The sequence below is a fragment of the Ptychodera flava genome, chromosome 8, assembly GCF_041260155.1.
Source record: "Ptychodera flava strain L36383 chromosome 8, AS_Pfla_20210202, whole genome shotgun sequence".
In the NCBI taxonomy this organism is placed as follows: Eukaryota; Metazoa; Hemichordata; class Enteropneusta; family Ptychoderidae; genus Ptychodera; species Ptychodera flava.
In genome coordinates, this window is record NC_091935.1 from 22,178,735 (window position 1) to 22,316,597 (window position 137,863).

General features: G+C 38.3%; 3 protein-coding genes across 4 annotated transcripts; 1 reads left to right on the forward strand and 2 right to left on the reverse strand.

Moving 5' to 3' along the window:
* The first annotated feature begins 21,196 nt into the window (after positions 1 to 21,196).
* On the forward strand, positions 21,197 to 40,003 carry LOC139138794 (very low-density lipoprotein receptor-like). Of its 2 annotated transcripts, XM_070707326.1 has the most exons (12): positions 21,197 to 21,435; positions 21,901 to 22,015; positions 28,718 to 28,840; positions 32,608 to 32,727; positions 32,876 to 33,244; positions 33,447 to 33,700; positions 33,961 to 34,381; positions 34,516 to 34,746; positions 34,938 to 35,338; positions 35,709 to 36,048; positions 36,274 to 36,394; positions 36,654 to 40,003. In XM_070707326.1, exons 6-12 carry the CDS (start codon positions 33,556 to 33,558, stop codon positions 36,684 to 36,686), a joined length of 1,692 nt encoding a protein of 563 aa, XP_070563427.1. In that variant the 5' UTR covers positions 21,197 to 21,435; positions 21,901 to 22,015; positions 28,718 to 28,840; positions 32,608 to 32,727; positions 32,876 to 33,244; positions 33,447 to 33,555; the 3' UTR covers positions 36,687 to 40,003. The 2 variants fall into 2 exon arrangements, with proteins under 2 accessions (XP_070563427.1, XP_070563428.1); XM_070707327.1 differs by lacking the exons at positions 21,197 to 21,435; positions 21,901 to 22,015 and adding an exon at positions 24,829 to 25,048.
* A 9,905-nt stretch (positions 40,004 to 49,908) lies between these two features.
* Positions 49,909 to 100,835, reverse strand: LOC139138792 (uncharacterized). The gene is given in 21 exon segments (XM_070707324.1): positions 49,909 to 50,932; positions 51,386 to 51,491; positions 56,509 to 56,587; positions 60,206 to 60,229; positions 60,231 to 60,389; positions 60,746 to 61,008; positions 61,882 to 62,056; positions 62,472 to 62,636; positions 63,231 to 63,317; positions 63,795 to 63,942; positions 64,535 to 64,679; positions 65,149 to 65,312; positions 66,217 to 66,334; positions 86,005 to 86,131; positions 86,651 to 86,791; positions 89,274 to 89,342; positions 89,712 to 89,824; positions 91,931 to 91,995; positions 92,980 to 93,061; positions 98,916 to 99,069; positions 100,717 to 100,835. Coding segments are annotated over 19 exon segments (2,319 nt in total). The 5' UTR covers positions 93,057 to 93,061; positions 98,916 to 99,069; positions 100,717 to 100,835; the 3' UTR covers positions 49,909 to 50,838.
* Positions 100,836 to 107,880: 7,045 nt separating this feature from the next.
* LOC139138793 (uncharacterized) lies at positions 107,881 to 121,456 on the reverse strand. The gene is made up of 9 exons (XM_070707325.1): positions 121,234 to 121,456; positions 118,768 to 119,001; positions 118,346 to 118,478; positions 116,607 to 117,004; positions 115,913 to 116,136; positions 114,308 to 114,568; positions 113,656 to 113,830; positions 111,064 to 111,209; positions 107,881 to 110,123 (listed from the first exon to the last, which is right to left on the reverse strand). The coding sequence occupies exons 2-9, from the start codon at positions 118,939 to 118,941 to the stop codon at positions 109,502 to 109,504; spliced, it is 2,133 nt and encodes a 710-aa protein (XP_070563426.1). The 5' UTR covers positions 118,942 to 119,001; positions 121,234 to 121,456; the 3' UTR covers positions 107,881 to 109,501.
* Positions 121,457 to 137,863: the final 16,407 nt, after the last annotated feature.

Genomic DNA, 137,863 nt, shown 5'->3' on the forward strand with positions numbered 1-137,863 from the left:
TTTACTTTACTTTACGTAGCCATGTGACACAAGATGAATATTCTGAAAGAGATTGTGTGTGCTTTGCATTTCGTTTGCAGACGGTTGAAGTGTTCTTTATGCATTTGAAGCATTCTTTTGTCCAGTAATATACGAACACATTTCTGATATGGCCATTAGCATTACACACATATACAGAGACTGAAACACAAATACAAACTCATACTCACTTATACTCTGTGTGTGTGTGTGTGTGTGTGAGAGAGAGAGAGAGAGAGAGAGAGAGAGAGAGAGAGAGAGAGAGAGAGAGAGAGAGAGAGAGAGAGAGAGAGAGGAGAGGGGAGGGGGGGGGAGGGAGAGCTCCTTGATATATTTTTGCATATCTGGCCAGGCGCTTAATACTAACTAATTTACTCACCCGCAAATTCTCTTGCCCGATGAAGATTGTTGAAAAATACAAACAAGGAAATCAGTCTTGTCACAAGTTTTACAGAATTAACAGGAAATAACTCAGAATTCCGAAACTAGGCCTCACAGCGAGATAATGTGATGTGAAACAAACTTGAAAGGGTGGAGCTCGGCGTAGAATACACAGAAGGGTGGGAATTGGTCGCAAAGTCACGTTCACAACATTTTGGAACTCTTCCGCAAGGGGTCTTTAGATCGTGTATACAGTCACTGCACGTTGTAAAGTGTGCTACGCCAGACGCGAATAGTACCATACGATGCATTTTTAATCACTGCCAAAGTCGCACGTGACGAAACTTTTAAAAATGTGGAGCGTGTCGTCGCCTAGCTTAGGGATTATCACGTGACTAAGGCGATGACCTTCGGCAGTGAGAGCAGTCTATTAAGGAGAGTTTGTTTCTATTAGGGTGGGGTTGTTTCTATTGGGGAGGGGTTGTTTCTGTTGTCTTTCGATATGTTGTTCGACGATTGAAATTCATAAGCCCGTTTCCAGTTGTGAAGTTTGTTTTTTTTTTTATTTTCAGACATGTGCGCGTAATTTTTGTCAAAACGGTCAGTATTTTTACTTAACCCTTTGAGTGCTGTAATTTTTCCCGTCAAAATTTTAGTGTAACATTTTCCAAATTTTTATTAATTTTTCGTGAGTCTTTTAATAGTTTTGGACAAAATGGACATTATTTTATTGGTTCCAGTTTTTATCAAAATTTCGGTAAAAATCTGAAAAAAAACCCATGACTAGGGTAAAATTTATACAGGTGACAAAAATTGATTTTGGCGCTCAAACGGTTAATAATCGTTGAAAATTCTATTCAGATACGCCTGGTATTCATATCAGTGAGCAATTTGGAAGAGCTTTATCATTTTCATTTTTTGTACACACCACCCACCACTGTATATGAAGTTTGTGTACAGCGTGTAACCTTCAACAACCTTGAAAATCAGGACAGTCATTGTAGTGTCGATGAAGGTCAGGTGTTACTGTCATGTGTACTCCATGAATTGGGTCGCTCTGCCTTCAACCACCCCTTGTATTTTCCATGTGCGTTCAACGTTGGAGTAATTCATTTGCCCAAGGGACAGGATCAGATTATGAATTACAATAAGAATTCATCTATCCATGTGTCCACCGACTCTTTATTAGTTTCCTCAGCTTCCTCTGTTGTTTGTCCCTTTATGTTCATACAACTCATGTGTCTCAGCCTTGCTTTGTCTGTTTCTGTCAGTTTCTATGTCATATATATATATATATATATATATATATATATTATATATATATATATATAATATATATATATGTATATATATATTGTCTGTCAAAATATTTGTATTCAGTGTCTACTTTTGTCAGTCTGTGAATGAATGAATGAATGAATGTCTCGCTCTGTATCATGTCTATCTGTCTGTCTGTCTCTTTGCTGTCTCGTGTCTGTCTCCTTGTTCTTTCTGTCTTCTTGTTCTGTCTGTCTGTCTGTCTGTCTCTGTCTCTGTAAACTTTTAAGTATTAGGAAAATGCTATGTATAGGGCCGTTCAGTACCCTGGTATGCTTACAGCTATCATGGTGTTCCTTTGCATGTATTTTGCAACGTCGACGACACCAAACTGGTATTATTCAATGTCATTAATGTATACAACATAGACAACAATAACAACAACAGTAATATCAACAATAACAGCAACCAGACTGCTAAGTTCTCCGTGCCTATCTGGGTACCTTTTATGTTTGCGTGATACTGCTCTCATTAGTTTAGAATTACCATCGTACACATGCCCCGGAAAATGTAAACCTCGAACCATTGATCATGAATCGCCCTGGGAGAATGTGTACCACACCCAAACATAACACGGAGAAAGTAGGTCACTGCTCAATATTATTGCCAAGTTATTTCATCTTTCGGTGTTGTGTTGAGTTTATTGATTTTTAGCTTTTTGCAGAAGAATAAAGCGATTACTTGACACTCAAAAAAATCAGAGCTGTTCTTTCTCTCAATTTAAAGTAAGGTGAAGGAAAATCTTGTTTTATAAAAGTCTGCCTCCTCGGTCATTCTAAAGTCAACAGTTTACCGGCAAAAAGTTTTGTGTACGCTATTATTGTACCCTGAAACATCATAGCTAAACGTAGAGTGATCATCATTAGATAGCGCGACATCTTCATAGAATACACTGTCGGAAAACTGTACCAGTCCCAAGCTCATTTCTCACGCGTTCCCAGGTGGGATACGATTGCTGTTGGCACGCAAGAAAGTCGGCGTCTATCTCTGTCAATACTGGAGCCGTTTACTATTCGGGTGCCACGCGTCAGTGTCTGTGTTTGTTGATAGTGAAATCAGCTCATCTTTCATGTGGAAATTAAATGTCGCACAGTCACGGTGATGAAAGATCCGGTGACACCCTATGCGATGCCGCAAAGAAGGAGAACTCTGTATACAGGCCATGATTTTATTCAACAAATATGGAAGTGCCACGTTGGCGGGAATTTTCCTCTTTATCACGCATTTGGCGAAGCGAAACTATAGGCCAAGAAAAATCTTAGAAGTTATCACTATCTTAGGGGTGTAAGACGATTCGTCGTTGTCGTTATCTGTCCACAACCTTGGACAGCGTATGTCACGTGACTTGATACAGCGAGGATTCACTGCCATGGCCCAAGGTGAAATTTAAGAAAGTCACGAATCTGGGGATGTAATTTACCATAAATTATACATTTCTTTATCATCAGAGAGATCTTCGCCGATGTTGAGGATCAGCTCGCCCGATTGGCTGGCTTTCCAATTGATATTTCCGACTGGGGTTAATCGATTTGTCTCTCAGTCTAGACAGCACGGTGATATTTCACTGCCACGTCAACGAGAACACTTGGGGGTTTGGTTGGTTCGCTGTGAGATGTTAATTTGTGATTTAGTCCGTGAAAAATGTTATGTCCAGCATCTCCTCTGTATGACTGGTCTTGCAAAGGGTTCTACCTTCAAAGTCGCGACACAAAATGGACGGACTGCGCTCTCTCGTATAGTCGTATAGCTTACATACTCCCGCGGACAGGAGAGGCGCGTTTGCAGATCGCTGTCTTCTGATGTTGATTTCTAAGACTTTCATAATATTCAGATTATTACTGCTGTCGAAGCAGAATTTTTTCTCCACTATTTGTTGTGATAATTCCGCCAGCGAAATAAATAAATGAATAAAACAGATAAGCACAAAACACATGTATACATGTATATGATATGTGTACATAATATAATGCTTATACTAATATATATATATATATATATAATATATATATATATATATATATATATATATATATATTATATATATATATATGCCCGAATTATCTTTACTTATATGCCCGCCCTTAGGTCGATAATATTCTAAAGAGTTGATGTCAATTTCACAATGGTTGCTTTTCTTGTCTAGCGAAACCATCAGAGTACTGGAAACGTGCACTTGCGAAATGACATGATGTACGTGCCGGGAAAAGTTAATAATGGCATTCGTGCCGTTTACAGTCGAAATTTGAACCGCGAGCATGGATGGAATTTGAAAGCAAAACAGTGGGAAAGGAGGCCCGGGGCGGAGGCTGTATCATGTCTGGTCTGCGTCAGAGATCTGCAATGCAAAATTAAAAGATTATCACAGCAGCGCGACTGATGTGAGCTCAGTTGCCGGCCGGTCAACCAAGCTGACTCGGGGAAGTTCGCAGATAAGGTCAAATATGGAGGCAATGTCTGGAATTTTCAACCGTACATGGAGACAACCGACCTATACGTTGACGTCAACCAATCTTCTCAAAATTACGGTCATCCGCATTTTAAATTATATATCCTTTTTAAAAGGCATAATAATAATGATATACATATGAAATTTTCCGGCCTTGGGAAATCCCGGAATCGTTTATAAAGAACGAGTCTGTGAGTACTTACACCCTATAGGTATCATTATTGCCTTGAGCGTAAAAATGGAACCACAGTGCGTTGACGGTTAATGGGTCACGTAATTCTTCAGAAGCAAATATATATATATATATATATATATATATATATATATATATATATATATATATATATATATATATATATATATATAAAACACGATCGGAACTAATTTTGGATAATTGGATTTTCATAATCTTTGAATTTCTCAAAAGTTTTAGGTGCCAGATAGTTTAATGTTGCAATAATACAAATTACTCATAAAAACAAGTGTGTAATGTTAAAAGAAAAGCAGAGGAGATCACATTTGTAAATTAACTCAACATTACTTCACCATCCAATTATCCCAAAATAGTTCCAATCGTTATATATATATATATATATATATATATATATATATATATATATATATATATATACGTATACTCGAAAAAATCTACACGTATACTCGAAAAAAATCTATTTTGATAAAAATGTCATCGTAGCTTGACTAATACGACTGCAATAAATACAAACTGTTCATTAAAGGAGTTTATAACATCCAGCGGGAAGTCAATGAAAAGCAGATGTTGTTTGGTTTTCTAAATCATCATCATCATCGTCGTCGACGTCGTCGTCGTCGTCGTCGTCTTCATCATCATCATCATCATCATCATCAATAACATCGATAACATAGATAGATATGTTGATTAATAGAAAATTTTATTGACCCTATAGGATGCTGGATACTCATTCAGATATCGGTATGGGTTGTCAAAAAAACCATAAGGTATACCACGCGTCTCAAAATCATAAGACTTAAATAAACTTTTGCTCAAATTTTCCGTAAGAAATCTCTTAAACATTTACTTCAAAAAATCAAGAACATTAAAATCAGAGGTCATCGTGCAAAATTTGGTACTAAAAAACAAATTACCCAATGGATTTGTTGACATTTGAAAATCAACTTGAAAATGGCCGCCATCCCTGTGTTAACTCACTTTGGGAAAACAAAATGTCAGATTTTCACGAAAATAAGCCGGTGAGAAAGTTTACTTACTCCACAAGCTACAAAACAAGCCCAAACAAGTGCCAGACAAAGAGAGAGCATCATCAAAGTGAAACTCTGATTATTTGTGTCCGAGGCGCGTTCTCCAATAAGAGCGCATCGATATCGGGAGTTTAAAAAAAACTGGGGCGAGTGCTTCTCAAAGAAGATAAATATTTTGATAGACTGAGACAGACAGAAAAAGACAGATAGTTAATTAAATGAATATAGGGAGAGACAAACAAATAAATAAATAAATAAATAATGCCCCATGCCTTGAAAGTGAAAGTGCTTCCCGGATAATTAGAAAAATATCATATATCTTGGAAAGCGAAGACAATATGGCGATAGCTCCTGTGGCTCATTCTTATTCGCCAAGCGTGAAAGGATACGAAAGTAGAAATGGCTGCGCCACCTGTAACATCATACTTGGCACGCAGTACATGCTACCCCATAATGCATCTTGGTAAACATCGGTTTCTCTTGTCGAGCCGGCATGTAAATTTCGCCGGAAATATTCAGCTCCATATTAAAGGGTCGGTGTTATTTTTTGATCCCGTGACAAAAGCCCAGCCGTATTGGCCCATAAATTTTACAGAAAATAATTAATGACAAAGAAGAGATGTCCTGTTTCCTTTCTTTTGAAATAAAAGCAGTTGAAAATTGTGTCGGTTCCAGCACATTTCTGTTTTAATAAGAGTAATTAATTTAGCTTACCGACCAGTCGACTGACATGACGAAAAATCGAATGATCGTCTTGAAGTGCTCTTACAACAATTGTTGCAACCCCTCTCGCTTGCTCGAGGCATATTTCTGGAGGCGGGACGCATTCCGCTAAACAGAACCCACCACAACCGCGATGCATCCAACCGTGGAATGTGGCGGCATTTGGCGAGGTATATTTCTATAGGTGACGTCACAAGAGCTATTTATAGATTAGTAAGCGATTAATCAAATACACAAAACAAAAACCATGTAATTTTTATGACAGGCTCCATTTATCGCTTCAAGTGACCTACTACGGTGATCTACAAAAACATTTCATATACTACCTCCAAGAATTTTTTTATATGGGATGAAACAGATGAAATTGAATGATTTTCTTGTAAAGTCGCGAGAACTAGCGCTTTGTAATATCCGCAGTATTCAAAAGCCAATAAAAATAGTGAGCCGACCGCTTTCTCCATATACACGAGTGATACTTCATGTCGATCAACAGAGAATTTTGACTCTAATAAAAGCGAAATACACAACTAGATTCGACTTATTCAAGCAATTGTTGTGATATATGCAACATCTTCCATGCACATCAGCAGCAAAATATTAACTATCACATCAATTTGAGTCCATAATTTAGTTTAACGCTGTATCATAGTATCGACTCTGAGCCTTACAAGTTTCGGCGGGTAAAACAGTCTTGGGGGTGCACACGCGCGCCATTTAACCGTCGTGCACCTGCTGACGGACAGTTTCTCAATCATAAAATGGTTGTCGGGATTTTCGCTGGCCTACACGCTTTTCAATAACCCCTAAAGATCACCGGCATGGTGCCGAGATTTGCTGGCAATCAAAGGCCTCCGACTTTCGATGGAATGCAGTTGCTCGGCAGGTTTAAGCCGATGCTTATCTCTATGGGCTGACCTCCAAACCGTGCAACATTTGCACATGAAATACCAATATATGATACAATATAAACATGTGCACACTACACTTTCCCTGTGTTAAGTCTGCTGTCTCTTTTCATTATATTAGCGAGTTCTTTCAGTTACAAGCTTGAGGCGTATGTCTATTTCATTCAGAAATATATCTATCTATCAATCTATCTATCTATACATTAAGACTGCGTATAAGACAATTATCTTCTGACTGATAAATATATATATATATATATATATATATATATATATATATACATATATATATATATATATATATCAGTATAGAATAATTTTATTACAGTATTAGTATCAGTAGAATTTTAAATTACAGTTTCATAACAGTTTCTTTCACCCTGGCAATATTTATCAGTTTCGATCACACGCGGTTTGGTATACACTTTCGATGGGAGGAGTGTTGAATTGAAACCTTTGGATTAGGGGCGACGTCAAAAGTTCAATGTAGGATAAAAAACTTAATTCCCTTAGTTTCTCCCAAACCCCCCCACCCCCCCCCCTAGAAACTTAATTGACTTATATTGAACCTGTTGCCAGGCTCTTTCTATGTAAAGCAAAGCTAAGGATCAGTCAATTTAGGGGTGAAATAAAGTAATGCATCGTTAAAGCCCCACTAGCTGTAACTCTTGAAATTTGTTGACCTCAAATTATCTACCTATTCTCTCCTTTCTGAAATCTACCCTCTGAAGAGATATGAACTTTCACTGCATTAGAAAACCATTCCTTTCAGAAACATTTCACATGTAAATTAAAATTTTAACGGTCATTTTGATTTCCTGGCATTTTCAAAAATTGGTAATATTAAAAAGGATCAAAACATACAGTGTCACAGTTGAAAACATTCACCCCTATGCATTACAATTTGGACTACTCTGTGCAGTTTATATGAAGATTTCAGTGCAGATATGCATAGTATCAAGGTTTTAGCTTTTCTGCATGGGGCTAGAGCTGTGATTTAATGTTTGGGCGAACATTTAATCGCAGTGTAATCTTTATCTTGTTCAAAATTGCATATATAGCCCCGGCAGGTAGTTATAAGTGTGTACACAGACCTAAATGACTACATTGTCACCAACTTATTTTAGTTTGAAAGTAAAATCATAAAAATAATGCTAAAAGATAAAGCACACTTTGTGTTTCATCAAATATAAATACAACATACTAACAATGAATGAACAAGAACAACAACAATAAAGTCCAGGTTTCTCCTTCCAGAGGTATAAAAACTATCTCAACTGTCCTGGTGGTTGTAACAACTCAGTTCACACTACTCCATTCAGGCAGACTACACGTGCACCAGAAATGTAGCAAAATACAATTATAAATTCCGAGTGCAACCATATAGACAGTAGAGAAACTACCGTCTATGGTGGAACAGAGGCCAACAGCCTGCATGTTTACACTAACTAGGCCAGGTGCAGCTCTGCACCGTGTTAAAACAACTCCCTCCGCTGGCTTCAACACGAAAGTGTGCATTTCTGCTCTATTTTTTCAAAATATTCATTCCCCTGGCAATTTTTACCTTAAATCGATTTGTAGGATAGAAACTTTTTAGGTCAAAACCCCCCACCCCCAAACTAAAAGAATTAAGTTTTTATCCTTCATTGAACTTTTGACGTCGCCCCTTAGTCACACATGGTCGAGCGATATCGCCACTTTGAACACCAACTGTGTGGCAAGCCTGAGCGCGACCTTCCCCGCGTGTACTTGCATCGGGGATGTGAAACTTGGCGGGGAGGGAGGTTTCGAAATTTAAGATCACTCATAATCTTTGTGCCTTTCGGCATGATGTGTCCCGCACTCTGCCAACGCCCTCCCCTCTCTCTCTCTCTCTCTCTCTCTCTCTCTCTCTCTCTCTCTCTCTCTCTCTCTCTCTCTGACTTCTGCTCTTTTATCCGACGACATAGAACAGTATAATAATAATAATAATAATAATAATAATAATAATAATAATAATAATAATAATAATAATATTTTATTGCTTGCTTGTAAATATAGGATTTACATCACATTTATGGCAATAAAAGTGTAATACGAAAATAAGTTCAAATTTTTCTTCAATAAAGATAAAGTAATACAGTATAATAATAGTAGCTAATAATAAATATAACTAGGTATTTCTTTGTTTATATAAAGTAAAAATATAATCTGCGAGTTGTTCATTAAAAGATAAGTCTTGTTTTTGTTAGTAGAGAAATAAGCTGATTTTCATTTGTATCTTTTGGGAAATTGATTTTACTGAAAAATTCAGATTCAGATAATGCCCAGACTAAATATTGTTCCTCGGAGGCCGACGACACAGACCATATACCCCCAATGACAAAATAAACCTGGCAGATCCACCACAGATAGAAATTGTGAACAAAGGCGAAACAAGAGTCTTTTTTTAATTTCAGGTTATTTTAACTTTTGTGTATTTTGATCTCCCGGAACGGTGACTTTCTCAGCGGCTGTGTCTCTTCTCTAGCTACCAACTGATAGGTACAACCAGACTGCATTGCCAAGTCGACGCTGGCACCGCTTCTTTCCGCACCGTAATTTTAAAGTGCTTGTAGTAAATTGTAAGCGTCGCAAAATAACAAAAGACAAAAAAAGGTCGTCGCAACGCCCTTTGAAACTCCATAAGAGATGAGAATTCATCGGATCCGTTGCCCGGGAAACCAAGGATATCCGCTTGATTTGCTCTGAAAACCAGGGATGCGCGGACATACTTTAGGGCGGCCGGCAAGGTCAGACTGTGGCGTGATTTGTTTATGTATGTCTGTGTCTGCCTGAGAAGATGCCATTCGTAATTAACCCACATCTTGTGTAAGACAGCCATGAGTGTTTACAAAACAAGAGAGAATTTTTACAAGTCATTCACTTCCAATTGCACGCATCTGTACTCATGAGCACGTCCTGTTTGTGTACGTGCTAAATGTATCTATATATTCATGCAAAATATTAATTGATTTGAAATGTAGTTATTACACACACATACAACCACACACAGACACACACACACACACATATATGTATATAAAGACACACAGACATACACATATATGTATACATACATACATACATACATACATACATACATACATACATACATACATACATACATACATACATATATATATATATATATATATATATATATATATATATATATATATATATATATATATTAAGTTACTTTAGTTTCATGCAAGCTGCATGAATTATTCTGTATTTATAAGGTAATTTTATTTTCAGCACTCTGCTTTTGCAGCTAGCACTTTTCCCTGTGAAAAGAGAGAGAGAGAGAGAGAGAGAGAGAGAGAGAGAGAGAGAGAGAGAGAGAGAGAGAGAGAGAGAGAGAGAGATGTAAATGTCGTTTTCTTGTCTGATCCATCACGTGATCAACATCAGTTTCGTTTGTGTTGATTCGTTCCACCTATTAATAGACAAAAATATTCACATATTGACGGAACGAAAGTTATTTCTCTCAAATCTATGTTGAAGGTAATAAAAAGCAATGATACGAAAGTTGAAATGAAAGATTTTTTGTTTTCGCCAATTTTTAATACTCTTATCTAGTTTGTATATTGATTTTCACTGACCATGGACCTTTAAATTAAAACAAATTTTCTTACGTTAGGTCGAGACTAACTTTCGGATATATATATATATAATATATATATATTATATATATATATATATATATATATATATATATGTATATATATATATAAGCTTATACATAAGCTTATATATATAAATGTATATATATATATATCTTTAAAAGCCATATAATTACAAAATATCAATTAATACAGACTTTTCAACAACAAGAATATCATGAAAGTGGGCAGAGATTTAATATCTTGGTGTTAATAAAATCAACAAAAATATGGTTGCTTTGGTTGAGGGAAGGATGGGGCCCGGGACAACAGGGATGTTTTCATTGTCACGATATTTCAATAATCACCGTGACGAAGGGATAAATTTGAAAGAGAATCGACAGTCGAATGTTTCGATAAATCATGCATACCGGGGGATTTGAAAATTTGAAATTCAAGCAATCTTCCCCAGTGGATGCATTATACCGAGCGACATGTCCAGCTCTTTAGTATTCAAGTTTGCTCCCGCTCCTCATCAATATGCCGAGACGGTGTGAGCATGCGCAGATAGGGGTCCGGTGTCACATTCGCAATCGGGAGAACTCGGAGCGGAGCGACGATGAAAATGGCCCGTTTTCGAGCCTGCAAATATTTCAGATGGTAATATGGCAATATTTTTGGTATCATTTCTATAAGCCTGAAAATGACGAGCAAATTGGAAAAGGATGCTTAAATTTTAGAAAACGGATTACACGTACAGATTTTCTCAGTTCTTCCGTTTTTTACGGTTATTCACGATTTTCCTTAGGAATGGAGGTCGTCGTGTGCTCTCGACTCGACGGTGAAAATATTTCTCTAATTGTTGTTCAAATATCGAAAGAAATCACATTTTAAGCGCGCAGAACGAACGAGCACAATATTATTATTTGTACGTGTTTTTGCGTGATAGTATCCGTTCATTGACGAGCGAGATGGTTGAAAGATCTGTCGGGGCGCTTTGTTACCGATTTATAATTTACGTCACGACGGCGATGAAATAGACATAACCTGTCTCGTGAGTCGGGAATGATTATTGGCAAGCTTCCAACCCGCCGTATACAGCTTCATTCACTAATGACGAATATTAACTTAAAGGATAATAAAGAGCTGCGACACATGGCATTGTCTTAATTCCTGCGTCATCTATACACAGTGCTTTACTTTTCCGATCATTAATTGTGATCGTGAATTTTGAGTATCTTCAACATAATTAACACGAGTCTTAAAATTTGAGAATTGTATGTTACACACACAAAAAAGAATAGTTCCGTCGAAAAATGTTAATTCCATCGAGCGATCAATCTCCCACAATAAACATTATCATAATATGAGTGGCGCAGTCAGAGAAACCAGCGCTGATCAAAGATATAGGTATTCGATACGTTCCCGCTCTGTCAACTCCGTATAAGGCGAACCAATTGTGCACGCTAGGGCTGTGGTGACGTAGATACCGATTAATAACGCGCGTTAAATTCATCACCCAGCATCAGTCGCGTTGCCATGGCAGTCAGTCACGAGGGGGTCATGTGAGCGGTATATTGCTAACATTGCCTTGGGTGAAAACGAGAGTTCGGTGTCATTACTGTGTTGTCATTTTCTTAACAGTTCCTCATTTAACCATGAAATTTCACGTTTAAGGATATGTACGCTGAGCATGAATTCATATTGTTATCATTTTCACAAACTTAGGTTTTGCCTTTCGACGACGTTTTCCGAAACAAGAAGTTGCAGAAAAGTGAATTCTTTTAATTTTTAAAATGGTCCATCTGCCATTAAATCGATCGGCCTGAACAGGTACTTCAAGCACTATACGGTCCACCTACACGCGAACGAGTACAGAACGCGAAAATTGAAGACGACAAGCGATTTAGTCGTGCCCGTGTATATACATGCGCACTATGTCGTAGTTACTCAAGCGAAATGTACAATTATTTTTTACATTTGAGTATCCCCATGGCAACGGACTTTTGAGGTCAAGATCACCGATATCAGAAGTATTTGCGCTCCGGTAAATTCAAATAGTTCTAGAGCGCTATGATTATTCATGAGTGTCCAGTCCAAATGCATGGAATGACGAAATTCTAACCACTGTCTCGGAATTTCATCCCAGTAACAACTAACACACTGCTGAACCTTCAAACTCAACCTCTAACGACAGAGTGTCGGCGACACATTCGAAATCCCTTCCTGATCCCCATGTCGCAACCTGGGGAAGGGTGCATAGCGTTTGGCAGACCGCTTTGGTGGGCTGGGGATGGGTTTCGCTCAAGTGATAAGGGAGGGGAGGCAGAACAGCTGTGTGACTGTGAGATTTCTATCCATTTTCATGTGATTGTATTGAAATAAATGCGCTTTCTGGAACACATACACGTGGGAAGAACGTCCGATTGAAATATTTTAAATCCAGTGGTATACAATACACTATTTATATATCTACCGTTAGTTGTATCCCACCCACCCTTGAAATTTAGTCTTTGAAATCTAATGAGATGGATTCATTCATTCATTCACGATCCAAAATTACCAATCTCAAACATTGTACCACGACAACAGTATTAAAAAATTGAGCGTCTTTTCGTTCTTTTAATGCATGATTTGATTTTATTGTGCTAATATCTTAATTAACTCCCTAAGCTGTTACAAAACACAACACCGAACTATCATTATTTCTTGATTATTTACTAATTGTGTATACGTAAATTCATAAATGCGAGAAACAAACAATCAAATCACTGAGACTATGGAAATTTCTCGACCCACGATTACGCATGTCTCGTAAGTCTGACGTCAAATCAACTCAGAGTTTATTCGTGTCCCCTGCTATTTTTAGTCTCCTGTGGATGAAGCGAGAAGCGTTTTACATGCCTTCGCACTGTATATTTGGTTGAATGAACTATATGTATCGCTGGCGGTATTCGCCGGTTCTCCAATACATGTGACGTCACCTGTGCTGTTTACATTCGCAACACAGGAACACTTTTGTGGTTCTTTTTCGTGTCGTCGTGCATGGAATAGCGTTTGTTTATAAGTTGACCGGATTTTCCACGGCATCAAAATTACATATCTTGAAACAGTATTTCCGGTGAATTCGCTAAAATTTTGTTTGTACGTGAAGCTTGAAGCGTGCTTTCCTCTCATGCGTAATAGAGTGAGTTAGACCTAAAGTTTACTGCATTTTTATTTATGCATTGCGCGTTCAGTATCAATGTTATCATCACGAGTATGGTCGCGACAATGAAAGCAGCGCGCGCGAAACGACAAAGAAATTAATTGCGTCTGTTAAGGATCGTTTGGCATGTAACGTTGTGACGTCCATGGCATTGACTGTAACAATGATTTTGTGCATTTCATCGCTAACGTCAGAGACCCCGAGTATAGTGTTATCACACCGATTAAAAGTTTTATTATACAGCTTTAATTTCCGTTCGATCGCACGTTGGAGCTTTTATTGGTGGGAGGGGGTTACAATTACAAAGGATCATTACAAAATACGAGCCCTTTTTAATGCAAACTTGAACAACGCAATACCTCCGTCATATCTTTGCGGGAGAAGGTTGGAGCCGCTCCAAATATCGACAGATAACATCCGAAACACTATGAGACCGGCGTGCCGATCTTTACAAATCCCCAAAGCCGGGGATACTAATGAGTCTAGCTTTTCAAAAGTCGCAGGAATGTAAAGAGACGCCGAGTCACGGGTCGATCTCCGTCATAGATCCAGCCAGCCGAAACAGGTTTCTTTGAGTCAGTTGACCTATAGATTTGAGGTACAGACCCATGTTTGTAAACAAACAGTGTAAATAAATACATCTGTGTATATATTAACTGGTCGGGGTAGCTTTGGTGGTCTGAGGTACCCGCCGTGAATTAGCACAGAAATTTAGCGGTCGTAAAAATCGGAATTCCCTTCAGGATAAAAGATTCGCCATGAAATTACATATCTAATAATTTTACTCATATGGAATCGGATGTATTTTACCGCAGATCACATCGTTTAAATAAAAAAAAGCGACAGCTGTTGGAATATTGCTGACACAGCATTGTAATGTTGCGTTGAGAAGGATCATAGGGGACTTACTTGCTATGGAACTCTGCCTAAAGTTATCAAAACCTGAAGTGTTTTTATTTGTTGAGCTAATAACTCCATTAAATAATTTATTTATTAATCCACCATAACGTATACGTCCAGCCGAAATGACTACTTTTCGTTCTTCATTCGGGTGAATTGCTTCGTACCTGCATGATGTGACCGATGTTTGAACGGATGGACGTGCCCGGATTCACGAACGTACTACCTGCGTACACCGATTGCGCACTTATGGCACTTTGCCAGCAATCAGAGGCCGAGACGCCGTCTGCAACTCACAGGAATAATGGTCGGCAATGCGATATCAGCTGACAACGTCGAAAAATTGAAGTTCAATAACGAGAAGCATGTGCGTGATCCAACGTCAGGCGTCCAGGTGTTTTGAGTTGTTTAATCATGCAGGGCCTTTCGCTCAAATAGAGCTATATGTGACTCTTGTGTTTTTAGTTTTGTTTTTCTTTCTTGAGAAAGTTTCCTGCCAATTCACGAATTGTTCTGCAAACTATATATATACGAGCACTTACACTGTCTGTCCACGGCGAACCAGTATACTGTAAACCGTCGCCTGTGCATGACACCTTACATATATTGTGCATATACACCTCGCACTTCAAATTATGCAATCGTCACCCACTCATTGCGCTTTTAAATGATCCTGCAACCTACGTTTGTCTGGTGCAAATCAGATGTCAATGACAAAACAACAAGTTTCTGTGTTAAAAACTAAATTAATACATGTGAATGCTGAATGTAAATAAAAGTTAAAATTAAATCAGGTTCAATGTTCCAGTTAAGAAAAGTGATGTAGCTAAAAATGTGGTTTTGCTTGTATCTTTTCCAATGTATGTATGTATGAATGTATATATGTATGTATGTTGTATATGTAGTATTTAAATATATTGTATCACATACACACACACACACACACACACACACACACACACACACACATATATATATATACATATATATATATATATATATATATATATATATATATATATATATATATATATATATATATATATTATGTAAATGTATGATTGTGCCATACTGGCGTGGGTGTTATCAAATTTGATTGATGATGCCTGCGAACAAGTTACTCACTCTTGAGAGAAGATAATGAGATCATTGTACAATTTCTCAGTTTGACTACTTTCCCATCGCGTAACACCAAGAACATGGCACCGGTTGGGTCATAATTAATACAACAGCTCTCAAAGAAAAATCGATTATTAATTTAAAGTCTGAGTAATGACTGTTGTGCAACTACGTTATGATTTATACATCACGCCATGATCACGGTGGATACTTAAATCTATTAGTCTGCAATTAACCGTAATTAAAAAAAAGCAAGACAGTGACGGTGTTGTAAAATCCTCGACTGAAAATGGAGCTCACGTGACTATTTTCAGAATACTGAAGTAAAGAGAACGACGCAACCAAAGAATTTCAGTAAAATTATTTTATTTGATCTAGGGACACTTTTACCGAATAGGCCTAACACCAACGTACTGTGCCTGGCCCTTTGCCCAAACTGCGACATCACCTAACATCACAAAAATCCCCAACAAACAAACAAACCCAAAAAAAACCCGTGCTATTAACAGCATATTTGATGTGTCATGTTCTGTGAGTCTGTGGTACTAACACAGGAATGTGAATGGGTCAATCTCCTTGCACCAAGCTGAGCGGACCGTCTCACCCGGTCACAATGTAGCGTATGAAAATTCTTCAAATAACTCCATACCTTTCTACGTCCTGTCTAGCAGGGTGTCCGAGTACCGCTGCAGATTTGTATGTGTATATTTTTACTAAATGTGATGGAATGGGGTAATTTCTGACATGGAGAAATTTTGGCGTTTGATGAGTAGTGAGCGTACACCATGAGTGCTGTTTTGTGTGCAAACTTTGTTTTATACCCTTGAACTTCGTGTTTAGATCACTTGCTTCTCTGTCGAGTTTTACAACAAAGGGCTCATAATCGACATAATCTGCGCATGTGCGACCATCTTGTATAGAAACATTAACACGATTGGAACTAATTTGGGATAATTGGATCTTCATATTTTTCAAATTTCTCAAAAATGTTAGGTGCCCTTTAGCTGAATGTCTCAATATTACAAATTACTCATAAAAACAAGTGTGTAACGTAAAAAGAAAGCAGATAAGTTTACATTTGCAGATTTAAAAGACATTACTTCATCATCCAATTATCCCAAATTAGTTCCAATCGTGTTCATTGTAGATTTCACACAGCACTGCACTGGAACAAGTAAAACGAGTACAAACGGTTTATTACTTCCGAAGTTATTTTTTTGTACATAAACAATTCCTTTGCAGCAAGATTATCGCCTTTATGGGTCCTATTATTAAAACTTTGAAATCGTCAACATTTTTGACCAAAATATAAATGTATTTGTGCATGTTACATGTTTATTATTTCATAATATGGTACACAGACAGACAGACAGACAGACAGACACTGAGACAGACAGGGGCACGCACACACAGAGTTATATACATTATATATATATATATATATATATATATATATATATATATATATATTATATATATATATATAATTCATGCTTAAAATCAGTGTATTTAAAGGGCCAGTAATGCTAACTTATGATTTTTCACTGGCTACTTTTGTCAATGTCAACCATAATTTCTTGTAACCACTCCCCAAAGCATGCTGATATACAATTAACAGTCTGTGTTTCCACATTCTTTGGGAGTAGGATAAGAATTTGCGATTGACATACAAAATGAAAATAATGTAAAAGAAAATCATTAAAAGTTACCATTACTAGCCCTTTAAAGTCAGAATATTTTTAAATCCACTGCTTTGAAAAAAACGGCCAGGGTCAGATTATATCTGGCGGAGTAATGGTCTTCAGCCTTCAAGTGAGATTCCTTGATATGACATATGCGGCAGACTGGCCCTGGTAATGAGATACCCGAAGAGAAAGAAAGCCCTGACCGCTTGACTTTCAGGATATATAGTTCAACGTGTCAGGTCGCAGTTTGAGAAAGGCCATATCCATATATCCTGCTACTGAAATGTACACGTGTCGGACACGTCATTTGTATAGTATGATATGGTAGAGTGCCATTTAACACTTAAGAAATTTCTTAAAATGATATTGATATCGACCCAATGAAAGTAATGCGCGAATATATGAGCACAGTAAATATTTTCACCAGGACTTATTTACGACGGGACTATAGGCTTAAACTGGCGATAACTGTAAAAGTTATACTAAACATGTCAAAAAAGACTTGTTCATAAGGCTATTCATTCGTTAGTTGATACATCAAGTGTACATACGGGTACTTGACAACGTTTGGAGGATCGGTAACTTTTTTGTGCCCATTCTGAAGGTCAGTTGGGTACAAGGCCCTGTGTGTACCTCCGTGAAGGCCATCCAGCATGCTGCATGCATATGCTGACATGTGAGTAGGCGAACGGTCGGATGACGACACAATCTACGAAAAGCGTCAGTGTTTACTGTACCCCTATGTGACGTCACAAATGCTTTGCGCTTCCTTCTTATCTCAGGAAGTTGTGGTTTCTTTTTCAAAAGTTTTGTTTTTTTTCGGTCGTTAGACATACTAACCGATGTAAGCCAGTATAAATGGAACGGAATCTGTCTGATATGGGCTTATTTAAATAAAAGACCTGCGCGCTCCGACACGCAATACGCCTACATGGCGCATCATATTGTGGAAGGGTTCGTATTTTGTCTATGAAAGTGCCTATTAAATTGATCTTTATCTGCAATTTGGCAAGCTATCGTGGAATGTTGATTTATCCGTGTACATTTTGTACCATTGAGAAATTCATTACTTGAACTAAAAATTGTTAAGCTTTTTAAAATGTTTCCCAGCTGTAAGCAAAGTTAGAAATACTCAGTATTTTACCCAGCATGTCCGGACGGACACAAAATTATCAACAATAACAGAGGACGGCAGTGACACTTGTAGTTGGGCCCTAAATGCAGTCCATATTTGCAAGCCAAGTACTGGGTATTTCAAAATGCTGTAGGATGAAAACAAGCGACCGGTTTTGATTATGGAATAAATATACCGGAAAGCTATTTAAAAGTTTTAATACTGGACTGCTCGTAACGAATACAGCAAGTTAGCACTTGAGCACGTGGTGCGCGCATATTGCATTTGTTCAAATATTAAAGAAATGTCGGATTTTGATAGGCCTACGGGACACAACAAGAACGTAGTTTCTTCCATCTTTTGCCACTGTAGGCCTAATTGTCCCTTCTTTCGACCACATGATTTGATCATACTGCTGTAGGTCTACATTTGAAGTCTCATATTTATTTATTCGTAATTATGATTTTTAAAGTACCGAGTTCAGAAAAAACAGGCATCGAGACTCGTCGTTTTGCTGTGGACACACAGTGTGCATACGCCAATATAAAATTACCCGCAATAACCCGCCACGGGACCCCCAACACACGAAAATGACCCAAACACTGTATGAAGTTGTGATCACGCTCGCTCTCTCACGGCAGTTTACACAAAACTCAAAGCCAGACAGACGTTGGCCATGACCTATAGTATCAATAGTATTACACAGGTAGTGACAGTGCCGGTGGTGTAAACCGACGCTCTTTGTACTGGTAACGCTTGGCTTTTCTCCAAACTTCACGGAACTGCCTCAAACAGAGAAGCTAAAAACTGAAAGAGGAAGGTGAAAGACATTAGCCTACAGACTTCATATTGCACGTGCAACCTACGAAAAGAAACGTGAACTCGCAATACTAATGCAAAAATGAACTATCCACACCACCACTTCCACCACCACCACCACCACAATAATAATAATAATAATAATAATAATAATAATAATAATGTAATATGCAAAGAGGGAGATAAAAACTGTGGGCAACATTTCTTAGGTCTATATCAGAAATTGCATCATCCAAGGTTATTGCATCATCTCACTTAGCCACTTTTGAATTTAAGTATATCCAGCAGGTAAACGATGGATTTGGATAAGTCTACAGTAATTGAAGTTTATCAGGCTGTCCTAAAAACAATCCGACCGATGTAATCAACCGAAGTTAGCGATTAAGGTTTACACTTGTAATATCAAGTCGGGCATTCACGTCAGACGCTTGGCCCACAAATAATTGTGTACGTAGGCCTATTTGATTGCTTGAGCCCTCGCGTGTAAATAAAATCTCTTGTCTTGAATTTCTTGTCCCGACCGGTCCAAACGATAACTACATAAGGACAGGCTCAGAACTTTATTCATTCCAATGTTCGGTCAATGTAATGTTTACTTTTACATGAAGGAACTGTTGCTTAGGTCTAATCGTTCAGATAAAGTGCAGTCTTGTTTGTTTCATGTTATTTTTTCGCATTTCATGATATAAGCTTGCCAGAAAAGATATCTGTCGCGACACAAGTTTGGCCTCTTTTACTTTACCAAACCAAAATTTACTGATGTGTATGGCATAAAAAAGAACATTCACATTGAAAGCGAATCCTCGCAGCACGTGGTTTTGATATCAGCTTCGGTATAGAACGGTCTAAAGCATTAATTTCCCGCCTTTTTAGATTGGTTTGTTGCTACGTCATAAATATGAGATGTGGACGACCTCCATCACGAGTCAATGAGCCTTGTTACACAATTGTATTCTTCCATTCTTGGCACCAGTTCAAGAGGTGTGATTCTGACAACGCGTACGGCGCGGCCGTGATGACATCGAAATATTTACAGACACGGAAAATAAAAAAACTAACTGCTTTTGCCTTCCCGAAAATTCGAGAAGAGCGAAAAAAAATTATTGGTATTCCAAACACTGTCAAAATCGACGGATTACATATAATATTAGCTGGAATAGGTTTTGCTTTACGCAAAATCTACGTGGGCGGAGAGAATTAGTCACGCGCGTCATATCAATCCGCGACTTTACTACAACACCCATGACTGAAAATGAATGAAAATATTCGATTAAAAATGCTTTTTACCTTTCAGAAGATACACAAAATACCTCAAATAACTCATAATACGTGTTGATAATATTTCTAACATTCAGACTTGTCCAAAAGAGAACAAATCACGCAATACAGGGATTTTGAAGACCGGTATATGCTGTAACACATCCGTGGGTGTGTAAAAGGGTATGTTTACTACCGTTCCAATGACTATCATCCCTCCCCATGAATTTTCCCGGCTTTGTAGAAAGCGTACACTTTTGTCATACATGTCATACATACTGATATACACAGTTGTTGACTTTATTATTTAATTTTCTTTCAGAGACATAGGGTTTCGTGAGAATGTGACGGAATACATGACATTTTCATGAACATTTACATCGTGCACTATTTACCGTTAGGGCTGTTCCAGCTTGTGACGGTTTCAAGGCTCTCCATAGTAATACCTTTGGCGCGAACCTTGCTTACGCATAACAACAGAGGAGTTGAACAGAAAGCATACGTGAACCAACAGAGCTGGCATAACTCTCGCTAAAGAGGAATTTTTTGAACATTTTCTTGGATATATAGCAGCTACCGGACGAAATAGGACATATATGGCTCATAGTCAACACTATATCGCACTTTTGTGTTTGGTAGTGACAATTTTGAGGATATCTCAAATTCAAGCACAAGGTAAGCAGAAGTGAGAGTCCCTCTTGTGGGGTGGTTTCACGCTAGCCGGCCATGTCGTTTGCATTGGTCGTCGAAAAGACAGTGATCGATGTAATCAGCACACCGATTTCGACGATTATTTTGTAAAACAGTCAATCTCACCAAACGGTATGGTTTGATAATTTACCATAACCCTCACTCGTGCAAGATTTCATAAGTTTTAACGATTAATTTTTGAGAAAATTGCAACTGTCTGGGCCTGTCTGGCCCGGCTTGTGTTTTTTTGCATAGTAAAGTAGTAGCACGTTTTTATGGCTATATATATTCATTACCCGGCATTTTTCTTGGCCTTCATAACAGGGCCGGCTTTGTTGCCATGTGGCGGTTCCAAACAGCGAAATCCTGTCAAATACTTCAACAAAAAAAAGAAGAGTATTTCTGTAACAGGCAAAATAAACCATTGTCTTCTTCCTCAATCTCCCTCAGGTGACGAATGTGCGGCAAACCTCTTCGCCTGTGCCAACGGCAGATGTATTCCCCACTCATGGATTTGGCGACGACGATAACGATTGTCGGGATAATTCAGACGAGGAACATTGCCGTAAGTATTGTCACGTTGTATTTATGAACATGTAATCGGTACTTTTGAAAATGTGTGGCAGGGATCCATGTTGTCAATGGAATTTCAGGCCATACCTTTCGGCCACGCCGGCCGGCAGCGGCTGGCATTTTTGTTTCCGGCGTGTTCGTGACTTGTCTGATTTTAACAACACACTTTAGCCCGGCTGGTGTCATGTATTTCACTAATTGTCTGATATTGTGGCTGCTTGTCGCCGTCTAAAATGTGAAAAAGTGGTCCACACCAACAATCCTGTAAATATGCGTGAAGAGCAAGCTGGCTCGCGATGTAGTATTTTAATGAGATTCGATCGATAAAGGTACATTGGATATGAGAAGGGCCCCGGCCAACATCATTCGTCGAAAAATGATATCATCGACCCGAAGCTCTTTTATTGATCATTACATTTTGATAATTTACATGAATTTAAAAGTGGTTGGTGTGCCATGTTGACCCGGTGGCGTCGGCAAGTGAACACGCACAGCCACACTGCCCACAGAATTTTTAATGAACCGGCGAAATTTGCTGTTGGTGAAAGTGTTTAATGGTTTTGAAACTTTTTTGGCCACACAATTTTTCTCAACGTACTGTGATAGAATTGGTCACATTTTTGTCTTTGTAGTTTTTACAGTTGTTCTGTTTTCTAAATTTCTGGCAAAAATGTACTTTGTCAATTATTATCTCCGGTGTCACGTTGTGACGCGGCAAGTCTGCAATGTTTTGGTTGTGCAGCCATAACTAAACATGATTGACAAATGTTGCATTGACGTCAGTCCTTCTGTGTAATTGATTGGTGGTTGATTGACCTCGCAAGACTGTACACACCCACATTTTTAACGTCACGAATGATTGATAACGCTCGCTCAGATTCACGTAATGTCATTGGCGGTTTCGAAACGCACCAGCCAACACATGATTATTCTTGACGAATGGCAGCCGTGTTGTACTGATAACTAATTCATGAGCAAGCATGGCCAGTACCGGTTACGCCCGTGTTCGTAATGAAAACAAACGGTAGATTCGGATGTCGAAGTTTCTCCGCACGGCACCCAGCGACGGAACACTGATAATAAAACCTCAGAGAATTCAATTCGGTGTTTGGTGTAAATTTTCCATTTTTGAAATTGTAAGACATGAAAAATGGGTTCGCAATAGAGGAAGTTTTCAGCTGTAAATGTGCTCGTGGTTGAGAATAATACTCGAGATACTCACAAAACCTGATGTGTCATACCTTCTTGGCACGCTGCCAAGTTAGCTACAAAATTTTTATGTTTTCGCATATTCCTTGATTTTTCACTCTTAGATGGCAAAAGAGGGTTCAGTATGAAAAAATTATGATACGTTAGAAATTGGTATCTGAGCTGTTGTCATGAAGGTGCAACCTTTGACGTCTATGTTATTTATATATTGAGGATATTATAATAAAGGAGTGCGCAGTCTGTTGCCGATTATGTATGCATTTATTTAGTTTCAAATTTATGTGTTACTTAATTATTCTTTGATATTTTGTCAGTTTGTTTTTGTGGTATTGTTTACAAACACAGTTATGCAAATTTGGCAATCAAAATATAAATTCCTTTCCAAATGAGTCACCGGTTTCCTTTTCTACACACTGTTAATCCTGTATGCGTGGAATGCGGAACATTGTTTTGTAACAAGCAGTCTTGTCTTGATGTCAGGGTAAATTTTTGCTTGCTCAAAGCATGGATGTACAAGCAAGATGCTCAAGGAGACTATAAAGTCCCACTAGTTTAGAGAAATTTGGTACAGAGTGGTCTTAGCGACAGTTTTTTTTAAGGTGATGTCAGCAGTCATAGTGAGGATTTGAACAAGTTTTCTAATTTCTTCAGTTTTCAAAGACACATAGTCATAAATATGAAGCCAAAATGTTAAGCTAAGGTTCGGAGAACTTGTTTACGTTGATTCATGCAGAATTGAAAGAATTTATCACAACAAACACACTGCCTACATTAATTAATTGTGGTTTCTTTTGGAGGAGAGGGTATAGGGTGGAAGTTCACTGTCAAACCTGTTAAATGTGAGGGTATGTTAGACATGTGATTCAGAATGACTATTTTGGATTTTGTGAAGTGTGATCCAGTTACTCCTCATTCAAAGCTTATGTCTCAGAAAGTCATGCACAATTTTGATTTGTACTTTGTGTTTGCCTAGTGGTCATGATCCCAATGAAGATTCCAATGTGTTTTGATATTTTATTTGAAACATGGCAAGTCTGAAATTCAACCTATCAAGAGGAAGGGGGTTGACTCCCCATATTTATGTACATGGCATCCATTTTTCTTGCATAGGAATTCTGTGTCAGTGTTTTTGATGAAAGAAAAGGGTTGTCAGAAGAATCTGCAAATTTTTTGAATTATTTTGGAGCTTGTTTATTTTGCCCAAGGATTGAGTAATTTATTATGTATATCCCAAGTTGTCTCTTCAAGAGACATGAGTAGGTGTGGCTGCATATTTCCTGGTCAAGGACAAGCGTCTTCCAGCTGAGCTGGAAAAAAACTAAACATGGATTTTTTTGTGTACAGTGTGCAATTGTAAGCTGATGCAAACTCGGGAGTCTTTTGTTATGCTAACTAATTTTTTGGATTAGTGAAACCACATCCTGTTCCTTGATTATCTTCAGTTATTTCATTTTATCATGTAGTGCTCTTTGCTGTTCCCATGCAGAACTGAAATTTTGCTTGGAAACTTGAAGCTCTGCTCTATTCTCTGGTACTTTGGCGAGGGCTATCTGGTTTCTTTCTTTTGTGAGCATGTTGAAAATTTCTTTCCTCCAGTAAGACCTTGTGAACTTTGAACCCAGAATTCCACCTAGGTAGGAAGAGAGCTCTGACCACATACAGCCTGGATCTGCATGGAATTTTCCCGCTACTGGCTGGGTTTGATACCGTCTTCAGTTTCAGGATATGCTGAAGTGTACATCCATGCGTGCGAACATGTCAAAATTCACATTCGTGGTGTGCCTCGTAATGGCAGTGCTGTCGAAGTCCAGTAGAGGTGTGTTAAAACACAAAGGTTTCAGATCCGCCATTACTGGCATTAGTAGTAGTTTACAATGGGGCCTCTATTTAGCCTATCCCAGCAGTACGTGTCTCTCTCGACTTTGCTCTGTGCTTTGTCCTTGAAATGTCGACGGTCAACTTCCTGGGTTTCTGTAACTCTTGCCAGTGTTTTGGACAGTGTGTGGCCCTCGTGACTGTTTTCATGAATATTAGGTCAAGTTGGCGGTCTGACAGTGTCAGACAAGAGTAGTGATTGAATGAAAACAGCTCATTTTGCTCGATTACTTGAACACGTCGGTGAAACATGGTGACCGTGTCAAGGATGAGTTAATGTCGCCCTTGGCATCCCTAATGTGTACAGTATGTGACGGGATTCTATATGAGATATACACCCAGGCGCATCATCAAAAGTAATTGCATGAATTTATAGATTTTGCTCCGAGTGACGGTGACTGTGAATTTTAGTGACAGGTTTATGCAAGTAGAATCGGCTTTTCCTTTTACTTTTACACATCTTTCATTGAGGCACTGATATACCGGTAGTTGACTTGGGACTTTCCCATGACTTGCTTTCCTGCCTTCTGGTAGCTAAGTCTGTGCCACAAGTCATTCATAAGACCGTGGGAATATCTTTCCTTCCGTACCCTTTCCTGAAAGTAAACAGATTTGGTTTCATAAGTCTATTTCATTTTTTTTTTCCCTGGAGGGGTGACCTGACATTTCCTTTTGGTTCGCAGTGATCAACAGAAATGACCATGAGATTGAAAACAAACGATCGCACTTTGAAAATTTTTAATTTCCACATCTCTTCTGACTCAGAAAAAATAACTAACAGAAAGAGTAGCATTTGAATTTAGGAAATTTATGGCATATTAAATATAGCCAGTGAAATAGTTGACAAGATGCCAGTGAGGAGAGACCTGAAGATCAAAATACATGTATCAGGTTGTCCATTGAATTTCAAATAGCTCTAACAAGAAAAGTACGATGTGTCTTGCAGCTGAGAAATAGACCACATGTCTCGCCAAATAGTGACAAAATAATGTTCTCAGCTAAAAACTAGGGCATCTAAAATGTTATTTTGGTGAAATCTGGGCTGTGTATGTCATATTTGTGATGTTATTAATAGCCATAAATCGACTTTTCAGCCATGCTTTCAAGTTTTTTGAAATTGATTGTGTGCTCATTCAGTAGTTTGCAAATGCTCTGAATTTTCGTCTCAATCGATATTTAAGAAAAAAAAACACACGCAAGTGTTATTATTTTCATGCTGTAAATGAACCACCAAGCAAGTTTCCATCGATGTCTTTGCAATTGCCATATTGCTGACTAGTGTTATCCCAGTGTAGATAGGCAGGCCAGACGTGTGCTGTATTTACTGGGGCCTGTTTTCTTATGCGGCGTGAATGGTGTAAATTACTGTGATTATATGTTGCATTCATTTGTTTTGTGAGGGCAAGCCAGCCTTTGTTGTCTTGCAAATTTTCGGTCAATTTCTTGACTTGATGTCTACGGTAACTATTGTTCAATCTAGTTCAGTTACGGCAGTCTTCCTCGTGTTTGACAAGTTTCAGCCACAAACACTGGAAGTGGAGTGGAGTTAATAGCAGCAGTCTAACAGAGCTCACTGCTGTGCGTCTTTCCAATATGAATCAGTGGCTTCGGTCGCTCACACTCTCCACTCTTCGCTAATTGTAAAAGCATTTGAAGTTTATATGAGTCATTGTAACAGCAAAACGAGGCGTTTCTGCGGTGCATAGCAAAATGGACAAACAAAATGGACAGGGCAAACAAGCTAGTTGGTGAAGCTTCAAGCACGTATACAGGCAATAGTCGATGTGTGAAGAGTGGACAGTTTGCTGAGGCTTCATGTGTGTGGTACTGTCTTCATTCTCTAACAAACTTGTGTGACAAGTGGCCTTTTGACAGACTTGAACAGGGCTAATATGTTGGATGTGAATGGTAACCCATCTCAGATATCAATTTGTATGGTAATGTGTAGGCATATGGAAAAGCCTCAAAATAGAGCTGAAGGTTTCACAGCAGCGCGCAAGGAACTGGTGAAATTGTTCTGATTGGCTGTTTGGCCATCAGGCCATCCTAATGAGAAGGGGGATGATTTATCATTAGCTGTCTCTCAAGGATAAAAAGTGAAAAATTAAAATGCAAACTGATAACACCAAAGATAAGGAAATATTTTAGTGTTGTTTTATGGCCTGCTAGCTGTCAACAAATCCTGCAAGATATTAAGAAATTCATGAAGCATTAGCTTGTCTGTCACCTGTCAGTCAATCATAGGTGTCTTAGTGTATAATTTATAATATTTAAAAAACAATCCATTTTTTTAGTCGACTGTCTGCCATAGTTGTACAATTTTTATGGCAAGATTGTAACATTTGACCCAAAGGTGACTCAGAGCATACAGCCCTTGAACGGATCAATGTTTGATTTAATGTTAGTCGGTAAACAAACTAAATATCGTACGATGCCATTAAATATGATAATAAGAATGACTGATAAAAACAAAAAAAATGGTGGGTTAACAGCTATCCCAAAGCATATGCTTGATTAAGATACCAACTGGCATTGAGGAATAGAGGTTAGGAAAAAACGAAAATTTCTCTCCATGATTTAGGGGTGTGGGCACGTTTCCAGTGGAAAAGTCGGTAGTTTGGCAACATGCCAAATAGACTTTCTCTCTGCCGAGTGAAATAATAGAAGGGAGAACATTTATAAAAGTGACTCAAATTTTGTCTACCCAGGGTCGCTGAAAGTGGGGTGATCCAACTCGTGTGTTCCTGTCAAAGTGTTACTGTTTAAAAGTTGACAGGTTGTGTTTGATGTTTTCTTGTCACAGCACACATTGCAGAATGGCGTGATCCAATGGGAGGTGTCCGCTTGTCATATTTGTAAAGTGGCCTGATGTTTAGATGCCGATGCTTTGCATAAATAGCCTAGCATGACCTGTATCTGAACTGCAAGTTGTTTCACACCATCCATGCTGATTTCAAATTTCACTGATCTGGTTATCGTATTCGCCCGCGCCAAGGGATTTTTTTTAGGGACGGTTGTGTCTTTGTGCTGCACAAAGACCCAAAGGACAGTTTCCTAGAATTCTTACTCAATAAGATTATTGATTTTGCTAGTCCGTGGGATTAGCTCAATCACAATGCCATGCTGAAAAGTGATGCACCGGCAAATGTGAGAGGTGTGATTAATGAAAAAATCAGGAGGCTTGGAGGGGTTTTATTTGATTATTTTCTCACTCAAATGCTGTGGATGAACGATGTAAATAACAAAACTTTGCAAATATCTAGCTAATCACGTAAAAACTTAAAACAAATTTTAAAAGATGAAAAGAATAGATCATTTTAGTTTTGGTGTATATGTCTGTTTCAGCCTTTTGTCTCTCTGCGAGGGATGGCGTACGAATGTGGTGGTCAGGTGGGGGGGGGGGTGATAGACTGGAAATGTCCGTTCCAAGTTAAACAACACAAAAGGTTTAAATATTAGTGACAAAAATGACATCTGTTGTGCCGTGGAAGGTATCGCTGAGAACTGCAAATTGTGAATTGTGTTGCCTGCTGCCAAGTGATGGCATGGTTGCGAGGGGACAACACATCGATTAACATTAAATCTATTGCTATTTTGATCCCCCCAACAGCGAGGAGAACATGCAGCCAGACAGAATTCAAATGCAACAACAACAAGTGCATTCCCAGCAGGTGGATGTGTGACGGTGACCCAGACTGTGAAGATGGATCCGATGAAGACGAAACCCTTTGCCGTGAGTATCTCATCGTTATTGTTCATGCACAGGGAGAGATGAGAATGGAGATGAGTGTGACTTCTGCAGATGGCACGATTTGCTCATCGAGAAATAAAGTGAAAAATGTAGATAAACGCATACAATGGACATACTTTTCATGCATTGCACCGGAGAAAATATTAGTATAAAATATGTGGACAGATGTGTAAGATTTCTGGTACAGAGCTGTGGGACTGAGTGATTAAATAGACACATGATGGCAGATTTGATATCAAAAGTGTCGGGGCGATCAAATTTTGCTTTATCGCTCAATTATGGTTTTATGAGCTACTGAGTTGAAAGTGAGCCGTTATCACACTTGGCCACATGGTTCCCCACGAATCCAAAACTGAAAATGAGGAATCAATGAAATAAGTCGAACTCGTGCGTGTGAGCAAGTTTCGTAGATACAGATTGCTGTCGGTTTCTGTGTAAACAGTTCCATATCTGAGAGAGTGAATTTTGTCCTTTTCATGTTCACTTCAGCAGGAAATTTACACACTTCTTGTGAAAGTGATGGACAACCGGATGCTTATCTTTTTCTTTATTGCTGAACAATAGTGTTGGGTCAGAGAAGAAAGTGTTTTGGTTTGCGTGTGTTGTTGACATCATGGATGTTGAAACCAACCTTTTGGCTGAAAAGAGGTCATTGAACTTGTCAATGTTGACAAGTGGTGTGATACCAGTTACATCACCTGCTCGACCAATTAACCAGCGTTGTGGCTCATGAATATCAATATGAATATGAATTATTCATCATGGGAATAGTGCACTGGCCAAGGGAAGAGAATAAAAGATGTTACAATTTTGGGAGGGCGGGGATCAAGCTGTAAAATACAGTAAGGATAATGAGTTTAACAGGCCATCCCGATTCTCATTTCCGATGTTCAGACTTGACTGAAAAATGGTTGTTTAACTGGTGTAAATCCCATGATGTTTCTTGTCCTTTTTTCTTCCATGGCAGACCCACCCACATTCCATAAAATATCTCTTTAGAAAAGGTTATACATTATCCACAGCATTTAAAAAAAAAAATAATTAAAGATGACTACGCAAGGGAAACAGTTGGCAATCAAAATGTGTATTTTCAGAAAAATACAATGTACTTTGACACTCAGTTGCAAGTGGGGAATTTTTCCTGCGTAGAAACCTAACAGCTATTAACAGTTATCATAGTTTGGTCGACAGATTTTATAGTTGGATTAAGCAGGAGGAGTTTATGTCATCAGGAATTCTGTTAAATACATATTTGCGTCACCGGCTTTGCTCGGGCACACGTATCCGTCATCTGGCATATCGCCCTCTTAAAATACCACCAGCTGATACTGTGTAACCACATTGGAACTATTGAAATTAATGTGATTTAGTTTTTACGTGAGCTGAAGGTAGGGTGTAGGGTTAGAGATTTAAGATCTTTGGTTCCCAAGATTAATCAGGCAAAAGGATCTGATAAAGTGTTCTCCCCAGTCGACAGTGTTTAGTGAATCTTTGCCACAGGCAATTATCTGCCATGTAACAATTTATTAACATAGCCCGTAGTATTTCAAATAGTAGAGACCCAGGTAAACAGTTGAGTTGAGAAACTGCCATTTCCTCTGATGATTTCAGTGTCACAAATTCAGAGATCTGGCAGATATACTGATGAGGTAAAAAAGGCAAGTTTTATTGCCTTTTATACATTTGAATTTGGAGGGATTTGGAGATTCATATGTTATATGAAACATGTTTTGAGGCCATTGCACTCAGTGTACACATTTGGAAATTGTGAAGGGGGCCCATAGAATTGCTGCCAAAATGCTGGCATTGTGTTAGGCAAATTCCGCCCACTACATGTGTGTATAGAGGCAGAGGCCTCACTTTCTTTATCAAGAGAGCTTATTGTCCCAGGACATTCCTATGCAAAGCACAGCGTTGAAGGGTTAACACAATTCTCACGGTCTGAGGGATTCCTGCCCCAGACTTCAGTGACCATGCCATCCAAACTCTACTATGTAATATTGTCACCATCCCCTTTCTTCCCCTGCTGCCTTTTTTCATGAAAAGCGAAAATTGTGATCTGCAGTTTTTAATATGGTTCCTTTTTTCGATCAAAAGACTGATAGTACATTGAAAGCAGTGAAAAGGCCGAGTTCAAACCAAAATATTCATCGAACAGTCCAGTGGTTAGGATAAGGACTACATAGTTCTCTCTGGTACATAATTCTTTCTTATACATACATGTATGGATAAAACCCCCAAAAAATGTGAATACAATTTTTTTTCTCAATCTTCAGTTTGTTCCTCATTCCCTCCCTGCAGAGTTAATATTTAAGACAAGGTCAGGTAGCCGCCATTTTGAAGCCCTAGCGCTGCAGTGGAGCACGGCATTTTTTCTATCAAAGGGCACTTTTGTTCAGGTTAGCAGTGTGTACATTGGTAGGCATGATCATTGATGGGTCACTCATTATGTCCACGTGGTGATTGATAAGGCCAATATGGTCACACAGTGACACCTTGTTCTCCCCGGGGAGCAAATTTCACCAAGCTATTCATTTTTTGCGGCCCATAAATGCAGACAGATTGGCTGTGTTACACAATCTATTCAAATGGAAGTTTCTTTTCTTCGAAGAAAAGGTGCATTCAAGAGATACTTCCTGTTCACATAAAGCAAAAACTGAAATTATGTCCAATTTTTATCATGGGGTAAATGTACAGTAAAATTCCAGTCACAAGTGTCTTAAACATTTGTGAATTTTTTTGCTTGAAGACTGAAGTTTTTTTTCAGATGAATACTAAATGTGGTTGACAATAGTAAATAAACGTAACTGTTTAGCTGTACCTTATTAGGTAACAGCTGTGGTAAAGCCAAATTTGGTATCCTTGGTTTACACTATTCAATCTATTTTGGTACAGCAGTGTTTTCGGCAGATGACACATTTGGCCTCATGCTGAGTCATTCTGTACCGTAAAATCTAGAGGGTCAGGCTTAACTGATTTTGTCTGAACACAGCCACAAATATAACACAAAGCCCTATCGGCAAAAACGATGGAATTAACCCTTTGAGCGCCAACGTCAATTTTTCTCACCTTTATTAAATATACCACCGTTAATTTTTCTCAGATTTTTGCCAAAATTTTGTTAAAAAACTGTAGCCAGTAAAATATGATGTCCATTTGGTCCAAAATTATCAAAAAAATTCAGAAAAATTCATAAAAGATTGGTAAAATGTGGCAGTAAAATTTTGATGGGAAAAATTACAGCACTCAAAAGGTCAGCACATTTTGTTTCTGGGCTTGTAGACTACTCCATCAAAGTCTAACAAACAGAGTGTAACTTTAGAAAACCACCGTGGAGTGTTGTTGGGTAATGTTTGTAGGGGCTTCTACTTTTTCCCCCTGAAGGTGACTTAGGTCTGTCATGGGTAGAGAATTGGGACTTCTTAATGAGGCGTACAGGATTTAGGAACTGGATGGTTGTTTAGTCTGGTAGGTGTAGGGCAAACATGTCAAGGACGGAAAGCTCAGGCTGCACTTTTGGTGACATTTTTTGATGTCAGAGGTTATGAAAGCACAGGACTGGTAAGGCTTTACCTGGTAAGTATCATAAATTTCTGAAAATCCCAAAGTCACTCTGCCCTTCTACCAGATTCTGTATGTTGGTCCCCCCTGCTGGTCAGGTTTCAGGTACAAGTTTCTCTCGCAGTTTCACCGCATGGCTGTTGCAATGGGAAATTTTGACGTAAAAATTCTTTTCTTCTGTTTTACAGGTGACCGAACATGTGGAGCTGACCATTTCAGTTGTGGAGAAGGTGCGATCTGTATCCCAGCAACATGGAGGTGTGACAGAGAAAACGATTGTGATAACGAAGCGGACGAACGTGGCTGCAGTAAGTGTATTGCAAGTGCTGTACACGTTGACTGTTTTGACTGTTGCTATTTTCTTTCCATCTTGCCAGTTGCCAGACATATTTTTGGCCTCTTCAGTAGCTCAAAGCCAAAACTTGTATCAGTGACCACTCCCATGTCCCTTTTCAGGTGAAGTAACGTGCAAGGCTGACGAGTTTTCGTGCAACAACGGCAAGTGCATCTCGGCTCGCTGGGTTTGCGATCATGACGATGACTGTGGTGACGAGTCTGATGAAGTTGACTGCCCAGTGCCTACTTGCGATGCCTCAGAATTCATGTGCAACGGCAGCTACTGCATACCCAACAGGTGGCTGTGCGACAGTGACTTTGACTGTGCGGACCACTCGGACGAGTCTATAGAAGTTTGCGGCACAGATTCGCCGCCAACTCCATGCTCCTTGAGGGAGTTCGCTTGTTCCAACAGAGAGTGCATCCACATTTCATGGAACTGTGACGGTGACATTGACTGCCCGGACGGTTCCGATGAAATCAACTGTCGTAAGTATTTATCTCGTGTATTCTGTCGCAGCAGATCATAGCAACAGACACAAAATTAGCTGAAGCCACGGCAATTGCTAAAGAAACACTTTGATTGAAAGATTTGGGGGGGGGGGAAGGGTTGGTGGAATTTTATGCAGTGTGAAAGATTGAAGCCTCTGTCACCCTGTAGTAACACACTCAAATCCTTGCCTCCTCACAGCAACCAGACAGACGTGTGATGAGGATCAGTTCACCTGTGACTCTGGCGACTGCATCATGGGAATTCTTCAGTGCAACGGCGATCGGGACTGCAAGGATGGCTCCGACGAATGGGAGTGCACCACGACGCCAGTGCCTTGCGATGGAGACGACAAGTTCCTTTGCACAACGGCCGCTGCATTGATGCTAACAAGCTGTGTGATTTCCATGATGACTGTGGGGACTGGTCAGATGAACCACCGCAGGACAAATGCAGTGAGTCGACCTTTTTTGATGAATGACCTCTTGTTTGCATAAAGTGTAGTCTAGAAAAATTTTTGTTGTAATTGTTGTAAATGTTCTTTATACATTAGAGAGGCTTGTATGAGAAGGAGATGATGAATCTCATGTGCACTTGGTGTGCTTTACTTACGACCTGCTGTGAATGCCAGAAAGGAGCAATAAACCTAACAATTTTTTTCTGTTCTGCATATCATCGTTTATGCTGTGAACTGACTATCGTGTACTTTTTTCAGATGTCGATGAATGCATGGAGAACAACGGTGGCTGTTCGCAGCTGTGCCACGATTTGAAAATTGGACACTACTGCACGTGTAACGAGGGCTACGAACTTCTTGACGATGGCAAAACTTGTCAGGACATCGACGAGTGCGCCATCCCCGGCACATGCAGCCAGAAATGTGAGAACACAAAGGGCGGATTCAAGTGCTCGTGCATCGAAAACTATGAGCTGGACGGCGACCACAAGCGATGCAAACCCATCGGAGAAGACCCACTTGTGCTTTTTGCAAACAGAATGGATATCAGAGAGATAAACCCTGCGCAGAATGAATACAGAGAAATTGTCAAAGACCTGCGCTCTGCTGTAGCACTTGATTATCATTACCAAAAAGGACTTCTCTATTGGACTGATGTTGGCACAGAACAAATTCTCAGGTATGTTTTGTACAGAATCTTGCTTTTCTACGTAGTTAATGAACAATATCTCTTCTCTGAATTTTTGCACGATAATATTGTCTTTAAACTTCTGTTCACTGGATGCATTTTCCCCGACAATTTTTGTTTTCCAGGATACCCATGACTGGCGAAGGCGAACCTCAAGTAATCCTGCACACCGATGTCAACACACCGGACGGCATAGCAGTGGACTGGATCTACGAGAATATCTACTGGACAGACACGGGGACCAATGTCATCGAAGTAGCACACCTCAACGACATTGGGAATGTAACCAGCCGTACAATCCTCATCGATGAAAATCTTGATGAACCGAGAGCTATTGTGGTGGACCCACTTGAAGGGTACGTCGTGTTTGAGTCTCATGTTTGTTCAAAAGCAACTAGTCAGGTACACTTATTTACCATTCTGATGCATACATTTCCCTAGATGAATTTACAGTATGGCAAAAACGTTGATTGTGTAACTAAATTTAATCCACTGTATCCTTGTAAGTGCAAGTGCTCATGTACTGATGTTTTTTCCCAACGACCAGCTTCATGTACTGGAGCGACTGGGGAGAGCCGGCTAAGATTGAAAGAGCCGGCATGAACGGAATGGACCGCAGTGTTCTCGTAGATACTGAAATCCAGTGGCCAAACGGACTCACCATTGACTACGTCACACGCCGCATCTTCTGGGCCGATGCTAAACTACATCTCCTGGGAAGCTGTGACCTCCATGGCAGTGACAGAGTCAACATAATCACATCGGAATCCACCCTCCCCCATCCATTTGCCATAACGGTCTTCGGAGATGATATGTACTGGACCGACTGGGAGACAGAGCAGATACACAAAGCCAATAAATTCACTGGTGGCGGACACATCACCCTTACTGAAAAATTGTACTCTCCAATGGGCATCCATGTCTATCATTCTGTCAGGCAGCAAAGTGGTAAGTTGGTATTCTTGTCCTTTTCTGCTGTAGGAAGCCAGCTTCCCCATACAGATGTCTGAATATATGTGTGTCAATGTGTCTGTCTGTCTGTCTGTCAGTCTACAACAAAAATTGGGCGTGAAATTACAATGTAAAAAATGTTTAGAAAGCATTTGACTTAGCTATTGCACAACTTTGCTTCTTTCGCCCTTGAGCAACTCTTTTTAATACTGACAAGATCTTTAGGAAAACACACGTCATATACTCTAGTATTTTTTCCAGAAGACAATCAAGTTTAAATGAGTATAGATAAGTTTACACTTCATTTCATTCTGTGGAAACTGACAAGCTATAAAATTTTGCGGAAATTCTTCTTTTACTTGCACAGGCATCAATCACTGTGGAACCAACAACGGCAAATGCTCTCACCTGTGTGTGGCTGCCCCCCAGATCACGGTGCGCTCAGCCAAGTACTCGTGCATGTGTCCTCCTGGAGTCACTCTTCTCGACGACGGCCACACGTGTGACGTTGCTGGTGTCACCCCACATCCCGACCTCCATCGTCAGGGCCAGAGCACCATTGCTCCATATGCAACTACTGAAACCTCTGAAAAGGGTCCTTCATACATTGACTCAGGCATGGCAGTTGGCAAGCTAGCTGGTATCATCGTCGGAGCAGTTTTAGTAATTGTTCTGATTGTAGCAGTCATCGCCTTCTTCTGTTGGAGGTAAATACGATTTTCTCAAACGCTAACTTCCTCGTCTCCCCATTCCCTCCTTCGTTACTGTCATACCTTTTTAATGATAAACCAGTTTTGTTGATTTATTTGAAAATGACACGTGAAAAAAAAAGGAAAGAAAAAGTATCCCGCGATCCCCCATCAGTGTCATCTATTCGCAACGTCAAGACACATTGATGAACTGAATTTTATTTGTATTTTGCCTCCTCACAGGAACTACATCAACAAAAGCAAAAGATCGATGAACTTTGATAATCCAGTTTACAGAAAGACCACAGAAGACCAGTTTTGTCTAGAAAAATACCAACACAATCCTGGCAGGACATATCCGCCGGTAAGTTTAAAAATATCATCTGAAGGGAGGGAGATTTTGGACGGTGGGAAAAGGGGGCCGAGTTGCCAAGGATGTACGAGACGGACATGACTTAAAACTGCTACAATGTCTGCAATCTCTGTACTCCTGAAACATTCCAATGTTCTGCCTGTCTGAGTTGGGGTGAAATTGTATCTTGTAGCCGTCTACGGACAGTCTGCATTCCACACATTCTAACCATTTACACTTTTTTTTCTCTCTCTTCTGCTCTCCAACGCAGCTCACTGGTGTCAGCACAGATGAACACGTTTAACACAAGAAGCAAAAGGAGAAGACGTTTGCGTTTTTTCTGAAAAAAATTAAAAGATTTTTGTTTTATAAGCAAAAGAGAGGAAACCCTGGGGTGGCAGGTCAGAACAGCCTTTGTAAATATCATGTCATCCTTTGATTATTCAAAGATATATTTCTGCACCAAAGAGTGTCTATTGTTATATATATATATAATATGCCATTTTTTTTTTCCTGTTTGGTGAATTGATTTGACAAACACCGGAGTACATTTTTTAGCAGCAATGTGAATTTGTCTGAGACTTCAACCAAATGTTACTTGGTTTTGATGTGTTAGAGACGTAGGAAGTGTGTTATGTTCAGTTTCGCCACATATTATGGAATGTGTAAAATTCGAAAACTTGGAGACCGACCAAAGCAAGTTTTCCAGTTTTGGAAAGGGGAGGGGGTTGTAGGAGGGTATGTTTTGACCTGCCACCCCAGCGGTAGGGGTAGAGAAAATCTATCAAGAATTTGTGAACGGAGTTAAGAACACTCCGGATACTTGTATGCCTTGAGAGCTTGATGGGCATTACCGAAATTATTTATGAATACTTTAAACAACTGTCATCGAGTAGGCCAGTGAACAGCGAAAGACCTTTCATAATGACTTTGTTAGTTGGCCGATTTTTTGATGGTTTGTCTTGGAGAAGTTCTTCCCCCTCTTAAGAAGACAGACAAAGACACTATTGTCGTAGGGGGCTGAACAACTCTGTTTAAGTTAAAAAAAGATGGAGGGTGCAAGAGAAATTTGCATTCCTTTCATTTAAAAAAAAAATTAAGGTAATCACATTTAAGTTTGCTTTTTAAGCATGAACTCTGTAAATATGACATTTATGTTTATTACAAAAAAACGAAATAACGGGACGTACCCTGCTGTGGGCGTGTGAGAGCTTTAATCTGATTGGGAGTCTCAACTTCGATGCGTCTGTCTCTTTTCAGTGTAAATACCTTCAAAAATTTTTTCCCAGAGCTCCTAGATAATATTTATATATTTGTGTTGCCGGGGCTTGGTACCAGGATCTGAAGGTTTGGCAAATAATAAAAATCTGTAAAAAAAAGAGGAAAAAACCTAAAAAAGAACACACAGAAAACCACAACTCACTTCATTTCTTAATGTTGTAGATAATAGTTAAATGGTGCATATAGGGAGTAAGGTGTGTTGGTTTTATATTGCTCCTTCGTTTGTGTCTAGAAAATTATTTATGGAAGTCAGTTGGGGGTGGGGAATTGGGTGACAATTAGTACTTTGAGTGCTCTCACACACCCACACCAGAGACTCCCAACAAAAATTTCAAAGATTATTACAAAAAATAGTAAAAACAAAATTGGGGGAAAATATACAATTGCTGAGAAACAACCCTACAAACGCAAATCTGCTGATTTCAGTTTACATTGTTTTAGGCCAGATACAAAGAAAAAAAAGTTTTGCCGTACAGTGCTACAGTTGGTACATTGTTCTTGGACAGATTACGAGGAGCTTTTTTTTTTGATTTGATTTGGGAAAAAAAGCTTTATGTAATGTTGATTTGTACCATGTTAGCATTCAGTGTTTTCCTGCTTGTAGTGAAATGTTACTATGCTTGTTCATAACCAAATTTTTCTCTGGGGGTTAAAAACCATAAGGAAAATTTGGAAAATTCAAAACTGCTTAGGGCTCAAAGGGGCCCGATATTGGGATTGGAATGGGGGGGGGGGGGGGATTTCCAAGATTATTTTTACAAAATCCGGTTCCTGCTTTGATAGCAGTAGTGTACCTCAATTTAGTGTGTGTTTTAAGATCCAGAACTGCTGTAAACTTGTTACATGTATAGGAAAAATTAAGTTTTTTTCTTTCATTGTTATTCTTCAGTGTATAAAGTATAAATAGACATGTTGACTGTCTATAGTGCATCTTACATAATGTTGCCTCTGATCTTTGTGTCGATGTTAGAAATCTAGGACAAGGGGAGAAATGAATTTTTCAGAAAACGAATTGAAAAAAAAATGTTTGGTGCTGTTGATAAGTAAACAGATTTTTTTTTCCTCTGTCAGTGCACCCAACCACCCCTTGAACAATAATGGGACAACCTAAATACTTTTCACATGGTGCAGGGTGGTTGACGGGGATGCTGAACAAAATGAGATTTAAAAAAATATATTATCAGTGGCCACTTGTTGATTAAGAATTGTAAATGCCGTGAAGTGTTTTTGTCAATCTTTATTTGAGATGAATTTAAGAGAAATTGTGCGCTGACATGAAAAAAAACCACGACTATTTCTGTGCAACCACGAACTTGTTCAAGCAAGATTGCTTTTCCCTCCCCCTCTTGGAAGGGGGATGTAAATTTCAGGGAATTTACATTGTATCCCGGATAGAGAATTGACTATTGTTTTTTCAGATCTATTAGTACTTCGAAACTTTCATCTGAACAGGAATTTAATGTTGACGCCGTTGACATCTTATGATAAGTTAATGGCGTTACTTTCAGCAGTGTACAGAAACTGGCATTGTCTCTAAGTTCTTCTGTGTTTTAGTGTATTGCTTTTCATACGTGAAAACCTTCAAGCAGACTACATTTTCTGTGTCTTGTGTGAGCTCAAAAGGGCTGAACAATTTGATGAGATGTTATTTCAAATGTTTGGACTTGTTTTTTCAGTCCTATTTATTTATAACACAACATCTGCTTTTGAAGAAGAAATCGTGATAATACCAAACAAAATATATGATTTTCCTCGATATTGGAAAATAAAAAGTCTTTCGCTTAAAAAGACACTGGTTTATTGGCCCTGAAATACTGTCGAAATTAGTACGGTTTTTCTTGTACTTCTCCAATGACGTCGTGTCATATACTCTGTTGATGGTGTATGCTACGAAGTGTAGCTTTTCTGTAATTTTTGTCAAGGGAACGACAGAAGTTACAAAATTTCTTCAGAGGGAGAAGTTGGAGACCGAGGACAGCCTAGCTGTAGTCACTTTTTTTGTCAACGGTAGATTGATCGAACGATAGAATGTGAGATCACTAGCAATATTTCATGTAGTACAACAACAAAAAAATACCCTTCTGTATTGTAATTATTGTAAGAAGCTTGGAGGATTGAAAGCAAATTGTAAACTACACAGGAATTTGAAAAAAATAGTATGAGAGAAGTACGAGTGTGTGTCAATTTTGCGTGCAGACATTGAAAGGTTGTAGAGTTAGAGCGACTCGGCCTCTGCCTTTTGCGCAAAATATCATTTGGAAATTCCGTTGTGTGTCCATTCTATTATGTATTGGGTTACATATTTAATAATATTAAAAGACTATTTGTGTTATAAAGAGATTCTCTGGTCGTGTGTGATTCCATGATTTTTACCCCAGTAAGTGGGCCCAAAACAATGAGTCGAATATGTGAATATGGCCCAGAAACAGTATGACAGATAGTGTGTGCATTTTTCGTCAACTGAGTGATGTTCGACCTTATAACAGTGACATGCCCCCCCCCTCCCCCCCGTATATAAGTACGTGGACGTAGTCTTGGGTGGTGTTTGCCATGCTTCATAAGAGGCAGTCTAAATGGTGCAACCATGCTCACAAATATACAGTTAGCGATACGCATGCTGCAACGTCCCTTTTGACGGTCCCACGTCACCACCATCACGAGGTTGTGATAAAGCATTCCACTTTGGGCTCATGGCGCTTTAGAACGTCCATATTTTATGTGTTGGGACATTGGGTCAAGAAGCCCCTTATCCATATAAATAGCCTGTGAACATAATCAGGCTGTCCAGACCAAACACGCGAGAGAATCATTTCGGGCCAGAAAATAGCACACGAGCGCCAGATATTTAACCTTGAAAAATGTAAACGACACGTGTTAAATGTACTCAATAGGGTATATGCCTATTACGATTTTGTCCACTGCACGATGGGCATTTTGTGCGACCATACCAGGATCATACTAGTAACGCATGGGTTTGGTTAATGTGAATTTGGAATTTTGATCTCGATTTTGCGCGGTCAAGGTCATGGGCGAGTGAAAGTTACGCGCGCGGGGCATGTGACATCTAAATGTTCTATTGATGATAGCATAAACTAAAAGGAAGGAAAGTGAAGGCGGGAAAAGGACGAACACAAGACCTGATTAAGTGGCAAAACAGTGTTTCTGAAAGTAATTAGGCGAAGGAGAATATTTTCACTCAATTCTGCACTGAAATTGCTATTCTCATCCTTGCAGTTTTCCGTCCGTGGAAAGTCCTGTATGTCTTACATTAGGCTGGCTCATATTGATGCACCTATTTTTTGAGAAGTCTGGTGTCTGTAGTTTATTACGGAGGAAAGTACATAGAAAGCGAGAAGCATAAAAATTTGTCCCAGACAGATAGTGTATCGTGTGGAGAGGGCACCGACAGTGTGAACTTTTCATGAACCGCGAAATAGTTTGATGGTGAAGGAAAGGGCATATGACTGGCAATTGAGTTGACTCTGGGGCATGCAGACCGCTCTATCATGGATGTAGCACACGGACATCCATGGTTCTGTTGATCCCTGTTTTGTCGTAAAAAATATTTATGAATTGCACAACAACTTGATCACATATGGCGGTAGAAGCAAGATTCATTTCTACCTTCACGATAAGACTCACCCCCCCCCCAAGCCTACCTACCACACACACACACACACGTACGTGTCATATCATGACATTCTGTATCCCTCTCTCGCCTCGCCACGGATAATAGAGGTCAGACGGGAACGACGTCACGGTATCGCAATGAGACAACTTGATCAAGGGCGAGAATATTATATTATACAATCTGGCTAGGCTATCGGCTACGGTACAGGTTTAATACGTTATTGAGGAAGTAAAAAGTGCAAGTACCCACGTGGCTTTTGTTAGGCCTATATTACAACAATTTAAGTTGTCGAGGGCTAAAATCCAACCATAGGTACCATATTTTGCTTGGCATTAAGACCTTGTCACTTGGCTGGATGCTAGATTCTTGACAAAATTAATTATTGTTGGTCAAACAGCGTGGTCGAGTCGAGAGGCTACCGTGCAAGTGTGCGGCCTCGCCTTTTTTTAACATGATGGCGCGCTCTGACTTGCAACATTCCATCGATTGGCACTGACATATGATGACAGCGGCTTTTGTTTATTTTCTCTCTCCTTTTTTTTCTCCAAGAGGAAACCTTTCGATCGAGGTTGACGAAACACTTACACCGTACAGGTGAAACTGGTGTTCGTTAGCTTTGTTTACAAACATTCGGCTACTAAGGGAAATCCAACGGTGTATGGCACTTTGCCAGAAGTTTTCCTAGTTTCATCGATCTGTACGGAATGCAAATGACGTTTGATTCTTGGCCATCTGCCATACTATGCAGACTCGAGCGTCACGTGATGGTTTTGTTGCGCGGCATGGTCGTCACGACATCGGTGCCCTTTTTTACTCGGGTAAATGACACACCGGCACAGGGCATGTCACGAGGTACCTTGTGGTATGTACCCACCACTGTAGGGAAATGAGATCAGCTCGCGCTGGTTGAAAAAGCGAATCGGCTGCTCAACCGCATACTGCCGCGCACAACGGTGGAAACAAAAGACCCCCACAAAAACCGACAGGACTGAAATCGATCGGGGAAATGTTAAGTTTTGTAAGTCTTATTGATTGGGTTATAATTAAACATTATCGTAACCGTTATATGTAAATAACCCGTCAGTTTCACGGTCCCCAAGATCATGAATATAATTATGGTAATATTGACACGATTGCCGTGCGGCGCTCGTTATTTCAGCACCGGTACATGACAAGACAACGCAGACGACGGGGCTTTTATGATTACATGTTACTTATAAACCGACCGGTATCCGACAGGAAACACTTGCATATATGGCTTCTCGCTCCCGTGACATATCGTCGCAAGTGTCGATGTTATATGCGTTTGCGCACACCGCTCGCAGTAGTAAATTGTCTACCAGTAAATGGACTTTTTTCTTGTTCTAACAAAACAGAGAGCTCTGAGATAGGAACGGCGAACTCAACTCGTGGTCGGGGGGGGGGGGGGAGTATCACTGATGATCATTATGTAGAAACAACCGGATCCATCTCGGGCAAGAAAGGGCGTTTGAACCCTTTTTATTGAAATACTCGCTCCGAGGCATTTGGCCAATGATTGCGCAACTTCCACAGTTGATGCAGTTCAATTGTGATTTCCAAGTGTTTCGACATGTGATCGTCTTAAATATCTTTTAAGAGCCATAATGTTTGAAAATACTTCTCCTCCTTATTGTTGAAAAAATCCAAGCCTCTTAAGTAGAGATAGAATCTTTCAAAGCAAACGGGCCGTGAATGACAGGGCGTGCATCTATACAGATCTCTTGAGATGGGCGACCATCAGACGCGTTCCGCAGTCGACAAAGACGCCGTGTGCTGACAAGTGACCCTATACGAAAGTGGATGATCTGCTCAAAGGATTTTGTACTTTTAGTGAGACTATCTAATTATCTTTAATTTATTCATCCAACATTACAACAAGTGACAATTGACACTTATATGTGCGATTTTATTTTTCCTTATTTCAGAAATTGAAATTTATTAATTCCACGAAGGTATATATATATATATATATATATATATATATATATATATATATATATATATATATATATATATATATATATATTGCGTTTTAATTCGTTATATTTCTTTCTTTCCTGTGTCCAGAATTATCTTCAGCGGGTACTGGGCTATAGTCGCTATGAGGCAAATTCTAAAAACTATATTTGGTCATCGCTCGGTTATCAGAGAGAAAGATTGTTTGTCGTACATTCGTCATAACAATGGTCTACTAGTAGTCCATTGGATGATCAAAGAAGAGATCGACGGAGGAACTTTTAGGAGTTACCTCATACGAGGGGTTGCCATGATGGTTGAAGATTCCCGACTTCTTTGCCTGCCTTACCCAGTCCCCTGCCTCCCTCTCGCAATGATCACCTGGGAAAACACCACTGGAATTTTCGGTTTCTCGACACCAAAGCCGTGCACAATTGTACCACTGGTAAACCGCACTCTCATTTGAAATCAGCCCTTAAAATCCTGCGCACAAGAAAGCTAGTGGTGTGATATATTTTGTCTCTGCCCGGCATGTATAGCGTGCCATAGATGCTTCGCTCCTGGGCACTCACAATGAAGCTAGACCTTCATATTTCAATTTAGGGCGCTTTAAATAAAATTCTTTGTATGCCGTCCACGTGCTGGCACTAGGTGTTCAGAGAAAATTGAGAAAACAAACACAATATTAACCCTATCAAAAATAAAAATATTATTTTTCCAAAGGGACACTAAATAAATATTGAGCTTATGTTTTTTGTCTGTGTTTGTTTTTTTCCCTAGCTGGCTGGTAAGTTTTCCAAAAACACAACGACGGCAAACAAAAAAACTTTCTTTAAATGGCCTGGTGTGGGAGTCATACTGTACTGGCCCTAGTCTAGAACGTTTCTTTACGGTACTCCCAGACGTCTAGGGCTCCTTTTACCAGCACCACGGAGAGATTCTAGCCCGGAATATAATATGTCGGCGTTTCGAAGCGAATCAGTTGTGCCCGGTCTACTGTAAAATCGATCACGTTGGGACGTGAACCAATACAGACCAACACTGTCCACTGATCATTTCGGTGCAAGCCATCAACGCTGAACGGCGAGGTCAATTATTAACCCATCCTTCATAATCACAGCGATTTATTTGAACAAATTACTTTCATCTTTGCTGACGTGCCCTGTGATTGTCAAGGGCCACCGTCATAAATATAGTAGGGAGGCAAGCGCCATCCGAACAGCGAAAGCACGAAAATATATCTCGAACCCGGCCTACACGGATTCAGTGGAAGTAACATCTAAATTTAGCGATAATGGATTGAATTAATATTCTCTACGACAAGAGCATCAAACTTACACACGATCAAGGCAAATCACATTGATTGCGCAAAAAAAAGTTACAAAGCTACTTCTCAATTCTATCCAGAAACTCCTGAGATACTGAGCAGGTGGTAAAATGATACCACGCCGAGTGTTTCCCTGGAAGACATCTGTCTCTACCACAATCCAACAAAGACAAAGCCACATCAACCAGTTCTAAATGGACACAATCCTTTGATGATGAACAAACTCAAAATCGATGACCTGTCCACGGTAGGTATAGTCAAATCAATAGAACAGATGGCCAACTCCGCAAACTGACCAGAATCAGGATCGATTAAATACTCGATACTGTTTGACCCTGCCGTCAACCCGACAGTCTAACGCATACGTTGATGATGTATGTTTTCTCGCCGAGCTGTATAATTTCGCCAACATTCCTCACGAGTACCCAAGCCACTGTGCCAGGCTGATCTGTGTCAACAACGCCATCTATCGGCAAGCTGCCAGATTTCAGACTTGGACAACCATTCCGGTCGCGGAAGTGCCCCACCGTACAAAAAAATCACATTTGTGTTTGGAATCGAAAATACTTTACATTAACTTCGTTTGCTTGACACTTTTCATTGTATTTAGATTTTATTCGGATTATTTGTGTTCCATCTTTGGTATCAGTTTGTTTCTAAAAAACAAAACAAAACTGACTCCTTACTATGTCCTCTATCGTACATGTTTTCCGTGCACGTTAGTGCTATATTTTCGTTTATATGTCGGAAAATCACTTTATGTCAAGCTAAACGAAGAGAGAGAGAGAGGAGAGAGAGAGAGGAGAGAGAGAGAGAGAGAGAGAGAGAGAGAGAGAGAGAGAGAGAGAGAGAGAGAGAGAGAGAGAGAGAGAGAGAGAGAGAGAGAGAGCGAGAGCGGCGGCAGGTGGGTGTACAACCAATGATGTACTGGTGAGACTGAACCTATATATATATATATATATATATATATATATATATATTATATATATATATATATTATATATATATATATATATTATATATATATATATATATATATATTCATACAGGGTGAGAACGGACTATGAAAGTCTGCACAGTGACAGTAACGCCTTAACGTGCTCAGATAGTGGAAAGGGTTCAGAGTCAGACAAAGGCTTCTCTAAATATGGCAAATCTGATTCGGAGTAGGAAATTTCAATTCTGTTGCATCAAAGGTAGAACGCGCCTCGGGGACAGGTTTTCGGACTCTCAAACTCGATTCTTTTAACCTATCACTTCATTTCGAAGCTTATGGAGTAAATAAACTTTTCATCGGCTTAGTTTCGTGAACTTGTTTTGTGAAAATCGGGAATGTTATTTTCCCTGAATAAGAGAAAACACAGGGATGGCGGCCATTTTGAATATCAAATATCGGTAAATTGTGCGTTATTTGTTTCTCTGGTAGAAAAATTTGCAGGATTATCCCCAATTTTTAGTCGGGATTTTAAACGGAATGTTTGTGAGTTTGCTTGCGGAAATAGTTAAAAAGTTGCTTTCATTTTCGACTCGGAGGCGTGAACTACCTTGATGATGTTTTAGTTGGTTGGTTACCCTACTTTGTACTGTCAGCGTTGTTCGATCAGACAGCATGAGTTTTGAAGTTAACGTAAGTGTTCACCTTCGAGAGTTGCCACTGAATTTCAAGTTTAGGTTCCACACTGTCCTGTTCAGATCACGTGATGCACACGGCAGGGGTGGAGACACCATTACTTCAATGTGTGGACTGCAGAGGGCGCACTTGCAGAAAATCGTCGAACACTGTCATAGCTCATTCAGGCATAATTGATTGACGATCATGGGTATGGTAAGAAAAGACAAACCAAAACAAAACAAACATCATTAAAAAATCGAGTATCATTGTGAGTGTCCCTACACACTAACTGCATGATAATCTGATCTCGACCGCACGTTTTGCTGTCAGACGCCAGGAATTTTTCCCACCACTTTTGTGTTAGGGACGATTCAGAATTTACTTCCAGGGGGAGGGTGGAGGATTTTCTATTTTCTCGGTGATTTTTTTCCATGGCCCCCCTAGTAAATTATAGAAAAAATCTATGGCCCCCCCTCATCTTTCCTGTTTTTTTCCATGGCGCCCCCCCATATATATACATGCATGCTTATACGGTACATTATAGACATATCTAGTCTAACAAGTTGCAGGAACTGTAGGGCCTAGTGGACATTAATCGATGATATAACAAATCATTTCAGGGTTATGTGACTATAAAAAGAATGATTTGCAGGGACTGCAAGTGGCACACTTTTGGAAAGGGTAGCAATAAACATATCTGGTTGTAGAAAAGTTAATTACTAAATATGAATACTTTTTCGTTATGTCTCACTGATACATATGATGCACACAAAGACAAGCAAAGATGTCAGTTAGAAATGGTGAACAGAAAATCAGAGAAGCAGATAATTGGCAAAGTGATATATATCTTGAAGTTTAATGGTACATCTCATTTGCAGATATCCAGATATTTCTGGAAAGTGAGATGTACATGTACATGCACACGTTCAGCATACATTTTCATTTGATGATGCTGAATATTTGCAGACTCACGGTGAAAGTTTTAAACATTAGGAATTAAAATCGGTTGAAAGCCAACTTGTTTTTAATTTTCTCTTTTTCTAATTTGGTTGTCATAAAACCAAGTTGCTGCCACTGAAAGCAACAATGCTGAGGAATATTTTAGAACATTTCTTGAACAAAACACCTTATCAAAAACATGAATTCACATGTTATTCTGCTCATTCCATTCACAATCCAATGTTCATATTAAAATGCAGATAACCCTGTGTAAGTCAAAATTCACATTTTGTCAGCAGTATTTTTCAAAATTGACAGAGCATTCATATTTCAAATTTTTTTAACAAACTTTAATTTTAGAATAGTCATGATGTGCATGTTTTCAGATGACACGAAACAATACATGTTAATTTGTTTTTGTGCCTTTTCTGCCAGCCGCCACTGTGAAATCTTTGATTATACATATCAGAATGAATGGGACACAAAGAATTAGCATCAATACACAATGTGTAAGCCTATCCACATTTCTCCTAGCCTCATACACACTGAGATCACTTCTTGGACTACAGCAAATTTCTTGTGTACACAAATTTCAACAATCCGACACCATAGCATTGGTGCAGTGCCACATGATCTTCTGGATGCACATACAAGATTATTGGAAAATCAACCCTTTTGTAAATTTTTCACCATATATTTTTGACAGTAATACATAATATTTTTTTTTTCAACATTAAAACCTATTCGTTGAAAAGCACCTTGAAGATGAGACGGCCATAAATTTATTTTCAAAAAAGTTTATAGTAGATGTAAGCACTGTAAAAAGTTATGTAGAACATTTAAAAAATTTAGAAAGGGTAAAATTGATGAGAATGAAACATAGAAAAAAGGAGCAGAAAAGAAGAGTAGCAGTAGTTTACTCAAAGGATGAAGTGGGTGTATATTTGGGGTGTAAAAAACCTCAATTTTTGTATTAATGATAAAAATTAATTTAAGTCGAAAACTAGACAGTATTTTCTGAAATGTAATATTTCACTTGAAAGGATAGTATTCATGTAGAAAAAAACAACTATTTTACTTGGCATTATCCATCTTCATTTTAAAATTGTAGGGGTTTAAAGACTGACACTCTAATAATTGATTAAATCATGATCAGCAAAATTAAAATGCCTCTTATTCAAAATGCCTCTTATTAAAAATGTAAGAGCTTTATTGCCAAACAAAACCAATTGTAGTTGTTGTGTAATATAGCATTTAAAAAACATAATGTGAAATTTCAGAAAATTTGACCCAGCCGGAGTGGAGTTAAATTCGTTGGAAATTTTGAAATTGGGAGGCAAAATGACATCAAATCGATTCCAGCAATCATTATCATTCAAGGCAAATAAATTACCAGGTCCAATAAACAGTAAAAACAAACACACAAAGAAACATAAGATCACTGACAAAATCGGTAGTACAATCTTGAACCACTATATAAGTGGTGGTACCAGGTGTCCGGAATGGGTAAGCGTACCCTGCTAGCATGCTACACCCGTCAAGATTGAACTAGTGTGACAAAGTTATTGTACGGTAATTCAGCTATAGTCAGCTATAGTCCTTATGCCTAAAGAAGCCAAGAAATCAGGTGATTTGCATACATTTGCATAATACGGATAGTTTTCAATCGGATTCGAACCCACAACATACGGCATCATAAATTAACACTTCTTATCATGCAACTTTCAACTGCTTTACAAGCTACAAGGTAAACCCAACCTTAAAAAGACATTTGCTGTAATTTTTAGCATTTGTTCAATGTTCATCTCTGTATATCAGCATTTGTTTGTTATTCTATCACTACATAGAACACCCAATGCTGTATTTAGCAACATACCAGTGTGAACATAAATGACCATTGTTATTGTTGATAAATGAATTCTAGTCTGGACTTGATCTGAGATCTCTTTTCAACAAAACAACCCTGACTGTTCACTGTATGGTTGTATTGACACTCTAAATACTGGACATTTCATAACGCTTCAGGGAGGAGAACAAGATACTGCAGTAGATGCATAAAACAAATCACTGTGAATATTACCGAATTTGGCAGCTAAAGGAGTTTAACTAAACATGTTGAGTTTATCTGTCACACCCAGGTAGCGTCTACGGTGCTCTTTTGTAGAGATCAGAAATTCTGGGCGAATATTGAATTGATGTTTTTTTTCCTTGGCCCCCCCTAAAAGATTGTGGTATTTTTGTCTGCCCCCCCTAAATTTTCTTGGGAAAAATGGGTGGCCCCCCTGAAAATCCTCCCCCCCCCTGGAAGTAAATTCTGAATCGTCCCTTAGAACGTGAGTATTTATCTTGAGAGATTTTTCAACCATTTTCTCAGAATATATTTCAGTGTTACTGAGACTGTCCAAATGATTCACACTCGGTAGGAGTATTCCTGAACATTTTGAACACCGATATAAAATAAAAACAAATCTAGGGCGTGGGCTATCTCTCAGTCAATTGTCGCCTCCTGCAGTCAATAAGTCTGCACTTGAAATATGCACCAGCGAGTCAATATCCATAGCAACCGGGCAGCATATAGTAACCATGGTCACAAACTATTACCATAGAAGCCAATGCACTGATAGCCTCTACAGGAGTCAAATAAATCTCTCGCACTAAACGCTGTGACAGCCACGCAAAAAAAAACAACAAAAAAAACCATTTCAGAACATGTATGTAACTGTGAAAATTATTCGCTGACACAACAGAAACAGACGATGTTTATTGGTATTTCCTTTGCTTTTATTTGCTTAGTATTGTAAAGTGACTGTTGCACAAATATTTTTCTCGAACTCTGATAAGTTGTTGTTCTCCGATTAGGAAAGCACCTTTCTTTCTCCATCTTGCAGCAGTAAAAGTACACATACACATGATACAAACAGCTCAGTTAGAAAAATACAGTAATTGGCACAATTTTGATCTAAAATCTTGAATAAAATGTAAAAAGAGTACTTCCGGGCATATATCTTACTTGATTTCAATATATATTAGGTTGGAAAAAACCCACCACTTATTTTCACACCAGATTTATTTTCATTCAATACTAAATTTCGTGTCAGCATATATCTGTCACTACTATCATGATTGTGCTGGCCTGTTATCCAGTCCCTCTAACATTATTTCCCTGCCAGTCACTTTCAAACACTACCTGTGGCTGCGCTGACACACTGCAGACAGCTACCCTGTGGAACACAAACATGGTTCGCATGAGGGCGCTCTAACTGAAACCCATCACAGACACATTACCGTAGTTTTATCAGACATACAACATGAGGGACATGCACGCAGCTGCTGCTATTGAACAATAATCAATATTCATTACTGTACTTTAAATCTTGAAATTATCTTTCTCAGACAGAAAACTGAAATGAAACTTGAACACTGATTTAAAATCTTTGTAGACTTTGAAAATCATAAACAAGATGACATCAGTATAGTCAAGAGCACAGATATATTCTAGTCATCTTTCAAAAGAACTGAACGATTGAACAACTGTGTAAAGAGAGAATACATAATTAATGGTACATAAAAGAACTTTAATGCTTTGAAAACTTTTTAAAAGCTATGTCTAGTGCAGCAATGTTTTGCTTTTTGAGTTCAGCACAGAATTAAAATGATTTGCTTTGTCTTTCGCATCTTCAGTCGACAAATCACGGTCTTCTTTTCCACAGAGTTACCATTGCCTCTTTCTCGGCTCCTTTTCCGTCCAAGTAGTCGAAGACCACCGTCTCAAGATGGGCCAATCTGTGAGGGGGAAGGTCACAAAAAAAGAACATATTCATTAAACATATGCATTGGCCAGTGCACTTCAGTGATGTATTCTGATTTCACACATTTGATATCTCGTGAATACTGATGGTTGGCAAATGTTTGGCAATGATTGGGGATCAACACGATTTTTGTGGGATCATCAAGTCAAACTAAGAGGAGATGTTTTAAATTTATTTTCGTTTTTTCATTAGCATCTAATATTCATCTGTATTAAGTCTGGAAGATACTGATATCACCCCTCCTGGGAGGGGGTGCCTACGTTGAGCAAATGGACGTACACATGTGGACAGATGTGAGTAAATGCTGGTGGTAAAAGCTACTTATTTCAGAGAGAGAGAGAGAGAGAGAGAGAGAGAGAGAGAGAGAGAGAGAGAGAGATAGACCTGCATTAACAGGGAATGACTTATTAGAATATTTCAAGGTCACCTTCTTCCAACGATGGGTTCCACTTTGTCCTTGTTCCAGTCAGTACTGGAGACAACAGCAATCACTCCAGTTGGCTCGGTGATTTCCCACAGACGTACCAGCCAAGCTGAAGCAACAACATACAGTAGAAATTATCTTCTGTGCACTCTGTAGTAGTCCAGTCTCTCGTTGGAGTATTTTTGCCTTCGGAGAGTTTTTTTTGGCCTTTGCCCCTACTCCGTCTAGCCGTGAGACTGATGATCAAGCTATAGTATGCAAAACTGCTCATTTTAATGTGAATGGTCGCCAACAGAGACTGTAATGTCACTTGCATCCCTTTCAATGATAATCACTCAAAATGATACTCTCATGTGAATTGTTCGAGGTGTCGTAGCTATAATGTAATTACTTTGAGAAAAACTAGCCAGAGAATGTGTGCCGTCATTGGGCACAATGAATATTAATGAGCAACACCCATTTAACCATAGGCCAATCATGAGAGGACCATGTTAACTGACTGACTTTGAAATGGACATCGGTGATATCACAGTCTCTGTTGGTGACCATTTTACATTAAAATGTGCAGTTTTGCATTCTATGGATGGCTTCATCATTGATCTCGCGGCTCAACGTAGTATGGGCGAAGGCCAAAAATCTCCAAAGGCAAAAATATCCATCGAGACACTAGACTAACTCTGTTACCACTATATACACTATGAAGACAGCTACATCATTTCTGAGAGCTCTGGACGTGTTCTTATCCTTCTCTTCCTCGCCCTTGACAACAGTAAACACTTATTGCAACTAGGAATTTTTGATCGATTAAACATTCCCAGTAGTGATCTTGACCCGGAAAATTTACTGACTTTCACCATGTATTTGATAGAACCTGTTCTGGAGTCACTGTCTTTGAATATCTATGCTGTACAGTGGATAGCATATTTTTTTTCTGTTCACTACGGTACAATCACATAAAACTCTTGGCAGAGACGTACATGCAGATGCAATGTACGTCCAGGGTCTACTCATTGGCATTCAAATACTTGCGAAAAACCCCACGTCAAAAATTCACTTTTACGAGTGAGCAACGAAACACTCTTGTTTTGCCCTAAAAAGGAAAAAACATTGCGTGAGTTGAATGAAGAGTGACCATGACCTTGAGGAAAGTTAAAAGCTGAAAAGAATAAAGATAAAATTAACATACCCGTCAATACCTACCAAACGTCATACAGAATTATTATAAAGATTATTGTTTAGTTTAATAAAGTCTATTTATTGCTAACTGACTGGCTTCTCTTTAATGTCGAATTTACTGAAAAATGCTCCCATGTATGAAAATTATGGCCTTAAACTCTCGATACTAAGACTGGACATGGAGTTTCTGAATTTGTTGAACATGAACTTGCGGTGTGTTTCATTATTTTGGTTAAAGCCCCATTAGCTGTTGTCTTTTTGAATGCTGCTTACCAAAAAATACCACCAAATCTTCGGAGAGATGTTCTGTTATTAAGTTGGTTTTGAAATATCACTCAAAGCCTTGGCGATGGTTTCAGTCCATTGTTCACAGCTTTGGTATACTCACTTTTGGCAGTTGTATACCACTTGCAAGCTAAAATTTACTTAGTTGTCTAGTTCAAATCCGAGTGCTATGTTTATCACCAATGTTTGAAAAGAAATGTTTGGCTGTCACACTGTAAGCTTTTTTACATGAAAACCTGCTTTTGATTTGAAACCATCTTTGATCGGAAAAAAGTTCAAAAAGATATGGCTAATGGGGCTTAAATTAATGGTTCCATTTGTAGGTTAGAATGCAAAAACCTGCACACCCATTGATGCGGAAAGGAGAGAGAGTATTTCATCTACCCACAACCAGTACAAAATATGCTCTGCATGCATTAACGCATATCTAATCACTGATATGGGAAAGCCAAGTTCAACAACGATAACCAGATCAGAATACGACGACTGATTGCTACCTATTCTTGCTGAATGCACAGTAATTCTTTAAACTGGTCAGCACCTGACAGTTACACTGACTTGCTTGCTACAGAGAGTTTAATCCAAGATAGTTTAAACTTGCAGGGTAGATGGAACTTCTTGCCATTCCTAGGATCCTAACTATCAAAAAATTTGGTAAAAATGATAAGAGGGAGGGACAGCACAGCACGGCACAGCACACCTCTAGACACATTTTAAGTAGTCTGAGAACAGCATGCTTTTTGCTTTTGCTTCAGCTTTGCAATGTCTTTTCAACCTTTTATTTTCTTTCCCTTTTGCATTTTCCTGTCACAAATTTACCCATCATGCAACGCGCATTAGCACTGAGTAAAAGTACCCATCATGGCCAAATGGAAAGTCAATGCAACATGTGTAACGACTTTTAGGTGACAACAAATTTCATGATAATCCCAAATTTATCTTACGCGGCAATCGGTTTGCGTCAGATCCGGTGAAGGAAATATTTTCAAAGTGTCAAAATCAAATCTTCAGCTTATGAGATCAAATATCTCTGGGTGTGAGATTCTAGCAGCTAAAAATCTGCTTTTCATGCAATGAAACCATATAACAATACAACAATACACAGCTTTACGTCAAAAATTTGCTATTCTGAACAGAATTCAATGAATGAAAGCTGCACTTTCTCGAGAAAATCCCTCTTTGTATTTGTACTAATATAGTAGTTCCGAAAAACATTTTCATATTTACAGATATCCAGGGGCCATTACACATGTTTGCATTGCTTTTTGATATGAAAGGGCCGGTAGCTTTAACTTCCAATGATTTCTTAACTATTTCTCTTTTTTTACGTCCATTAATACAAGATCTTGTCCTACTCCTAAAAGCATGTTAAAATACCCAATATTTAGCTTGTGTAGAATGCACTGTTATTGTTTACATTTGAATTCTAGTCCGGACCAGAATTCACTTGTCAACAATAACAATTTGGTCTGCACATGTAAAGGCCAAGTTGACAAGCTGAATACTGCGTATCTCAACACTTCTTCAGATAGTAGACCAAGAACTAAAACTGTAGTTGACAAAGTGAAAAATGGAAAAAAAACCATGAAAAGTTACAGCTACACTTTGACGTAAAACCAGGAAATTGCAAAGCACAGCAAACTAGAGTATGCAAATGACGTGTCAAGCATTTGCATATCATTCTTGACTGACTTGTTCATTCAGCTGTTTATTCTCTGTTACCTGCATCAGGAGCACTGCTTTTTAGGCAAGCTTTACGCAGATAGGGGGAACAAAGAAGTTTAGAACTTGCTAATAGGTTTAAACTTGCAGGGAAGATTTGACTTTTTTCAGTTAACACACTGATTATCTTCCTGTAAAGAAGACAAGAAAGATGAGAGGTACAATGATAATGAGAAAGATTGTATCGGTGTTGTCTGACAGAGACTCAACTAGAAGTGGATGTATTCAAAGTGTTCATGAAAGAAAAAGGAATCGCCATGGATACGACGAGTAGGCTGGTCATCATTGGGCAAACACTGCATCATAGTCACAAAATGATAATGACTTGTTCCATGTACGTGTTAATTTCATATTTAAATTTTGAATTTTCCTTTCCATTCAGTTTTGACGTCAAAAAGGCATCAAACTAGAAAAACAAACCGTGTGCACTTTGATCACAACAAGAAATACAGTAGTGTTCCTGTCTGGAGTCATATACCCTTGTCTTTTTGAAGAAACTTAACCTCGAGATGTTACATGAGGTCACAAAAGGTTACTCACAATCACCTTTGACCCAACAACATGATCATTATAAAACTGACGTCATATGTTCTTGCCAATGATGACACAACCCTGGATGAATCGTTTATCACAAAACGAAATTCTCATTGATTCCAGTCCTTGTTCTGAAATGGTGCCTTCTATCTAATAGAATGCCATGCAAAATACATCATGATTTCTTTGTCAGTGTTTGTCAAGACTTTGAATGTTGTTGATCTTCAACAGTCTTTCCAATATGCATATTTAAGTGTTTGAACGTGTTTGAAGTGGAGTACAGAAACCTTACTAAAGCAAACAAACAACTTTGGCTCCAGAGAGCAAGCTGATAGGAAGCCTTTGTAAAATTTGGTCTCAACTGGTATTAATTAATTCAGAAAAGTCGACAGTTCAAAAGCATTTAATATTGTTTTCCTTTTTTGAAAGAAACACATAGATCCTGACTGAACAACTGACAAATCACAAAGGTCAAGGTGATCCTTTAGTTGTGCATGTCATCACGTGAATTTTTCCATTGTTGTAGGCATGTCAAATTGTGAACATATACAGAATAAATAAATTACCATGGCGTCTATGTAATTTTATTCATAAAGCTTTTACACTGTGCAGGGACCTCTCTAAGAAGGAAATTGTGATATTACATTTACTGTGCTACTTGCTCCTTTTTTGAAAATTAAACTCCAATGAAAACTCACATTGCATGGTGATAAACATTGCATCATGGTCTTCAAGAAAGGAGATGGTATGATGGCATGCATTAGGGATAATTATGGTCTGTACAGGTAAACAGCTGTCAAATGTCATCAACTTAGGGGGTCCACTTCAAGAATAGGTAAATTAGGCCAGAAAGAAAAAATAAATTGTTTATCAGAGTTGCCACTGCTACTTTGCCCAATGTTTTTGATTTCAGCAAATTTATACTTCTGCACTGCACATACTTTAGTGCTGCCGCTGGTGGCACCCTACACTTTGTCAGGTTTTCGCAGGCATGTGGGATTCTAAATACGACTTAGTTGTGCAAACACCGACTGTATGTGTAATTCCCTATGTTATTGTTGAGAAAAGTAGTTTTGAATTCAATAACCAGTATCAGTGTATCTTGTCCGTGATATTTCTGGTTAGCCTAAAAGGGGAAAAGATTATTTTGCCTTGTCTGCATCCGGGCAAAAGAGTCCGAGGGACCGTGGTTACCTTTGGCCTAAAAAAAAACATAAAAATTTTCGCTTGCCGCGCCTGAACCTTGGTCCAAAAAATCTGATGAACAAGATTTTTTTTTCTCTGGCCCTAGGCATACATTTGCTGCCTGGTATTAATGTAAAATGGATCGCCAAAAGACATTTGACAACTGTTTTCAGTTCGGTTGACTGTTCATTGATATTATCTGACTTATAGAGAGTGTTACCTACCTTTAGCATTGGAAACCCTGTCTGTCATATCGATGACAGTCAAATCATATCCAAACAACTCATTTGGAATCCATGTCAACTGCCAAAGAAATAGTACAGACGTTAACATGGGTACGTTTGTTTCTATCGTTCAAACATCACTCCATATCAAAACCTTTTCACATTTATTCAGATTTCACAGACGTTTTGAACTCTACACTGGACAATCTGTGCCAGACATGATGTTCATTGAAAGTTGCTGAATTTGATGCCAACACCCACCCCCCAACCCCCAACCCCGAAATTGTCAAATGCCTAGCCCTTGGTCAACTGGTACTTTTAACGATAAGCCGGACCAATTTTTGGAACATACTGAATTATAACCAGGGTTGTGTTCGGGTGAAGCATGAAGCCTTATTCACGCAATACAATCTTGCCTTGTAACAGTCGAAGAAAAACCAGGTAGAACCTGAATTTCCTGACATTTGCATTGGTTCAATCTTTGAAGTACATTTAGAAAAACGTCCTATTTAGACTATATGATAACAACTTCAAAAACTCTAGGAGGTAATCCTAAAGGGCTGTTAGGCACTGCTTCTTTTTTAATTATTTCATGAAAGTTTTGAAATTACTTAAATTTACTGCAGATATATTTCAAAGGCTTGATTTTCTTAAATTTTTATGGGAGAATGTGCCTTGGGGACAGATATTCAGACTGTCAAAAATTTCAAAAATATTCCTTTGGCCTACCACTTGTGGCAGCTCATTTTGAAGCTTATGGTGTAAATAAAGTTCTGATTAGCTTAGAAAATTAAGAATTTTATTTTTCCCTATAGAGATAACACAGGGATGGCGGCCATTTTGAATTTCAAACATTGGTAAATATTCGGTAATCTAGTACCAATTTAGCACGGTGCTCCCTTCCCCCCTCTTACTCTTAATTTTGACAGAGAATGGTTAAACGTTTGTTTAAGGAAAATTTGAGCTAAAGTTCAAATCTCTCATAGAGCCATAAACTACCTTAATCTGCACAGTGTTTTATCATATAATCATGCACACAACGTTGAAAACAACATCTAGTAATTCGTTTCCATTATTACATATGTATTGCCGTATTCCAAGTTGCACGTGAAAAAATAAAACCTGTATTTTTACAAGCTGATATGCAAATTAGCAAAAATTAAAGTAATCCCCGTGTCTTTCTTTGCAAAAACGTAATTTCTAACGTTTTATTCCCACACTGTACACATATAACGGTAAAGGGATACGTCTGACATCAAATTCATTGCAATATTTGGTCACAAAGTGATCAAAATCATAATTTGCCAAATTAATACCGCGCGTGACAAACTGGTATTTTCTATTAGGCGATATGCAAATAATATCATCGGTATGCAAATTTAGTAAACAACATATTTTGGGGAACTACTTTCTATTTGTAAATATTGTCGTCTGCAAACTTCGTCGTTCATGGAACAGCTGGAAGATAAATATTACGACTGGGTGAATTGTATGTACGTCGAACACTTAGAAAGTGAATTTTATTATCCAGACGATGAGGAAAATGTGAACAAAACGACAATGCAGGCCTTCGAAGTCGAAAACAGCAACTCAGCGATGGAGCCAGAAGTCGAACGCCCTTCAACTTCAACTTCGGCAAGCGAGAAACCGCGGTTTGTAAGTTTCTCCGTGGATGAAGTAGCTGCTTTTGTGGGCGACCACAAAAACAAGAATACCGTTTGAAAACGAAGCGAGAGGTCGCCGTGTTTGAAGAATGGAAAACAGCAATGACGACAGAGAGACGTCCGTTTATAACGGAAATACCACCGTCCGATCTTGATCCCCTCCTTGCGAAATTTTTTCTCGGCATCAGGAAGAAGAACAGCGACGACTACGAACCGGACTCTATATCTAGCTACCAAAAATCAAGCGAAAGATGGTTACGTGATAATGACTACAGTGCTAGCATTATCCGTGACGAAGGGTTCGCACCAAGTCGTCGTGCTTTGGCAGCGAAACGAAAACAGCTTAAGGCAGCAGGAAAGGGCAACTTGCCGAACAAGTCCGAGGCGATAACATCTGAACACGAGAACACTTTGCTGAAAGCCGGTCAGCTTGGAGTCCACTCCGCATCGTCGTTGCTTAACACCCTCTGGCTGAATAACACAAAACTATTCGGTCTTCGCGCCAGTAATGAACACCATCAGATGGAATGGGGTGACGTTTCTCTGGGGCATGATGAAAACGGCGAATATATCATCTACAACGAAAGGCTCACAAAGACTCGCCGAGGGGAACCTGGCAATACGCGAAGTTTTGCCCCAAAAGCGTACGCTACCCCGGCTTCTCCAGATACATGTCCCGTTATCGCGTACAAGACCTACGCTTCGCGAAGACCCGAAAAAATGAAATCTGCCACTTCGCCATTCTATCTGGGCATTGAGTACGTTCCATGTACCATCAATAAAGGTATATGGTTCCGTAACCAGCGTATGGGAATCAACAAGCTAAACACGCTAATGAAGACGATGTCGAAAGCGGCCGGACTCACCGGTAAGCTCAGTAATCACAGCGCTCGGAAAGCTTGTGTTCAGCGACTTCTCGATGCCGGCGTTCCTCCAAACACCGCGGCACAACTTAGCGGACATAAAAATGTGTCAAGTCTCAATAGGTATGCTGTACCTAACCAATGCCAACAACATCAGATGAGCAATATTCTAACCGGTGTACAGGAAAGCTACGACCCGCGACCGAGTAGCAGCAGTACTGCAGCCGTCGATGGCGATTCTCATATGCCTGCGATGTTACCGTCAACAACCGCCGTCGTTCCAGAGCAGTCAACCCCTTCCGTAATGACAAGCAACAACTTGAATACGCTGAATCACGTTCCTCAACTGCATGGTATGTTTGCCAATACCCAGATATATGGGGGAACTTTTAATTTCCACTTTAACGTTGCTGGGATGGATGGAAGTCCCAAGTCGACCGGCTCCTGTATCTCTCCGAGTAATACAACATACAAGTAAGCGCCGCGCCGTAGATCGTGTGTGATTTACTCTGACGATTCGGACTGAAACGATCCCCGAATTTCAAAATTTTGCCGCTTCTATTGAAAGCAAAATATAATATGTTGTGTTCTCTGTTTGTTTAACTTTAACAAAGGTTATTTAATGGCAAGTTTTCTCCATGTTTTTGTGATCTACGTGTACTGCTTCGGCGTTTTGTTTTCCGTGGGCGAGTGAATGAGCTCGAGCGAAGATGATGACCTCTAAATTTACATATGAATAGACATGTGTTAGTCAAACCAATCAGAGACCTCATACAGAAACGTAATGGCGGCGAATCACTGGGATTTTCTTATGTAATATTAGTGCACTTCATGATGCATTTTGCTAAATAAGAGGAACATATGTAATAATAACAGAACCCATGAGCTCGCACAGCATTTTGAGGGATACTGAAGTTATTTTAACTCGTGATGCGGCATATCCTGCTGTACTTTTCACTCGCTTCGCTCGTGAAAAGTACTGCAGCAGGATATGCCACATCACTTGTTAAAATAAATTCAGTATCCCTCAAAATGCTGAGCAAGGTCATGGGGTTTTGTCATATCCTTTGATATAAACTTTGCAGTGACTTTGCATTTTTGTCACAAAAGTAATCGGGGAATTGCACTCTGACAAAGGAAAAAAGATTTTTATCTATGGTGGTACAATACCTGTTTGAAGGTGACTTTCTCTCGGTTTGATTTTGTCGTCCAGTTTCACTTCTACTGATATTTCGGTTTTCGCTTTCTTTGCCCCTTTCTGTAAAGGCAGCTGATTGTCATATGTCAGAGATCCTTTGGCTTGCAGTTTCATGGCAGCATCGATAAAACAACCACTGTAATCCACACCAATCACCTGTTGTTAGAAAAAAAAAAATGGTAGTTCATCGTTTTGAAAAAAATGGACACTCTTTGCTATTGGTACAATTTCAATTTGCTTTGACCTTGACACTTATGAGCTCCAATGAATATTGATAAAAGTTCATCTTTTGATATCATTTGGTGATTCAATTTACTTTGATGTGAAAGAATTTTTTTTGCTCATTTTACATAATCTTATGAATATTAAACATGTTGTGCCGTGGTCATGAACACATTCACATCAACTGACAGCATGGAGTGGCTTTTCGTCACAACGACTGCATTATGAAAATCCCTGGGTTTGGAAAGCTTAGGCAGAATAGCTAGCATTAAGTCTTGGTGTTTCTGTACCTCATCAAAGGCAGCAGTCAGGTCAAAAGCCAGTCGACCTGGCCCACATCCAAAATGAATGGCCGTCTTCCTTCCAGTGTTGTATTTGGCCATGGAGTTCAGACAGATCTCCTTCAGCTGGGTGACGTAGTTGTGGTCAGTTACAGCAAACTGCATTCCAGTGATCTCGTGCAGATGTTGTTCGGTATCGTAGTGGTACTGGATGTTTGTGCTCGACACAAATACCTTCTCAATTTCCGCAGACTTGATGTTGAGCTGGTGCTCTGTGTGGAAATTGTCATTTGTGAAACAATATGACTAAATCACTTCCATAAAAATATACCAATAGTTAAATTTATGTATTAAGGAAGAATATAAAGTACCTCAAGGACAGATATTCAGACTCTCAAAGTTTCACAGATCTTTCTGATCTACCATTGTGTCGGTTTATTTTAAAGCTCTTAGAGTATGAAAATTTTTTACCATCTTGTCAAAATCAAAATCAAAAATCAAAATGTTATTTTTCCCCCATAAAGTGAACACAAGGATGGCAACCATTTTTAATTTCAAATATCTGTAATTAGTACTTTACATGGTGACATCTGATCATTATTGTTGATTTGGTAAGAAAATGGTTGAAAGTTTCATTGAGGAAAGTTTGAGCAAAAGTTTAAGCCTTCCACTTTCGAGGCGCATTGGAAGAAATAAATGTTTTCCAGGGTTTGAAAGAACTCCATGTGGACTAACGGAGGAGTCTGACATTTGAAGATATGATGCATAATGCAAATGACATCATATGAAACGACTTTTGTTTTTTCAATTCTGAACAACATTCAATTGTCAGAGAGTTGAACTCTATGGGCAAGGTTTCAACTTCAGGTTTGGAAAAGTTCAAAGGATAAGCTGAACCAGTTATTAGGTAAAAGATGGAAAATAGGCACACTTGAAAAATAAAATATAACACTTGACTTTCCTTCAAAGGACTGAAGTCCTAACCAAATTGGCTTTAATTACCCTATTTCGCAATGAAAAGAAATTTTTCTCATGCCTTAATATATACATGAGTTACTTTGGCAAATTCATGATCACAAATTGGTATTTGATGCTGACAGCTGAGAGGTTGATACAAACGGCTTGGGAGAAGTACGTATACTTACTGGTCGAGCCAAGTCCAAGTACAAACACTGGAGTACTGACAAGGCGTAATGGAAGTGGCTCATCCGTATTAACTGATCTGACCATACGGAAACCAAGGTGTTGAAAGAAATGCCGACGGAATGAAAATCTGGCAAAACGAGAGGCTTCGTCTCCGGTAGAGACCCATGAACCACCCTGGAAGCAAAATAAAATTAAACGTTTTCGCAAACTTTATTCAGCTTTCGACAATTACCGCTCTTGTGACAATTCGTAGTCTCATAATCCAGTGTAAATCTGATTCTGTATTTCCTTGTATTCAACTCTTCAGGTCAAAGGGCATTGGTACATAGTATAAAACCAGGTGTGCATATCATTGTTTTCTAATTGGTCAGCCAAATTTCAATAGCAATTAGTTAGCATATCTCCTTACACGCCATATGGAAACAACCAGAAATAAAATTTGACAGAGCCACATTACTTGTTAAGTATAGACAGTGGGTGCTAAGTGACGATGATATTAGACATTAACTGACCAAGAGGGCAGTTTAGGTCGTCAAAATAAAAGTGGATTTTGTCGATCGATCATGCAAATTAAGGTAATAATACTTGCCTGCATCATGGTATGTTTGCCATCAAAACACGGGCTGGAGAAATCATCATACAAGTAATGGGTTTCTGATCCCGGCAATCCATTGAAACTGTCCTCAACCCATTCCCACACATTTCCGTGAACATCATGGAATCCCTTCTCAGTCGGTTTGTACATATTCACAGGCTGTGGAAAGTCAAAGTGGACAAAAACATAAAAACACAGAATTTTTGTCAGTTTATCGATATCATGATCCTGAGAGATTAAATGGTTGCCTTTCATTCACACAAAGAATGAAAACAGTTTTATAAAAGAAGTCTTGGATTGTTGCAGTTTTGTACAAACTATTTGAACCCAAGAGGTTAAATTTCTGGTGGCTGGAAAACATGGATGTCTGACGAACAAATGCTCTTCTGACCTGGCAAACAAATCCGCTTCCTAATACTGCTCAACAAGCTCTTTTAAAGCTGACAGTCATGTAAGATAAACGTTAAATTGAAGCTGCCAAGGCTCTTGAGTGTGAGGATGAAAGTCTGACACATATTAAAAACTGGACTTTTTTCAGCAAATTATCCTCCTCAAAGGAAGCGATTTTTGTGTGAATTTTCTACCTGGCTTGAGGCATTGTCTCAAAGTGTGTAATATGGATTCTGTTTTTAAAGAGAGCACAAATGTGCAGAAGTTTGAAGACGGCAGAAGCAAATGTACACCATACAGAAAGTGTGTTGGCATCTATTTTGTTAGAATTGTCACCGATATCTTGAACAACACGATACTCACAGTTGATGATCCGTACACAAGATTCACGTTGGCTTCTATTTCGTCTTCATAGATGATGTCAGCTGCAGCGCCAAGACTTGAATCTCTCTACAGAGGCAAAAATAAGATTATTCACAGAGGTTCAATGCCATGCAAATTTTTACTTCTACAGACCAAGATGCATGTCACCAACACTCTTGGTTCATTGAGCTAGGGAGTATCAACCCATTAAAACAATCTGTGGGCTTATTATACCATAGTGCCATTTTTCCTGTGGACCCCCTAGAATAGTGTCAATCTGCATTATGGGAAATCGTAAGAGTGCAATTTGTCGTTAAGAATAGTTGTGAAACATCAGATTATGAGGGAGTTGTTCCCATACAGCATTCTTTTATTTTACTCTGATAATCTCAAGGTCAAGTACATATAATGGTTTGTGATAAAGTTGTACAAGGAAAATATAACTTATACATCTCATCATTAGAAATGGTCTCTTTGACAGACTATGTTCTATTCCTCAGCTAAGGGCAGAGGTCTTTGTGTTCACGCTGCATCAAAACTGACATTTCAAATATTTATTGTTACCTCGGTGTCTCTCATGGCGTGATGTTCCGCTTCCGTCGGCAGTCGAAACTCGGGTCCCTTCCATGCGCAGTATGCCCTGGCTTCGTGGTAGTTGACGTCCACGGGCCAGTCCCAGGGCATGTCAATCACACTGAAGATAGCGCGGTATCTATAATGGGGGAAAGTGGGACACATTTGGTGACTAAGACAGGTTTGACGTATATACACACTGCATGGTCAAACTATTCTACAGACAACAAGAAAGGGCAAAGTTTAGCCCTTTCACAAAACAATAGTGATTTTCTTATCTATATCATCTATTGATTTCATTTATTTATTTATTCATTTCATTCCTGTCTATAAGGTAAAGATTGAAATTAAGCTCTATGTCTGAGAAATTATTTAAACTATTTAATTTTGTGATCTGAAGTCCAGATTCTGTAAGACTTACATGTGGACACAACATTTGGCTTGCATCTACACTATTTACTAGAAACAAAATATATGTAATAATTGTGAAAGAAATCACCCATGTCAGCTGGAAAAAAAATTTCAGGTAAAAACTTTGTGTGGGGCAATTTTCATATTGAGTGAATTGTGAGGTAATACTGTAGAACTTATACAGTCTGTCTCCCAAAATGATTAGTATTGAAATGTTTGGCCACAAGTTTTACAAGTAACTGGTCTTTCTTACTGATTTTTTCATGGCTGCGTTGTGATGTGAGGAACCCGTTCCTTCTAGAGTGTAAAGGAACACTTACCTGTACTCAGCATTTTCAGTCCCATTATTCACACCATTGCTGCCATTCACAGAACGCTGATTCGTCGAGTTGTCGCCACCGTAGAAGACTTCCGGTCTACATGGTGAGTAACCGCCAAGAACACCGCCGCAACCACCTTTACATCCTGCATCAAGCAACACGACAGAATGGAGGTATAGACAAGTGCCATATATGACCATACAGGTTTTGGCAGTGTGTAGGCTTGCCTACTACCAGCAAGCAAGCCTGCAAACTGTCTCCACTACTGCTATGAACAGCAAAGCAATATATCAAAACATAAGTCAATATACAGGAAGGTGTACCAATCAATGCCTACTTTTATTGCGTGATAATATTTTCTCAACCTTTCTACATGAAAATGAAAGATAATATTTGAAAACAAGGTATTATTATCATTTTTAGAAGCCACGAGTTCTTTCATCACCAGAAAGAAATATGCAAATCTTGATACTATGATAGGAAAAACAGACTGCACAACCTATGGATAAAAACAATGGCATATAATTTTGAGCTATAGAGGGCGCTGCACAGCAGGCTTCTGTCATACTATGGTGAAGGCATATGCCACACTCGTACTCGTCGTACTGTCTTACCTTTTGTACAAACCCAGAAGGTAGGATGGTTGGCCTGCCTGAACTCCTTCCATTTCCAGGCCTCTTCTGTCCAGTACTCCTGGTTGGTGTACCCACCAGCTTTGACGAACTCATAGAATTCCCGGTTGGTGATCAGATATTTGGTGGCTTCAAACGGAGGGACACTGTTTACAAGTTCAACATGAATGGAGAAGAAATAGTTCCGAGTCATTAGTGGACAGCCAATGGTATAGGTAAAGGAGAGCAATTAGTGCCCCTGGACAGACTTGGATCAACTCGAGGTGAAGTTTTTAACCTCTGCATGTGCTATAGGTTCTGAGTTGTTCCTGATTCACATGGCAAGAAATTGCAATATTAACAATATGATTGTGAATGAAAATATCATTTTAAGGTATAGCAACTGTGTGCACTGAATGACTTGCAATACAACAAATCTATGGTCAAGAAACCCAATCCTGCTATTAAACGTATTGGAGAACATCTGTGTGTAAGGCATATTGTGTGACCTTTGACTTCAGTATAATCTGAAAACCGACTATAGAGGGCAGTGTACTAGCTAGCTGTACACACATCTCACAAATCTGTGATAATTCTCAGTATGTGGCCTACAGAAATCCTACCCTTACCAAATTCTTGCCACAAAAGGTATAGCTTAGGTATATTTTTGGTATACCAAAGGTATAACAAATCGCTTCTAGTATACTTTTGGTATACCAGATGTGTACCTATTTTCAAAGTCGATTTTCAATACAGTGAACCTTTGAGCGCCAAAGTCAATTTTTGTCACCTTTATAAAATTTTTGTGAAAAACTGTAGCCATTGAAATGTAATGTCCATTTGATCCAAAATTATCAAAAAATTAAAATAAAAAATCATAAAAAATTGATGAAATGTTGCACTGAAATTTTGGTGGGAAAAATTACAGCACCCAATGGATTAATAATGCAATCCCTGGAGAGCAAATGTTGCAGTCTCTCTACTTGATGAATCTATTTTGCAAAAGCCTCGGAAACATTTCCTTGGCTTATGATTTTATTTTAGTTTCTTTTTTTCAATAAAGAACATTACCTGACTTTCAATTCTGGATACTCATTATCCCATCCATAAGACGGAAAATCGAATGGTTTTCCAACAGTTACATCACACTTATCAACACGGATCAGTGTATTCTTGACAACACCACTGCCTGTCAGAATAGAAAATAGTTACATAAATACATATTTATAGACAAATATTCTGGTGTTTTTTTGGTATTTTTTTTCATTGAATTCCAATTTTCATTTTTCACGCACATGACTTATTACTTTTCAAGAGCAATGCCCAACCACTGTTCTTTGAAAAAATCCTGTCATATTCAGAAGATTTAATCAGAGATAGTCACACTGGATATTTCTTAAAGTTTGTAGCAATGCCTTGGTTGATAGAACTTCTGGGAAGATTAAGCGGTGTCGGTAGTGGGGTCCAAGTGGGGAGCTTGAACTGTTGTGGAGAGTGGGCGGACCACAGGTACTTGAGGCATAGGCGCACGGTTCATTTTAAAATCAATAATCTGAATTTTTAATGTTGAAACATGCATTTTATTAACTAATGTGCAAACGAAAATCGTGAGGCCAGATTTTTAGGCATACAGTGAACAGTGCCCATCAGCATCAATACACTACAGTGCAGTGCATGGCTGTGGCCGTTTAGCTCTGCTGTTACACTCGGCGAATTTTAAAACCAGTTGTCTGTAATTGAATGGTGAAACATGCATTTTATTAATAACTGTGCAAACAGAAATCATGCGGACAGCTTTTGAGACATACTGTGAGCAGCGCCCAGAACACGGCTGTGGCCGCTCGGCTGTCTTGTACACATTACTCGAAAAGGTACGAAAGTATTTGGAAAATAATTTTTAAATTAGACAAAATAAACGGTTATTGGCCATCCTCGAGATTCAAACTTCAACTTAATCAAGGGAATACTTACAAAAATCGATCGATCGGCTTCCTAACTTGTAAAGTCAACATCGGCCCTATCTACGGCTGATAATTAGCGCAATGTTTTTTTACGGACAAGTCCCGTGCCAGCGCCATTTTCAAAGTGTGCAGCTTGAAGTTGACGCATGCGCATACTTTCCTTTTAAACCAATACGTCATTGTTATTCGTACTGAGGAATAGCCTTCAAAATGGCGGTGTCACGGGAGTTGTCCGGAGGTAAAATTTAGCGACTTACCAGCAATTACATGGCCCATTGCAGTTTTTGTGTTTCAAGAACCCAGTCGATCGATCTCGTACCACGCATGCGACAACACAGAGAAGTTTGAATCCCCCGGGGTTGCCAACAACGTTTTATTTTACGGATTTTATTTAAATTATTTGCTCAATAGTTTCGTACCTTTAGAGTAATGTGTACAAAACAGCCGAGCGGCCACAGCCGTGTTCTGGGCGCTGCTAACTGTAGGCCTATGTCTCAAAAGCTGCCTGCATGATTTCCGTCCGCACAGTTATCAATAACATGCAAGTTTCAATATTAAAATTGTAGACAAGTGATTTTAAAATTCGCAATTTGTATAAAGTTAGTAACGTTAACAGTAGAGCTGAGCGGCCACAGCCGTGCACGGGGCACTGTTCGCTGTATGTCTCAAACTCAATGGCTGCCCGCACGCTTTCCGTTTGCACAGATTTTCATAAAATGCATGTTTCAACATTAAAATTACAGACAAGTTATTTTAAAAGACGTCGTGTGCCTGTGGACTTGAGGGCAGTGGGCAATAAGGCATGTTTTGGTGGGAGGGCTACGTACGAACAGCTTCAATCTATACTGAACTTCGAGAAATGAGAAATCAATGATACACAACAGATAACAGGCAGTATGCAGTGGTCATCACATCATACAAGAGTACTTATATGTACCCTTGAAAAACTCACCACGTTTGCGACATTACCCCTCAAAATGTATTGTCAAAAGACCGGACTTACAAGACCTAGAGAACTGCGTTACAAGATTTAGAGAATATACAAGCTTACATTAAAATTTACTTGTGTCAACATTGTGGAGTTTCGACCGAGTCTGAAGACAAAAGACATTTACACCAATATGCATTCAACACCTGGTGACACAAGCGTCAATCAAAGGAATTCTCTTATGTAACGAATAGATAGAAATTATATGCTAATCTTCGAAAAATATATAATTGTTGATTTTCCCCTTCAAATTGTAAGGTCAAGGTCGAAAATATGTAAAATCAGTCCTATCAGTTTTAGGAAACATGTTTTGGAGATGAATTTGTAACAATTGACTGAATTCACAGTTTGCTGCACCTGAATCGTGTTGAAAACGGTGAAAAAACACAAGTGTAAATCAATCAAGAAATGAGCATATACAATTTGAGTGACAGTGATATGGTATCTAGACCGTGACATAGCAGATTGTGTCAGGCATAGTTTTTGCATCAATGAACTGACCTCTGTGCAGTCTCTTCGTTGACAAAATGAACACAAAACTCCTTTTCATGATTAATTGAAGCCAAAGTACAATATGTGCAGTTTATGTTTCTCAAAGTTTTTGTCGTTTTGTTTCGACTCCTTCAGAACCACTGCACTGTATAAACATACGGCCCTCATCACCTGTCAGATGTCCAGTAGCCCACTGACTTAGTTGTGAGTGCGTTTATACCATAAATTTCTCTGTAAACGTCAAACTTGGCTGCATTAGTCCAAACTTCCTTCACCATTAATATCTTTTGCAATTTTTTTGCTTGTCTCAATCCACTTATGTGATGCTGTTTGAGGGCAGTGTTTGCTTATTGGTTTATCTCTGAACAAATCGATCGATCCCACAACTTTCAAAGGAGAACAAACGAGTAACAATATCACAGAAACAGTCACTTATTGCTAACTTTACGGTTGTACACTTCAAATCCTTGAGCAGGGCTGCTGCTGTATAACACCTGTGCCTTCCCTGCTGCTACTGGCACTAATAGCTGGCTGAATTACTTATGACAAGTCATCGTTGATGACACAGTCCCCGCTGGTCCATTTTGTTATAATCTTTGATGTCTAGGTAGCTGTGGTCTAGGTAGCTGTGGAATGACATTGATGCAACGGGTGCATCAGGCCTGTGACTTGCATTATAAAGTAATCTGAGGAACGTTCAATAAATGACTCATCTCTGCCGGTAATGACCACTGAAGGAACTTTTGATTACATCACACATAACGATGCCCTCACTGCCTCTAGTGTCATGATGGCACATACTATACACATGGTTTGGTGGAATTTTCGAAATGGTGTGGGATCGGGTATGTTGTTGTAATCAGCCATTTCGGATCATAGAATGAAACAAATTAATGTGCACAAGAATGCAGCCATAGTATTTATCTTCGTATCACGTTTGAACAAAATCAGTCCATCGAGGGACAGTGACCTATGTTTATCTTTTAAAGACATAATAAAATCACACCGAAATTGAAATCAAATGGCTGTCTATTGACCATATGGATCATAGCACACAATTAGTAGACATGCATATGTATGCCATAGTACTTTATCTTTGTACCAAGTCTAAACAACATTGGTTAAGGAATATTTGCATATGATTAAGCCTCAAAGACATGAAAAAATCCAAAAATGACCATCTGGCAGCGATATTGGAAAAAAATGACAATCTGGCAGCCATATTGGAACATGTCACGAAGTAAATTGACATGTATATGTATGCCATAGTGCTAGTGCTTGATCTTTGTGCCAAGTTTGGACAAAATGGGTGTAATGACCTTTGAATTACGCTTCAAAGACATGCAAAATTCCAACAAAATAGCATTTCTGCAGCCATATTGGATCCTATAACAAGGTTAATTGATACATGCATATGTATGCCATAGTGCTTTGCCTTTGTGCAAAGTTTGAACAAAATCAGTTCAAGGATCGATGTTTGAGTTATGGTTCAAAGACATGAAAAAATCGCAAAAAAATGGCCGCCTCACGCCCATATTAGATCGTATAGCAATATAATTTGACATGCATATGTAGGCCATAGTGTTATGCCTTTGTGCCAAGTTTGAACAGAATCGGTTCAAGGATGTTTGAGTTATGGTTCAAAGACATGAAAAAATCGCAAACAAAATGGCCGCCTTGCGGCCATGTTGGATCGTATCGCAAAATAATTTGACATGCACATGTAGGCTATAGTGTTATGCCTTTGTGCCAAGTTTGAACAGAATCGGTTCAAGGATGTCTGAGTTATGGTCCAAAGACATGAAAAATCGCAACAAAATGGCCGCCTCGCGCCCGTATTGGATTGTATCGCGAAATAATTTAATAAGGATATGAAAGCTATAGTGTTATGCCTTTGTGCCAAGTTTGAACAGAATCTGCTCAAGAATGTCTGAGTTATGGTCCAAAGACATGAAAAATCGCAACAAAATGGCCGCCTCGCAACCATATTGGATCGTATCACAAAATAAATTGACGTGCATCTGTAGGTCATAGTGCTATGCCTTTGTGCCAAGTTTGAACAGAATCTGCTCAAGGATGTCTGAGTTATGGTCCAAAGACATGAAAAATCGCAACAAAATGGCCGCCTCGCGGCCATATTGGATCGTATCACAAAATGAATCGACGTGCATCTGTAGGTCATAGTGCTATGCCTTTGTGCCAAGTTTGAACGAAATTGGTTTAGCAGTGTCTGAGAAACTGTTGATGACGGACGGACGGACGGACGGACGGACGGACGCACAGACGGGACCCAATCTATAAGTCCCCGCCGGACTTCGTCCGCGGGGACTAAAAAAGCTCTGGTTTATAGAGTCTGAATGTAATTTTTGCGTAGATGCATATTTGTTTATGCATGCTGAGTTTCTTATTGGCTGGCAAAATAGCTTAACCTTCTGAAGTTTAAAATGGAAATGTGATTTTTTCCAAGATGACCCCTCAAGGGATCAAAGTTCAGGCTGCCACAGATGAGCCAAGTATTGTTATGCAAATATAACCTTTATGAACTTCAATGCAGAAATGACCTTTATGACCTTCAAAATGAAGCAGAGGAGCCTAGATTTTTGTAACCCTCAGGGAGTTACACCTAAGGATTTGAAACTAGATAGCCAAACCATAGACCCTAAAAAGGTCTATGGCCAAACTAGCCAAAAACTGCTGGCCCGAGTTGGAGTCTGCTCACTGTGTGTTCATGCAGATACCATGTGTCTGAGGGCAGGTGACCATCAGGAGGGAGCGAATGGTACATCTTGTGCTCCAAGGGCACATAGTCCCTTGTTTGGGCTATGTTTTCATTACATGCTTCTCTTAGATAATTTTCAAGTACAAATATTTAGGTTAATGGCAGTTATATGCTTTATTTCCGTGTTAAGACGAAAATCTGTCAAAAAATAGGACATTTTTCATCATTGAATGGTTTGTTGATATGTATAATCACTTTTATGTGGTCTTCCAATTTTTTAATCCATAAATTAAAAAAAAACCAGATTTCCTGTATGTAAAACATGTAATTCGATCATTTTTAAAATCCAAAAGTTGTCAAGTGGAAAATAGTTCCAGTTCGTCACGTTCAGTCAAAGTGATGACTGAGTCACTGTTATGTCACGCTGTGCCACATTGAAAATCTGAACCTAGTTAGACCTGAAGCATGCTACCACCAACCAGTCCATGCAGTGGGGCTGCCCTCGAAAAGGAAAGACTTATATTTTTTACTCAAACGTTCCTCAAGCAAACTTTTCAACCATTAACTCTTTCAAAATCAAGAATAAAAAATTCAGGGCTCACCATGTAAATTTTGGTACAAGAGAAACAAATTACCCCAAAATTTTGAAATTGAAAATGGCTGCCATCTCTAGTTTAATCTCTATGGGGGAAAATAAAATTCCTGGTTTTCACAAAACTAAGCCAGACTGGAAACTGTTTTTTTACTTCATTAAGCTTCAAAATAAACACCCCAAATAGTGGTAGGCCAAAAGAAAATTCTAAAAGTTTGAGAGTCTGAATATCTGTTCTCAAGGCGCATTTTACCTTTGCACTATGGCTGTTTTTCTTTAAAATTCATTAACAGAATTGTTATTACTAGACTGAGTCAATAACGGGTTAAATCACAAAAGAAAACAGACAAAGCACTGGGTGTTCCAGATCAGCATAATTTCTTTTCTGACTATATGGTTCTGGCGGTTTCAAAATTCAGTTGAACCAAAATCAATATTTGGACTCTTTCCACCTCTGCTGATGGTGGTTACACTTTCAAGAAGTCTGGAAGGGTCAGGTTTTGTTAGTCACACTAATGGGCCTTGACAATGCCCGAATGTAATTTGTAAATAGACATAAGGTGGTCCCATTATGAACTTTCTCTCTGCAACCGGGCAGTCCTCAATCATTGTTTCTCGGCAATAGTTCTTGTTGACATCATGGAGCTAGAAATGGATCAGTTTCCAGCTCCAAGTTGATATAAAGTATGTTTTCCATTAAAACTTTTATCAAGTCTGTCTATGTGTCAATAAAGCTGATAAATAACTTGCCCCTTTAACCCTTTGCACGCCAAAGTCAACTTTTGTCACCTTTACAAAATGTACCCAGTCAAATTTTTTCAGATTTTTGCCAAGATTTTGATGAAAACCTGTAGCTAATGAAATGTGATGTCCGTTTGGTCTGAAATAATAAAAAAATTACAGAAAAATTCATAAAAAGTGTTAAAATGTTGAACTAAAATTTTGGAGGGAAAAATTACATCACTCAAAGGGGTAAAGGTTAGTGAATGATTTCATACTTGGGGTTCACAACTCGGGATCAAGATATGTTAGCCTGTCTGCTTTATAAACAGATCACAGGGCCAGGTAAAATTAACGATTAAGGTAGAGACACACGTTAGATGATACTTATTTTAAACTCACTTTTTCTCAATAAATTTCACTTTTAGACCCCACACATTGTATATTTTCTGTTAGCCTTATATCTCAACATTATGAAAAATATGTTTATTTTCCGAAATCACAGCGTTTGTGACCATTTCTCTCAAAAATATGTGTTTTTGAGTTTTTTACCTAAAAAAAATTAGGTGTTACAGGACTATGGCGACTTGAGATCTTTTAACAGAAATCAACAATTAAGTAGTCTGGGGAAAAAACGGTGTCCCAGATTTTCGGTAAAATTGATAGAACAAGAGAAATTCTTGCTGAAGTGAACGAAACCCGGTAATTTATTCAAAAACCCAGAGTTGTTACTTTCACACCTTATTGTGCTGAAACAAAAGGGAATAGAAAAAATCTGGGACACCGTTTTTTAACTATTTCTTGGAATCACCACTGGGTAAAATAAAATGGACATTCTGAGGCTTCCCAATCATCACCTGCCTATTTCGAAATATTCCTTTTTAAAAGCACCACTCTGACCTCAAAATTTAGCAGGAAATATTTTTGTACAGAATGTCGGCTGACTCGCAGCGTGTTTGCAAGGTTATATCTGATTGGTCGATTGTCACTATTCACAGCAACTTAGGGAGTTTATTTGTATTATTTCATTGTAACGGTACGATTCTGCCAACCAATTGGATAACAGCTTCGAAATCGCTGCGAGTCGGCTCCAGAGTGTTGGACACCAATCTTTAAAGCTTATCTATCACCTGATATATTCTGGGACATGCCATGTGCAATGTGCTTAGTCATTGCATGTCAAGATATACTGAGGAAATTTATGGGTTTGTAAACGATGCATGAAAAAATAATTCTTTAGCTTGTCACATCTATCATAGGAAAAATATTTCCCAGAAGTGGTTCCGTTTTTCTCTCTGGTACCGTGTAAAACACTTTGACCATGGAACTACTTTTATTATAGTTTCACGTTGTGCATTGTCCATCAAAATGCATCAGAAGAACAATGTGAGATAAACGTACAATATTACGGGTTTGTAGGGTATGGAAAAGTCTTTTGAATTTGGCATCAGACCAGAGAGTTTGATATATAATCATAGATTTTACATCAATCATATCTTTGCGCTTTTTTTCTACAGTGTGTTTCACCTAGGTACCGCAACTCAGCGTATGAGACGGACACAAGCCACGTACAAAACACACGATTAGCTTGGGTATCACAACACATTTCAAAGCCACCGATTCATCGATTAATTACAGTAAACCAGCATGGGGCAGCCGCTGTCTAGACTGAGAGATACACAGTTGGGCAGATCGTCCATGTAGCCGACACGAACACGAAGTGTCTGTTACTGGCTACCAAAAACTATCAAAACAGTAAAGGATGAGCTACAAAATCACTATCAGTTTTAAGTTGAAGGTAGAATAAGTCTGTGCCTTTGTATAAAATACTATAAAAATAGTAGAAAGTGTGCAACCAGCTGAAAGTTAGTTGAGGAGACCTTAACCGCATATCATTTGCATCTCATTGTCGGCTACATGGACTGTGTGCCCACAGTTTGACTAGACTTGATCTACAATGTAACTGTGTCTTTTACAATTTCAGCTAAGAGTTCAAGAGGTGAAGGTATTCTCAACAGAAACTAACTAAAAAGCCACACATTGTAGATCAAGTGTATCTCTCTGTCTAGACAGAGCGGCTGCCCCATGCTGGTTTACTGTAATTAATGAGTGAGTCGGTGACTTTCAAATGTGTCGTGATACCCAAGCTTATCGTTTGTGCTGTACGTAAAATGTGTGCGTCTCATACGCTGAGTTGCAGTACCTTGGTGAAACGCACTGTAATTTACGCAGAGAAATGAAATGCTTTCAAGTATCAAAACCATGCATGTTGTGTCATTTTTCCCCAAAAGATCATGCGGGTGTTGCATGTGTGATTGGGGGAGGAGTGCCAGCACACAGAGGAGGGTAGGACAGCAAATTTCATACGCGTATTTACACAATATGTTCTTATGCTGTCAATGTAGATAAATACATATTGGTTTAGGTCAAGTGGCACTGGTGGAATGGGTAAACATTGACTTCTTTGGGACACCATGAACACAAACTGACCCCTTCAGCAAGCTGACAGATACGACAAATGGGATACTGGTCTAATCAGACAACCAAATAAAACTCTGTTCAAAGTCCATCAGATAATATCACAGTTAAGGTGCGGAATTGTGTTTTTATCGTTTTTAGAAAGTTTAGCTGGAAGTTTAGAAAGCTAAACTAGAATTGTCTAAATCTAAATCTAAACTTAGAAAGTTTAGCCAGAAGCGATAATTATCGCTTTCTAAATAGCGTTCTAAATTTAGAAATTAGCTGAAGTTTATAGTCGGGCCTCGGGTGAAAACATTTTTCCAAGGATATATCGAAAAACGATAATTATCACTTTCTAAATAGCGTTCTAAGTTTAGAAATTAGCTGAAGTTTAGAAAGTCGGGCCTTGAGTGAAAAAATTTGTTCGAGGATATATCGGATAAAAACGATAATTATCACTTTCTAAATAGCGTTCTAAGTTTAGAAATTAGCTGAAGTTTAGAAAATCGGGCCTTGGGTGAAAAAATTTGTTCTAGGATATATCGGATAAAAACGATAATTATCACTTTCTAAATAGCGTTCTAAGTTTAGAAATTAGCTGAAGTTTAGAAAGTCGGGCCTTGGGTGAAAAATTTTTCCAAGGATATATCGGATAAAAACGATAATTATCACTTTCTAAATAGCGTTCTAAGTTTAGAAATTAGCTGAAGTTTAGAAAGTCGGGCCTTGCTGAAAAAATTGTTCTAGGATATATCGGATAAAAACGATAATTATCACTTTCTAAATAGCGTTCTAAGTTTAGAAATTAGCTGAAGTTTAGAAAATCGGGCCTTGGGTGAAAAAAATTTGTTCGAGGATATGTCGGATAGAATCAGGAAAATACTGTGATCAGTTTTGCCAAGCGGTAAATCCAAAGCTCAAATGTGAAACCCGCGAGAAAAGCACCCCTTATTGAATTGACCATTTCAACGGGCAAGAATTGAATGTCATGAAGTAGAGAAATGTGGCTCTGAGTGAGCGATGACGAAAAATTGTGAATGTTTATTCTTTGACCGTCAAAAACAAAGACTGTCAAATAGCCACCGCTAGTGTTAATGACAAATAAACCAGATGTGTGACGTGAAGACGAATGTAAATAATCAAGCATGACCGAGGTGTGTTCAGACACAGACAAGAAGAGGGTCAGATAGTTCCACGACAATCGTGTCCATTGTGGTGCAAATTAATGCTAATAGCCTTGTCAATGCCTCATTAACATTAACTTCAAGCACAAATTGACGCGCGCGATCGTAATTGAACACACCTTGGTCATTAGAACTGTGGTAGTATTGTTCCATTTTTGGTTTAATGGACAAGCTCATTTGAGCTTTGGATTTTAAAACTTACTTCTGGGGGAAACTGATAGTATTTTCCTGGTTTTACAAGAAAACTCCTACATACTCACACTTTTTACTTTAATAAAAACACTTGGGATATACAGATGACAACAGAAACGTGTATCAGCCTTTTTTCCGACATATTCTTGGAAAAGTTTGCGGGACTTCATCTCACGCACTCCACATTTCACTGTGAGCACGCAGCCTGGAGATGGCAGCCTGGCCGGCAACACTTTTGATAGGGCCAATGCATTTCAGCTTTGGCTTTTAGAACTTGCTTCTGGGGAAAACTGATAGTATTTTCCAGGTTCTACAAGACTGCTCCTACAAGCTCACACTTTTACCCTTGAAACACTAGGGAATATACAGATGACAACAGAAATGGTGTACCAACGTTTTTATTCTTGGAAAATTTTTTCCACTGACTCCGACTTTCTAAACTACAGCTAATTTCTAAACTTAGAACGCTATTTAGAAAGCGATAATTATCGTTTTTATCCGATATATCCTTGCGAAACTTTTTCCACTCCAACCCCGACTCTCTAAACTACAGCTATTTTCTAAACCTAGAACGCTATTTAGAAAGCGATAATTATCGTTTTTATCCGATATATCAAGGAAAAATTGTTTTCACTTCAGGCCCCATTTTCTGAATGATTCAATCTCTTACTGTGAGCACGCAGCTGGAAGATGGCGGCCTGGCCGGCAAAACATTTGATAAGACCATTAGCATAAATTTGCATTAATCAGCACAAATGGACGCGATCGTTGTGGACAAATCTCAACACACCTTGGCAACCACAGGGGCAACACAGGCCCTTAGCATTAATTTGCACCATTACTTAATCTGCACAAATGGACGCGATCAAGATAATCTCAACACACCTTGGTCATTTGAAATGTGGCAGTATGGTTACTTTTATGTACATTCGTCTCCACGTCAAATATCTGGTTTATTTTTCATAACACGTAGTCTAGCCGGGTGGTTATTTGACAGACTTTGTTTTTGACGGACAAAACAAATATTTACAATTTCTCTTCACAAATTGTGTTTATGCTGACTCACTGTCATATTTCTCTACTTCGTAACATTCAACTTCTTGCCAAACGCAATGGTCAATTTTATAGGAAGTATGCTCTCTCGGGGTCTATTGGCCAAGTCATATTTGAGCTTTGGATTTTAAAACTTACTTCTTGGGGAAACTAATAGTATTTTCCTGGTTCTACAAGACTACTCCTACAAACTCACACATTTTCCCTTGAAACACTGGGAAGACATTACAATAGAAATGCTGTACCATGTTTTTATCCGACATATCCGGTGAGTTGTTTCTCAACGTAAAGTTCAACTTTCTAAACTACAGCTAATTTCTAAACTTAGAACGCTATTTAGAAAGTGATAATTATCGTTTTTATCCGATATATCCTTGGAAAAAATTTCAACCTAAACCCGACTTTCTAAACTACAGCTATTTTCTAAACTTAGAAAGCTATTTAGAAAGTGATAATTATCGTTTTTATCCGATATATCCTTGGAAAAAAATTTTCAACCTAAGTCCCGACTTTCTAAACTTTCTAAACTTCAGCTATTTTCTAAACTTAGAACGATATTTAGAAAGTGATAATTATCGTTTTTATCCGATATATCCTTGGGAAACTTTTTTCACTCCAAGCCCGACTTTCTAAACTACAGCTAATTTCTAAACTTAGAACGCTATTTAGAAAGTGATAATTATCGTTTTTATCCGATATATCCTTTGGAAACATTTTTCACTCCAAGCCCGACTTTCTAAACTACAGCTAATTTCTAAACTTAGAACGCTATTTAGAAAGTGATAATTATCGTTTTTATCCGATATATCCTTGGAAAAAATTTTCAACCTAAGTCCCGACTTTCTAAACTTCAGCTAAACTTCAGCTATTTTCTAAACTGAGAACGATATTTAGAAAGTGATAATTATCGTTTTTATCCGATATATCCTTGGAAAAAAATTTCAACCTAAGGCCCGACTTTCTAAACTTCAGCTAAACTTCAGCTAATTTCTAAACTTAGAACGATATTTAGAAAGTGATAATTATCGTTTTTATCTGATATATCCTTGGGAAAAAATTCAACCTAAGGCCCGACTTTCTAAACTACAGCTAATTTCTAAACTTAGAACGCTATTTAGAAAGTGATAATTATCGTTTTTATCCGATATATCCTTGGAAAAAAATTTTCAACCTAAGTCCCGACTTTCTAAACTTTCTAAACTTCAGCTATTTTCTAAACTTAGAACGATATTTAGAAAGTGATAATTATCGTTTTTATCCGATATATCCTTGGGAAACTTTTTTCACTCCAAGCCCGACTTTCTAAACTACAGCTAATTTCTAAACTTAGAACGCTATTTAGAAAGTGATAATTATCGTTTTTATCCGATATATCCTTGGGAAACTTTTTTCACTCCAAGCCCGACTTTCTAAACTACAGCTAATTTCTAAACTTAGAACGCTATTTAGAAAGTGATAATTATCGTTTTTATCCGATATATCCTTGGAAAAAATTTTCAACCTAAGTCCCGACTTTCTAAACTTCAGCTAAACTTCAGCTATTTTCTAAACTGAGAACGATATTTAGAAAGTGATAATTATCGTTTTTATCCGATATATCCTTGGAAAAAAATTTCAACCTAAGGCCTGACTTTCTAAACTTCAGCTAAACTTCAGCTAATTTCTAAACTTAGAACGATATTTAGAAAGTGATAATTATCGTTTTTATCTGATATATCTTTGGGAAAAAAATTCAACCTAAGGCCCGACTTTCTAAACTACAGCTAATTCTAAACTTAGAACGCTGTTTAGAAAGTGATAATTATCGTTTTATCCGATATATCCTTGGAAAAAAATTTTCAACTTAAGTCCCGACTTTCTAATTTTCTAAACTTCAGCTAATTTCTAAACTTAGAAACCTATTTAGAAAGTGATAATTATCGTTTTTATCCGATATATCCTTGGAAAAAAAATTTCAACCTAAGGCCCGACTTTCTAAACTTCAGCTAAACTTCAGCTAATTTCTAAACTTAGAACGCTATTTAGAAAGTGATAATTATCGTTTTTATCCGATATATCCTTGGGAAACTTTTTTCACTCCAAGCCCGACTTTCTAAACTACAGCTAATTTCTAAACTTAGAACGCTATTTAGAAAGTGATAATTATCGTTTTTATCCGATATATCCTTGGGAAACTTTTTTCACTCCAAGCCCACTTTCTAAACTACAGCTAATTTCTAAACTTAGAACGCTATTTAGAAAGTGATAATTATCGTTTTTATCCGATATATCCTTGGAAAAAAATTTTCAACCTAAGTCCCGACTTTCTAAACTTTCTAAACTTCAGCTATTTTCTAAACTTAGAACGCTATTTAGAAAGTGATAATTATCGTTTTTATCCGATATATCCTTGGAAAAAAATTTCAACCTAAGGCCCGACTTTCTAAACTTCAGCTAAACTTCAGCTAATTTCTAAACTTAGAACGCTATTTAGAAAGTGATAATTATCGTTTTTATCCGATATATCATTGGGAAACTTTTTCACTCCAAGCCCGACTTTCTAAACTACAGCTAATTTCTAAACTTAGAACGCTATTTAGAAAGTGATAATTATCGTTTTTATCCGATATATCCTTGGAAAAAATTTTCAACCTAAGTCCCGACTTTCTAAACTTCAGCTTAACTTCAGCTATTTTCTAATCTTAGAACGATATTTAGAAAGTGATAATTATCGTTTTTATCCGATATATCCTTGGAAAAAATTTCAACCTAAGTCCCGATTTTCTAAACTTTCTAAACTTCAGCTATTTTCTAAACTTAGAACGATATTTAGAAAGTGACTTTTTCACTCCAAGCCCGACTTTCTAAACTACAGCTAATTTCTAAACTTAGAACGCTATTTAGAAAGTGATAATTATCGTTTTTATCCGATATATCCCTGGGAAAATTTTTCACCCCAAGCCCGACTTTCTAAACTACAGCTAATTTCTAAACTTAGAACGCTATTTAGAAAGTGATAATTATCGTTTTTATCCGATATATCCTTGGAAAAAAATTTTCAACCTAAGTCCCGACTTTCTAAACTTCAGCTAAACTTCAGCTATTTTCTAAACTTAGAACGATATTTAGAAAGTGATAATTATCGTTTTTATCCGATATATCCTTGGAAAAAAATTTCAACCTAAGGCCCGACTTTCTAAACTTCAGCTAAACTTCAGCTAATTTCTAAACTTAGAACGATATTTAGAAAGTGATAATTATCGTTTTTTTCCGATATATCCTTGGGAAACTTTTTTCACTCCAAGCCCGACTTTCTAAACTACAGCTAATTTCTAAACTTAGAACGATATTTAGAAAGTGATAATTATCGTTTTTATCCGATATATCCTTGGAAAAAAATTTTCAACCTAAGGCCCGACTTTCTAAACTTCAGCTAAACTTCAGCTATTTCTAAACTTAGAACGATATTTAGAAAGTGATAATTATCGTTTTTATCCGATATATCCTTGGGAAACTTTTTTCACTCCAAGCCCGACTTTCTAAACTACAGCTAATTTCTAAACTTAGAACGCTATTTAGAAAGTGATAATTATCGTTTTTATCCGATATATCCTTGGAAAAAAATTTTCAACCTAAGTCCCGACTTTCTAAACTTCAGCTAAACTTCAGCTATTTTCTAATCTTAGAACGATATTTAGAAAGTGATAATTATCGTTTTTATCCGATATATCCTTGGGAAACTTTTTTCACTCCAAGCCCGACTTTCTAAACTACAGCTAATTTCTAAACTTAGAACGCTATTTAGAAAGTGATAATTATCGTTTTTATCCGATATATCCTTGGAAAAAAATTTTCAACCTAAGTCCCGACTTTCTAAACTTCAGCTAAACTTCAGCTATTTTCTAATCTTAGAACGATATTTAGAAAGTGATAATTATCGTTTTTATCCGATATATCCTTGGAAAAAAATTTCAACCTAAGTCCCGATTTTCTAAACTTTCTAAACTTCAGCTATTTTCTAAACTTAGAACGATATTTAGAAAGTGACTTTTTTCACTCCAAGCCCGACTTTCTAAACTACAGCTAATTTCTAAACTTAGAACGCTATTTAGAAAGTGATAATTATCGTTTTTATCCGATATATCCTTGGGAAAGTTTTTTCACTCCAAGCCCGACTTTCTAAACTACAGCTAATTTCTAAACTTAGAACGCTATTTAGAAAGTGATAATTATCGTTTTTATCCGATATATCCTTGGAAAAAATTTTCAACCTAAGTCCCGACTTTCTAAACTTCAGCTAAACTTCAGCTATTTTCTAATCTTAGAACGATATTTAGAAAGTGATAATTATCGTTTTTATCCGATATATCCTTGGAAAAAAATTTCAACCTAAGTCCCGATTTTCTAAACTTTCTAAACTTCAGCTATTTTCTAAACTTAGAACGATATTTAGAAAGTGACTTTTTTCACTCCAAGCCCGACTTTCTAAACTACAGCTAATTTCTAAACTAAGAACGCTATTTAGAAAGTGATAATTATCGTTTTTATCCGATATATCCCTGGGAAAATTTTTTTCACCCCAAGCCCGACTTTCTAAACTACAGCTAATTTCTAAACTTAGAACGCTATTTAGAAAGTGATAATTGTCGTTTTTATCCGATATATCCTTGGAAAAAAATTTTCAACCTAAGTCCCGACTTTCTAAACTTCAGCTAAACTTCAGCTATTTTCTAAACTTAGAACGATATTTAGAAAGTGATAATTATCGTTTTTATCCGATATATCCTTGGAAAAAAATTTCAACCTAAGGCCCGACTTTCTAAACTTCAGCTAAACTTCAGCTAATTTCTAAACTTAGAACGATATTTAGAAAGTGATAATTATCGTTTTTATCCGATATATCCTTGGGAAACTTTTTCACTCCAAGCCCGACTTTCTAAACTTAGAACGCTATTTAGAAAGTGATAATTATCGTTTTTATCCGATATATCCTTGGAAAAAATTTTCAACCTAAGTCCCGACTTTCTAAACTTCAGCTAAACTTCAGCTATTTTCTAATCTTAGAACGATATTTAGAAAGTGATAATTATCGTTTTTATCCGATATATCCTTGGGAAACTTTTTTCACTCCAAGCCCGACTTTCTAAACTACAGCTAATTTCTAAACTTAGAACGTATTTAGAAAGTGATAATTATCGTTTTTATCCGATATATCCTTGGAAAAAAATTTTCAACCTAAGTCCCGACTTTCTAAACTTCAGCTAAACTTCAGCTATTTTCTAAACTTAGAACGATATTTAGAAAGTGATAATTATCGTTTTATCCGATATATCCTTGGAAAAATTTCAACCTAAGGCCCGACTTTCTAAACTTCAGCTAAACTTCAGCTATTTTCTAAACTTAGAACGATATTTAGAAAGTGATAATTATCGTTTTTATCCGATATATCCTTGGAAAAAAATTTCAACCTAAGGCCCGACTTTCTAAACTTCAGCTAAACTTCAGCTAATTTCTAAACTTAGAACGATATTTAGAAAGTGATAATTATCGTTTTTATCCGATATATCCTTGGGAAACTTTTTTCACTCCAAGCCCGACTTTCTAAACTACAGCTAATTTCTAAACTTAGAACGCTATTTAGAAAGTGATAATTATCGTTTTTATCCGATATATCCTTGGAAAAAAATTTTCAACCTAAGTCCCGACTTTCTAAACTTCAGCTAAACTTCAGCTATTTTCTAATCTTAGAACGATATTTAGAAAGTGATAATTATCGTTTTTATCCGATATATCCTTGGGAAACTTTATTCACTCCAAGCCCGACTTTCTAACTACAGCTAAACTTAGAATGCTATTTAGAAAGTCATAATTATCGTTTTTATCCGATATATCCTTAGAAACTCTAAACTTTCTAAACTACTGCTAATTTCTAAACTTAGAACGCTATTTAGAAAGTGATAATTATCGTTTTTTTTTGCCGTGTTTATCGTTTTTAGTAGTTTTAGCCCCATAGGGAATACATGTAGTTTAGAAATGGCTTTCAGGAAAAGACACAATTCCGCACCTAACTCATAATATCACAGTTAAAAGTTTGGAATGACCTGAACATTCAAAGTGAAACGAAAAACATTTAGGAGTTGTCTTCTCTTCTGTAACCACACATTTATATCAGCTTCTTTTGTCAAGGTTTTATAACAACATTCTTGATGTCTTTCCAATGACTACATATTTTGTTTACCATCTCAATTTATGATTCAATTTGTGTGTTAGTGTCTGTATGCCCAGGCACTGTCGATGAGGGTAAATGAAAGTAGTAAATCATCTTCATTATTAAAATTTTCATTACGAAAGACTTTTGCTGAACGAGGCACAAATACTATTTTCATCTTCAGTTGACTTTGTTGTCAATGTAGTCCTCATGATGGCTGATGGTGATACAGGGCATTTCCAAGAAAACCTTCATGATTTTTATAATTCAGGATTGCTCTACAAACTGGATATACAAGAGATGTCCATTGGGGTTAAGCATAGAATTTGAATGGATATAAGGTACAAGAAAGCCCATGTACACAGAAATACATGTATTTCAAGACATGTTTGTACACATGGACTTGTTTGTTTTGGCACATCACATGATCTCTTTGGCGCGTACTCGGTCTGTAGGAGTCCGCCACGTGTCCTTTTTATTCCAGAGTACACCCATATGAGGTGGCAGATATACGGTAAAATGAAATACAAATTTGATCACAAACACTGAATATCATTTTTATAATCATCACTGAATACATGTGTATAGAACTCACGGCTACTTGAATCATGGTTCCTCCACTGTGCTTGAATGAATTCTAAACTTCAACTACTTTAATGAGATGGTGTTATCATATTGTCAACATACAACTGTTAAATTGTACAAGTAATGATCTACCAATTGGGGTTAATAAATGTCAGCCGTTATCACCATCCTGGCAATATTATACCATTCAAACAGCATACTTGTACTACACTGTTAGTTGTGTGTACCGTAAAGATGAATATCAAAATATCAATCAAACTTGGAGCATACTGTGTCAGACTTTTCATGGTTAAAGTTCATGCCTCCAAAATGAAAGGCTTAAACTTTTGCTTTTGCTTAAAAACTTTCCTCAAGTAGGCTTGCAACCTTTCTCTTTCAAAATTAAGAATAAAAAAAGGGGAAGGGGGTTACTTAGTCTGGCAGAGACCCTGCGATTCACGTTCTTCCCTGTTGGGACACGCGCGCGCGCCCTTCAGAGTACGCGACGCGAATCCCAGGGTCTGGACGTTCTTGCAAGCGACCGGTCGGATTTCTGCCTGATCCGGGTACTTTATAGAACTCCACACATCCGTTAATCAAAACAAAAATGACAGGTAGCATAGCCAAATAAAATTAAAAATGAAAAATAAAAACATGTCGCATATATAGGTCTACTGGCTACTAGTATAATATTCTCTCCGCCCATTTAGATAGGTTTTTCTTTTGAGGTCACTACCCTTATGAATATTCATATACTTGCAAGAACCGACAGTCGCTGTGTCTGGCAGCGCGTGCTCACAGCTGCACACCGTAGCTTTCGAATGCAGGCCTATCGTGGGGGCGCACTAACAAGGCACAGCGACTGTGGAGAGTCTAGGGGTTACTGTGCAAATGTTGGTAAATTGAGAAAATAATATTTATCAATATTTGAAATTCAAAATTCAGGCCACCATCCCTGTGTTATCTCTATGGGGAAAGTGAAATTCCAAATTTTCACAAAACTAAATGAGTGAAAACTTGCTTTACCCCGAATGATCCCCAATAAGTGGTAGGCCAACAGAATATTGTAAAAGTTTGAGAATCTGAATATCTGTCCCTGTGGTACATTTTGCCTTAAACCATAATCGAACTGTTTTAGAGCAGATAATGTAAAATTTGTCACTTCAGAATACATTTAACCCTTTCAGTGCTGCAATTTTTCCCACCAAAATTATTGTGTGCAACATTTTACCAATTTTGTGAAGTTTTCTGCAATTTTTTTGACAATTTTGGATCAAATGAACATCACTTTTTATTGGCTTCAGATTTTTATCAAAATTTTAGCAAAATTTAGAAAAAAAGTTGACTGGTGTATATTTTAATATAGGCGACAAAAATGGACTTTGACGCTCAAAGGGTTAATGATAAATAGTAACAACCATGTAACTTCTTAGCTTATCTTAGCTGGATTTGAACAGTCAGGTAATTAGGATTTTGCAAAGTCTGTTTCTCAACTGACTATAATTTTTACAATGTCAAAATTTCAGAAAATACTGGGTTCATGTGGATTGACCCCTCACAGGTATGTAACATTTGGTCAAGTAGAGTGTTTGTACATGATCATTCTGTTAATTGTCACGTGAGGCTTTCACAATCATGGATATGGCCCAACTCGGTTATTTACCACAGTGACTTTGGACCTGGGCACATGTGACTATCATCATGGGGCTGAAAGCATATGAAGAAAACTTATTGAAGTGGCTTTTACCTGAGGACATTGGTCCGTATTTCCAGTCTCTGGGAAGCTGGACAAGCTCCAGTGGCAGTTGACGAATTAGCACTGAAGAAGTCTCTATGTGGATTCTCTCATGCTCAATTCCCATCAGTAAAGCCCACTACAGTTAAACAAAAATACTAGTTTGAGACTGCAAACTGTTAGAATACGTGTCACTTCCATTGAAAAATCAAAGGACTGTTTGGAGATAGATTCAAAACAGGTAAAACTCAGGGTTTCTTTAAAATACTTTAACTGTGCAAAAAAAGCATTGGAAACTTTAGAAGAAAATATTTACCTTTGCATAAATGAATACATTGAAATTTGGTGTTTGCTGTATGCAGGCAATCATTATTGTGTACAATTATGGTTTACCTTCCCATCATGCATCATGCATGATTTGCCTTCCCATCATGCATCATTGATAGTCTACCAACCAATCATGCATCAGTCATGGTTTACCTTCCCGTAATGCATCAGTCATGATTTACCTTCCCATCATGCATCATTTATAGTCTACCTACCCATCATTCATCAGTCATGATTTACATTCCCATCATGCATCAGTCATAGTCTACCAACCCATCATACATCAGTCATGGTTTACCTTCCCATCATGCATCATTTACAGTCTACCTACCCAGGGACTATCTTGGTTGATTGGCAGCTCCAGTGGAGTGTCTTCGATCACTTTCAGGATAAGATTTCTCACTTTTTGACGATAATCAGTCACCTCCTTGACAGATGGCCACTTGAAACTACCACCCATGCGATAATTTTCCTTTGTGAGAAATGGATAATAGTTGAAAATCACGGCAGATTATGGGAAGAATAAATTAAGACAAGCGACCTAGCGGCCGATATAGCTCCGCTGTGTTTATGTAGAGAATAACTATTTTTGACACATGTTGATGAAGAAGGAGGAAATCTTTGATAGCTCAATGCAGTGGCCAGAAAAAAGTGGCTAAAATAAGCTGCAAAAATACACAATGAAGATTTCATCATACTTTGAATATATCACATCGGATCATCCCTAGGAACATGTCAACCAAAGCTATCTGATGAGTAGTGTTTTGAGAATAAAATTTTCTGACCAAAAATGGCAACAATTGCCCCCCCAAAATAAAAATTGCAGATTTCATCATAATTTCAAAAGATCAAATTGAGTTCATCTATAGAAACCTGTATACCAAATTTCAAAGCTGTTAGACCAGTACTTTTTGAGAAACACATATTTTGACCAAAAATGGGAAAAATTGCCACAAAATTCAAAATTGCAGATTTCATCATTATTTCAATAAATATCATGTAGTTCATCTATGGAAACCTGTATACCAAATTTCAAAGCTATCAGATGAGCAGTTGTTGAAATACACATTTTTTGACCTAAAATTGCAAAAATTGCCCCAAAAATACAAAATTACAGATTTCAGGAGAAATTAAATATATATTACTTAGCTCATCTGTAGGAACCTGTATACCAAATTTCAAAGCTATCAGACCAGTACTTTTTGAGAAACACGTTTTTTGACCAAAAATAGCAAAAATTGCCCCAAAATTACAAAATCGCAGATTTCATCATAATTTCTACAAATATCATTAAGGTGATCTGTAGGAACCTGTATACTAAATTGCAAAGCTATCAGATGAGTACTTTTGGAAATACACATTTTTTGACCAAAAATGGCAAAAATTGCCCAAAAATACAAAATTGCAGATTCATCATAATTTCAATACATATCATTTAGTTCATGTGTAGGAACCTCTATACCAAATTTCAAAGCTATCAGATGAGTAGTTTTGGCAATACACATTTTTTGACCAAAAATGGCAAAAATTGCCCAAAAATACAAAATTACAGATTTCATCAGAAATTCAATATATATTACTAAGTGCATCTATAGAAACCTGTATACCAAATTTCAAAACTATCAGACCAGTACTTTTTGAGAAATACATTTTTTGACCAAAAATGGCAAAAATTGCCTTAAAAATGCAAATTTGCATATTTCTTCACAATTTGAACAAATCTTAAATAGATCATCCCTAGGGACATATGTACCAAATTTCAAAGCTATCTGACCGGTAGTTTTGAAGAAGAAGATTTTAAAGATTTTTTTACCAAAAATGACAAAAATTGCCTTAAAAATACAAATATGCAAATTTCACCACGATTTGAAGAAATCTGACTGAAGTCACCATAAGTAAACTGCATATTAAATTTCAAAGCAATCGGACAAGCGGTTTGAGAAAAGAAGATTTTTTACCAAAAACACCAAAAAATGCCCCAAAAATACAAATATGCAAATTTCACCACGATTTGAACAAACTTAAGTGAGGTCACCCCAAGTGAACCGCATATAAAATTTCAAAGCAATTGGACTTGCGGTTTCAGAGGAGAAGGCAATTGTTGACGGACGACGACGACGACGACGACGACGGACGACGGACGACGACGGAAAATCAACCTATTTGATAAGCTCCGCGTCGCTGACAGCGGAGCTAATAAAGATCTTCATCAAACAGTAGAATGAAAATATGTTCAAGATATTCTTTGTTGGAACAAACTTTGAGCAATTCAATGTTTTATGTTAAAAAGATGAAAATTATCACATATGAACATGAACCACCAAAGGTCACTGTTGCGCAATGCTGACAAATCCAATCTGTTCATATTGATTTGCCAGCTGCATTTATGACAAAATTAAGTTTTCCACCACATCTGCCAGGTAGTGGAATTTTTAGGAAAGTATATAGCAAGTTCTTGTGCTGGTGCAAACTAAGCAAAATCCTTCGGATAGATGCTTGCAACTTTACAGTTACCCTTCATGAGATCATTGACTTAATTTAACAGAAACCTTTGAGAAAATCAAAGAAAATGCTGCACATGTTATGATGACTGTAAACGCACCCATAGCAGTGTTTATTTGTAGAATGGATTGCCTTTTCTACTCTATCACTGACGTCTGATTGATACTGCATGTGACAAAGACACTGTGCATTCTGATCGAACGTGATTATGGGTTACTGTCTAAAATATATTACAGCAATGACAAATCACCTTTGCGACAAGTATACCACTTGATTTTGACAAGTTCAGTCCACATACGCCATTCAAAATATTGTAGTATATACCCTTTCTTTGAGGGGATTTATTGCTTAACATTACTTAGAAGGCATTATTATGTATATATGTAGAGTGGTTGGTGTGCCTATGAATATAAGTTGTCTAAATCACTTATTTTCTTTATCAGTTTACTCACTGTATCATCCCAGGACATCTCATCAACACCAGTCTCAAAGAGGGTTTCAAATTCAAAATTCACGCGTTCCTATAGAAACAAGTAGGAAAATACTGTAAAAACCAACAATTGTATCCGTATAACGAAGGATATATATATATATATATATATATATATATATATATATATATATATATATATATATATGAGCAATAGACATTATTTCTTGTTACTTGAAGTAATTTATGTTATTATCTGTAATGTGTTCTGTTCTGGCAATTAAGACCCCTGTGAACTCCCACAAGGATGTCTGTGCATAATACTTGTGTGTATGTGTGTGTGTGTATGTGTGTGTGTGTGTATAGTATCACTGGGACACATTGCTACAGTTAATGTACATAAATTACGTCTGTGCATGTGTAATCTTGTTTCTAATTTATAATGAATAATGATCTTTACCTTAATAAGCTCAGCCAATAGCAGCTTATTGACGTAAACAGTGGCTGTATGAGCATAGTAGAAGATCAACGGCAGACGCAGTCTGTCCGGACATTTGTTGAACACTGACTCATCTGGTGGAGAAATTTGAAGGTTCAAAAGACGATAGCTGCATTCTTGGAATTGTTAATAAAACAAGTACAACATAATTTACATCACAGATATTTGCATACATTGAGACAACAGTCGCTGGATTTTCTTTATTACTGAGAAATCAATAAACAACACCAATTTCAAGTATGTGTCTCAAAAGTGAAAGACTTAAAACTTTTGCTCAAACTTTCCTAAATGAAACTTTCACCATTCTCTTACCAAATCATCAATAAAAATAGGGGGCCACTGTGCAAAATTTGAACTAGCGAAACAAGTTACTCAACATTTTGCGATATTTGATATTCAAAGTGGCTGCCATTTCCGTTGTAACTCTATGGGGGAAAAATTATATTTTGGATTTTTGAAAAACTAAAGCCGGTGAAAGTATTTCATTCTCCAAGGCCTTTGAAATGAGTCCAAGCAAGTGGTATGATCAGAAAAGAATTGTAAAAATTTGGGAGTCCAACTATCTGACCCCAGAGGCGAGTTCTACATTGAGGTCTAGTTCGCCCGTCGAAAATGAAAGATTTAAACTTCTGCTCAAACTTTCCTCAACTAAACTTTCAACTTTTCTCTTTCAAAATCATCAATAAAAATCAGGGGTCACCATGCAAGAGAAAGAAAGTACCCAATAATTTAACAATATTTTAAATTCAAAATGGCTGCCCCTGTGTTATCTCTACGGGGAAAATAAAATTCCCAATTTTCACAAAACTAAGCCAGTGAAAACTTTATTTACTCCATAAGCTCCAAATGAGCCCCAACATGTGGTAGCCTAATAGAATATTGTAAAGTTTAACAGTCTGAATATCTGACCCCGAGGCGCATTCTACCTTAAATTGGCAAACAATATCGACTTGTATGATACATTTGTGTGAGATTGACTTTGCATGTAAGATGTTACCAACGATTTCACTTTTGACAATATTTTACAGAATCTTACTTTCACTTTCACCTTTACAATATCAATCTAGATTACTGAACAAAATGTTCTCTTATTTCTGTCAAAAATGTTTTATTACACCTGTATTTCTAATAAATATTGTGACTTAATGTAAGACATTACCGAGGACTTCAATTTTGACAATATTTTACAGAATCCCACTTTCACTTTCACCTTTACAATATCAATCTGGATTACAATTTCATTTCAGTTTAGTTTCTTGCAAACCAAATATCTCTTTCGTTTTCCAACATCTTTCTTTTCAAGCAATCTGATTTTGCTCATTACTGAACAAAATGTAATCTTATTTCTCAGTGTCAAACACTGGGTTGTTCTAATAAGTATTGTGACTTTTCATTGGTATTTTTCATTAACTTATGATTTTAATTGTGTTGCTAAGACCTCAAAATGCCTTTTCTGTGGAAAGTGTTTTTGTTAAAGAAATAAATATTACTAATACTGGTATAATAATTGCTTTTCTTATTATTATCATCGTTGTTGTTATTTTTATCATCAATGAAGAATTGCATTGCAGTAATATATGAGAACATGTCATGAAGTACTCAGGATGACTGGATTTCCGGATGCAAAAGAAATCACATGGAATTTATTTTCAGTAATTCTATGAATATGCCTTGTATCAATCACGCAATTTTGATTTTGCTGTAGGTTGGTTGAAAATTCACACGGCAAAACTTGTGTTTGTGTCGGCATTTGCCAGAATGCTTATTCAAGTGTTCCTTGTTTTCTTGTCAGTGTTGTTTATCATGCAGAGATGACAATTCTCTAGATATACGTTTTAGAAATGACAGCTATACTGGCAAGCCTGGACAGCTGAGGCCTGGTCCAACATAACTACCATTTTAAACGGCCATTGGTCTGGGTTGTCCTTTTTCAATGATTTCGGCCAAAAAAGGGCCATATGTAGACCTTGGTCTAGATTTATGCATCGATGTTTATTTTACCCTGGCGAAAAAGACCAATTAACATGTCCCATATTTATGTCTTAGCATGCTTGAACCGTAGAAACACTCAAAATTGTTGCCACTATGGTTCACCTAATATTGGTGTGCTGTCACCAGTTAGACATAGGGTCACGTTAAGGTCATACGAGTGCAGTGACGGTCAGCAATGTCACACTCACCTTTCAGTCCGGTAAATAAACTCTCGTTGATTTCAAAGGAGTTTTCAAAGTACGCTCTGAGCTCCCTGAAAGAGGTACATGTAGGTCGTCATGCAGGTCTGTATTATGCATGTATCTGACAAAGGATCTTCAATAAATGTACCATTAAATTTTGCCTATACTTACATAAAAGTCTCTTGTCTAGGACCTTGCCTCGGTAAAAGTGTACGGCTCTGCTTCCTCTAAAACTGGGAGGAAGCATATAGCATACACCATAACCAAGGATTTAGGTCCTTGACTAAAAAGTCTCCGATATAAAGATAAGATGCAGAGCGAGTATTTTGCGTTCTCACAGTGTCTCAAGATGTTGCATGATGGATAACTGCAGACAGACAAAATTTATGCTGCAAGTGGCCGAGCTATTTTGTGCAGCAGCAGACTGTTGTATTTTGTGTTTAGCTGTAGTCCTTTTTTTCCCCCTCACTTGCATGTATAGCCCCTTCTTAATTCTGCTTTCTCATTTTCATGTTCAAGAGCACACCGGAAGTTACATTTCAGTACATTAGTGACTAACATCAATGCCAGTTACTTTGCTGGGATTTCACACTAGTTAATTTTTGTACATTGTAAACAGTTTACCACTATGTATAGTTTTATAGGTAAAAATGTATTCTAATTGTCTTTTCTCATTTGAGCTTTTCATATTAGGCCAAATAAAAAAATATGTGTTTCCAGTAACCTGATCTACCCTGTATAAAATCCTCTGACCCTAAAACTTCTTTTTTTCCTTGCTTTTCAAAATTGCGCATAATTTTGCCAAATTTTGCTGTTTCCTGACCGACATCCCCTATTTCCTGATTGCATGTTAAATTAAACACGCAATATTTTATTTTTATACCTGAAGTGGATGCTGCAGCTGGAAAGAATACTTAAAGCTCAAAAATGTTTGTGATTTCATTTTTTGTGACTTGATCAGAACATAGACCCTCATTTTTCTCGAGGGTCTACCGTATGATCAAAATAAACACATGCAGACATATAGACAAACAAAGAAACAAAGGATTACTAACGTCTTGCTGGTTTTGGACAAATCTGGTGGCTTCATAGACTTCAAGCAGTAATTGCCGGTCAACAGGAGTTCTTCCATTTTGTCTGGAAACAAAAAATAAGAATTGAATAGATATGTGTAAATTTACAACCTGGAAACCTAAATAATTATATACGTTTAAGTCAGTCTTGTTCATATAATTCATTTCTTAATAAAATTTCTGTGCTATTTATAACTCCTACACAGCTTCCACTCCTTCCATATTATCAATTTTTCCATGACCTTTGCCCTCATTTGCATATTCATGAGTCCAGGTACAGGTATGTATTTCAGCAATTGTGATCTTTCCTTGAATGGGATCAATCAAGTGTGGGGGAAAAAAAAAACAATAAGGGAAATTAAATGATGATTACTGAAGAATAATTAATTATTCAAAATTTCAAATTACTCCAGCTGATCTGTTTTCACCCACAATGCTTATAACATATCATTTTCAAATTAAAAACTGCAACTTATTCACGATATGAGATGACGTGCTACGATGACATAATTTGGGAAGTAAATGCTGAGAAACAGAATGTGGGAAGTGAAAGTGCAAATTTGATGACTTGAACAGAACTTCCATAATAGATATGTCTCACTTCCAGTCCTCTTATGTCATTCCTATAGAACATTTAAGATGTTTCCTCACATGATGGGGTCAATAGCTATACTTTTGAAAATATTTTCATTGTTTTTATGCATTAAAACAAAATACATACTATTATTCTTTTTCCCGATGTATGTTTTGATAAAAAGTGTCGATATTACAAACACAATTTACGCCATATAGAATATACAATTGTTGTTGACTTATCAATTCTAGTCTGGATTAAAAGCTTAGTTTCCAACAATAACATTGGTGAATTCCATATGTGGAAGTTAAATTGATGAGTTGAACACTGAGCGTTTTGGTGTTATCTTGAGAGCTGCAGAGTGTATTTCACACACAGAACGAAAGTAATGGAAACTAAATAATTGTTACATCGAATGGAACTTTTAATATAATTGATTGGCCCGCATCATTTTTTATCAGTCGAGTCGAACCAGCTCATGAACCGCAGAATTACCATTGAAAGTGATAACTACTTGCTACATGGCGAACCATTTAATTGTGCAACCAATATACAAATACTTCTCCCTTAGAGTGCCAATTTTTGCTGCCTATACAAAATATAACCGAGACAATCCTTCAGATCCAGACAATTTTTGTTCAGATTTTTTCCCAAAATTTTGATCAAAAACTGTAGCCAATGGAAAGTTATGTCCATTTGGTCCAAAATCATCAAAAAATTACAGAAAAATTCAGAAAAATTGAGCGAAGTGTTGCACTAAAATTTTGGTGGGAAAAATCAAAGCATTCATACAGTTAAAGAGCACTGTAGAAGAGCGATTGACCTTTGGCAGTTACCCTGGCAAAGAAGAGCTGTGTCATGCTTTACCCTGGATTCAAATCCAATAATCAATACTGATAGTTGACCATCTTTGATCAAACAAGTCTGGAGTTGGACTTTATAAATCCTCTTACAAGTGCTTAGCAGCAAATACAGCAGTCAATGTTTATTTTTTTTTTTAACAGTTGAAATGCTTTTGTTTCATGGAGTAGTTAGCAAGAGCTTATTGCCAAAGCAGCCCAATTTCTGCAAACACCTTCATCCCATTCTCTTGCACACCTGAAGGGTGACCATGAAATGAAAGGGGGGGGGGGGGGGGGGGGGGGAGGGGAGGGGCCAGGCTAAGGACCATGGATACAATATTTACAATAATATATAACATACCCATAACTGATAACTTATCATTATTCCTGGAAAAAAGTATGCTAAAGGTTTGACCCTTGACCAGCTAGTATAATGTTTTTTTGGTTTGTCTTTACCATACAAAACACATGTACTAGGTAATTGGGGTCACCAAAGCTGTCCCTCTGTAAAGGGAGGGAAGGGGAGCTCGATATCTGGGAAATTCACTCTGATTTCTTCACCCCCCAACCCAACAACCTTGATCAATCATTAAACTTAGAAGTCCCTCATCCTAGATATAGATTATATCTTCTATCTGAAGATGGGGCAGCCCAGCTAGCAACATGCTCATCACCTTTTCTTGTAAAAAAGCAGAAGTACACGACCACCAGAAATAACGTAAACTTATGTGAGTTCTGCTCACCAAAACAACTGTACATAAGGCCAGAAAAAAGATTGTTTCTGGTTATCGCACATGTCATTTCAGATTTAACCTGCGCGTCATGTCTTTTTTTTGGTTACATACTCATCAGTACAGCCATGCATCCTTAATATCCCTGTTTGCATGTCCAAAAATGCTAGAAAGAAAATGGAAGTATTATGTAGCCAGTGATAAAAGACAACAACTGTTGCATCAATAGTGCCAAACCAGCATTGTTAGGAGTAAAAAAGAAAGAAAGAAAAAATCTGCACACCCGTATCACTTTTGCTTAACATCAAGGACCAGAAACAATTTTTTTTGCCTAATAAGTGGTATAATTGAAATGCAGGTTTTTTTACGATAACTTGGCAGCAAAAAAGAGACAAAATGAGTTTGGTTTGCCAGCTTGTGAGAGTCACAGGGAGTGATTATCCCCTCCGTGAGAGGGAAAATTTTTCAAAATTTACCACATTTTTGAGCATAATTAATTACCTTAAACATAATTGAAGACTTGAAGCTTTGTTTGCATATGATGACAAAAACAGCGGTATTGGAGTGGCAGGTAGGAGAGGGAACACGTCACAGGACATGACGATAAACTAAATAGCAGATTTTCATAAAGGGCCGCAGGAATATAAAATACAGGACACTTGACATAAAATATGGCATATTTAACCCTTTGAGTGCTGTAAATGTTCCCAACAAAATTTTAGTGCAACATTTTTACCAATTTTTATGAATTTTTCTGTGATTTTTTGATAATTTTGGACCAAACGGACATCACATTTCATTGGCTACAGTTTGTTATCAAAATTTTGACAAAAATCTGAAAAAAATTGACAGGAGCATATTTTCTAAAGGTGACAAAAATTGACTTTGGCACTCAAAGGGTGAAGCACTTCAGTCCATAGGCCCTGTATACCTTTTTGTATTGCCTATATCCAGTCCGACTGTAAGTGATGAGGTTTGCAGAACCTGAAAATGCCAGCTACATTCTAAGACAGAATATTACAGCTAAGTAATTTAAAGTAATTTCCCTGAAATTTAACTGACAGACAGTCAATTTGGCCTGCGGGTAGAAATGAACACGCTAGAAAGTCGTGTAAATAACATATTCTCCGTCACCGTGAGTCTCACAAAAAATTCATCTCTTCTTTGAGACCATTAATTATCTGCCCACTCTAGATTAATCTCATTATGAACTGATGAATTTACTGTCACAGGCCACTGCCCATAGAGGGCTAATTACTTTGCGTCAAAGCCGTATCAAAATATGTGGAAATTAAAATCTAAAAATGGAACTCGAACAAAAGATAATACGTTTATCATCACTCTTGATGAAGACTATGGCTGAAATGTCTTCAGTAAGGAAAGACATACACAACCTGTTGAATGAAAGCTTTGAAAAAACACTTTTGATCAAAGCAAAACTATATTAATATGATTGCCATGACCTCAGGGTAACAGTACTGTATATCCCCCAAACAGACTTGGGAGTAAACTTCTTTACCAGGACCGGTCTCCCCATGAACATTCATTCATTCAACAACATACACTGAGTCAACATTCTACAAAGGACTACTAGTTCAATGCATGAATGAATTAATGAATGAATATAACTTCATTGATGCGCCAACAACGGCATTTCATTCAACTTCTGCTAAAATATTAATGTTCAATGAAAAAAACAACAGAAGTCTGGGGAGTCTTCCATTAGTCTCTGGGTTGTTACTACTGTCATGGGGTACTGTAATGTGATACTGTAGTCGTTCTGTCACATTAGAAACTAGCAGGCAGATATATATATATATATATATATATATATATATATATATATATATATATATATATATATATATATATATATATATACAACTGAATTGATCAAGATAATGATTAATCTAAAAAATTACATTTCCACTACAAATTTGTTTCGTATAGGCTTCAGAGCCGCCTCTGAATATATATATATAATATATATATATATATATATATATATATATATATATATATATATATATATATATATATATATGTGTGTGTGTGTGTGTGTGTGTGTGTGTGTGACAGAATGACTACAGTATATATATATATATATATATATATATATATATATATATATATATATATATATATATATATATATATATATATATATCTTAAGTACAAAGAAGCAAGCTGGGCAGCTGATTACAATGACTACAATGAACTCCGCTTTGCAGCAATGGCGACCTTTGCGTTTTTGAATGTTCAATTTTTTGACAACTAGGTTCTTCAAATAAAATTCTTTGCTTGCCGTCTGCGTCCTCATAGGTTTTCAGAGAAAATTACGGTAAGAAAACAAACACAATGTGAACACTATTCCAAATAAAATATTGTTTTTCTAAAAGAAACCAAATTAAAATTAGACTTATGTTAATACAATTGTATTTTTTGTCTGTTGTTTTTTTCCCTGGCTGGCTGGTAGAATTTTCAAAAATCCAAGGACGGCAAACAAAGAATTTTCTTTAAGTTGCCTTATACTGCCATTGGTTGTACGCTTTGTGGTGATCTGACTTTGCAGATCACCAGAAACACTGCCCCCAGATTTTGATTGGTCCATACTGGAGATAAAAATAGCACCACAATGCCAGGTAAGATTATCTTAGGCAGCAAGACCGCTGATTGGATAAGACCCTTGGTTTCAATAGTTCTGCATGATAACAATAGTAATTATAATAATATAATAATAATATTATTGTTCAATTAGGATAATTGTAAAATTCTTTTAATAACATGCTATCATGGGTATGTATTCCCTGAGGGAAGTGATCTCTACTGAACCAATTGTTTTACCGGCTTTATTCATTTGTCCTCTCAAGAGTAGGTGCAAATGAACATAAATGTACAGCATGATGTTAGTTCACACAATAGCTTAGTTGGACAGTGGTTAATCAATGTAGCAGCCAGACCTTCACTGCATGTAACACACACACAAAAATGAAGTCTAGAAATTTGTGTCCTCAGGAAGATATCTGGCAATGCATCACCGTAGCCAGATATCTGACACATTGTTCTACAAGGAATATTGTATAATACCAAGACAGTAGACATGCACTCTGCCCTTTATATACAGTAATCATGTGGAGTCAGTTTACACCTCACCTTGGAGAGATAACAAAACATTGTTTCATGTAGATGTAAGCATTTTGATAAGCATTGGATAACATTTGACACTTGATTCACGGTAGCTGGTTGGAAAGATGGAACCTGGGCATTGTGGCCATTGGCATTAAAGCATTGCTCTACCAGTTATGTTTACTGTTGCCATGGTCACAGATTTTATTGCACTAGATGCCACTATATATTATTGCCTGAATGTATGGGTTTATGTGCAAGAGATCTAGAGCAGGTGACAATTTGCCCGACAAGAGGAGGGCAAATTGTCTCCTGCTGCAGGGGCACATAAATCCATATATTCAGGCAATAATATTTTTATAACATGCCTCTTAGAAGTTAACACTATATGGTATTTAGTATTTTAGCATTTAAGTATGCGACCAGCATCAAACAAATTTTACCGAAAGTAAAAATAGCAGTGTGCGCATGGATATTTTAAATCTACTTTGAGGTCGTAAACGTCGAACGGCTTCACCGGACCGGGTGACAGTGGAAACCGGTCAGTACATCGTTCACACGGCCCACTAACTCCCCGGATGTTCCTATTCAATCATTGCACACATCGAGGCATGTAATAAAACACCAACATCGTGAAATGCTTACCAGTTACTGTAGTACTTCTCTGGGGTAAATGAGAACAGAGTATGACCAGATTTCTGGGTGAAGGAAATTTCAGCTGTTGAGCCAACTTTTCCGAGAAACCTTCGCTGGGTTGTCCACGCTTTCAGACGGAGCTTCTTGTACAGGAGAGGGAAGCCTGTACAAACCGAAAACGAAACAAAAATAGAGATGATGTGAAAAAAGGAGAAGTTTTACACCATACAAATAAAATAATTGCGTAAACCTTTCGAATGTCTACGAGATGTATCTATACCAGGGGTATAGGGACATGCAGTTCTAAAATTCTGTGGCAACAGCGCTGATTGCGAATGGTTTGCCATGTATGATGTAGCAACGCTCGCTTGACATTTGCTGTTGTCGACGGACATCCGGACCTTGGCTTTTTCTCTTGGTTAAAATGTCTTTATCGCCGCAGCTTGTCATCGCATCATTTGGCATATAGTTTTTATAGTTTCATTCAGATCATCACTGGTATAAAAGTACCATTTTCATGCAACCCTGTAAGGTTTATTTTCCAAAAGTCTCGTCGAAATTTGCAGACAAATATTTACCTTTGCATATCAATAATACAAGTCTGACGTCATCAAGAGACCCCGTAAATGCCACAGGCAACTTTATATAGCTCACCACAAGCCCTTTCTTCTGCTGCTAATTAGTACCGCAGTTTGCCAGTGTACAGATCAGACTGGCTGGAGAGACTATGACCCGAGCAAGTCACACGACAAAAAACAAAAACAAACAACAAAACCCCCCAAAAAAACACAAAAACAATGACAGCTCGAAAAAAATGTGACGTTTTCCGCAAGCAATTTTTAAGAATGTTATTTCTCTAGTTCTATTTTCCTATGCAACTAGTGGAGTGATCGTGGTTTATGAAGAATAGCCGGTATCGAGTCTTCCTCAGCTTTGAAACAGTAATGGCAGGTGATTAGCCAGGCGCCCCCCCAAAAAACCCCCCAAAAAAAACCAGACGTTAAAAATTTAGCATTCTATCGGCGCAGAACTGTGAAGAGTCCATCAACATCTGAGATTCAGGTTCTGTGGGATGTTCGTTTTGTTGCTTCTTTCATAAATAAACTGATATCTGTCAAATCTGTCACCGTGGTGATTACAGTGTAATGTTGCAGCTATTAGGTCAAACGAATCAGTGCAAATATGCAGAATGTTACACCGGTGACCACCTATTATTTGATCTTTATTCGGGCTATGGTACACTCTTTATCACCCTATCGTTGTTATACCTCAGTGCCGGAAACCACAGACACTCCTTGTCTGTGCAGAACCACCTTGTCCGGCCGGACCGTCGGGGTAATAAACAGAGAATTAGGAGCTGTAGATCTCGAGCTCATGACCAGCCAGGGTCATAGCTATACGTGCAGACATACGTCCCCATCTACCTCCACGGTGCAGGTGTGTGCGTTGAAATGTTGCCAGCGGTTACGCGGTGGTGAGAGGCGTAGCGTGTTGTAGCAGACGTGCGTGCGAGGTATAAGCCTTGCTCCAACCGTGGGTATATACAGAGTAAACTCATGGAGCACCGGAGCAGACTGTCGCGTAGGCCTCCATCTTGGGGTGAACGCGTTGCTAGGGCAGCCAGTAACTGCTGCCAGTTTAGCAAGGTGTACATTAAGGTTAATATATGTTCACAATGACACTGCCCTTGTCCCTGTGTTATCATTCTTTAGTACAACACAGGTGTAGAAGTGCACAAACTCATTGCGAAAAATCTAGACAGGAAGTAGTTTTTTTTAGACAAGTCAGCAAAATTGTCTCTCGACCTTACCTGACATATGGGGGGTGTCAAGCTGATTCCTGCAAGTTGGTTAGATAAATTACCGCTTGCTTTGCCAAACGCCGAACCTCCTCTTAATCCTTGCTGTAGACATGGATGACCCTGTGAATCCCGACCTGTTATATATATCGGTTTACTGTTCCATTTCGACTGTGGGGGTGTTAGGTTTGAACAAACAGAGGGAGAGAGCATGTAATAAAGCTCGTGTGAAGGAGTTGAACCCCGCGATTTCAATAATTTAAACCCATCTGGCTGGAAAACTATAGTGTTTACGGTATCAGACCTAAATTCTTGGGGGAAACATTCTTTTTTTTAAATTTAAATTAATACCAACGAATGCTTTGCGCCCTCCCAAACACGGTAGGCGCTTCCTAGATACTGCGCGGAAGTTGTGTAGCAACTGAATAACTTCAATGCATGGTGTAGACTATTCCGCCTATTACAAACATCGATGACATGGCATTATAATGCTGACTCATGAATTTCTCGGGTATGCAGAACATTACGTTGGTGTTGACCATAATTGCCTAAAAATTCACACGGTGAAACGTATTCTGTATTAATTGCGACTCCTCTGTTCGGTTGGGGTGGCGGGGGTTGGTTTGTGAGCTTACAGCAATGTGACGGCCACCGGAGCGAGAAAACCGCCCTTCGTTTCTAGCTCCTCCATACCCTCACGTATGGTGTGGCGGAGTGGGTCAGTTCATGCCCGCATTTCTGGGATGGGTCTCATTCCATGCGTCAGGACAGTCTAAGGGACAAGTTAACACGCCGATGATTGGTGAACTGCTCCCATTGGCATGGAAACACAATTAATTAATATTCTGTCTACCATTTCTGTCACGACCCATCACTGATATTCTCCTATATGTAACCTTTGGTGTTTGAGTTAAACTAGGGTAGGTACGGATTACTGTATGTTCAAAAATCCTCTGAAATCAGTGGAGGGGCTCATACACGAGCAGGGGCTTCGGACAAGAACGATAGACTTCACAGGAGCGAGAACCTTTACAAGTAACAGAAGTAAGATCTTTATAGGCTGTGTTCACACGCCTCTGGAGGGGGATTTTAAGCGGGAGAGGGGCTCAAACCGTGAGGGGACATTGGGGGATTTGAAAATACCGTTGCACTGAAAACGGGACTTGAGAGATATAGTGCCGCCCATTCCGAGTGTCATATAATGATGGCGAACAAGAAGTCACAAATATCATGAGTTCAGCCAAACGTTCACTGTACTTTTTTGGTCATAGGCCTATATAAAAAAAGGGAGACCTACTTTCTCTCACCATATAAAGGTAAATCCATGAAAGTGCTCCCAATCGGCCAGGAAGTAAGTGCTCTGGCGAGACAAACCAAGCGACTGGGGGCCCCGGTGGTGACACTCTCAGAGAGCATGGGCATCCATGCTCGTTCCACAAAATTTCAAGATACCCCTAATCTGGGATTGTTCAACAAAAAAGACCCCCTTATTTTGAGAAATATGTGAGAAAATACCACCAAAAATACCCCCTTACTTACAAAATCCAGGAGAGGGAGACGTAATATTAGAGTCAGGTCAATGCTGAATTATGATATTGTTTTCACATATATTAACACATCAGAGTCTGAAAGAAACTATTAACTTAGGAACAGGAGTGTCAGACTTATAAAATTTTAAACATGCACAACAGATTAAATAGCCAGAACAAACCAACCTATTTAGGGGAGACCAGGGATCGTAATCGAAGGGTGAGTCCCGAACGGGATTTCGAATCACAGTTTTAGACCAGATAAAGACATAGGAAACGCACAATGAAACTTTCGGTGAAAGTTTGAGTGTCTGATAGATATTTCTCGGGATATTTCAAACCTCTCTTAGGCCAGGTTTTTGGACAAGTACCCCTTTTTCTCGATTTCACAGACCCTGTGAAATTAAACCCTGTGGTACAGGGTAATTAAACCCTGTGGTACAGGTCTGCGTCGGAAAGAGGTTCCATTGCTGTGACAGGGGCTGATGTACAGGTCTGTATCCAGTGCTCTGATGACATGCAGTGTTCTTCGTAGGATTTTTTTACAAGAGGGGGGAAGATGTGGTGCGAAAGCACCACAAGCGACTGCATAAGCGGTCGCGGGGGGAGGTCAGGAGGGGGTGTCCCCCTCCTGCCATTGGAGCTTTTGAAAAATAGAGATTAAAATGGTGATGTTTGGTGGCACTTGGGGAGTATTTTTTTCAGATTTTTTTCGTATAAAAAACTCAAAGGAACAGAAATCTGAGACAGCATTCCAAAACCAGTTCACTGATTTCAATTACATTTTTTGAAAACGAAAAAATAGCGACAGACATACATTTATTCACATTTATTATTTATTATTATTTTCCTGCAATAAAAGATGGGTTTGTTGTCAAGGCATTGCACTGTTTTAAACTTTATAGAATCAGAATTAGCTTGCTTTATACATTATAATTATTCCCTATCGGCAACCTATACAATGTAGAATATAGAAAGCAGACGTTTCTCATTAATGATCAGGCAAGTATATCAATCTTTAATCAGGAAATACTGAAAAATGTACTCAGTACTAGCCTCTAACATAAGGCTTGCCACGTCGAATAGCTGATCATTCTCGTCTGAAGATCACAATAACGTGAAACACATAGTGTAATGAGATTTTAGTTTCTACTTGAAACCACCTGTATTATGATATATATATATATATATATATATATATATATATATATATATATATATATATATATATATATATACAACACTTGTATTATGATATATATATATATATATATATATATATATATATATATATATATATATATATAACATGTGTGTGTGTGTGTGTGTGTGTGTGTTGTGTGTGTGTACACAAATACCGGGTATGAATATACATATCTTTACTATTATTGTTGTATTAATTCGTAACTCCACTAAATGCCTCAGTACATATCTAAAAAATTGAGGAGGCCCCCCTTTCTTGTTCTCCATTTTGAACAACCCCCTTGTAGCTTTCGATTTTTGAGTGACCCCCCTCAGCTTCCTCCGACCCCCCCAGGCCATAAATAATGACGGCTTCCTTACGACGTAACCTTCACGAATGTCATATTTTTATGGCTCACATTGGCCCTAGCCATTTAACTATTTATCAGTGACTGTTGTATGCCCTGTATGTCTTTTTTTACTTCACTGCTGACCTCCGGATCGATTGTTTAGAGAAAATGGCAACGGCCAAGTCTATCAGTTTCATGCGGAATCTTGTCCGAGATTGTTAATGATACGTGCTTCCAGGGTTTGCAATTCACCACCGGAAAGTCTTCAACATGAATGACGCCCCCAAAGTTAGAGATTGTAGAATTCAACTAGAACATTTTTTCAACGGAAAATATTGATAAATTGTTTTTAATGAGTGTTATTATCTTCATTCGGTTTATTGTTCAAGTCTGGTTTTAGTTTTAAGTATTTTTATAGAACTTGTTGGATCCCATGCAAGATGTCTGCCCCTTTTGGTGAGGTTTTAACTAAAAAGTCTTTACGAAGGATATATATATATATACATATATATGTATATATATATATATATATATATATATATATATATATATATATATATATATATATATATATATATTTGAGTGTCTCTACACTGCAAATTTTTGGGGCTTGAAAAATGACTCGTGTAGGACTTGAACCCACGTCCCCCGAATTCAGTTCGGATGCTCTACCAGCTGAGCTAACGGAAAATAGTTCAATTTGGTTTGACGTGCGCCGTCTTGTTGTCCTTTTTTCTTCTCGGAAAGAGAGCTCAGATTTACACTGGTTATTCTCTCGAAGGAGTTGTTTTAAATATGTAACTAGAAAGGTGTTTTGTAATATGACAGGTTCCCCAGTGTTGTGCAGCAGAACCTGACCTTGGCTGCCAAATCTCAAATAGGTTTGTATGAAAGGGAAGAGACACTAGAGAAAATGTTTTAAATGATTATATTTTTTTAAAAATTCACCGACTTGAACAAAGTGTATGACATCACAGGCATATTAAATCACATTACAAGATTTTCCAATTACTATATTTAACATTTCACTGCACTTTGCATCGAAATTATATCTAGAATGCCGTAAACAATCCAAAATAAAACACTATTGAGATCGAGTTAATTTTTATCCCGTTTAAAGGAGTGAGAAAAAGTATATGTTCAGCTGACCCGACCGACCGACACAGATTTGATCTACAGCACACGTTTGCCGTTTTTGCCTCCGAATCAGTCCAGTGTATCATACATGTAATCGTGAGAGAACTATTGCGATGTGCAAATACAAGAGAAATTGCCTGCTACCGAGCCACACTACTGTGCAGACGATAGCGTGCTATTTATTCTGTGGTGCAGAAGATTTCTCACTATATGACTGAATACTAGATCACGGGGGTTGATAGTGAAATGTTCTGCTTGCTGTCATCCAATATGTGCAAGCTGCATAAGTGATGGCAAGGTAGCTGTTGAGACACGAAAAACCTGTGTCAACTTGTTAATACTATCCAGTGTATGGATCTGTCAGAAAAACGTGAATACAGAGCGACATTGTTAAATCTATTTCGTACAGTATGGCACTACTCAATATGAGGGGGAAATCAGTTCAAAAGACATTCTGCAAAGTAACTCTGAAAAAAAAAAGAAAAGAAAAAATTACCGACCTACCTACCCCAATTTGAAAAAATATGGCCCGTTGAACAGGATTTTTTTTCTTCTCTTAAAATTGGAAATTTGTTCCTTCAGTTGTGACTCAGATTTCCCCGTAACCGTCAGACACGCTCTGCTTCATGAACACTTTCACGACGTCAAGATAGGAAATTATTTTGCCCTCTTCCTGCAAGGACTTTGAGCTATAGGCACAGATGCAGCTAATTGGCCCATCATCAGTTTCGTTCTGCCTAAATCTGACGTCACAACGGACGATTCAGTGATACTTACCTCATTGGTCGCTACGTCCGCAGAGGGCAGCACGAACTTTAGGATTACTCCGTTCACTATCAAGATTCTTTGAGGAGTACTGATGGGCATGCGCACTTTCCGCTTTTCGGAGAAACGTGTTTCAGCCTTCGGTTTCATATTAGCTTTCGGCCTTATATACTTAATAAATGATCATTCATTCATATCAACTCTCCCTTTGCAATCGAAAGGCTATCTTTAAAAAGATTGGTTTGGATATCATCGAATATTAAAGACTTCTTTATTTCTCCTACGTAAAATCGGTTTCAAAGACATAGGGGGAAAGGAAAGGAAATGGGGCAGAATTATATTGATTCTGACTGGATACAATTAGGTGACTGAAACCCTGAATTCGTGACTCACTTGTCCGTGTAACAAAACGGGCATTCTTTACCAACTATTTCGACATATAATATATAATCATGATATTATGGGCGTGTATTTCGAGGGATGATGGCTGTTACAGTAACTTTTCATAATATTCTCATAATTTTTGTTCAATAACGAACACACTTCTCCCAAGAGTATATCGAATTACGATGAGGCTTGCATTGTGTAAAATTTGTAACGTTGTTGTGAATTCTAGGGCAGACTAAAATTTGATTAGGCCCCTTCGACTCTAACATGCCCTAGTTAAGGTCGTATGCGCCTCGAAAGTGAAAGACTTAAACTTTTGCTCAACTTTTCTAAAGGACTCTCCATATCAATCTCTTTTAAAATCAAGAATAAAAATCGGGGGTCACCGTGCAAATTTTAGAACTAGAGAATCAAACAACCCAAGATTTATCGATATTTGAAATTCAAAATGGCCGCCATCCCTGTGTTAACTCTATGGCGACAAAATAAATTTTCGATTTTCGGAAAACTAAGACGGTGAAAATGGCTCTTATACCAAGAGTTTTAAAATGAGCTCCCACAAGTGGTAGATAAGAAAAGAATTGTAAAAGTTTGAAAGTCCGAATTTCTGTCCCCGAGACGCATTCTACCTTAAAATAGCTGAGGCAGTTCTCAATCCCAGGTTCTCGCATTGGTCCTTGTTGATATTTGATATTCATGTTTTGTTTGCCTTTTGTTTTCCGTTGAAATATTTATCAAGTTGGTCAATTTACTTTAAGATAAAGTTGATAAACAACCTGCCACCAAAACGTTGCTCCTTTGATTTTGCTGGCTTCGCAAAAGACATTACCAAATACGTTAGAATGATAAATGTTGCTTAAGGCAGTATTCACCTCGAATGTGAAAGACTTAAACCTTTGCTCAAACTTCCCTAAAGGACTCTCAGAATCTTTCAGCCATATTCGTCCAAAATCGGGAATAAAAACCAGGGTTCGCCGTTGCAAGTTTGGTACTAGACAAATAAATTACCCAAGATTTACCGATATTTTGAATTAAGAATGGCCACCATCCCTGTGTTAACTCTTTGGAGAAAAATAAAATTTTCGATTTCCAAAAAACTAAGACGGTAAAAATTTTGGCTCCCACTAGTGGTAGAACAGAAAAGAATTGTTAAAGTTTAAGAGTCACAATATTTGTTGTACCCGAGACACATTCTTATATCTGTATTCGAATAGAAACGAACAAACATTAAATGTTGTTTTTATCGCAAACGCTCTTCAATTTGACATTTTATCCACGATAAGTTTATGATACAATCTATCTAGCCGACGACAGATATTCTCTCACATTTTTAGAAAGTTTTTAGGTCTGCCTCTCCGGCGTTTGGCCTCATTTTCGAGCTGTTTGAGTAAATAACGTTATCACTCCTTTTTTGAAAATAAAAAAATTTCATTTCCCCATAGAGTTAACACAGGGATGGCCGCCATTTTAAATCTCCGAAGTCAGATAAATGTCCATGTTTGGTGACCCTTTCTTTAGTATCAAAATTTGCTCGTTGACACGTACCAGATTTTTATTCTTGATTTTGAAAGAGAACGTTGAAAGTTTCCTTGATGAAAATTCGAGCAAAATTTTAAGTCTTTCACTTTTAAGGCATATACTAACTTAAGGTGGTGTTGCACATAACACAGCCTAGGTATTCTGATCCAAATCACCTTGTTTACACAATTTCATTCACAGTATGAGATTTTCACGTCATCTTTGATGAGAAGTATTGCTTTGAAAAAAGTTGTTTTTGGTTAAAAATGCAACACCCCTTAAATGAACAACAAATACACAAAAAAATTACAGGGCTTTTTGTGCATTTTATTTAGATATTAGAAACAATTTCGATTGCGTATGGAGTACATTGTATGGAAAATTATATGACATTAATATGTATACTAAGTATTAAAACCTTTACAAGTAAAATTGTTGTTGTATAAAAAATCTATTACTATAGTTTTAAAGTTTCATAATTACCACAAAAACTAGTAGACTATTTGAGTGATAGAATATGTCTATGACACAAAAAATATATTAATAGATCTCTATGCAAATTTCAAAACAATTTAATAGACTGTATGAGTGATAGCATATATCTGTAATGTAAAACAAATCTATGATAAAATTCTATAAAAAGTTCTGAACAAGAAATGCATTGTGGAAGCTACGGCCGAACAAAAATAATTGTGCTGTTCCGATAACCCGACCCATCCTATTTTTTATCTGCTGACCCTAAACTTTTTACAGCTACGTAAACGTCGAAGTAAAAAAAAAGAAAGAAAAAAACCCGTAAAATCATAAGTTTGTTACTTGGCATTTGATCTTTACTTGAACGAGGATGTCTTTTATGGGTTTTTTTTCCTTTTATATGCATGATACAATTTTCTGGAAATGTTATGGCCAATGTTTGACTGCTGTGAACCCCGGAAAAATGCGTATTTAGAAATAAAAATATTAAAAAAAAAAAAACCTGCCGATCTACCTACCCTATTTTTGAAAACCATGTTATCAGAACAGTTTTTTTTGGCCAAAAATACAACTACATGTACAAACAAGTACAGAATTTTAATATTAAATTTATAGATGGAACACAAACTTTAAATCACAAATCATTAAAAATCATACAGACATTGCACATTTCATTGGTTTTATATGATCCATATGGTTCATTATGTTGTTTGGAATATTTTATTTCAGACCAAATGCCCACAAAAATTAGGCCATGATAAAACCTACATGATCAGTATCAAGGAATAATGCGCATTGAAAAATGCAAAATATTTCAGAAATGTACGCTCCTGTACTTTGACTGATTATGTGTGATAAATTCAGAACCTACGACATACTTGATGGCATTGATGCTGTTTAATATTTTCTGTAAACACAGTCTGATGCATTCACAAGTTGGCGTAACTAAAAGAGTTAGAAATAAATGACATGGCCCTGTATGATACAGCCTAACAGGCAATTTCTACTTGAGCTTTCATGTTTAAAAATGACCTTGTTTTACAAGTATGTATCATTAAATTTCTCAATAAAAAACTCTAGGCATACAAATGACGACAATCTTGACTTAGAAAAATGCTACCCTGTAATGGCTATCTCACTGATTGAGAAGTAAAAATTTAAAATGCGTTTGCTGTGAGAATTAAAGAGTTATGTTGAAATAGTTCTTTTTTTTCTAAAAATGTTAAATTTCATGGTAGAATTGGAGTTGTTAGAAGTACATGGGTTGCACAAATGTAATTGCAGTTGCCAAATACTGTGCTTGCTTTGAAATGGCCATAGCGCCCTCAACATTTATAATGGCAAAACAATTACTGTTGATGGCGCTCTTTCTGTCTCCAACAGTTTGTGAAACACGCAATGTAGTAGCTCTTCAATAACGAAAACTGAGCTGTTCCAAAACTGGTTTTATCATTTTCATAACTTGGGAGGGTCCTCATCCTCAACCTCTTGCTTGCCTCCCTTCTGTGAATCAGTTTTACCGTCTGTTGTGTCTGGTGTCTGCAGATCTGTGTCTGTCTCTGGGACTTTGTTGGCATCCACAGTGCACCCTTTATTGTCGCTAGGTTCAGTAACGGAAGTGTCAGTTATGTTGCTCTGCAGGCATGCTATGTCATCAGTGGAGTTTTGGTTATCCCCATCTTGTTTGTCAACAGTGCTATCACTATGTGTGTCCACTTTTGTCGCAACCTGTTCGTCGCCCTCCTGCTTGGAGCATTCCTTCTCATCAGAATTTGCAGAATCACTGACATCCATCTGCTTGAATGCCTTGGTAACGCTCTCCGCCTTGATCTTGGCTTCCATGACTTTCACCTGCTCCACAAAGCTGGCGGAGTCCGCCGACAAGATCCCCAACAAGTTATCCAGCTTGGTCAGGTCCGGTCTGCCAGAGTCTAACTTAAACTGCATGCAGTCGATGCCTTGGCCCGACAGCTCTTTCACCATTTGTCCCTGGCTGTGTTGGTTTGGCAGGAAAGAGACAAACACAAGCTTGGCTGGGTACACCTCCTCAAGGTATTTCTTGAACAGCGGAGTGAATCTGTGATTAAACAATGAAAACACACACAAAAATCTTAAAAATTTCCTTTACAGGAGAAAATATGTTAACATCTGCGGCTAGAACTTACCATATTTGTTTTTGATACTCATTCGGTAATTTTTAGCCTGTCAGGAAACCTTCAATAATTTTCACTGAAAAACGGGGTAATTCAGTTTGTTAAAAAAATTGCTGATATTTTGGCCTTTTAGGAAAAGGTGTATCAGCACATTAGCGTACTGTACCTAGATCCAACTCAGTCATGCAACTGAGATGTCGTGCTGATAGACTTATCCATGCAACTTGGTTGAAATATGTTTAAACATTTACCATGACTACATTTCGCAGTTTGATAAACAAATTTGAAACCTATTCAGCAGTATCGTTAGAGTGACTGACTGGTTCAGCTTTCAACAGAGCAGAATAGTATGATGAAGTTAGAATGTGCCTTGGGGACAGATATACAGACTCAAGCTTTTACAATATTCTTTTGGCCTACCACTTTTTGGGGCTAATTTTGAAGCTTACGAAGTAAAAAAAAAGTTGTCACTGCCTTGGTTTTGTGAAAATCAGGAGATATCAGGAGATAACACAGGGATGGTGGCCATTTTGAATTTCAAATACTGGTTAATATTTGGCAGTTTGTTTCTCTAGTACCAAAATTTGCACGGTGACCCCTGATTTTTATTCTTGATTTTGAAAGAGAATGGTTGAAAGTTTGCTTGAGGAAAGTTTGAGCAAAAGTTTAAGCTTTTCATTTTTGAGGCGCAAACTACCTCAAATCATGGAAAATAGCAACCTCGTAAATCTGAATTCAAGTAGAACGCCAAGGAAAAGCACATTCATATATAATTTCCCGAATAGAATCATAATCTCATTTCAACTAAGCACTAACAATTAAAATCACCAAGATTGGTAAATTTCAGATTTCCGAGCTTTTCACCTGTAATCTTTGTAGGATGTATTTTCTTCTTCGTCAGTGACGATTATGAATGTTTTCACAACTTCCTTCTTCTCATAGAAGTCGTAGAGCCCAGCGGCCGGTGCCGTCATGTGGTCAGTCTGGACAGTGATGGCCAATTCCAGAGCCTGTGTGGTGCAGAAGAGGAATGATAAAGTAAGCTAACATTGAAATTTGCCATGTTTGGAATACTGCGATAATGAGGTGCTATGCTCTTTCAGGGGAGCTTGAACCCTTTCACCACCATGGTTTGTCCCAAATCCATTGTTTTCTATGGTAAAGTTGGACCTGTATACAGGGAACTGGGGTGAAAGGGTTAATTCAACCATTACCAGGGGGAGGTCCTTCATTTACTGGGAAAGGAATGCCTGCTGTTTTACCTATTGCACACCCTCCACCTTCTTTCTCAGCATTGAGATCAATCCAAATAAGGATTCAACCAAAGTCTGCAGATGGGTGGGTAATAGCCATTTAACAGCCTAATATTGAGTTCATGAATCATTTCAGACAACATTTTGATTTACAGTAGTAAGCAACTCTGAACTGAAAGTTTTAAACATGTGCCCATACTTTGTTCAACCATACTTTTGATTATTCTTTTACAATCAAGAATTCAAATCAGGGGCAAATATGCAGATTTCAGGATCTGAAAAACAGCATAAACCCATATCTACTGACGTTTGAAATTTGAAACAGCAGATAACACTGTAATGACTCCATGCATACATTTTTTTTTTCCCCACAAAAACAAGACCTTGGAAACTTCATTTGCTACACTGGATTTAAAAGAAGTTCATGCGAGCAGCGGATCAGAAGTGTATTGCGAAAATTTCAGTATTGGAAAAACTGTCCTTAGTGGCACATCCACCTTAACCTGTTCACCCCAATACGTCGGTTTCGAGTTGTCAGAAAATGCACAAATTTTTAACATCGGTCGCATAAGGGGCGCTCGAGATTGTGCAAAAGTGAGGGCTAACATTTTAGTCATGGAGCTGAGGGAAGTCGCAACATCACGCGTGAAGACGTCCGCAAAATGAACATGAAAGAGCTACGAGAATTTTTAAAAGCAAGCAAGATTCCCCTTTCCAAAGCTAAAAAGGCTGAGTTGGTAGAGCTTGCTGAGAAATCCATTGACCTTGGATTAGAAACTAATGTAAAACATGTGAAAGAGGCTCCCCACCATACTATCCAAAATGTTAGTTTTTTTATGTCGAGTTTGTGTTTGATTCGTTTTGAATAAGTGTTCCTACATTCTTATTTGATTGTTTCTGTTAATAAAAACGTTTTTTTCGTTTCGAATATTTGTAGGGAAGTTTAAATTTGTGCGTAATGTTTTGTTTGTGGGGAAAGCTTATGGCGAGACGCAGCCGGGCCTATGGTGTGACAAAGTTGATAGAGTGGCCCTTTGACGCTTGCGTTTCGAAACCCGAGTGTGGTTTCACATCAGTCGCAGTGTAGATTCTTTCCTTACTTTGTGTTTGTGAAAATTTATTTTAATGCATTTTAATGATCTTGATCTTCGAGTAGCGAGGCAAGTTCCCGTTTTACATGCTTTGGTAAGACGCCGACATCGAGACTGTTGCCGTTTCGATTAGTATTATAAGAATCATCGCCCTCGAATAAGGTCGAACAATGTCGCTCACGCTTATGTTTTGGCGATGTGTCCGTCGAATTCGGCAGAAAATCACACGAAACGAGCGATTTTGAAGCAAATTGAGTACCAGGTATGAATTTTGAGAATGATATGGAACGATCGACGGTTACATGATAGATGAACTTGAACTTACTACTTTTCACAGTAAAATCGAACGTCGAAGATGACATGGTGGCATAATCCCTATAGGCCTATATAGGAAATATAGTCATTTGGTTTCCTGACATACTTTTTCTCAGGCATATGTACACGTCTATGGGGCGCATAGTCTGAGAGCGGAATAGATCACAAACATGTGGAAACTGTTAGGTATCCAGCTAAGTTCACGTCGTATCATCCTTATCCATTTCGATCTCAGGCGTTTCTCTTTCTTAACATCAGGGAAACGTGCGAAGGTCATGTTATTCATCCATGGGTATTTGTTGAGTTTGCCGGCTTTGCAGTAAAAGTTTGGCATAGTCAAACGCTTACGGTGACAACAGAGCAGATGAAAGTAGACTAAACTTAGGTTAGGTTTACGGAGTCTGTGTTTATCGCAATGTACGCAGACCGGAGTCCAGAAAGTAGCCCTCACTTCCGGTCAAAGGAAGAGCGCCCCTAGTGGCGAAAGCTTAAAATCCTTGAATTACCGCACAGTCTTATAGTAACTCGAAACCGACGTATTCCCCTGTAAACAGGTCCACAATCACCACTGATATTGCAGGTTTGGGCCAAACCATTGTGGTGAAAGGGTTGAACCAGACTGAGCTGACTGATGCAGATATAGGTACAGTGCACTGCAGTTCACTGTTAGGACATGAATAATGCATGGATCAAGTAAAGAATGAAGACAAGTCCTTTGTAAAACTGCTGTACAGCTATCGATTTTTAAGCAGCTGCACGCACAATGAGAGCAGGTAGCATATCATTAGTACACCTACCTGGCTGACGGTTTCTGGCAGGAATGGTGGCTCCATCAGGAACGAGTGGAAAAATACCAGCTTGGCACGGGCGATGGCACTCAGGAGACTGGCTATGATTGTACTGGTACGAATGGCCACATTCATGGATGGCGATGCGTCTCCAATAACAACTACCGGAGCCTCCAACGGAACACTGTTGAGTGACATAGATAAATATTTTTATCTTTCGTACACCTGAGAGCTAACATTTGTTGTACTATAAAGCAACTCTCGATGCCAAAAGTAATTTCATCTGTATATTATCCTGTCTACATATCCAACACTTCCATTCAATGGGTCATTCTCAAGACTGATGTTTTGTAATGCTTATATAGATCAATAAAGAATGTTTGCAAAAATGACCAAATTACGAGCTTGACTCTCTCGCACGGGAACTTAAACAGATTCTGATGAATTTAATATAGTCTCCACGAATTTATCATTTCGTCTGGAGGACACAAACACAGCATAGCATATTTTTCCACGCTCACACACCACAGTGATCACATTTGTACAAAAGTTTACACCACTTCCTTGTTCAGAGGTCCAATTTTCCGATAATTTGCCGATAAGGTTGTACCAAATATTTAGTGATGAAAGGGGTTGAAAGTTAAAAAAAAATCTCACTTACCTGATATTCTGAAGTTGCTTTTCAGCTATGGGAACCAGCTGATCGAAGAACAGCGCCTTCTTCAACGACTCTTCCGTGGCTGTTGAGCCAGTCGTAAACCCTCCCCCACCACGGCCCCGGCTGGAGATGTTTTCCCTCAGCATCTTGAGGGTCAACAGTCTTTCCATGAGCTTGCCGTAGGGCAGGCTGACGGCGTCTCCTCTCTCCAGTCTCTCCATGATGACCCGGTCAGTAGCCTCACATGCTAGATCTTCATAGTACCTAAGTACAAATTGGACATGGTACGGTGGTCATGTGGTAATGTTCAAAAGTTTTTTCTTTTCAAGAGGCAGCAAACTGTCATTGATCAACTGCTGGTGGAGTGAAATTTAAAAACACCTACAAATAAATAGCTTTCCAGATTTTCATGAGAGACTAGCTAGCAACAAACATTGCCAAAGATCATAAGCACATCCAACGGTTCAAGATTAAAGGGGCGCCCTCTGGAGGCAAGTCTAAATTTGGCCAGTGTCAAGCGAAATATCAACATTCTGGTGATAACAGATTTTGTTTTTCTTTACGTCTTTGCTTGCTCCTTCTAGATGGATCTATCTTGGCAGAATGAAGACTCTTGTCTGATGAGCTTTATTTATTTTTGTTTTATATATCATTTGTCTTTTGATCTTGGTTTTCCGGACACCAAGAGTGCGTTTGGGCGCACTGTTCTCAACACAAGAACGGCGCTCGGATATGCCGAGCGAGCTCGATTCTCTTCGCTACATTTCCGGAAATAGCCGATCTTCGTTCCGAGAACGAAGAACACAACCCTGGTCTGATCCGGGAGCAGACGAGAACAAGATGGCGGAAACCAGCCGCGCGAAAATGAAAATGTTAGTGCTATGTTGCTATTATATGAAAAACTTCTCAGGATACAAGTCGAGATAGGTGAATTATTATTACAAGTTTGGTCTTTTCAAACATGTGATGTTTTCTGATTTTGTGGAGTGTTGTCGCAAATTTTTGAGAGTAAACTGTTGTACAAATACAACGAACGTCTTCAACATAATGGGTAAAGCTTATGTATGAACGATGATTAAAATATAGCGCTACCACTGTAGAAATAGGATCTCCTTCGTGACAGTTGTCTGTTGCCGTGACTACAATCACATTTGTACCCAGTTCAGCCAAAGCGAGGCTGTGTCGTTTGGTCGTCAAGAACAAGAACAGCCATCGGAAGCTCGCCCTCGTCGGATGTTCTCCTGACGAGAACGGTACGCCCAAACGCACCCCAAGTCACAGATGCTCAGTATCGGGGAGAGGGAGCGCATAGGCTTCCATTTTCAGTAAAGCATCACTGAAACATATTTTACCTATGTCACTTCAGTGCTGTCAGTGATGTTGCATGCTGACAGGAAATTCCCTAGACTGAAAGATTTGTTGCTCGAGGGCGCTCTCTTTGCTCCCCCTTAGAGCGCCCTCAAGCAACAATCTTTCCGTTCAGAAAATCCCCTGATACAGGTCACCGTTTCTGACGTAAGTCTGTGACAATATTAGTTATTAAAAAAAAACAAATTGACTGCCAGAAGCAAAGTCCATGCAAAACACAGGATATCATTTTGTTCTTACCAGAGCACGGTGTCCAGTTCTCTTTCATATGACGCGATTCTGGATTTACTCTCATCAGTCAGACTGGCTTTGAAGACTTTGATGTGTGCGTAGGGAACATCGTGGCCTGCAACCAGCTCATTCACATTTTCCTTGTTCAAATTACCGCAGCTCTGGACCATTGATCCATTGGGAGCATCTCCACCATAGCAGTACCTCAAAAACCATGGCAAATTGGGGAAATCCTGGAGTTGAATAAAACAAAAGTGAAGAAACCAGTTGTCAAATAATAAATATTGTAGATCACCCCTAAACGATTCAGCATTAAATGGATGCACATTTTGGAGATAAATTAAGTCAACAAAATGTGTTCTCTTTATAGCTGTTTTTTTTATTCTATTCTTTATCAGTGCAAAATGTTTTTGAATTTGCTGTAATCAATTTTGCTACAGATAATTTGTATGAAGTGTACTGTAAAGTTTGAACAAAAATGTTGCATTACCAAAAGATTCACTTTAATCAACAAATCTGACCAACCTGCAAACATACACAAACCAAAGCTTCCCTTCTATCACATCATTTCTGTTCATGTACAATGATGGAATAAGATTGTCAAGCCTGCTTAAGCGCATACAATATTTGACGACTGGAAGAAACATGAACACCATGGCTTCATGTTGCTGACTAAGTGCTTGCACTTTAAAATGAAATATACCTTTTCCGGGTGAAAGTGACACATGTCTGCAAGGCGTTTCCAAGGCTCCTTGGGAAAGTGCAGTGCGTAGAACTCAAGCTGCGCAGTTGTCAGTGTTCTGACCCACTTCTGCACGTGCTTGGCCACAGCACCGCTAACAGAACCGGCTTTCGGCTTCACCGCGTTCAAGTTATCGATGTTGGACTTGAGTTTGCCGATCGTCTTCCGCTTGACTTTTCCCTGCATTTCCAGACGCCGCATTTTCTTCTCAAACTCGCGCACCCTTCGGCCGGAGTCCAGCAAGGTTAGCGCTTTCAGGATCTCAACCAATCCAAAGCTGTCCGGCTGTGCCAGGAACATGTTCACGGCTGCCAGGTCTTTGCGGGCCCATGCTGCTGCCAAAGCCCGTATTCTGGATCCTGTTTTAAGTACACTATTAGTCAGCCATGAACTTGTCACTGACGGAAACATGCAGTTCAAAGAGGTGTACATATTTTCTTGGATGTACATCTGACACAGAGGGCAGCCTTTCAATAAAGTGCATTTCTAACTTGTTATCACAGTAATGGAATGTTGCATTATTACCAGTACATAACTTTGCAACCGTGTATAATTTTGATTTTATGGCTTTCAAGTTCATTACAGTACATGTACCAGATATATTACACTTTAAATATCAGCTGTAACTCTTGATGTCTTTTCAAATTTTTTGTTCTATGGACCAAAATCATGTCAAAATGCACTGCATATTGCATGCTTTTTTGTGTTTCAACATATTTTTTTTGTGGAGCAAGAAAATCAAGTGTATTTGTATGAAATGAAGATAAAGAATGTTCAATAAAAATGGTCTGCTGTTGTCCCCTGCCCATTATGTATACATGCTTTAAAGACGGAGCCTCCCTTTAAAAGGACGCAAGGTATGGCGGCGTTCATTGTGTAAGTGGACACAAAACAGGCAACACGTGGGCACACGCTCCAGAAAATGCCACTTTTTAGTTTTCCCCGGCCGCAAAAACACAGACAGACTGCCGAGCGGTCAGCGCGAAGTTGCTGCGATCGAACTCTGTGGTTATATTCAAAGTGATACGCGACTAAAAGACAATTTTTTAGGAAATTCGAGCGTTTGTGGTGAGGAATCAATGACCGTTGGCGATTTGAAGCGACCGTCAATCAAAAGCTTGCATACACTCTGTTTGCAGGATTAGCAAAGGTGATAAAAGGTTGAGATCAGTTTGTGTAATCAATTTTATAGAAATCAAACATCGTACTGGCCAAGCGTTTGACTGGGAGGAGAACTCCACTAATGCGAGAACCTGGGATTGAAAAGTGCGGCTTTAATCTCTAATTTATAATAATGCCAGTTCCTCAGGATTGATCGTTAGAGTTCAATTGATCACCTGCGTTGGCACCAGATTGTCTCATCAGAAAATTTACGTACTAGACTACAGTTTCAATGTAAAACAAAAGGCTATCACACTTCCATAGTTCTCTTAAATACTAGAACAAAGGCAATCCCAGGGATTGCAAAAAGTGCCTTTAAGATCTCGTACCAAACCAATTCTGGAACTATAGTTCCCGAAGAATGCAAGTGCAGTATACATCTCTACTATCATTAACACAGTATTTGTGTGATTGCTTATAGAGTTTCCTGCACTGACTGCTAATATGAATCTTCTTGACTTCTTGAAAAGTGTTGTAAAATATTGTTCAGAAATTGATGTCTTTTTTCACAAAGAGACATTCTACAACCTGTAACCAACCTTGAAGGACTTCCACTCCATTTTTCTCTAACACTAGCAGGGTTGCCAGGTAACCGTCTCTGTCTTTCTCCTGGGCGTCGTAGTGTTGATCTGTTGTACTGGCACCCACAAAGAGCCCTTGAAATCCGGCATCCTGTTGAGACAGTAAGGAGTCAAAGTTCAGCTGTTATTCATTCAACATACAGAACCGCTGCATTTTTGGAAAATATTAATTTTAGCAATTGGGTTGTTGGGGGACTTGGTATAAGGTTTGGCTGTAAAAGATATCAGGACAGCTTGAAAAAGTGGTTTATGGCTAAAAACAACATGACTTTGAAATAGCCCTGTCACTGTCGTAAAACAGTTTTTGACTGCTAAAAATCTACCTTGTTATCTCAAATAAAGATTTCAAAAAAAGGACAAGAGTGAGAAAAGTAACTCACATTGCTGACGAGGGCAACACCCGGACTTGGTGTCGCATCTACACCCCAATCAAGATCTGGTTGCTGAACTCCCGTTGAAGACGCAGGCCTTCTTCCCCATCCACGTCCCCGTCCCCGATGGCCGCCTCGTCCTCTTCCTCGTCCCCCTCGACCGCGCCCTCTCCCTCTTGGCATTTTGCTAAGACGACAGTTGAAACCTCTTTTTTAAATTTTGCACTTATTTTTGTTTACTCTCTGTTGAAAGACAGAGAGAGAGAAAAAAAATGGTTTGTTGGAAAAGAACTGCATGAATAGATATTAAATTTATTGATACTATTTGTCAGAAGGTTTGATCATACTTAGGGCTGGACCAATATATCTTCTGAGAGAAGTTGTCAAAATGTGAAAAAAATCAATATGTTACTACTTCCTTAAATATACAGAGCTTCCCAGCCTTTGAAGAAAAATGTACACATTAAATTGACCAGAAAGTGACACCAAGTGAAATTCTGAAAATTAAGATATATGCTGCAGTGTTCTCCACAGCTTCGAAAAACAGACGGGTTGCTAATTTACATAACGATGCATAATTTGCATATCCCTGTGTTGTGAGAGTATATTCTTCTGTATACTCATTGACATATTAATAGCCTGCTCCAATGAAAGAGGGGTGGCCAATCCCTAAAATTCCCCTTGTGGAGAACTCTGATGCTTGCTCTCTCTCTCTACTCCTGAAAAAAATATTTCAAAAATCCCTGGAGAATCTTCCAAAGTGTATGAACATGCGTTTGAAAGCTCTTAAAGGGGCGGGTTGTTTATCAGCTTCATCTCAAAGCAAATGGACCAACTTGATCGAAATTTCAATGGAAGGGACAAGCAGCATGTAAATATTTAAAGTAAACAAGAACTAATGTGAGAACCAGGGATTGCGGATTGTCCCTTTTACAGTGCTGTAAAGGAAATGGTTGTCAGAACTGCGCTGTGCGAGTTTCTTGTTTACAAACAATGTATTTTGTGCACGATATCTAGATGCACCTCATCATCATAGCTTCAACATTTAAATTATACGATGTAGATTATGACAGACATGTTTTAACTTTCATCAATCACCATCGTACCTTGGATACAGTGTTTACATAGGTCGTATGAGTCCCATATGACCTTTGAGCACAGTTCCGACAACTGTATCCCTTTCAGGGGGCAGGACCAAAATCACATAAATGGTCAACTGCCAATAATGTGAGAACCAGTGATTGTGGACTGCCACATTAAGGTAGAATGCGCCTCGGGGACAGATATTCGGACTCCCAAACTTTTAATACAATTCTTGTCTGATATACCACTTGTGGGGGTTCATTTTAAAGCTCTTGACATAAGAAAACTTTTCACTGGCTTGGTTTTTCAAATTTCGAAAATTTCATTTTTCTCCAGAGAGATTACACAGGGATGGTGGTCATTTTGAATTTTAAATATCGGTAAATCTTCGGTTATTTGTTTCTCTAGAGCCTAAATTTGCACGGTGACCCCTGGTTTTTATTCTCGATTTGTCAAGAGAATGGTTGACAGCTCTGTTGAGGAAAGTTTGAGCAAAACTTTGTCTTGCAATATTGAACAAAGGGTAAAATGCTATACATTATTTCAGTAACATGTCCGTTCAAAACATGAATGATTTCAATATGCAAATTATGAATAAATAAAAGCTGCTGACTCAAACGTCCAAAACTGCTGACAAGGAGGAAAGCAACGTTTCATAAGCAAATAAAGAGTATGTCAATGCTATTGAACATAAAAGAAGGCATACTATACTATAGCAGTAATCATAGACGGTCGTCTAGAAACTGTGTCGTAAATCATTGTATTTACTAGGTGCGACAGGTATTGAGTTGATCTACACCTGTCACTACCGGCTACTCATAGGTGCTTTGCATGAATGCAAGTATGTTTTATTAACTATACAGAAACTTGTCGTCTTTTTAACCTCCATGCTGGATTGCAACATGGAGGTGGCAAACAGTTTGCGCGCTGCGCCACGGGCACCACTGCACCGTAGTTGATAACGCTTTAATACTACGGTGAGTGAACATGATTGAAAATACCAATGGCATTGATCAACCATGGAGGTCGAAGCAAGACCGGCCATGTTAAAATCAGTACAAAGATTGCCATAAATGTATGGACAGTGTTTCTTACAATGTAATTCCTTACAACTGAAAGAGTTGTTATGCTGTATTCCATATTATGTTTTGTGGAAAGGCCTTGTGCATGATGGTGTACTGTAACCTACAACTTTATGACTATGCGAACGTTCACGAGGTTGTGTTCAGAGACGTTACGCCTGGGAGATGGAACGAGCAGAGCTCACCTGCTGCATTTTCGTAGCCCGCGTAACTTTCTACAACAGTTTTAGGTGGCCGTGAAAGGTGGCTTACTTCACAGCCAAAAATCGCCGGGGAAAGTTGTGGGCTACAAAACTGCAACAACACTCACCTCCGCGCGGTTTCGCCGTCTCAGCGTCTGTGGCTCGATAATTTATCGAGTGTCGTTGATCACCGTCAAGTCGTTGGCTTGTCGTTGGAACGTGTCTTCAAGTTCTACCTCGTCATTGCAGCTGCATATGTCTTTAGTGCTCGCTGCCCCGCCTTTTAAGGCCAAACAGGGACAGAACGTTGCACAATTGCAAGCAAGTGCAGGAGTATACACGTAGAGAATTGTCATGATCACCAAGGGTACGAAACGTAGTGTCTGTAATGAGATACGCTGACCTTTGACACGCCTGTGTACACAAGAAAGGAGAGAGGTATACATGTACTGCAATAACCATAGAGCTTGGAACGAGTAGACTATGATGTATTAATGGCCCATTTTCAGACCCAAGTAGCGTCAATTCGACGGCAAGAAATTAAATACCACAAAACATTTCTGTAAGAGCATCACGCAGGGACCGCGGCGACAAGGTTTTGGTGGGATCTACTTTCTTGCCGCGCAGGTATTGAGGGGAATCCCAATGGTGACAAGGTCGATTGCAAGAACCTTGCATCAGACAATTTCACCATGGAGGTTCATGATTGCACGAGATTGCTGTATTATTAGATCTAAGTCACCACCAAATCATCGTTTTATAGTAAGAGATATTCGATTGCTAATATTCCACGCATTTCGTCGCAATTCAGGACCTATTTTCCAACAAAAGTTCGTGCACATCCGCCCTGATGCAGAATTGCAGAATAAGCTTGTTGTTTATTGTTCAACTTATATACATTCTTATTTTATCTTCGATGTAATATTCTTAATTCCCTGAAAATTTGCCCACAGTTATAATACATAGAATAAAGGTCTACAACCTTACGCCAGCCATCACCATATGATTTCTTGGTGTTGTGTAGTGGTCTAGACGAAAGTGAAGTACGTGTATATAAATTACCCATTTGCAAGTGACCAGCATTAAGCTTAAGCTCGTTAACCCTTTATGTCTCACTCTTTCTACATGTTACAAAATTTTGATTTTGATAGCTTGAATTTAATTTTCAACAATAACAATTATGTACATTGCACATACCGTAGCTGTCAAAATGTGTTTCGGGTACATTCGAAAAAGCAAAACACAGAGTAAAAGCGCTGAAAAGGTAAAAGACTGTTTTCCGTTAAAGTTGCTGGAATTTGAGGTTTAATATGATTGAGCTCTTTCACTTTACCCTTACTCCGTGATCTTGCCTCTTTCAAGGCGAACATGGAGAGAGTACATTTGGGAGTAAAGAGGGTCTTTGCTTGTATCCCGATACCCCAGCATTTTCACAATCGCCTGACAACACTGACACGTGATCTTAGTGATTTCGACAAGTATCCATCGAGCAAGGAGACAGTCTTGACTTCGCAACAGATTCCGTGGAATTCTAAGCTTGTTTTGCACCATGTAACAGAAACAGCACGCGTCAAATGATACAATCACGGTTGCACTGAAGGCGATTGGGGCTAATTTGGGTGAATCGGATCTTTTTTTCGAATTTCTTAAAGTGTGAGGTGCCCCATGGCTCAATGTTTCTATATTACAAATTACTCATAAAAACAAGCGTATAACTTAAAAAAGAAAGAAAAGCAGATGAGCTTACATTTGCAGATTAAACCGACATTACTACACCATCCAATTAATCCCAAATCTGTTCCAATCGTGTTACTGTAGAGTCATAAGCTTACCATTGGAATCATGCAAGTCACATCTTGCTGTACAACAGCACTTCATAAGAGGCCAGAAAAAGAGCCGAATTTAATATTTTTCGAAATAGAATTATGAAAACAATGCAGCAGTGTTGCAGCTAGTTTACGTAAGAAAATCAAAACTCTCCAGAAGTAGAAGTAGATTTTCAGACTAAGATTGTAAAGTAATGTAAAGTAAGCCTTTATTGAAATCGTAAGTACAATAAAGGTTTAATTTGCAAAATCAACAACAAAAGAGTATTAAATAATATATATATATATATATATATATATATATATATATATATATATATATATATTATATACACGCACACACACATACATGAGGATATTACGTGTTCATCAATGTTTTTACTTTTTTCATTTTTTCTTGTTTAAGTTTACTAGTAAAACATGTATATATGGATTTTCCCGATGCACATAATGATGATTAATCTGTTCTTGAAAAAAAATGTTTATAAGGTCTTGTGTGTTCTGAATGTATTTTTACAAATGTTTATATACATCCGTGGCCACTTTACTGTAGATTAAGCCTACTTGAAATAGTCGTCAGAAATTTGTATTTGTACAAAGACAAAACCAGTTCTAATGATCTGGGGTTGTAAATGAGAGTTTACGATTTTGTCTGGCCACATCCGGTGCGTATAATCCCCTTAGCCCCCTCGGCTTATGTTGTCCAAATAACTTTTTGTCGGAATCTTTTGGAATACGTTCAGTTGATGGAATTCTAGAATTTTAACTGTGGAATGCAATTTTGACTGGATTGGAATGCGCCTCGGGACAGTTTTTAGAACTCTTAAATTTTGGCAATATTTTTTTTTGTCTACCACTCCACTCGCGGGGCTCATTTTGAATCTCATGGAGTAAATAAAGTTTTCACAGTCTTATTTTTGTGAAAATCGAAAATCATTTTCCCCTATAGGCTTAATACTGGTATGGCGGCCATTTTGAATCTGACGAGTCACATACTAATATCGGGTATGGTAATTTTGCAGGGTGACCCCTGATTTTTATATTTGTTTTCGAAGGGATTTTTTTTTGAGTTCTCTCACTGAAAGTTTAGGCAAAAATTTCAGTTTCCTAATTTCCAGACGTGTAGTACTTTACTTGACGGTGTGTACAAAAGAATCCCACATCTTATCTGTTGCCAACAATATTTCAAATATCTTCAACGTAACTCTACGTTTTTAAGACACAATACGAATCGTTTGTTGAACTGATATAATAAAGAAGGATTTATCTAGATTGTTATCGTTTTGGATGTTGTTTGCATCGTACGGCACCAGTATCTTAGTCATGACGAGATCCCTCAATCAGCGCGATATCGTCACGGTGCAAAACATCCTGCTGTAATCGATTATGTCTGCTGGTACCAGTGGGCTGAAACACAACAAGAACAATGTGTCGTATCTCCCCTGACAATTGATAGCCACAATGCCGCACTTACCGGGGTTCGTACAGATACTCCCTATACACATTTCATACACAAAGACTGCTTACATGTAAAGGGCCAGTAATGCTTACTTTTGATGGTCTTTTTCATTATTTTCTTACGTAAACACGATTGGAACTAATTTGGAATAATTGGATCTTTGTATTTTTCAAATTTCTCAAAAGTGTTACGTGCCCTATAGCTGAATGTTGCAATTTTACAAATTACTCATAAAAACAAGTGTGTAACTCAAAAAGAAAAGCAGGAGAGATTACATTTGCGACGTTACTTCACCATCCAATTGCAATTATTCCAAATTAATTCCAATCGTGTTTGTATATATGTATATATATATATATATATATGTATATATTGCAACTTCTCATTCTACTCCCCAAAGAATGTTGAAACACCCAATATTTAACTTGTCAAGTTAGCGTCTATATGTGTAAAACGCACTATTATTGTTTATATTTGAATTCTAGTCCAGACCAGAAGTCACTTTCCAACAATAACAATGCAGTTTACACACAGGCTGAGTCGACAAGCTGAATAATGTGTATATTAACCATCGTCGTAAAGTACGTGCCTCTTTACGGCAGCAGGTCAGAGCTACCCGTTGATCTTTGCGTAGGTCAGTGGAGCGGAATTATGCTCTGGCTCGCGAGAATGATATATAACATGCTTTTTGGAGTAGAAAAATGAATTATGGTTCACATTCAAAACAGAAATGGTGAAAAAAAAATCTTCAAAAACTTAGCATTGCAGGCCCTTTAATGGCCGAAAGGATTGAAGTCGGTTGATTCTATTTTGAAGTAGGATTTGTAGATTTTACGGGAAATATCCACTGAAATGTTTTCATCTCGTACTCTTACAAAAGTTATGACACTTAACAAGCATAGACACTGCAGAACAAGATATTGAAAAATGCGCAGATAGAGCCGCTCTTTCCTGATCGAATCTATAATATGACAATACAGTCCAGCGTTCTCCCTCCCTTCCATCATATACCTTGTATGCCGTACGTCGCACGCTCTGTAGAATTCAATGGTAACTTGTCGATGACGTCGCGGGCCGCAAAGTGATCATTTGACTGAAAGTGAACTTGAACTATATTCAATTTGACAACTTCAGGATTCAAAAATTATGAAATCACAATTTTTACATTAGCAATACTGCTTTTACAATATTATGCATAAAAATTCGATAAACCGCATAACATTGATTTAAATATATCAATGCGCCGTTCGATAACGGAAACCGTTCTGTTTTTTCAACGTTACAGATTTTCGTCTATTAAACGTGGAATTAAAGCATATGATTGCCATTTGTATGTAAAGTTTGGAGTGAAAACCATTCTGTTCTGCGAATGAAAGTGGGTGAAAGTGGACCGGATAGAGCGCCAGCTAGCGACCAGTCTATCATTTTTCGTATCACGTTTTCATAAATTTCCCAAATGTATAATTAGACTCAAGAAAATGTGCTTATCTGACAAATATGATCTTACTTGCAGCCTAGGGAGTCTCTTGGTCAAACTTCTGCAGCCAAAGGAAATGCATTACAAAGGGTGTTTGTCAATGGTATTTTGTCAAGTATCATTCAAACAAATACAGGTTCTCCTCAGGGTTGCGTTCTGTCTCCTCTGTTGTACATCCTTTATACTGACGATTGTAGAAGTACACATGAAGGTAGCCATCTTGTTAAGTTTGCTGACGATAGTGCTCTGCTTACACTTCTACAGGGATCAGAATGTCATTACGGTCCCGCTCTTAGTGAGTTTGTTGAGTGGTGTGATAATTCGTATCTAAACTTAAATGTTAAGAAAACTGAGGAAATGATAATTGATTTTAGGAGGCAAGAACGCAACCCTCCTATGTCCATTGTTCACGATCAAGAAGTCGAGATGTTTCGAAGTATACATACCTTGGTTCAATATTTGACAACAAATTGAAATGGGATCATAACACCGATGCTATACTGAAGAAGGGGCAGCAAAGATTGTACTTTTTAAGGAAACTGCGTTCATTCATGGTTGATAGACAAATTTTATCTCTTTTTTATAAATCTTACATTGAAAGCGTTATCTCATTTTCATTCATTTGTTGGTATCAAAATCTGTCTGTTAAAAACAAAACTTCACTTGATAGAATTGTTTCACTTAGCTAAAAACTAATTGGTATACCCCAGAGAAGTCTTTCTACGTTTCATAATCAGCAAGTACTCAGGAAAGCCCGCTCAATTCTTTTGTCTAGTGATCACATTTTATCAGCAGAGTTCGACACACTTCCCTCTGGTCGGCGTTTTAGATACCCGGCTTGCAGGTCAAACCGGCGCAAGTTGTCATTCATTCCAACCGCTGTGCGGCTTTTAAATGATTCCTAAACTGTTTTTGTACAGTCCTGCGTCTCCTACCATTTTGTAAATTTGTATTATATATTTTTGATGTTGTATTTGAGCCACGCTTTTTAATTGCCCGTGTTTGGGATAAATAAAGTTCTATTGAATTGAATTGAATTACACTGCTTTGTAGAGTAGTCCCGTCGTTCTAAGATTATCGATATTGATAAGTAAATATCGTGAAGCATTCTCCCTTTGCCGACTAGTACTTTCCCGTTTCGCTAATTCACGATGGAGTGACCTTAGCTTGTCACATTTGATGATGTCAGCACATCGCTATTGCAGTCCGTAATTTTGAATCTGTTATGTAGTATTTTGTTGTTCAAAATATTTGCAAATCATGCATCACATTCAGTAGGGCCGCCTCTTCGCCCGGCTCAAGATTGTGATAACGTAAGAAATACATTATTTTGGTCCACGTTCACACTATTTAAATCTCCCACGTCTGAGTCACTTATCGTCCCCACTCTAGGCCAACTGTTAGCGTGTCAAAAATTACTGCCATCAAAAAGTATACGATGTCACTGATGTGACCCCACTCAGAACACAATGTCACCAAGAAACCGGACTCCCAGAGCAGAAGCGGCTCTCATCTGCGACCAGTGTGAGTGAATGAGCCTGACAGATGAGCGGGTTTTCGCAATTACTTCCGTTTACAAATTTTTGACGATAAATTTTCATGGTCGTAATTTTTGTTTGGTGGTTAGAATTAATGTACCAACAATACGCTCACTGTCTAACTTGAAGATCTCAATGGACACGAACCAATTTAAAATTCAATTCGTCGTCTTCATAAGGTCTAAGTAGGCAACTGATTATCTTGGTTTGTTTGTCTGTTTTTGAGAAATTAATATAGCAAAGGAGTAAGAAATACGTTATTTAAATCATTAAAGTGTGAATATTAGAAGTGGCCTCAAATGAGACGCATAACACCTACCGTGGATCGTTCGTTCAGTGTCTCGTTTATCCTAGAATCCGTACAAAAATTATCACGAGTCGGTCATTTCCAGGAAAACGCTGGTACAGATGTACTATATTTACTGAAGACAGATACGAGAAAACAGAAATGCAGTTGTATATTTCAACGAAAAGATCTTGTTTCGCAAAAAGTGCTGTCTCATGAATGTATGGTGCGTCGCAGTTCTTGAATGTCACACTCGCTTATAATACGGATAATATCTAGCAATAAATATTTTCCCAAATAGTGATTAATTTTATTGTCATATATGTAACAACTAACTGTCTACACAAGTTCTTCGTGTACATTCCGTGACTCGCGTGATACGCACTCGTATCGCGTCTCTCAAGCTGACATTGTTAATATTCACATCTGCTGACATTGAGCTACGCGATTGGTTGCAAGTTTTTAATTGATATGCAAATTAGCTGCGCACGCGTTCAAAAACTTGAGTGTGGACCGGCATGACCAAACCCTAACTTTGTGGGACCGTATACCATCGCTGATTCGCCGTTCACAATTTGACCTAACAGCATAGGGGTCGGCTTAAGACCTAGAATGCGCCTTTTGGACAGACATTTGGACTTACTATTTTATAGATTTCTTTTCAGGTCTACCGCTTGTGGAGGATGCATTTTGACGCTCTTATAGAGTGAGTAAAAGTTTGGACCATCTTTGTTCTGTGAAAATCAAACATTTCCTATACAGTAAACACAGGGACTAATTTCCAGTGTCGGAAAACATCGGGTAATTTATTTCTCTTGTACCAAATTTTGCGAGGTGACCCCTGATTTTTATTCTTGATTAATGATTTCCAAAGGGTATTGTTTAAAGTGTCCTTACTGAAAGTTGAAACAACAAGCTGAAATTTGTCAATTTCGAAGAGCGTATTGCCGTAAACATGAAGCGGCAGTGAATTTCAACGTCCCGATATGGACGCCACGGTAAGAATAACGACAATTAAATGCATTGGCAGGTTTTGCTTGGTAGTGACGACTAAACACCTTACAGGTGCAAAAAACTGAAGTAGTATTGGACAATAATCTGACATACGGTAATCCCAGGACAGTAGAGGGAGGCCCCTCTCACTGTCTATGAGTCCTCTTAGCGATAATAGACTATGTAAGCGATGCGATCTACTTATCTTAGAAATACGCGACAGGCAACAGGTGTTAACGTTCGTGGGCGTGTTCAGTACTGGGGATTGGCAGCTTCCGATTTATATTTACGGGGAGTTATTTACAGGAAGTACGCTAAATCGCACATTTATAGGTACCCAAGAACTTTCACTATCACCGCGCGGATACTTGACCTTTAGAAAATTGGCGGTAGTATAAGTTCTGTCACACAGATAAAGACTCTATTGTCTGTGCTTAGAAGCATGGTGACGTATTTATATATATATATATATATATATATATATATATATATATATATATATATATATATATATATATATATATATACACATATGTCTACTGCCAATCGACAGGATAATTTGATGGCAAATGGAAAAAAGATATGCTATCAAGAAGCTTGTTGGGCGTACAAATATCAAGAGAAAGATTGGGACATCGAAGATTGTGTAGACACGCGAATGACTGATAGAAATATGAAATATAGAGCTTTGGAAAAGGACTTTGGTGGCCTACCATTTGTGGTGACTCATGTTTAAGGTTGTGATGTTAATAAAATTTTCACCAGCTTCGTTTTGTGAAAATCAGGAATTTTGTTTTCCTCCACTGAGATAGCACAGGGATGGCGGCCATGTAATTTGTTTCTCTGGTACCAAAATTTGCACGGTGACACTCAATTTTTACTCTTGACTTTGAAAGACGATGGTTCAAAGTTTTTTATGAGGAAATTTTCAGCAAAAGTGTAAGTCTTTCACTTTCGAGGCGCGAAATACCTTTAATGGTAGGCTGTGTCATACTATGATGATGTTCATGGCGCTCAATCCCCTCTTCCAACGGTGACCGTTGGGAGCGCTGCAAGTGAACGAAGGTATGCATCCCTGGAACGAGCACTCAGGTATGCAGTACCGGCATTGCTCTTTCACGCCTTAAAAAGTCAATAGCTGCTTGTATTTCATTCACGTTGACGTAATCCTGTTACATCATGGTTGTAAAACTTGTTTTAATGTAGAATGCTGAGCTGGTTAACAAGAGGTAAAAGCCTAATATGTTACATCTTCACTTCCATAAAAGTGTGCGAGGGCATTTTATTTCAGCCCTGGAGAATTCAAAGTGAACCTCAAGGAGCTGAACACCGGCCTTAATCATTTGAGATGAGCAAAGCGCCTAAGGGGAGTCGCCTCTGCGTCATTACACGTAATTACTCTCTATTCAAGCCCTACAACTGGAATAGAAGAAACGTGCAGTTTGTACACAGTAAATGAGGCCAGTCGTTAAGGGCGCCCTCGTATGTTAAATATTTAAAAACTTTCGCTGGATACTTGAGCTTTTTTTCTCTCCAATATCACAGTGGAAAGCAAATTTCCAGTTATCCAACCGCTTATGCGAAAATGCATTGATCACGTTGTTCAAAGAAGATAATCACCATAAATTCTGATGATACTAGTTCTTTGAGTATTTTAACAAGAAAATCAGAGTGACTTTTTCAAGTTGTCTCGCCGTAAAGCATGTTGGAATTCCAAGCATCGGCCTTGCCAACACAAGGTATTGTACACAATATGAGATGTACCTTGTTGTAAACAAATAAATTTTGTCTGGACTGAAATTATTCACTTATCAACAATGATATTGGAAATTATACAAATGGACTGCATTGACAAGCTTAAGATAATTCGGGCCTCGAAAGCAAACTTTCACTGAACCATCTATCAAGAATAAAAACTTGGGGTCTTCTTGAAAATTTTGGTACTAGAGAAACAAACTGCCAAATATTGAACGATATTTGAATTTCAAAATGGCCGCCATCGCTGTATAATATCTAAGGGGGAATATTATTCTCGATTTAAAAAAAATTAAGAAGGTGAAAATCTTATTTTACCCCACGAGCTTCAAAATAAGCCTAAACAAGTGGTAGGCAAAAACAATACTTTTAAAATTTGAGAGTCCGAATGTCTGTCCCTGAGGCGCATCCTACCTTAACAACGGGTGTTTCGACGTGGGATGATTTTTGGCGCAGCAAGTAACCAAATTTCACAGATGTCATGCTTGTCTGCATGTGTTTGTACACATCTTCAGCATCGAGTCTATATTCAGAGATTGCTAGTTTACTCGCTAATGATCGTGCAAATTATGTGCAGAACAGTTCAGTTGAAATTTGAACACATTTCGGCAGGTGGTTCCACCTGTGAGCGTGACTCGTGCCTGTGTTGAAACACGTGTATGGAAAGGCGTTCCGTTTCAGTAAACCATGTTGATATCTGTTCGCAGGCATTATAAGTATGAATACCATATGAAGGCTATTTTGTTTTTTGTTTTTTTACCAGAACAATACAATTCTCTCCGCTCACGGGACAAAGCAATCAGTGGCGGGGAGGAAATTCTCAACTAATCCCTATTGATTTATGACATCCCGTGGATATTTCCGCCGTAAGGGGAAAGAGAATTACCTTCTCCAGACAGCTTCAAAACTGTTAAATCCCTCCTAAAATCGAAAACAGGATGCATTAATGGGCCACCCGAGCGCTTTTAAATCCCTTTTGTCTACCACTGAGCGGCGTTGTGAAAGTAACATTTTACGGCGGGTCCTTCTCGGAAGCAACATACAGCACAGGATATTTGCCGCAAAATTAATACGTTTCGGAACGTTAAGTACACCCGTACTGTGAACATTATTCGCTGACTCGAGATAAAACTCGTTTGCAGCCGACGAAATCTCATTAAAATCGGATGTGGAGATGTGCTCGGTGTTTGCCTTTTACATATTTGTTTTTGTTTGCCTTTCACGTTGGCTGTCCTCGTCTGTGTACGGGACCACCCGAAAACGAATACGGAGGACAAAGCAAAGGGGAGGCGACCGTGTAAATCCCTTACATATGAGCTCAATTAGATAGCTATGGATGATAGGTTCACCAGGCACCGAGGTCTGTCTTCCATTGAGTTTTTCCTTTCACAGGCAATTCGATGGAAGGTGCAGCAATAAATCATACGAAAGCTGTGAATTGTTGTATAAATATAGGTAGATTTGACGATTATTTGGGCATGTTGTCGCATTTTCTTGTGTGTAGCGGATCCGCACTTGACTATACATTTACTAACTTTCTGTAGACAATCGGCAAATTTCGAAAGATAAGATCACTATGAGTATATAAAAGCAAAAATATAAATATGTTCTGAACCAGGCGATAGTTGGGAAACCATAAGTTTACCACAGTCATTTCATAGCGCAGCCAAACTCCATGATATCTGTCGAGGGAACATGAATAATCTCGATGATAAATTTAGAATGTTCATTTCAAGGAATATAATTGTCTGTATAGTTAGAGGGGCAGTACGTGTTTTATGCTTTGTTAGGTACTGTGTTGAAGAAAAGTCGAGAAGATATCAGGAAATTGACGCCACTTCTGATTGTAGGTTGGGTCTCGGTGATTTTTTTAATCCTTGCTGTAGATCGGATCAAGCGTGTCGAAAGTGAATCGTTTTACACATACTTTTCAAGCGCTGCTCTCTTCGGTGTGGTCAATGTCGGTCCCGAGACACCCATTGCGTGTCCAAAAAATACGCCGCGTCCTTGCCTCTCACGGTGGGCTGGCGTGTTTTGAGTGGCATTGGGAGTTTATGATATCATTTGTATCCGTTGTTTGAGAGGCGGGTATTCTCCACTGTTTCAAGAAGAGCATGTGAAAGTGCGGACGATCTCTCTCGTTTTACAAGTTGATAGATGTTTGGCTCACCATGAATCGGTCGGCTGGACACCACCACCTGTATCTTGTCATCTTTCTGATGTTTCATAATAGCTAGGACTATGCTGATTCTCGTCGTGAGAGAGAGAGAGAGAGAGAGAGAGAGAGAGAGAGAGAGAGAGAGAGAGAGAGAGAGAAGAGAGAGAGAGAGAGAGAGAGAGAGAGAGAGAGAGAGAGAGAGAGAGAGAGGGAGGGAGAGAGGGAGGGAGGGAGAGAGAGAGAGAGAGAGAGTGTGTGTGTGTAGTGTGAGTGCGATGACAACCTCCGATACATGTAATATGCTTTTGCAAAGAGAATTCTGAAGCCAAGCAAAATATTGTTCTTCAAAAATCGCCGCTGCTACATTTGCCAATTGTAATTTTTTTGAAATTCCTCAAAAATAGCTTCAAATACGCTCGCGCTGTTTTCATTATTTCTTGAGGAATTCTTCAACTTCTTTCCAAGCAACCATAAAAGCTCTCATGTCTTTGTTTTGCGACAAGCTGGAACGTAAATGAGCCCCATCGGAAACGACTTACGACAGCCAGTGCAATATCTTTATTCCTTAATTATGCTGTTTGTATTATTATAGAGAGTAAGACAGTCTCCTGAAATACTAGGAAAAACATCAAATCTTGCGACTGAGCTTACTTCTTGCTTTATGACGAGACGAACTAGAATAAGTGCATTGAAAACATCATACATATTTAGCCAGCATTCATTTTCATGAAATTATTTGGTCAGATTCGGAATAAATATACGCAAACATTTTCTGTTGCCACACCGGAAAAAAATCATCGAACGATATTTTTTCTTATTTGGTCTAATACCGTTTCGCTTTGGTTAATCGGGAATGACTTCATTGTTTTTCAGGGCGGAAGGATAACTTGTTAAAGCCGGAAAGTGAATGGGTGCGGTGTGATATCGTTACGTCAAGACGCTCCAGGAAGAGGCAGTACGCCGTCCGATTGAATTGTACGTATATACAGCTATGACAAGACCATTTTTTTGCGGCTAACACTTTTGATCTTTATTCAAGCTGAGGCATAATGCAATGGGGTCATGACCTGGAAAGAAAACATGATAAAACAGACGTTCACAGTCCGATATATATGGCGACAGCCTTTCATACATGTTGGCTTTGTATTTATTTTAAGAATCGAACTATAAAGAAAAAATATGGTCTCGCACCAAGCCCGGATAAATACACACTTCATGTCGCCAACTTGATATTTTGTGAATGGCGTCTCCTCAACGATAATCTAACATTCTAGAGTACAACACTGTTTAACTAAGGCACCGAAAATAATTGTCTCATTGTTTGGAGAACTATCATTAGGTATATAAAATATAGACAGATTAAACAAATCAAAGAAAAATGTTGAACGTACTCACGAGCTTTAAACATTTATATTTGCCACCAAGTGATCAAATCGTATGTCTGTCGTGTACTTTTGACCAGTCTTGTACTAGTCTTGTACTCTGCGCCAGGCTTTCCACCCTTTGGACGAATAATTTTGTATAACACCCGCTCATGTATTTTGGGTTGCGCTCAATCAGTTTTTGCTGAGTCATCACTGTCAAAATTCAATTATTAGAGGAAACGGATGAAAATACATTGCAGCATGGGTACACCTACCGATATGTCAAGCAAATATACCGTTCAAGCGTTATTGTACATTTTTCCCTTTTTATAATCAAACTTTCTCGTTAAATGAGCGAAACCAAGAATACGTGATCGGGTGGTATATAAAGATCAGCAACAATACACACAAAACAGCAGGCGTACGTTCTCAAAGGGGTCCATGATCCACAGTTTCATTTGATGGATTAGGCAGATTTCAACTCTGAATGCGCTTTGCATTTCGCTCTCCGGATTAAAATTGACGCATTTCAATCAGTATTATGAGGACATTTCGGCGTCACACTGATTTCCGGGCCTCGATCGTGCTGCATTGCAAAGACGCCACCAGCGGCAAATAGTCGAAAACGCGGACTTTGCAGAAAGGACGTTTGCGTTGACGGACGGCATCCCCTCACACTCTGATCGATCCATGGATGTATACTGTTGTGAATGACAAGACTGCGATCAAGGTAATGAGATGCTCTTCAATTAGCCTGACAATCGACACTGCAGGGGGTGCACTTGATGACCTTAAACTAATTAACCTTTTTGTGACCCTAGCTACTGTGTGATGTGACGTATACGGGGACAGAGTGATTTCATTGTATGGTGGGGCTTGCAAGTGATAGTTTTATATGGGTTTCGGGAAATGCTGTTGTTCCGTAGAAGCGGCTAAGTTTCTTCTCTGCAACAAAAAGGGGAAAAATATTCGTTCGTAATGATGGCGGGTAGAGTGTACTTACCTTTGTTACTTGCAGAGCATTTGCGGCACTCATTATATATATCTTTCTCAAGTAAAAGGATAGAATATGGGATTTCCGGGGAAAACGTGATTTTCAGATCAAGTGTGTATTTCACTGTGCAATTGACATACAGTGCAAATATGTGCGATGAAACTTCATGCAATTTCGACAAAGACGGCTCGTTTTGACGAAATGGAAGGCTGTGGTACTGACTCAGAAGGCTAAAGTTGTTTCAATTTCTTTGAAAAGAGCCGCCCTATGACGTCGTTGGCTTCTCAGAACAGGACAAGCCATCATGCAAAACGCGTTCTGATTCGAGGAATCAGGGTTACACACACTGAAGTAGCGCGCCGAAACGATTATCATTGAAAGTCACAAAATTCAAAAAAGTAGCTCTGGTCATTTGTGAGTGCACGAATATCTAGTGATTATTCAATCGGTAGGTTTCGCGTATACGGTTACGAAGAAACCCAAAAAAGCTCTATTTTCATTCATTTAGTTTATTAATGTAACAACTTAACAACTTATTAGAGCAATTAACAACTCATAATGTATCCTCAGCAGCTTTCAAGAAACTGTCATAATAGTATGTATGTGTGTATGTCTGTCAATCCACACACACCGTATACACACACTCACACACACACACTATCAATAATACATATATCAATATTATATAATATATATATATATATATATATATATATATATATATATATATATATATATATATATATGTATGTATATATATAGCTTTCCTAAATCAGTGTCAAACCACGTATACATGGTTTAAACGACGAGTTTGAAAAAATGTGTTTGATCATGACCTATCCACCCACATTAGTTTTAGTTCTAAAAAGTTCAGCACAGGGTATGTAATCCAACTTGTGATTTCCAAAAAGACAAATAAGTGAATGGAAAACTATAACTGACATACTTTCACTTGCAAAGGTTTAAATCGTTTTGTTATGTCAGGCGTTTTACAAACTCTTTTTTGCCGCAATTAGCTTTACACCATCGGGCCAATAACAGGCTTTGCCCTGATACGAATTGAAGTTTACGAATGTTGTATAAACCCTGTTTTTCGGCATTTAATGGGTTCTTGGTGCAAGATACCGTTAGGGAAATTCAATCTAAATATACTACTAATTTCTCGTCAGGATTAATCACTCACTGTCTTAATCTCCTTAACTTCCACAGTATTTTTATAGATATATCCTCCCGACTGTATGTAGATACATAGCTGTCTCCATGTGCTCACTGTGAGCGATAAAGGTTTACATAGAAAATCGTATCGTTTTGCTCGGTTACAGTGACGATGCTTGGACGGTTTAGTCAACGGTTGAAAACCTTGGAAATAGATACTGTCTCCTTGTGAACAATGAACGACATTGAGAATGTGAAATTACGCATGGCACAAATTTTACAGCGCGTATATTATTTCATCTCTTGCAATGAACGATTTAAGTAACTGCTACGGCCTCATAGGGCGAATAGCACCAGATAATGTTCCCCAAACGTTTGGGTTTATTAAACTTGACTACATGCTCCGAATTGCGATCGCCACGTGGAATTGCTTGGGACGCGTGCCCCCGGTCTAAAAGCGTACGGCGTCCTTGTGGGGTCAGCAGGGCGCCGGTGATGACCGGGGCCGAAACCGGTCTTTTCTTTGACATCGATACGGGGAGATCACAAGCCACGCACCGGGCAACGCTCGTTAGGTATTTTTTTTTCCTTATTCGAGGCAGGGCGTCCATGAAGTTGGGCCGATGCACGAGCAATCACTGTGGAACATCGGCGAGAAGTGCCTGAAGACATTGTCACATTCAGCGGCTAGTAAAGTGTCCGTATTTGTAACCTAATCGGGGCGCACGATTAATTCTTTCCTGTAAAAGGAAGTAAGGGGCGAACCATTCCATATTAAGGGGGGCGGAGTAAATAGGTTCCATAGTATTTTTCGACTATTGTGACAGCATCCCCCTATTACTTTGGATTGTTTTTCATCTTGTTCGGGCAAAGTAAAAATCTTTTGGAAAACAATAATGTCAAAGTAACGTGATCACCGTATATTAATTATTGCGTGTTTTAACATTCGTATTTAATACACAGTAATGCACGAATGATATATGTAATACTGCTTTAGTACACGCGTTTTACTGAGTACTTGCACATTACAACCTTAGAGATGAATTCAGAAGCACCCGTAGTCGCTATCTCTGTTTTCGGTCGAGAAGATGACCTGCAAAGGTTTGTATGCATGGGGATGATTGTCTATGAACTGCTGTAAGGTAAAGTTCACTTGTTATAACCGGGGGTCGGCTGGCAAATTTTTCTTGTTTCTCAGTCAAAATCAGTGACCCCATATAATAGACTAAAACGGAACATCGCCCCTTCAGACGATGATAAGCTTAGTAATTTCAAGATTCCGCAATTGCGAGAGTGAACTATTATATTTTGATATTTTCGTTCTTTGTGTCGGTTACACTTCGCCTTCTTCTTCTCATCACACTCCATCTATCCATATATGTATCGATGTATCCATCCATTCATTCATCATCGTCGTCGTCGTCGTCATCATCATCATCATCATCATCATCATCATCATCATCATCATCATCATCATCATCATCATCATCATCATCATCATCTGCCAATCTGCCAGTCTATCTGCCAGTCTGTCTGTCTGTTTCTGTCCCTGTCTCTGTCTCTCTTTCTCCCTCTCCCTATGGGGTTTTGCGCATGTATACAGTTTCTGGAAATAACCGTTATCTGTAGAACACCAACCTAACTGTACAAAATGAACTTCTGAACAAACGCTAAGTCATTGTTAACCTTTTGCTTTGAGTGCCCTCTGAGGTCAGCCTAATCTCGATAAACGCCAGTCAGAAAGCTTTCAAGT

Bases quoted from the DNA above. Each gene is read 5' to 3' on its own strand.
- LOC139138794 (XM_070707326.1), top strand. From the start codon at position 33,556: ATGGGAGTGCACCACGACGCCAGTGCCTTGCGATGGAGACGACAAGTT. The intron at 33,701-33,960 runs GTGAGTCGACCT...TACTTTTTTCAG, and splicing joins ACCACCGCAGGACAAATGCA to ATGTCGATGAATGCATGGAG. The intron at 36,395-36,653 runs GTAAGTTTAAAA...TCTCCAACGCAG, and splicing joins CTGGCAGGACATATCCGCCG to CTCACTGGTGTCAGCACAGA.
- LOC139138793 (XM_070707325.1), bottom strand. From the start codon at position 118,941: ATGCCAAGAGGGAGAGGGCGCGGTCGAGGGGGACGAGGAAGAGGACGA. The intron at 118,479-118,767 runs GTGAGTTACTTT...CTGTCTCAACAG, and splicing joins GTGTTGCCCTCGTCAGCAAT to GATGCCGGATTTCAAGGGCT. The intron at 111,210-113,655 runs GTAGGTGTACTA...TGCACCACACAG, and splicing joins TGCCAGAAACCGTCAGCCAG to GCTCTGGAATTGGCCATCAC.